The following is a 114803-nucleotide window of genomic DNA, read 5'->3' as shown; positions in this document are numbered from 1 at the left end:
GGCTTTTTATATCGGTTAAGGCACGCCATAGTTAATACCATTAGTAATCAGAACAATGAAAAGTAATTATTAAGATTCACACATCTTATCTCTAGACAATATGTGTTAATGCTTGTTACCTAAACCTTATATCATAATATACTTGTCTAAGACAAGCCGGCTATACATTGTATGGGTAACTCATTATATCTTACATAATACTATGAAATAATCCTCACACACCTGATGCAGATTACATTTTACAATTAATCTGTCACATGTCCAAAATGAGTTACAAATGAAAAATATAATTTAAAATATGAATTCAAAATACAATAATAAAATTTAGATCCCAAATGATATTGTATTACAGGGTGAACTGACTTGTAATAGCCCGCAGGTCGATGATGGCCATTTAAATTGGTTATGGAGAGAAGGTCGAATGTCCAGAAACTGACTTTGAAAATTTTGAATTCTCTGCTTTCAACCGGAAATTAACCTCGATAATACAGCAAGAAATAGAGGCGCAGCTTGATGGAAAATTTGAAGTCAGGGTCAGCGTCAAGGTCACAGCGATATTCACACATAACGGTCAATCCAACTGGTTAACGCTAAATAATATTTTATAGATATTGGTTGCTTAGCGCAAAAGTTAAAATATACGAAAATAATTATTAAATTTTATGAAGTGCAGTGTGTCGGAATCCGTCTTAGTGTCTTGTTATTCGAGTCTAAATCGTCAACAAAGAAAATGGCGAAGAACGGATGAACTTCTCTCTCGTTAGAAATCAAAAGGTCGGTAAAAAAAAAAATTATAGATCGATTTGGTGTGCGGTCATTGCTAGTCATGCTTGAAAATTTCAAGTCTCTATGACAACGGGAACTGGTAGAGGTGCGAAAGTGCAATAGCGCCACTGAATAAATGGATTGTCACTCACTCTCTAGTTCAACTCAATATCGAACCCAAGACTATGATAATGGCGACGAGGATGGTAAAAGTTTAGTTAAAAGCTCTATGAATTTAGACACACAATATGGCCACTGCTTTGCCTCATTTTCCTGTCCGCTCTAATGAACAAACTGCTGGTATTAGATGGAAGAAATGGGTAACAAGGTTTGAAAATTTAATGGTGGCAATGGGTATTAACGATACCAAACGTAAAAGAGCTTTAATGTTATATTATGCGGGTGAAGAAGTAAATACAATATTTCAATCTGTTCTACAGACCTAATGCGACATCCATCTTTTAAGCGAATATTCACTGCGAATCAGTGTGACAATATTTGACACTTTACCTTATAGCGGAGATGATTATAAACATTGTAAAGACAGTCTCACAGACTATTTCAACCCACAGAAATATGTTGAATATGATGTTTTCAATTTTCGTCAAGCCAGGCAAGAAAAAGATGAGACAATTGACAGTTTTCTCACACGCCTACGTGAATTAGCAGTCAACTGTGATTTTGACAATCGACAGAGAAATCAAGTCTCAATTAATTGCCAAATGTTCATCACAGAAACTCAGACGAACAGTCCTACGAGATCCTGAACTCACACTCTCGAAACTCCTCATGCAAGGTAGAACTGCTGACCAGGCTGAACAACAAAATAAGCCGGATGGAAGAAGAGACACGCCCACCCACTCTTTAGTCTTTCAAAATTAAATGTCAATAAAATTGGTGATTTTACTCAAAAAAAGCCAAGCTTTCAGAAATTTCGTCAAAAGAAACCAGATGAAGAAAAAAGATCTGGTGGACAGAGAACTCAATCCTGCAATCACTGTGGAAGAAAGTGGCCTCATGATGGTGGCATGCAAAACTGCCCAGCCCGAGGTAAAGAATGTTTAAACTGTGGAATAAGCAATCACTTTGCTAATTAATGTTGTCGATCTAAAACTGGTATTGGATACAAGTTTCGCAAGCATCAAGGACTGAGACAAAATGGCTACCACAAATCCCAAAGACATCAAGTCAATACCATGCCGAAAAGATATTCCGAAGAAGAAACATCGAGTGACGATAGTTATGTGTACTCTCTCCAGAAGAATCACTTACAACTCCCAACAACTAGAATCAAAGTTGGAAAGTACCACATTCCGATTAATTTTATCATAGATACAGGCACTAGTATTGACATCATAGGTACAAACAGTTATGAAAACGTACCTATAGCCCTCCAACCAACAAGTATGAGGATTTTTCCATATGCAGTTAGTTTACTTGGGAAGTTTGAAACTACTTTGAGAAACCCTGTGAACAACAGACTCAGACACTACCTTAGTAGTTAGGGGGCACTTCAGGGACGCACGTGCACGCATGCATGTGCGTGCACATTACCTTACACGTGTGTGCACATGACCTTACACGTGCGTGCACGTGACCTTACACGTGCGTGCATAGACCTTACACGTGCGTGCACATGACCTTACACGTGCGTGACCTTGCACTGGAGAGAGAGAGAGCAGAAGGGGAGAGGAAGGGGAAACAACTCTTTTTGATTATGTTGGCCCTGAAAAGGGCCGTTGTCCTCTCAATGTGAGGGTTCCTTAACCGGAACACTTTGGCTGCTCCGCCGAATACCTTGGCCGCTTCTGGCATTTCAGTAGATGCTTACACCTCCTATGATAGGTGTTGGAAACATCTACTCCACACCAGTAGCAAACAAGATAATCGGCATCCGGCCGATTACCCCTAAACATAGAGTAATACCCCCACAAGTCTTACAAAAGCGTTTATCTTTTCGATCCATTTTGCTTGTGACATCTCAAGACACTCCTATTTATGGCTCAGGACGGGACGAGTCTAATATGTTGGGACGATACCATTTTTCACCAATCAGAATAGCATGACGTCACAAAAAAACATCATGTGACCTTTACAAGTTAAGGCCCAATCTCCCAAACCGAGTTGTCTTCCCTTGCAGTTCACGTTAACCTCTGCGAACGTCTCTTTTGACCACGCCACCCAGAATCTTGGTATCGATGGACAATGATAAAAAATACAATGGAAACCAAATAAATGATAAATATATATTATTTCTATTACTATAATAAAACAGAAATGGGGTCATACTTATCGTAAAATAATAAAGTATTTACAAATATACAGGGAACTGTTTCGAGAAAGATTACGGTCTTGCTAATTTTACATTTATAAAGCGATTCTAAGGCCTAATACATTTACACACGACGAAGCGTGCAAATTTAGACTTTTTTTCTTTGGGGGGTGGGGGTAGTAATTGATGACATTTCCTCTAAAACTGACTAAATTCATTGAATGTTTACAACCCCAGGAACTTTTCTGATGGATGCCATTTTCATCATGTAGTTAATCACGTGACCAATGACATCTGGGTCAACCGGGGTAGTGCGCGATCCGACGGCAGAGTCGAATGCTGGATAGCGAGATTTGTGTGGAGAATGTTTAAGGTCGTAATCGTACACGGAGAACCAATGCGCTGATTTACCATTACCATGGTCACCGAAAGAGAAATAAGATCGAAAGTCCGATTCTTTACTGACGTCCAAAAGAAAGTATACACACTAAAAGTATGACTAAGTTTTGTTTAGATTAAAAACATTTGATAAAGCATTACTGGGTTGGTCTCTTGTGTCCAAACTCAACATTTCTAAGCAAAATAAAAATGTGAAACAAATTAACATTCTACCCAAATACCGTATACCATGGAAAAACGACTTTGGTTGATGAAGCACAAAATGCACAGTGTATACTTTCTTTTGAACATTAGTAAAGATCATTTATGTTACGATCCTCATTTGGCCGATCTAGGAATTTTTGGTCAAAATTTCCAAAACAAACAAAACAAAAGGAGGTTTTAGTCTGTTTAATCGGTGTTCTTGGGGATTCCAGAATCCAGATATCACTCAGTGATACAAAAAACTTTTATTGTTGAAGCTATTAGAAATATAAATTTGATTTCATTATCTTTAATTTCTACATCTCGCCAGAAATGTCAAAATTGAAGACGACACATACTATACAACTCGTCCATTATTTAATGCATTGAACCAAAATTTAAAATGTTTCCGCTATCACTCAGCCTTGACGTTGACGAATCTATGATTAAAGGGTGTAAAGCTTAAACTGAATATTATCTAGACTCTTAGATGTTACACACATGAATTATTGGCCCATTCCAATCAGTAGTGATCTTGTTAAACCCATGGAGGTGTATATATTGTGGTCACGTGACCCCCATTGACGTAAATTTAACGTTGTGGGTCGTCACTGAAGAACGACCGCCATGTAAACAAAGGGAAATAGACTGACGGTGGGCGGACAAGCCAATTAAAAATAGTCCTAATTCAACAATGTCAACCCCCAAATAATTGGTGACTAAAAGGTCTTACTAAAAACAAAATCATTTTGGTCAACTGGTATCTTTTAGGGGTTTTATTAATTAGAATAACTCTATCATAATGACGGTAATGCATATGATTTAGGGTGGAACTGACGAAATCATGTTTATTTTATTAATTGAGCAAAGTGATCGTCCTCGAAAATGTCCAGATCCATAAATTTTGAAACGTGGTTCCTCGTAGTTTACATAAAACTTTATTTTGGATAGATCAATTTGTTGGACGATTTGAAAGGACTATTTGATTGATAACTATAACGTCACCCTGATGATAAATAAAGAAATAAAATAAATTTTAAACATAAATAATCTGCTTCTGTCATCTACCAAGAGAATATTGGATGGGAAAAAAGGAAAAAACCGACTTGGCATTTATGCATATCTGCAGCCTCGTTTTGATTTTTCCGTGAGTGACGTCAGACGTTGTGAATTTCCCTATTACTCTGTGCCTGTAGGCTATTACAACTGAGCACATAAACGTGGCAAGCAAGACCTTAGGCCTATATGCCATGGTTTTCAATTTCAAGTGTCTTGGATTAAAAAATACGGAGGTATATTTAATTTTACAATAAAATAAGATTAACTTAATGATATTTTAGCAGTAGCATCGATTTAAAAAAAATATCAGACCTTTTATTCACAAAATTTAACTGGGAATGAACTAATGAAGTTTTTATGACTTCTTATCCTTATTTAAAGGAGCTAAATTGCTAATATTTGGGTCCTACAAATTGACAAAAATGGGTCGCAACGTATATAATAATGTAATATGAATGTATACTGAGCACCATGGAAAACGCATAACTTTTTTTTCCCCAAATATTTTATTACTAGGTGGTTGTGTATGTATAATATTATGCAATACTATGAACTATTGTTTCACACAATGCTCCCAGACGCAAAAAAATATCGGCCCGTGTGCACAAAAAAAATTGCACGAGATGCACATGAAAAACCCAATATTCACGTGCAGCATTGTGTGTGAGCCCTTTAAAAGCATGTTTTCAACTTAATGTGCAGTACATGAACTGTGAAACGTCAATCTGTCGTAATTTGTTGTTGGACGTGTAAAGGAATCGAGCTAGAGATGCCGAGACTTAATGAAAATCAACGGAATGAAGCCATGGGAATGTCCCGGGCTGGCATGTCTATACGTGCTATTGCCAGACACTTTTGTAAGGTTGATGGAACGTGTTCGAGTTACTGGATCAACACGCGACCGTCAACGTCCTGGTCCGCAACGCGTTACAACCCAGGCTGAAGGACACCAGACATGGAGAAGAGTAGACTGGCAAAGTGTGCTCTTCAGTGATGAGAGTCGCTTTCATCTTTATCACGCTGATGGCCGTCAACGTGTGTGGAGACGTCTTGGGGAACGTCTTGCAGACTGCTGCGTCTTCGAAACGAATCGATGGGGTGGGGGAAGTGTAATTGTGTGGGGAGGCTTCACATTTCATCACCGGACCGCCCTACACATTTGCAGGGGTCGCGTTAATGCTGTAGCCTACCGTGATGATGGTCCGTGGAGGACACACGCGCTACTGACATCTGTGTCGTACTTTTGGTTTTGACCCCTCTGACTTTGTACCCTTGATTACAGATTAAACATCCATAAGTTTACAAATGTGCTGTTATTGATGTGTTCCCATTTGAATATTGTTCACAATAAGAAGCAAAATAAATAAGATATGTTTACAGGATCATTTTGTTATACGAAAAACTAAGTGATGCATTTTCCATGGCGCTCAGTAAACTGATTTACATTCAATCGTTTTTGTTTTTACTGAAATTTCAAAGCAGTTATGTTCGGCGAAATACGCCAGAAGTCTCAATCCAATGGCAATCTCTAGCGTCTGGTTATTCCAGTCTACAACGATAGTATTTATTGCACATGTTCTCCAGATAAGAATATGGGGTCACCGTTTGACATGACTTGTGGAATATATCTAACCTCTTTCTTCGAGTCGCTTGTTACAAATTGCGCTGAAACGCATTATGGTACACGATTCGTGTACCAATCGTAAAATGTTTATTTTGTCTTAAATATTGGATATCAGAAGTTCACCTTTTCCGGTAAGATCGCAACATCAATGTTGATTTAAATTGATAATGTGTGTTCATTGTCGAAGGTTTTGGATGATATTGGGTTAGAGACTTAGCTACTTTAAATTAACCACATTTTTAAAAAAAAAAACTAGTTCGGAGTTTTGAAGCGGGAATCTGAAAAAAAGAAAAATGAAGCATAGGCTTATATTGCAAGAAACTTTCACTTTAATACATCTACATGTATTTGATACACTCTGTTTTCAATTATTACTTTTTGGGTATTGGGTATGTCGGCCTAATTAGTTAAAAGCGAGGAGTAAAACTAACCTATAAGAAAGCTACTAATGGCCAGTTAGTGCATGTCTGTAACTTAAAAACGCCACTTCAATGAACAGACTAACTCCCCCGATATTTTTCGTACAATACCAGATGTGCCTGCAGATATAATACGCAATTTCCATTGTAATTATTACTTAATAAAAGTATCGGTACATAAACAAATTAAGCGCCCGGTTTCCGGCCTCAAGCTTCGCGTGTTCGGCGTCTTTACGTCGTGTTTATTAAATTATTTTACACTGTTATCATGATTATACTAATATATTAGATCACCATTTCACTTATAACATATCTTACTTATGAAAATATAATCCACTCCCTTTTTGCCTGACATTGAAATAACCAAAACAACAACAACTCTCTGGTATGTTTGTATTATTTGGCGACGTAGGCTAAATCTTTCCGGTGGTAAAATGGCGACTAAGTTCCATAGTCGGCACGCGATCATGACCACCATACACTCTAGTCAATTATATACACCTCTATCAGTTAGTGACACCCTTCCTTTACGCGCCACATTGGTGTTTTCAGGGAATCCAGTACTTTTCTATTGAGATTGGTTGTCTTTTCTTTCCACATAAATTTAATGACGTGATCTGTTTTGAGAAGATGTTCAACAACAATACCACCCGATTCAACTGATGTTAGCCGCTTCAAGAGGACTTGGGTTAGTGATGTTAGCCGCTTCAAGAGGACCTATTAATTTATCATATTATTAATTTGGCTTATTGAAGCGGCTAACAATAACACATGTGTATTCTCTATGAAGAAAATCATTATGTGGTCTTTTTCACGCACGACAAGACGGTCCGGTTTTTGTAGTGTCAGGTACTGTTCCTTATGACCGTTGAGGCCTGGTGAGGGTGGGTGCGATTAGATAACAAACCTCATCTCTCTACCCTCCGTGTTTCAGTAGGCCTATATCTCAACGTTTTTAGCTACGTTACTCACTCCAAAACAACAGGATACAGATTATTGCTTTACTATGGTGGCTGATTGGTATCATGTCATGATGTCGTGGTGTCGCCCTTTATAAGGCGACAACCCGACATCACGACATTATAACCCGACACCACGGCAAATCGACATCACAACATTTTTAACCCGACACTACGACATTTTCACCCAACACCACGACATTAAGAATGTCGTAATGTCGCGTAAAAATGTCGTATTGTCGCGTAAAAATGACGTGGTGTCGTGATGTCCGGTTGTCGACTTTATTTATCAATGTTGAAGCGGCCACGAGATCAAGTCAGCCCTCACTATCTCATCCTTCACTAAGAATACTTACCCTTCACTAACTGCGAATCAAGCTGGCCCTCACTGCCAAATTACGGGTCTTAATACGAAATTTCAGATATCATGCTACATATCAGTAGAAAGCACGTTCACTGTTCTTTTCAAATATATAAATAATTTTCTGGCACATTTATATTTACTTGCCTTAAAAAGTGAAAAGAGGGTGGGGGGTATTTGAAATAAATATGCGGGGCTTAATCCAAAATTCCGTATATCTATACTGAAAAGTAAAGTTAATCCTCTCTTGAAATGTATTTATTGTATTTTAGGCGGAATGCATATATACTTTCTAAAATTAAGATTGATACAAATCTGGTAGCCTTCACTGGCTGAATTAAAGAGAGTGGCGGGGTGGGGCAAGTGTTTAATGTCAACAACATACGTGTCTTAATACGAAATTCCAGTTATTATGTCATACATCGGGGGTGGATGGCTGAATGGTTAGCGTGTGCGCGCTGAATCATAAACTGTCATTGAGTCAACTGACGTGTTTTCTATTCCCTGGTTGTACGTGACAAGGAGAAGGGTCGCCTCTCCAAACTCGTGGGTTTTCTCCGGGTCCTCCGTTTCCCCCCACTACTAAAGACCCCTACGCGCAAGCGAATTATTGAAATAAAATTAAACCATACGTTAGTCCCGAAATGACCTAGTTTGTGTCAAGTAGACGTTAAACCCCATCTCTCTCTCTCTCTCTCTCTCTCTCTCTCTCTCTCTCTCTCTCTCCTCTCATACATCACCGGAAAGTAGTTTTCTATGGCTCTTTAAATCTACTTATTATTTTCTGGCACATTCACGATTACATACTTTAGAAGAGATAAAAGCATTTTTATTTTGAGCAAAGAAATGGGCTACTAAAAATAGACTACTCATTTTATTTATCGAAGGCTCGAATTATCCCATACCGAGCACGTGAGTACACTCAAGTCATGGTCATCCAGCGAATTTGGTAGTGAGGGCCAGCTTGATTCGCAGTTAGTGAAGGGTAAGTGAAGGATGAGACAGTGAGGGCTGGCTTGTTCTCGGCAAGGGACAGCACTCTATTATTCATGGCCGCTTCAACATTGATAAATAAAGTCGACAACCCGACATCACAACATTTTTACGCGACAATACGACATTTTTACGCGAAATTACGACATTTTTAATGTCGTGGTGTCGGGTGAAAATGTGGTAGTGTCGGGTTAACAATGTCGGGTTGTCGTGGTGTCGGGTTATAATGTCGTGATGTCGGGTTGTCGCCTTATGAAGGGCGACATCACGACATGATACCAATCAGCCACCATACTTTACTGCTTCACCCTGTTTATTAATATGACTAATTTTCATTATCATTTTTGGAAAAGCTTCGTTCGAAGACGTCCCCCCCCCCCTTTCATTCTATTAGTAATGTAAAGTGCAAGAGGACCGCACCACAAACACACAAGATAATACAAGTAATAATATCAAATTATGTGAATGGACATCAACATTTTTTAGTTCTAAGAACTTCTAATAATTATTTCCAAATTGAAATATATTAATCTACTACTATAAATTGTTATTACAGGTAATTAGTTATGCGGCGCAGAGAAGGTTTGAATTATAAGTGTGGGCCCCGGGATGGGGGGAGGGTCATTCGAGTAGCGTTCGTGACAAATATATTTAGTCTCAAGCAGCCAGGGGATCACGTGGCTAGGTGGTAAGACGCTGGTTCGCTAACCTGGAGGTCGGGTTTTCGATCCCTGCATTGGCCGAGAATGTTCATCCCGATTTTTTGGCGTGGTTTCCCCCTTGTCAGTGATGCAGGACGGAGGGCCTGACAAGGACAGCTGTCTAGTCGTTCGGATGGGACGAAAACGAAAAACTGAGGTCCCGTGTACACATTGGAGTGCACGTAAAAGATCCGTTGGGAGTTGGAATTCGATATTAAAGTAGGCCCTGGCAAAATTTCCCTCAAAGCACACTGCATGGGGTATGTCCGTCTTCCTTAGCCCAGTTTAGGAGCAGAACAGTAGGACGCTAAACCCCATTTCATTTCATTTCATTTCTCAAGCAGCCAAAGGCAAACTGCAGAGGTACCATACTCTTTTTTGCGTTAACAAACTAAACTCATATGGTTTTTTTTATTTTATTTATTTATATGTATATATTTTTGAGTGACAGAAAGAATGCCCGAATTTCAATCAATTACTTTCTATAATATTCCATATTTTAACAGAAACACTACAAGCTATGCCTTCGTGGGGCCCAGCCTGGAATCAATTGAATAAAGAAGAAAAAAGTAGCTACCAAAAAAAAAAGCCAAATCGATTTGCCCTGTCAGCAGCAAAGAAGCTTTGATCGGACAAATTGCTTCTCTTGTAAGTTGTTATCCTTTTGTATCCTTTTGTATTTGAAACACTAATGATGGTCTGAATGACACCTAGATATTCTATTGCGTTTTGAAAAACGGTTTTCATAATGTATTTTATTTTTTCATAATATTTCATTTTAGATGACAGAATTATCAAATAAATATGGAGTTGATTTGGTTTGTGTGGGTCATGACCTCAACAGCCAAATACAATATCTATTTGGTGGAGGTAACCCGCGACCGTTAACCTTCACAAATAATTCCAAAGCATATCTTTCAAACCCATATGTCGACTGCTGCGCTGGAGGTAGATATATATATTTTATTTTTATAAGGATAAACTTGTTACACACACTGTCTTCTTAAGTTAATAGTGTCAAAGTTTATTTGCCAATCAGGGTTTTCACAAAAAAAAGTAGGTCCTTCGTTTTTGGGTGGATAGCTGTGGCGGTTCAGTGAGTGAGTCGATGAATCGCTTACTTGGAGGTTCTCTGTTCAATCCTGTGTTAGTCGTGCATTGTGGAGAGCCTGGCAAGGAACAGCATCTACGAGGTCCTGTGTACACATTGGTATGTATGGTACGTTAAAGAACCCTTGACAGAATTCGAAATAAGAGTAGGCAGTAGCAGCATAGTCCGAACAGCATAGTCCGACGGCAAACATAGTTTCGTGTTTTAGTGGTTTTGGATATGTAAATATTTTTTTATTAATTATTGGTTTTTCGTTTTTAGTAGATGGAGTCAACGTGACAAATAAATCTCTGAGTAAACATCGACAAAACTTGAAATATAGGTTTGTATCCCCCCAACCCTGGCTCCTTTAGATATTGGCTGGTATCGGACCGTAACTTAATGGATTATGGCCCCTGGTTGTCGGAAAAATCATGGTTTTAGCTTGTGGACACTCTAAGAGGTTACAATTTTAAACCGATGTAGATAACTTTAAATGTATATTTATCACCCAAAGATCGTTGTGTAAGATTGTGAAACCACCAGAGATCACAATTTTTATCCGACTAAATGAGGTAAATATGTATGTACTGGGACTTAAAAATGATTTTGTTCTATTTCTTAGGTTTATCAATCGGAACAAAAGCGGCTTCCCGTATAAATCATACAGGGAAGGGAGAGTGGCCATGGATGGACTACCGAAAGACTTAGCACCCTTGAAACCGCCATCTCAGTATGGTTTAAAAAAACTAAAAACTATTTTATAATGTAAGGTGTGTATGTTTTCTAAATTCCTCATAATTTGTATGGTTAGCGCGTATCATAAGGTATGTCATTGAGTAAACTGCCGTGCATTCTATTCCCAGTTGTACGTGACAAGAAGTATGGTCGCCTGTACAACCTCGTTAGTTTCCTCCGGTTCCTCCGGTTTCCTCCCACATCTTAAGATCCCTGCGCAAGCGAATTATTGAAATAAAATTGAACCACCTGCTAGTCCCGATATCACCTAGTGTGTGTCGAGTGGACGTTACCCACCCCTCTCTCTCTCTCTCTCTCTCTCAAAACTAGAATGTTGCCAATTGAAACTGTGTCGAAAAGGGCAATTTATTTCTATTTGACCACATAGAAAAAAACGGTTGATCTTCTGTTTACGGATTTATCTAGCGTCTCGCATGTTGTAGATATAATGCATATTTTACAAGTAACATTTAATATCCATTGTTTACACTTTTATGTTTTGTAAGTTGAATATGGAGTGGTTTGAAAATATACCCCGAGCTATGAAAATATACATTGTCTGATCTTCTTCTGGCAGCCGAAACAATTATTTATCATTTTTTTTAACTTTTATTTTGTAGAATTACAAATGATGACCTACAAACCGCTACCGTCACAGGTACAGTATTGTTAATACACTTCCATCACCTACATGTACTTCAGCCACTAATAATCAATGTCCTTGATAACATGACATACGTAGCAGACACTGCAATAATCTACAAACGTTTATAAAATTAAACATATGTAAGCTGTATCTACGACTGAAATGGAAGACATGGTCTGGGTATTGATATAAAAAGAAATGCAAAAGCAAGAAATATTTATTGGTCAGTAGCGCACAAATCGTCTATATTAGAGTGCTAGAGTCTATTCGCTAGACTGCGTTTTCATGTTAAAACCTACGCTTTAGATCATAAGGTCTGTCACTGAATCTGTCACTGATTCCAGCCTTGAGGACGACAAAAAGTGGGGTCAGGTATATTGTCGTCGCCCCTGTCCATCCGTCCGTCCGTCCAGAATTGTTTGTGAACACTCTACAGGTCACAATTTTCATCCGATTTCAACGAAATTTGAAATATACGTTGATTCACCAAAGATCTCGACTCCTTTCGATATTGGCGTGTATCGGACCGTAACTTCATGGATTAGGACCCCTGATTGTACGAAAAAGCAGGTTTTTAGCTTGTGAACACTTTAAAGGTCACAATATTTATCTAATTTTGTTTAAACTTGAAATTTATGTTTATAACCGACAGATCTCGGCCCCTGATTGTATGAAAAATTGCGTTTTTAGCTTGTGGACCATATAGAGGTCACAATTTATATCTGATTTTAAAAAAAAAACGTTTGACTATATCACCGTTACACCTTAATGATGGTTGAGTTCGAATTTTGTGGAAATCGGACCAAAAATGCCGGACAAAATGGTCGTCCTTTGTGCGCAAATAGTGTAAAAATATGGTATATCAAGGTTGTGGATCCTCCAGAGGCCACAATTTTGAACCGATTTTGATAAAACTTTACATTTATCACTATATCATAAAGATCTTGGTCCCTTTTAATATTCGTAACTTCCTGAATTATGGCCCCTGATTGTACGTAAAATGGCATTTTTAGCTTGTGAACCCGGTAGAAGTCACAATTTGTATTTCATTTTAAAAAAATGTTTTAATATAACACCTTTACACATCAATGAAGGTTGAGTTTGAATTTCGGAAAAAAAACAAAAAAACTGTCGCACGAAATAGCCGCTCCCTATCTGATTTTGAGGAAACTTAAAATATGTTTATATCTCAAAGATCTTGGTTTGTGTAGATATTCACGGATATCGGACCGTAAATTCTTGGATTATGTCCGCTGATTGTAAGAAAAATCGCTTCTTTTTTTAGCTTGTCTAATTGACCAATCAAAACGCAAGATTTACCCTTAAGCATGTTACAATAATGATTGGCTTTACGATTTTAGGTGTAGAAAGCATCCTTGTAGACAGAACCTTAGAATTAAACAGTGCAGTTACAAACAAAGGTAAAATATTCTTACACGGTCCCTTCCTTACTTTTGTTAACCGGGAGTGCTATCGGAATGATATTCATATGTTCTGTTCATATGGCCAAGATTTATTGGTCAGTAGTGCACATATGGCATACAATCTGTACAGAGGAAAGTCGCTCTTTTCAACTGAAGCATTGTATATCCGGAGTAAGGGATGGGTTTTATAGGGGAATGTCTCTCTTTTCAACAGAAGCATTGAATATCCTTATATTCTTATACGATCTCTTCCTTACTTTTGTTAACCGGGAGGGCTATCGGATGGGAATTCATATGGGGGTGGGGGCTGTTCATATGGCCAATATTAATTGGTTGGTAGTGTACATATAGCCCCTTTCGTTACCTAATCTTAAAGTTTCTCTCATAAAAGTATATGAAAGGGAAAACGTGATGTCAAGTGTGTAACACTATCTTACAGATAACAGAAGATCAGCATAATTGATAAGACCTTTATTGAGAACATGAAATAGACATAAATCGGGAGGATTCTATTTCAAGTCTGACTTGCTGTCAGTAAACGACTGCTTATATAGCTTCTAACAATTAGGGAAGATGGACAGGAGTGATAATCATATATGGTATTGTTTATTATCAAATTATGGTGTCTGTAATTACACTGCATATTTCTTTGGAAGTCATTGTAAGGTATGATGCACTGACCACTAATACATTCTCTTTGAAGTTCTGTCTAGTGTTATACACGGATCACGTGTAGCTTGTAAAGAACATATTGAATAAATTAGATGTTTGATAAGATCGTGCCTTAAAAAAAATTTATAGAGAGTTTAAACTTCAACTTCAGGTATAGATCACTTTGTCACATTCCTTTCCCACCCACAGGCACCATCTCCTTAATTAACGTTGTTATGTAACATGCATTAAATACAATACAATATCAATACTTTAAAGCTCTAAATATGTCCATTACAATTTCAAGTCCTAATTCTAAAATATTACACTGATATACATGCTACAATATTATATAAGGTCAATATGAATACTCGGTTATACGTTCCAACATATTTAAAAAAAACACTGTTTCAATGTCAATAACACTACATAAATATAATATGTTCTATTCATAGTCCTGTTTCTTGCACGGCTAATTAGGTGATCGTAAACACTTCTGCAAACTTCGCTTCAGAGCCATATCTTGAATTTCCCGTTCTGGTTCGGCTTTGCTGTGCGTTAAGATAGGGTACAAAAAATCCCATAAATGACCAGTGTACTTGCTCAATTAGACCAATTACAATTACATTACCCTTTATTTTAATTGGATGTGATTATATCTTAATAATATTCTTACACTTAAGTTTATTTAAAATTAAAATTGTATATACTTCATTGGGAACACAGCTGTATTAATCCTTAATTCTATTTACTTTTAACTGAATAAACTATTGACAATAGAACTTAATTTGCCCCATTAATAAAAAGTAGCAGTAATATTTAGTACTTATCACCTACAGTAATTAATAACATTGAAACTCATTAGTATCCTTCTTTACTTACTGACAGTGACCGTTTTATCTCATTAATAAGTCTAGACTCATTAGCAAATGGTCTACAATAACCAGACTTTGGTACTGTAATTCGCCTGTACCTGTCTTTCATTAAGACTATAATCCTTCTCAACATTGGTGCTATATGGCACTTCTTGTATACCACAAGCTTGTAGCAACACGCGTGCTATTTAACTCACTGGACCAATAAATAAATTACACAGTTGCACGCCTTGTTTTTTTATTTCCATATAGATACTCCCTATTAACATTTTAAACCTTTTCGTTGATTCATTGCATTCTGAATTCAAACCAAACACCATATTTAAACAAATGTGATCAGTATTTATTTCAAGACCTGATTGTATTATATTCCTGGCTGTAATAACAAATCAACCACAACCCGTAAGTTATTATATTCCTTACGATTAACACATATAACAAATAACAATTTACAAATAAGTTCTTGACGTGTCCAATACATAAGTATGGTTTTACGTATACGCTACGCATGACATATCAGGGAATTCAAAATTTATTCGACAGCTAACCGCACATTCAAATCCAACTTTACATTACCCATTTTATCATGGTATATTTCCCGCTTTTAAACACATATTTTGAACTTATTCTCGTTTATACTTTTTTAACAAAACGACACGAATAATCCAGAAACAGTTATATTGCATAAGCTACTCGCTATATATTGCAATGCACCCTGTTTCACTTTAAACCATTTATTTAAAACCTAATACCGACCCACACGCTATCTCGCGAATGTACAAAGGGCAATTCACTTTTAAATTTTCCTTGGGAATTTTCCATTACCCTAAACCTAACCGCTATTCGCGATTTAACACAGATCCATACTGTAATCATCCCCGGTTAGACATATATACACATTACTTGAACAGAACAGAACAGTACATTACATTCATTTATTTTCTTTTACCTAGCTTTACTGTTTCAATTTTAGGATTCTTATTTATTCCTACGCTTATAGACAATTAGTATATGTTTAAACCTAACTGTTATTTACTTAACAATGTATGGTATCTACTATGTAGCAATATGCAGTTCTATGAGACACTGGCTAGATGTGGAAATCCCTCCAACTCCAAACCCCACATCCAACGTGTGACGCATGCCCTCTTCATTGCGAGATATTAATCGCCCTTTCAACAGGTGTATTAAATATCTGGAGCAAGGAATGGGTTTCACAGGGGAAGGTCGCTTTTGCTAGCAGAAGCATTATATATCCGGAGTAAGGGATGGGTTTTGTAGGGGAAAGTCACTCTTTTCAACAGAAGCATTAAATATCCCGAGTAAGGGATGGATTTTATAGGGAAGGATCGCTCTTTTCAACAGAAGCATTAATATCCGGAGTAAGGGATGGTTTTATTTGGGGAAGTCGCTCTTGTCAGCAGAAGCATTAAATATCCAGAGTTAGGGATGGGTTTCATAGGGGGAAAGTCGCTCTTTTCAACAGAAGCATTAAATATCTTGAGTAAGAGATGGGTTTTATAGAAGAAAGTCGCTCTTTTCAGCAGGCGCATTAAATATCTGAAATAAGGCATGAGTTTTATTGGGAAAGGTCGCTCTTGTCAGTAAAAGCATTCAATACTCAGAGTAAGGGGTGAGTTTTATAGGAGAAAGTCGCTCTTGTCAGCAGAAGCATTCAATATTTGTCGTAAGGGGTGGGTTTTATAGGGGAAAGTCGCTCTCAGCAGAAGCATTCAATATCTACAGTAGGTTGCTCTTTTCAACAGAAGCATTAAATATCTGGAGTAAGGGATATGGATGGGTTTCATATGGATGGATGTATTAAATATCTGGATTAAGGTGTGTATTTCATGATGGGGAAAGTCGCTCTTTTAAATAGGAGCATCAAATATATGGATGGATGTATTAAATATCTGGATTAAGGTATGTATTTCATGGGGAAAGTCGCTCTTTCAAATAGGAGCATCAAATATAGGGAAGCAGCCGTGGGTTTTATAGGGGAAGGTACCTCTTGTCATCAAGGAATGGGAAAGTCGCTCTTTTCAACAGAAGTATTGAATATCTGGAGTAAGGGATGGATTTTATAGGGGAAGGTCTCTCTTTTCAACAGAAGCATTGAATATCTGGAGTAAGGGATGGATTTTATTGGGGGGAAAGTCGCTCTTTTCAACAGAATCATTCAATATCTGGAGTAAGGGATGGGTTTTATAGGGCGAAAGTCGCTCTTGTAAGCAGAAGCATTCAATATCTGTCGTAAGGGATGGGTTGTATAGGAGAAAGTCGCTCTTGTCAGCAGAAGCATTAAATATCTGGAGTAAGAGATGGGTTTTATAGGGGAAAGTCGCAACAGTGGGTTGCTCTTTTCAACAGAAGCATTAAATATCTGGAGTAAGGGATATGGATGGGTTTCATATGGATGGATGTATTAAATATCTGGAGTAAGGTATGTGTTTTATGTGCAAAGTCGCTCTTTTCAATAGGAGCATCAAATATCGGGAAGGTACCTCTTGTCCACAAGGGGTGGGTTTTACAGGAGAAAGTCGCTCTTTTCAACAAAAACATTGAATATCCGGAGTAAGGGATGCATTTTATAGAGGGGAAAGTCGCTACTGTCAGCAAAAGCACTCAATATCTGGAGTAAGGGATGTCCACGGACCCGACCGTCAACTCTCCAAATTTTATTGACCCACAGCCCAAAACGGCTGAGTTATGGGCCTTTTCCAGTGGGTAACAAAATGAAAAAAGTTATTTAGGATATACAAGTGAAAACGTCTAGTAGGGTTCGGATCCGATACTGACTTACCCTAAATTCGAGTTTTACCGGAGACTTTTACTGAAATTAGAACCCCCAGGTCAATCGGGTACATTTTCGATGGGCACCTGCCCACGGACCACTACCGGGAACCCTCAAAATATTATTGACATACTACCTATAGGGGCTGAGTTATGGGCTTTTTCCACGGGGAACCAAAAATCGACTTTTTTCCTTTTCGCCCTGTTTAAGGTGGATTATCTCTACGCCCCCTTCCAGAGTGGTGATTGACACTAAATTATTAGAGCAGGTACTTTAACCCCCCCCCCCCCGCTCAGCAAAATGTGGATCCCCTCGGGCCCATAGGGGCTGAGTACAGACTCTTTTTCAGAGCGAAAATGGGCCGAATTCGTCCCATGAATCGGTGACCTTGAACCTTTCAGATGACCTGGACCTACCGAGGTCATGCAGGACAAGATATCATGTCCAGAGGTCAAAGTCCGGTGGGCGTGACGTCATCCGGGGCTCGCTAGCGGCAAAAATCAAAAATAATTCCGAAGCCCACAGCGGGTCAAGATGAGGACTTTTGGTTGACGATTTTAAAAAATGAAGAACAAATGTTATGTCGATCTATCAAGTCCTCGAGATCCGACCCGATCGGACGACCTTGACCCACGCCCCCAGTCTGGGTCCGGAGGGACCCACACGGTCAGCCCGGATCTGTACCCATGACCCAGAGCTTGCGGCCTCTTGAACTAAATCGACCCCGGGGACGCGCGTGGTGACCTAAATTTGACCTTTGATGGTTAGGGTCAAGGTGAATCGCGATATTTTTATCGATTTCGCCAATGACGTATATATATTAACTAGACCGCGCACATGTCCAATTTTGACAACATACCAGTCATAACATCCGGTTCAGTCAGAAGGCGCGAAATATGATAAGAGTAACAGTGAGTAGCCTGCAGATTCTCAAAGTTTTTAGCCTGCCATTCATTTGACACGAATTTGTTTACTTATTTATCATGATTACATCATGCTGTGCTGTTGTGTGTAGCAATAGAGTTGAAAAAAAGTCAGACAGTTCTTGCTAACGGTAAAATTTTCATGATATGACAGTCGCCTTTTCAACAACCAGTGAGTATGGATAGGCCTGGCTATAGGAGAGGACTTTCATACTATAGTTTATTTATACAAGTTTTATAATTATCCATACTTAAATTCGAACATCACTAGGCTTAGTCCGTATGTGTCTTCATTAGGATAGCTATCGAATTTTTAAATAATATTAACATTTCATTGATAAAAAAATAAGATGAATCACCTATGGTGTACAGTAATAAATACTAAGGCCTGCTGCTTCACACAGGCAATCGGTATCTCGTCTGTGGAAACGTTATGACTTAAGATTAAAATAAATAAAAATGATGTCACTTCCAAATAGTTAAAATCAACTTGCAAATGTATATGTATTGTTTTTTTTATTTTATTTCACATTGATTACTAAGCCAATGTCCGCGAGTAATGTTCTAGCTACGGAACTTAAAAACAGTTGGGAAATAGGCCTATTTTGATCAAAATAAAATACTTAATTTCAACGTAATAACCCTATTGAAATATGGCGAAAAATAAATTTAAAATAAAATTATCTAAACATTTTTTATCTTGACAAATTTCATCATAAGCTAGATTGATCTAAGATAATGAAATAATAATTAATGTCACTTCTGACCTAGTTAAAATGAATCGACTTGCATACCGTTATAATATATTTTTTTTAATTTCATAGTGCTAAGCCCAAATCCGTGAGTATTGATGTAGCTACGGAACTGAAAAGCACTTGGGAAATAGGCCTAATTTGACAAAACATTTATTCCAACGTATAAGGCCTATACTACATTTCAGGCTTCGCAACTGGTCGAAAAATACATTTAAAGTAATAACATCTTAACATTTTAGGTCTAAATAAATTTCATCATATAAGCTAGATTTATCCAAGATAATGAAAATTACAATTAACTTTTAAGTTTTGTTATACTAAACGTATTAATATTTGGTAATTAATAAAATATTTTTTAGAAATTTATTATGTTAAGATTCACAGGATTATTTTTATTCAAAAAGAAAATGGAAAATTGATGTATAATTTACATATTGTATTTTTTAGATCACTTCCACGATTGTAAATGGCATACACAGATTATAAAATGACAGGAGAAAATAAGAAAAATGAGACTTATTAAATTAATAAAAAGTGAATAATAGGAAAAGACACATCAGGAACCAAAGTTATAGAAAGCAAAATATCATTATGATTAAATGATATCATTTTACAGATAAACGCCGGGGAAATTTTTAAATTTTAATAAATTTAAATGTGCCGATAACATTTGTCAAAATATCGGCTCTTTGGCTAGAAAAAAAACCCACTTCCGATAGAAAACTATTATGCCTACAATACCGTACTATCCACTCAATTGTTAGCACAAACCGTTTTCTTTAAAACACATTTTGTTAAATCCTTGGTAACGATGCGTGTTGGTTTTGTAATGAAGAGCCTGAGACAATATGTTAAAACTTTAAACATTCATAACTTCGCTAAGAATAAAGTAGTTTAAAAGTATGGCTCCGCTCCTAATTATCTGTGTGGACGTATTCAGTCTTACATTCTATCGAAAAATGCGATCGAAATCGAAAAATGCGATCGCAGACAACTGATCATACCAAATTACAGAATGGCAACTTTTGTTTGAAGTAGCTACTGCTAGAAGGTGGAACTCCATGACCTGTTAACCTTCGCCAATGCACCTCATTAACTTCATTCAAGAAACATTTAAAAACTCATCTGTTGCAAACAAGTTATAACTGAGAGCTATAGACCTTATGTAGACACTATTATAGCAAGAACTGCCATCTTTGTATTTAATCTTACCAACTCTTACATAATGGATCTTAATTTCTTAATATCGTGCACCATTATATTACTGCACGGTTGAATATTGCAAGATAGCTTGATAACAAAAAGTTTATTATCACCCAATAACACATTCTACAGTAGATATCGCTTGTGTGATAAATTTCATAATCTACTGCAATATGCATTTTTATTAAAATTTTGAATAGCCATTTGAATGTTTGTTTTCTTACTGAAAAGATAATTATTTACAGCTATTTTATGACAATGTACACATTACATTGTAATTCGTTTGGGCATATTATTTGCAAATAGTTGTCCAATATCGTGGTTGCCGCTAAAGTTATTCTCGAAAACATTGGTTTTCATTATTCCCAATGACACTCGACCATTAGACAAAATGAAAAATATAATAATACAAGTGCCTAAGGTCGCTTGGCTCAAAAACAATTTAGGTTTTTTTTTAAAAACCAACATGGGTTCTTTCATTCCATTGCCTGGGGAGGACAAACATAATTTCCCTGGTGACGGGAGTGGGGGCGCCATCAAAAAATGGTCCCACTCAACATTAGAAAATCAAATCGGCCCACCATTACCTTATTTTTGCACCCAATAAAAATAGCATCGCCCGTCCCGGAGACGGAGAATATTTTTAAAAATTATCAATTATTACCCCCAGTTATAGGTCGAAAAGTAGTAAGTATAGCACTATGTAATAATGAAATGACTCAGTTGAATATTGATTTGTAGGCCTCATTTTGGTTTTATTGGATGTTTAAGAGACTCCAACAAAATGGCCCATTTTCCCGAAAAAAAACCGGGCAATCGGCAAAAAAAAAAAATCAGCCCATCCCCAATACCTCCTGCTGTGCAGCCCTGTCCATAGCCCTTGTTGTGTCATATTAACTACCATAAAGTGTATATTATTTATTTCCAAGCATTTCTAGTTGAATTACTGAGCAGCCTAAGGTTCTAGAAAATAATGGTGATTCGCAGCCTACTGGTGTAAATACTGAAAATTGAGTGGTGGCATTTGGGAGCAGAAATCCACACCAATCTCGATTTATAGGTCCAGGGGCCTGTTTCACGAAATTTTAACTAAGATAAAATCTAAATTTTAGTAATATGATTGGATAATATTAGATTGATTTTAGTGCTTAGCCAATCAAAATTGAAGTATCTACTAAAATTTGGATTTTATCTTTAGTTAAAATTTCGTGAAACAGGGCCCTGGGTTGTGAGGGGAAAGAGCAAACTGATCATCAGTAAACAGTTCAGAAGCTTAGGGTCGGCGAATTTGGCTTTTAAAAGATAGGGTCGGTAGATACGGTTGCTTGCCTATAAAAAATGGGGTCGGTTGGAAAACGTCGTAATATTAATCTTTTAATAACCTACGTCGATACTTGCAATCTTTAACCCTTGTCAAACACGGTGACATGACGATTTGGACTGTGTTGGAAATTGTAGAAAACCGCCCGAAGACTGATTTATAGGTCCTGGTAAATGAGAACAAAAATGTTTAGTAGAGTCGGCGATTTTGTTTGCAAACAAGCACGCCTTTACCGATTTATAGGAGGCGTTTTTGTGAACCGATTAGATTAGACCGATTAGCTATTATACGCATTTGTGAACCAAGTTGATTATGCTAATCGTTACATTTGTGAGACAATTTAACTCAACTGATTAGGCAAATCGACCTAATCGTCCCAGGAGGTGTTTAGGCGATTAGATTTGACGTTTTCAAAATGGCGGAATGTTCGACATCGTAAGTAATTTTTAATGCTTATTGTTGTTTTTCTCCATAAAAAATGTTTTTTTAAAACGCATTTGATGTGTTTAAAGTAGCTAAGTCTCTAACTCAATATCATCCAAAATCTTCAACATTGAAAACACGATTTATTTGTCAAATTATATCAACATTCATGTTGTGATCTTAACGGGAAAAGATGGGCTTTTGATATCCAATATTTAAGACAAAATAAACATTTTACCATTGGTACACGAATCGTGTACCATAATGCGCTTCAGCCCTAGTTGTATCAAGAGACTCCAGGGACGAGGCTAGACACATTGCACCAAATCAAACGGCGTATGTAAACTGGAATAACCAGACGCTAGAAATTTGCACTCGCTTGAGACTGCTGGCTTATTTCGCCGAACATAACGGATTTGAAATTGGAGTAAAAACGGAAACCATTGAATGTAAATCAGTTTATATACATTCATACTACAGTATTATATGCATTGCGACCCACTTTTGTCAATTTCTAGGTCCCAAATGTTAGCGATTTAGCTCCTTTAATGTTAACTTTATAGTCCACAAGAATGTTAGATCACCTCTGGCTCTAAGCAATTTTAGGCCCTCTGGGTGCCAGCAGTGTCACTGTAATCTGTAGGTAACTTGGACTACACGTGAAACACACGCCCCCCCTCGTCATGTTAGCAGAGACAATTTTTTTTCTGATCGGTGTCCGTGGTGGCAGCCATCTTACCAAATCGTAATTATCAAATTTCACATTTGTGGACCATAGCTAATCAAATCGAAATCATACCAAATCGTACTAGCAAATCAAAACCTAATCTAATCGACTCACAAAAACGCCTATTATATGGGAAATGAGGAAAAATTAATTCGGTTGGGGAATCGTAAACACAAACTTTTTATATCATTTTTAATTTTATACGCCTATGAAGCTAATATGAAAACAGATAGTCCAGCCAGACCTCGATCAGCGCATTACCCACTCATGGTCATACACTGGAAATTATAAGTTATTAAGATATGATCACTTCTAAAAAATATAAAACTATATTTGTGTACTGTACGGTAACTAAAAAAAATTCTAAAATCCAATCAATCTTTTTATTTACAAGCGATATAACGATCAAAATAAGGTGCACAACGTGTATTGTTTATATTAGAAACGTCACGCTTTCGACTCGTCTTGATGAAAGGTCCCGGATGAAAAATGGCTGCGCCTATGGAGATTTCTGTGGAGAGTGTATTATATCAACAAACGTCAAGTTTGGCATTGGGTTTGGGGAATTACCAGGGAATTATATCAAACCAGCAGCCTTGAGAGAATATCTCTGCTCGTTATTTATATACACTCGACAAACGACGTCATTTTGGGACTTTTTTGTAAAAGCGGCATGTTTTCCTGTTAAAGTAAACCGGTAGCCGCATCGCAAATGTATGGGCGTAGGTACATATCAATTACATAGAAATATAGACTATATTTCTATGTATCAATTACTATCATACAGCCGAGGTTAGATGTAGGGTACCGGAATCTGCGGAGATTTGCCGAGTGGTAAACAAGGGAATCCGAAGACAATGGCGGGCGCTGTTGACGGGACCGATATTAATAACGCCAAAAGATCGGACAAGAGGTGTATTGCTTATGGCTGTGATAATAAAAACATAATAATTATAATAACGTTTCACTCCATTACTTTCCGTTTGAAAATAACAGTTATTTTAAAACGATAGGCTAGTTTTGTGGTGACAAATCGAGACATATGGACAGGATCACCGACACGCCATCAGGCATCATATTCATTCAGTGTTTTGTTCGGCACATTTTTTACAGACGAGTAGACCTACTACCCTTTCAAGCATATAATTTTGGAAGCAACAGGACAAACGCCAGTCACATGTGTCTTATCAGATGCTGTCCCTACTGTGGATTTCATTTGTGAATCAGTCGTAACCCGAGCAAACCGCCTGAGATGTAGATCATTACATGAGATGTGATAGGCCTTACGGGCGCTATTGCACTTTCGTACCTCTACCAGTTCCCGTGGTCGTAGACACTTGAAATTTTCAGAGGTTGTTAAGGGGGACTAGCAACGACCACACACCGACCTTTTAATTTCTAACGAGAGAAAACTTCATCCGTTTGACGCCATTTGCTTTGTTTACTATTTAGACTCGAATAACAAGACACTAAGACGGAAACCGACACACTGCACTAGCTGCCTAACACCGCAGTTCATAAAAATTAATATAATTTTCGTATACTTTAATTTTTGCCCGAATCCACCATTTTCTATAAAATAATATTTGTTGTTGATCAGTGGATTGGCCTTTAGGTGTGAATATTGCCGTGACCATGATTTTGACCTCGAGTCCAAACTTCCCATCCATATCGGGGCCTTTGCGTTTATGCTTGCCGTGGCCTTATTTCGAGGTGAAAGCAGAGACGACGTCCTTCAGAAAAGATAATTGGGTCAAAGTCGTAGGTCAAGGTCATCTTACAGAAAACTAAACTCAAACTTTTCAAAGTCATTTTTGGGACATTTGACCTTGACTTGAAATCTATTTCTATATGTCTTACAAGGATTATGTGTAAAAGTATGTAATACGAAGATTGTGGAGTGTGGACCCTCTAGAGCTCACAATTTTTATCCGATTTTTATGAAACTTAAAATATATCTTTATATCCCAAAGATCTGTCCCTTTTCGTATTTGCACATTTCAGACCATAACTTTCGGGATTATTATTACTGATTGTACAAAAAAAAATCACGTTTGTTTTTAGCATGTTGGGGATCACGTGGCTAAGTGGCTAAGACGCTGGCTCGCTAGTCTGGAGGTCGGTTGTTCGATCCCTGCATTGGCCGAGAAAGTTCATCCCGATTTTCCGGCGTGGTTTCCCCTTGTCAGTGATGCAGGACGGAGGGCCTGACAAGGACAGCTGTCTAGTCGTTCGGATGGGACGAAAAATAGGTCCCGTGTACAAATTGGCGTGCACGTAAAAGATCCCTTGGCAGTTGGAATTCGATTTAAGAGTAGGCCATAGCGCCGCTGCCCGGGCAAAATTTCCCTCATAGCACACTGTATGGCGTATGCCTGTCTTCATTAGCCCAGTTTAGGAGCAAAACAGTAGGACGTTAAACCCCATTTCATTTCATTTCATTTTTAGCATGTTCTCTATCCATCTCTTGCAAAATGTGGTGTATCCTGTCTGTCAGCCGCTGGTTATCATTTGGGGTAAATTTATAGATTTTCAAGTTTATCTATTTTGATCCTGAAGGGGAAAATTTAGTAATTTCTTTATTGCTACTTGAGCAAGCTTTTGTAGGAATTCATTTATATTGCAGTAAGGCCACACCAATTTGAATTTCTGTTTTTGGGAATCCCCTATTAAAAATTCTGCCCCCAATTTCTTCAGGAAAATCAACTACAGCGCAGTAAGGACGCCACCCGGTCTGACGGGGGTTTAACCGGGAAAAGATAGGCTTCTGATATCCAATATTAAAGAAAAAATAAACATTTTACCATTGGTACACGCATTGTGTACCATAGTGCGTTTTATCGTCATTTGTAACAAGTGACCAGAAAGAGTTAGGCTAGACATATTCCACAACTGATGTCATACGGCGACGAAATAACTTATCTGGAGAGCATGTGTAATAGACTGGAATAACCAGACGCTAGAAATTTCTATTCGGTTGAGACTCATGCCGTATTTCGCTGGACCTAACTGATTTGAAATTAGAGTCAAAACGGAAACAATTGAATGTAAATCAGTTCATATACAATCAGATTACATTATTATTTGCGTTGCGACCCATTTGGGTCAATTTCTAGGTCCCAAATATTAGCGATTTAGCTCCTTTAAATTTAAAAAAAAACAGCGCAAGAATTGAGTGAGGTTTTTTTATTGATCACGACTCCAGATAATTAAAAATTAAATTGGTTTGGCCTAAAATAAGGTTACTAGACACCCAAGAGCAAAAATATCTAGACATTTTCTAAGACAAAGAAATTACATATATACTGAGCGCCATTGAAAACGCATCACTTAGTTTTTCGTATAACAAAATGATCCTGTAAACATATCTTATTTATTTTGCTTCTTATTGTGAACAATATTCAAATGGGAACACATCAATAACAACACATTTGTACACTTATGGATGTTTAATCTGTAATCAACGGTACAAAGTCAGAGGGGTCAAAACAAAAAGTACGACACAGATGTCAGTAGCGCGTGTGTCCTCCACGGGCTCTTACGCACGCTGTGCAGCGACGTCGCATGGAATTTACCAATGTTTGAAAGAAGGCCTGGGGCAAATTGTTCCATTCTTGGAAAAGAGCAGCTTCTAAAGCAGCAATGGTGTGCATCTGTGGTCTCCGATACAGACGGCGTCCAATCTCATCCCAGACATGTTCTATCGGTGCCATGTCCGGAGACATGGCTGGCTAGTCCAAGACATTGATGTTGTTAGCAGCCAGGTAGTCCATACTAAAACGGGCGGTATGAGGACGTGCGTTATCCTGTTGGAAGTGCTGAAGTTGTGGGTGCGCTCGAAACATCGGAACAACAATTGGTTGCAAGACATCATCACGGTAGGCTACAGCATTAACGCGACCCCTGCAAATGTGTAGGGCGGTCCGGTGATGAAATGTGAACCCTCCCCACACCATTACACTTCCCCCACCCCATCGATTCGTTTCGAAGACGCAGCAGTCTGCAAGACGTTCCCCAAGACGTCTCCACACACGTTGACGGTCATCAGCGTGATAAAGATGAAAGCGACTCTCATCACTGAAGAGCATACTTTGCCAGTCTACTCTTCTCCATGTCCGGTGTCCTTGAGCCCATATCAAACGCCGCTGAGGATAGCTCCAACATATAAGGTCGTCGTACACGGAGTCCTGCTTCTCTTAGACGACGTCTTACGGTGTTGGCACTTACTGGTCCTTGTCTTCCGACGACTGCTGAACCTGTTCGAGTCGCTGGGCGGAATCTGTCACGCAGATGAGTGACCCGGATGTAGGGGTCTTGAGCCTGGGTTGTAACGCGTTGTGGACCAGGACGTTGACGGTCACGTGTTGATCCAGTAACTCTAACACGTTCCACCAACCTTACAATAGTGGATTGATGACAATTGAAGTGTCTGGCAATAGCACGTGTAGACATGCCAGCCCTGGACATTCCCATGGCTTCATTCCGCTGATTTTCAGTAAGTGTCGGCATCTCTAGCTCGATTCCTTCACACGTCCAACAATAAATTACGACAGATTGACGTTTCACAGTTCATGTACTGCACATTAAGTTGAAAACATGCCTTTAAAGGGCTCCCACACAATGCTGCACGTGAATATTGGTGTTTTCATGTTCATCTCGTGCAATTTTTTTGGGTGCACACGGGCCGATATTTTTTGCGTTTGAGAGTATTGTGTGAAACAATAGTTCATAGTATTGCATAATATTATACATACAAAACCACCTAGTAATAAAATATTTGGGAAAAAAAAGTGATGCGTTTTCCATGGCGCCCAGTATATATTGATAGTCGAATGGGCGACTTGTAGATAATAGAATTGGACATACCTCTCTTTATTTTGTTTACTCATTGATTTTAACTAAAGTCAAACACCAAGATAATTACACCTTTGTGTAATGTTGAAGACTTGCCAGACTTGCCTAATTAATCCAGAATTTATCCAGTCTTTAATTAAAACCCCACTCCCATTGCCCATTAGCCCACTTCCTATTATTTGCTACTGATTGAGTTTAAAAGGTAAAATTTTATTTCAATCTTATTACAAAATTGCCAAAGAACCATGAAAAAAAAAACTGGTCGGTAATCTCACGATTTGTGTACTATGTATTAGACATTTTGCTGAAGGGATCGACTGTTATTGCAACTAAACCCTAGAACAAGAATGGATAATCCTATCACCAAGTGACAAGAATGATGGACAGCCTCCGCCAGCAATGAGTTGGTGTATATTAACACTAATGGAAAAGAAGCGATTTCTATATTATTTAGATTCCAGATACATGAATATAGAAAGTTAATAAACAGTGAACAAATGTTTTATTATATTGATATATTTATATGTCTAATAATAATATTCTAAAATATAACCTGCATAAAACAACAAAACAATAAATAACAATATTGTGTAATGAGAAAAAAACAACTTTTGGTCTTCGAAGGAATTATTAGTGAGCAGAAATTCGGCCGTGTATCTGTTATCACTCGTCACATCAGTCAGTTTTATAGAGGGGTGACTCGTGTTTTCCTTTGGCGTTCGTCACTTCCGATTCAGGAAACCTGTATTACTCAGCTATCGTAGCAATGATCTCTGTGTTAAAATTATATTTGGAATGTGTTTAACCAGCTCTATCACATATGTGATAATGACTGGCACCAATATTGTCCTTTAAACCTTCAGATGTAAAATAAATTTTGGCCGAATAAAGAAGTTTGGCATGTCCATGATTTGACAAGTCAATAATAACACCAATTTGATTCACAAAGTACGAAAGGGCAAAATGCATGCCATAAGTCATCATAAGTAAACCTAAAATATTATGTTCTATTACATTTTGGTACAGAGATCAACACTAGCTTATAATTTGTGATAAGAATACAGGTGTGTAGTTGAGTTTAAAGTATCATATATTGTATAATACATTCCCGTCAAAGAATTAATGCTCCACTATATTGCATGATTGTAAACCAAATTATTACATGTGTTGAAATCTTCCTGGGAAGACGAAATAAAATGATTAATGTATTCAGGAGGATTTTCTACCAAGGGGATGTGCCAACCATGCCATGTTAATGTTTTACAGTTTGCCATTTCTGTAGATTTTACTTACTTGTGTACCTGCATTTAAAGTGGAAGTTGTCCACTTTAAACAATAGATGGAAATTGACCAGATTATATCATAGCTCTGCGGTACAGAAAGGGAACAATAAGTCATTGCTACAAGCTTTGTTTTTTTTTTCTTTTAGGTTTTAACAACACAGGGCTGTAATATCCTGGTCCACCATATAATACACACCACTACAAAAACTGTACGATCATCTGGGTATAAAGCAATCGCACGTTATTGAAATAAAAATTTCGGTTACATGAGTGTTTTTATCAAATTGTTGTCCTTTTCTTAAAGTCGTACAGAAAATCGTTACAGCGTTAGTGACGGTTGTGTAATGTAAATTGGAAGTTTGAGTGAGGCATGTAAATCAAAAGACGATAAACTTACTAAATAGATAAATGTGGCGTCAACAATCTAATTAAAATATAGATCTATATTTCGTTTCGTTTTTTTATACTTTCGATGACCTACACCAAGTGTATTAAAGACAAGTAAAATCTAAATTTTGAACTATAAAAACGAAACGAAATTGGATCTGTGTTTTAATCAGTTTGTGGCTTCAATTACAATTGACGTCATGATTTGACACGAAAGCTATTCAGTGTGGTTTTAAATATTATCTGTTCATTTTTTGCGTTAAAAATACATTATGCAAGAGCTAAATCTGCCTATATCATGTCTTTCTTTAGGCCTGAAATGTTATATAAACTTTTAATTAGACGTTTATTAACATGAAAAGACCGTAATCAACTCTCGATGCCATCTTATGTGTCAGATTGTCACTGGATTTGAATCCTATCTGCAGCTCAACGCTCATTGATGATTAAATCCAAAAATGGATAATCGAGACTATGTTTTTTTTATCGTACCGACTTTAGTAATGTTGCCAGAGGCTAGACCGAAAAATCAATCGCTATTATCTCGGTTCAGAGTGGAGCAATTTGACTGAAATTTTCAACATATTCCCATTATATTATCTAGTTCTTTTATCTATTATAGTGAGAACTGCCAGCTCTTTATCTTATCTTCCATAATGTATCTTTAATAAAGCTACAGGTATAACTTCTAAAGGAAATAAAGACGTCACAAGGTATTTGGTAGTTTTTTATCGTCTATTATTATAGTAACCTATCTGGGTTTTTTTTTTACATCAAACATTCTAAAGGTAATTAACATTTCTACATGTTAAAATATATATTTTTAATAAAATAAATTTTGTTAAAAAATAAAACAACTTCATTTATATTTTAATATTAACAGTTTGGACAAAATCACACTTTAATATTTATTTTTTCACAACGCAAAAGCGGCACTCATCTGAGCACAGCGAAGGGAAGTTGATCAATTTCGACTAAAATCATTAGGCTATTGAAACCGAGCGGCTGTGTTTTTTTCGGTTTCTCAGCCACAAATGGTATTTTGGATATTGTTTTCAATAGGTAGATTATGGATTGGAAATTTGTATTCTGGTACAACAAAAATGTATAATTAACCATGTGAACCCTTCAGATGAGAAATGGTTTCAGGAGTTTCAAAAAAGAGTAAGCCAAATGCTTTATTGAAATAAAAAAAATCCCGTTAATATTAATATTAATCTATTTTCTGCTATACACAGGGTCATTCACAGCACCGACACCGTAACGATATAAACCGTGACCTCTAATACCGAAAGCACTTGGAATAATTCCATCCTTAATGCTTTTTATTGAGTATATGTGTCAAATATTGTACGATACAGCAAGGTTGTAAATTCTATTATACAACTAAAGAATTTAAATATATGTATAAACATAGCAAACTAAATTTGTTTGGGGGGGGGGGGGTCTAGGAGATCAAAATAATTAAACATCAATTTATATATTGGAATATATTTACTATATAAAAGAAAATAAATCATCTGTAATCTCTTCTGTAAAATACACCACAATATAAATGGTTATAATACAAAGTATATAAAGAAAGATAATACACAAATAATAAGCAATATTAAATTACTTATTGATTTAAATTCATAATAAATATATTTGAATCGCTTGAAGTACTGTAACCAGTAGGCATTCTTATGGTGATGCAGGCCTTAAGCACCGAAGCTTCTATTATATACTAAAGTCTATGTTGAAAGATTCGAAAATCAGACCTTGATAGTTTCTGTTGAAGTCATAGTTTGTATTCATCTACAAAAAAGATGGTATACCTTGGTAAGAGAGCTGGTTGAAAAGTTCTAAGCCTGAAAAGGAAATGAAATGAAACCTACTTTTGCCATCAACAAGTACAACTTGATTGTGGATCAGAAACGGGTCAGATTCTTGACGCCCCGTGATAATCTGCGCCGTTTTGAAGCTGATCCTGATAATCTTTTGGCCAGATCTGTAACCATGGATGATGCCGGTTTCCATAAATAAAAAAGTAACTATTCGTCATTTTCCTAGTAATGATGACGTCATGTCAGCTGTGAACAATTTTTTTTTTTTTTAGGGTGGCTGAAGAAAATTTCATCGTGACCGGCAACCAGGCCTTGCAACATCGTTGGCAAAAGTGTGTACACCTCGACGGGGACAATGTAGAAAATAAATGGACACCATTCCATACACTAAAAGCTTCCTTACCTCTAAGCTTCAGATTTTGTTTCATCTTTTTTAGCTTCGCCATCGGCAGTGGCCTCAGTAGCGGGTTCAGTGGTAGCTTCCTATCAAAAAATATACACAATTCATAATAAAGCTGTTGTTCCATCCTCTATTTAAAAACACACACAATGAAATGCGGTTTAACATTCTGCTCCGACTGGGCTAATGAAGGCGGGCTTACGCCATACAGTGTGCTGTAAGGGAAATTTTGTCCGGACTGCGGCGCTACGGCCTACTCTTACATGTACATCGAATTCCAACTGTCAAGGGATCTTTTACGTACACGGGGCCTCGGTTTTTTCGTCCCACCTGAACGACTAGACAGCTGTCCTTGTCAACCCCGCCCGGGTCCTGACCACTGACAAGGGGAAACCACGTCGTAAAATATTGATGGACCTTCTCGGCCAACACCGGGAGCAAAACCACGACCGCCAGGATAGCCAGCCATCGTCTTACTCTCTGAGCCACCCCCTATTTAAAAATATAGTACAAAATTCAACACAAGGCTGGTGTTCCATAAGCTATTTAAAAATATACACAATTCGAAACAAAGCTGCTGGGTGGTACGAGATGTTCTAGAAAGACAACAGTTTACTATATAGTTAATACTTACCTTTGGTCTTGGTTTTGGTTGTGCAGTGGGATCCAAAATTATTTTGCCAATGTTCTTACGATCCTGGATCTTTTGCATAGCATCTCCAGCCTGAAATGGAGTGAGAGACATAGTTACGTGTTTCGTACCTTCGTAAGTAGTTTCATTACGTGTTTCAGACCTTTGTATTGTTTTCGTGAGGGTTTTTATTATTTTTTTCCCCCGACTTTAGTCATACGTTGCAGTCAAAACTGTGCATGGTGCCAATATTCTGCCAACGTAGGCAATGTTGGCCGCCGTGCAACTAAATATTAAATATAAATTGGGTTCTTTTTGACAAACAGGAAGTGTTTTACGGATGGGACAATAAATAATTTCAGATTGCCCATATCTCGATTATTTCTCAACGGATCTTCATTTTTGGATTCTTTGGAAGAATCCCATATGGGCTCTGACAGACGGTTTTTCGAAATTCGGAAGTTTGCTCGATTAATATTAGCATCAGTGATTTGCGAAAGTTTTCTCCCACCATTTTATCGACATTCAAGATGGCGTATCTAAGTCACTATTTGGGTAGCAAGTTGAAACCTGATAGGAATACATCGATGCCTTCAAAATGGCATATTAAAAAAATTTGTAACGGCTTCCGGAAATATCCGAGGCCTTCCGATTTTTCCCGAACGTGAATAATTCTCTCCATTTTAAAAATAGACTAAAAATCACACATGGTGGTGTTAGCCCCAGATATTATCTTTCATTTTCAGAGACCTTGTTCCATAACTTTTTCAACCGTTTGGCCGCCATTTTGATTCCGATTTTCGAAAACTTTTCCTGTTTTAAACCTACTTCAAATGGCAACAATTCTTAGGGAGCCGATTTTTAAATTTCGATTTTGTTTACTTCCGCTGTCACTTTAAATTTTGTTCGACTTTTCAACTTCTATCTGGTGACCTAACATTTTCATGACTCTTGAACTTCTCATATATAATGACCCCCATGTCTACTAACAATTGATATAAAAATGTTCGGTCTTGGAAGTATAACTTCCGGTTTTATTAAGAGTTCAAAATGACAATTTTTTCGACTTTAATAGATATGAAATAAAATGAAATGGAGTTTAACGTCCTACTGGGCTAATGAAGACGGGCATACACCATACAGTGTGCTGTGAAGGAAATTTTGCCCGGACAGCGGCACTACGGTCTACTCTTATATCGAATTCCAACTGTCAAGGGATTTTTTACGTGCACGCCAACGTGTACACGGGACCTCGGTTTTTCGTCCCATCCGAACGACTAGACAGCTGTCCTTGTCAGACCCTCCAGCCTGCATCACTGACAAGGGCGAAGGACGCCGGAAAATCTGGATGAACTTTCTCAGCCAATGCAGGGGTCGAACACCCGACCTCCAGGCTAGCAAGTCAGCGTCTTACACACCGTGACACCCTGGACTTAAATAGGTATTGGATCTTACTATGCTCAATAATGCATGGTGTAACTTGATTGTTGTCGTGACAAGGCGTGATCTGACGTAGGCCTACTCTTTGGAGTTTAGTTCAATTTGTTTTTAATATTTTGCTAATTTCAGAGGATTAATCTTGTCTATTAGAAATGGATTAAATATTTCATGAGTCGGGGATTTGGACCAAATTTTTTCTGTGAGATGGGTTAGTACCCAGATACATCCCCACAAAATATTAGGTTGATTCAGTTGATACCATCCTGGCAAATTGGAAAAATATTTTTTTAAAAGAAAAATACTCAAAAAATGGGCTAATTTGGAACTAAATTTGTATGACCTGTTATTCGGACAATAATTTATTTGGAGAGACGAAAGTTTGGGCATTAGTAGGACCACCAGGCTCCTCCTACACAGAGAGTTTTAAGTTTCTACTGCCAATGATATCTTGGCACTGACCAGATTCTCAACTCGCTCTGAAAATTGAATTTAATGAAAACCAAAGTGTGAGGCTATAGTTCGTTCTTTGCAGGACTAAGACCAAAGTTGAATGTTATCCACAACTAGCAACCTTCCTACTAACAAAATAAAAAATAAAAATGACCGGCACTGGTGATGCATATGTTTGATCATCTTTACAAAGTTTATATATTCCGCCCAGCCGTCATCAAGTTGATGATTTTGACTTGAGAGAGAAATGGGGAGAGAGAGAGAGAGAGAAATGGGGTTTAACGTCCACTCGACACAAACTAGGTCATTTCGGGACTAACATATGGTTCAATCTTATCTCCATAATTCGCTTGCGCGTAGGGGTCTTTAGCTGTGGGAGGAAACCGGAGGACCCGGAGAAAACCCACGAAGTTGGACAGGCGACCCTACTCCTTGTCACGTACAACCGGGGAATCGAGACCCCGCCAGTTTACTCAATGATAGACCATATGATACAGCTCGCGCGTGCTAACCATTCGGCCATTCAACCCCCCAGAGAAATGAGGTTTAATGTCTATCGACACAAACTAGTTAATTTTGGGACTAACATATACAGTTTTATTTCAATAATTCGCGTGCGCGAAAAGAGGGAAGACAATACCTACAAGCTTGTAATGGAAACCACGCCACTTAACTCTTTGACATACCTTATGATCTAAAGCGTATGTGTTAGACCACTTTTGACTTAACCAAGGGACAAGTTTCACGAATGTCCAATGTAATTTACACAGAATAAACCTTATATGAATATGATATAGTAATGAAATGAAACATATTTCAGCTCTCGGGTAAAAGATCACTACGTTGTCAATAGCTGCCGGGGGTGGGGGTGGGGTGGGGTTGCAGCAGCATCTTCAGTACGTTCTCGTGGCTGGAAATGTTCCGTGGAGAACCGGACAACCGATCACAAACTGTTACGTCCCCCGTGGCTTGAAGAAATTGAAGTGTTTCTGAGGGATGTGCATGTTCGCGCGTGTAACGTGTTTTAAGGATGGGGGGTTTGCAGATGACCCAGTGGCATTGAGCCATACACACATGATCAGCATGACTATACATGCTAAAATTGATTACCGCTATATCTTTAAAATTAACAATTGATAAAATGTTAAAATTGCATATGTATTCTTATTATAGAGCTGTTAAATAATGGCATTGTTCGACGGGTGCGTCTCTTCACTGTCGACTATCTTTAAATGACCGCTGATTATGACCTTTTCTTCCATGGTTGGTTACTTGAATGTGCCAATAGGTTATTTTGGTCAAACGTATTTTAGGAATTAAACCGCGCTTATTCCCATCTGTATTTAGAAGCCGATCAGTGTGTAGAAACATTTGAAAGTTTTAATGGAGAGTTATTGAAAATCAGGAGACAACATACATTACATATTGAAATCTACTGAAGAAGAAGATCACATAAATATATAGGCCAAAAATATCATTACAAAAATAGGGTCCCAAAACTAAGAACATAGGAAGGCAGGTCAGAATCTACGTAAGTGAACACATCTGCTCGAACATAGGTATATGCCGGAGGTTAGCATGTGCATTCAGAATTATCCTGGGTTGTTCTGGAGTGGCATGAAACCTGTTGTGATCTATGCCATCTTCTATTTTGATGATTTCAATATGGAAAACATGACGGTCTGCTAAACAAGGACATCGCCAGATATCAAATGCCTCTCCATGAACACTTAAAACTATGTTTTCTTGTGGTTCTTCTTACATGAGAATGTGGATAACAGATATATCAAGTTTATGATAGTCATGGCAGCCCATTAATCAATACGGTGATCTGCTCCCAAATACAGATCTTAATAAACGTTGTCTGATCACCGCAAAATTATTCATGACTTAGCGAGCGTGGAAGTCTGATTTTGACACGAAAACGTTATGATTTTTGACCAAAATACCCTATTTGACCGGCATTTTCAAATAACGAAACATATAGTGGTAATGGCGATGATCAGTGGTCATTTAAGAATAATCGCTGGTCATTGGTAAAAAAGAGCTGCTTTTGTAAGATTGTGCTGATATAAAAGCTTGCCATGCCAGCCCATACATTAAAACACTTCCCAGCTACTTACTACAGAATACAAATGAGAATAATCGTTGTCTGATTCTGCAAAATTATACACCTGCAGTTACGCCCCTTCCCTATGATGATCGTGAACGTCTGATTTTGTCACAAACACTTTATGATTTTTAACCAAAATAACATATTTGGCACGAGGAACGCTCAAATAACAAAATATAGTACTAATGTTGATAATCGATGGTCATTTGAACTCTTAAAGATAGTCGTCGGTCATCAGTAAAAGAAGAATCGCATGGAAAACACTGATTTTTACACATTTTCAGAATATTGTAGCACACTAGTGGGTTTAGTGCCGGTCGTTTTTTTTTTTCAATATTTGCATGGTCCTCTCGCGGACGCGTTCTTATACATATTCAACGGTATGGTAACCAAAATAAGGATATAAATCCAGAAACACGGAAATGTAATTGTTACCATTAGATCTTGAAACATTAAAGTTTTAAAGCCACTTGAACCATTTTGAGAAAATGTAATTTGAAAATTTTAAACTCCAACTTTTTAATAATTTCTTTCATCATTCGAATTTTGTGACAGCAGATAAAGGAATCATTTGCAATTATCTGTGAGTAATATCTATGCTTTCAAGATTTATCTTCTATGGAATTATGGGGAAATTTCAACGAAAGGTCCCCTGAAAAATCAATGATTTTAAATTACAAAATTTTATGTCTCTTAGCAGCTCAGGAAGATACAGTGCTATAACCTTAAACTTATCTGCCACTTTAAGATGATGTTTAGGGTCCGTTACTCTGTGTGCCTCAATATAACGCTGTGCGTAAATTCGTCCAAAGTCCCATCACATAACTGCCACACTTCGGCACCTACCACTAGAAAGAATGCTGACATGTATTTTTTTTTTCTTTTTGCTTTTGAGTTTATAGCCTAGTACTAAAAGTCTGAGTAGTGGGAGAGAAGACTTTCAAAGGCTTTAAATAGCCTTTCCCAATGAAGGCTTCAATAATAGAGGGGCCGTTTTGGCTTAGTGGGTTGGCCCCAGGTTAGATCCATGCATTACGCCGACAAAGTTCCTAGTGGATTTTTTTTTTTTGGGGGGGGGGGTTGGGTGGCCGAATTGTTAGCATATGCGTGCTGTATCATACGGTCTGTCATTGAGTCATCTGGCGTGGTTTCGATTCCCCGGTTGTACGTGACAAGGAGTAGGATCGCCTGTCCAACCTCGTGAGTTTTCTCCGGGACCTCCAGTTTCCTCCCACTGCAGTTGTATGACCCCCTCTTCAGTTTGAGCAATTTTAAATATTTTAAAACTATGATATCAATAGAAATTCTTAAAATTGTTTAAGTGGCATTTAATAAGTGACTCAGAATAAAACATGATAAATTTTAATTATAATTATGGAATAAAAGTTACGTGGAAATTTATTTCTAGCGACGTTTCCACAAGAGCTCTCTCGACATTACCAAGCAAAAAAGCATCCAAGGAATGTTTACTAGAATGTCTTACATCTTCAAACGCCCATGCTGAATCTATAGTTGGTTTTATCTTTTTATCTTTGTATAATTTCATCAGTTTATTCATGATATCACGAACATACCCATCTTGCCCTTGTTGGAAGAGCAGACGGCGTAGCTGGAACCCACCAATAACTTTATTTTCATCAAACAATTTGATTGGTGATACTTTATCAACCTGCCACCACTAAATAAAAAAGGTTGTTCTGTTTACTATTTATACACAAATTTCATTCAATATTTTATATCAAGTTGGATAAATACTAAAGAAAATAATAAATATGGTAATTTGAAATAAGGTGAATTTAATTGAAACCTGGCGTTGATAACTTTCTACACAACATCGTCTATGATTAGATTCAGATGACAATGTGTTACGAAAAGCTAACACTATTAATTATCATGTTAATAATGACTTGTCAGTAATTATTTTGAAGAAAATATACTGATTTATCACTATAGATGTTGTAATTTTCCAAAAACACTCACAGATTTAGCAAAACTGAAAAAGCTTTTGGTCTCGCCTGTTACTATATTTGATGAACCTGAAAAGAAGCCACAGCAATAAGTATAGTCAAAACCAAATTTATACTAAAACCTTACTGCTAGATAGTTTGACCGCTTTAACCCAAAAGATATTAAAGTTAGCCAAACTTGACACTGATCTGTGATTTTCTAGAAACGCACGAAATCCAAAATATCTGATTCAGCTACCAAAGTTACTCAAATTTGATTTGTTTCACCATAAAGGTTCTTACTTTTGAACATTCCAAATACCAGTATTTAACTCTATGATATAGTGTAATCTACTTAGTTTAGTTTATTTTAGTATATCATACCAAATTATTTGCCTCACCATATAAAATGTATTTTCCCATTGGTTTTAGAAGACTGATACCTCTATTAGTATCATCACCACATAAGCAATCTAACACTATATCTACACCTTGCGGAAATACTCTGAAATAATCACCAAAATAAATTGTTAACACCACGTTGAAGGTTATAATATCCAGTGGCATATTTTATGAATTATCTTGTGTGAATTAGGGCACTTGCGTATACATCCGTGAACAACTGTTAACCAAGTTTATACAAAGAAGAAAATGACATTGAGAATATCAAAACAGTTTTATTTTAAAGAAAATTTTACCAAATTTCCCAAATTAATGTCTACAAAAAAAAAATACAGAAGGAAACACAATGTATAAATAGATTGACAAATAAAGCATTGACAAGACATTAAACCATTGGCGAACTTACTTTCTAACTTCTTGACAATAATCAGTCGCATGGTCATAAATATGAGTTAAATTGTCTCTAACAGAATCATGTTTTCCAGCAGACGCGGTTCCAAAAACAGTAACATCTTCAACTGTTTTACACAGCTGACATATTGCTGTTCCCTGGAAAAACAGAACGAGACTCATGACAATCAAAACTCTCTTTTTTTGTGACAAAGCCTTTCACGACACAGGCAAGTAGAACTCTTTAAGTCTGTTGAGCCTCGACAGACTCAAAGAGTTCTACTTGAGTCGAGCTATCTGGATGATTAGGTTGACAGTCTGTCGTCGTGAACTTTTTAACGTCTTTGCCAAACTAAAACAAGTAGCTACGGTAGTATTATATGGACCAGAGACCGACAATAACGCCATTGCCGCCATCTTCGAATAATGTAATGTCATATCAAAAACGAAGTCGGTCAGTCGATGTGCAATGAACAAGCGTGCCAAGCTTCATGCCGATCTTACTTGAATTGGCGGATCCTTAGGCTTTTTTAGGAGAACATCGCCAACAAGAAGATGGGTAGCGCTTGAGGGTCAGTTACTGGTCAAATTATTCTTTCCAATAAAATGTTTACAGTACAGAAAATGTTCCACCTAACATATCATATGACATGTGTACCCCAGCCAATGCACAATGCCCCAACGAAGTATATAAAATGGTAATAATGTATATATTCAAAGAGAAAACAAAAAATTGAACGAGAAGTCGACAATGAAAGCATTCTACTGTACAAAGACTTTTAAATGCAGTCTAATAGTCTGTGTATCACATCCACCAAGCTTTGTGAATTGAAGAAAAAACAAGACAGATGAATACAGTGGAAAATTGTGTCACTATTTCAGAAAAGAGTAAGTCTCGTGCACGACTTGCATCCCTTTATCACAAATACTAACTATGCGGTTACTAATGAAGTACTGACTTACCACACCACCGGCAACAGCATGCAGTAATAACGACTGCCCTTTTCTTAAATTAGCAATATCAAATAATAAAATATATGCAGTGGCAAAATTCATAGGAAAAGAAGCTCCTTCATGGAATGACATATTATCAGGCATCTTATAAACGTATTTAGCGGGTATGGCTACCAGTTCTGCCCAGCATTTATAGTCACTGAAACCTATAACTCTATCTCCAACCTGTAAAACATAATATGCGCATTTTATTTCAGAATCATTTACTTCAATAATAGCACATCGTTAAACGTTTACAGCGAAACCATACAAATTAGAAACCAATTGTAATACTATTACATACATTTAAACCAGTAGTATTTTCTCCAAGAGCCTCTATTACACCAGAACATTCGAACCCCATAATAATTGGCGTCTTAGGTGGATTCTCTATTACACCCTGTCTTACCATTAAATCGGGAAAATTTAACCCACTGTAATAAATAAATCAAATACATTAAATACCGGGTGGTTGGAGGGGCTGAGTTAGGGTTAAGGGTTTGGTGTCAAGTATTGTTTTTAAATTATATTCAATTAAATCTCTGTTCTTTGGAATTTAAAAAGGACTGATGTGGCAAAAACACATATTAAGTAACAAGAATGTATATAAACAGATTTACATTCATTTTTTACAAATACGTGAGCAGTTCAAATTGGTCGCTCGCGCCTAGTTAGGCCAGTCTACATCGGGAATACTGTTTGATATAGTCTCGGTCACCCAGAACTTCCTAGTCTCTAAGCAATCTATATTTGTTTTTACACACCTAGGGATGTTATTTCCTTTGATCTCCCATGCATGTTATGAAACGTATCAACCTGTTGTGACGTCATCAGAGGGTGATATCAGAGGATAATATCTGATATCGACCCTAGGGACGATATCAGATATCACCCTCTGATGACGTCACAACAGGTTTACGGGCTCTGCAATGCAAAAAGACACAAATTCTTTCTTTAAACATTACATTCACTTTTTTGTACAATGTTGTCAAACGATTCGGACGACGAACTTTGTCAGGCCCATGTTTTATCATCTGACCATCAAGAACTAGTCTGAAACTCAAATTCTGTATTGTGCAGTATATCCACATCAGTTTTATTCGCAGTCCGTAAATGTGAAACTATTCCCATAACTAAATACGGAATTCGGTGGGTAACATTCATCATTTTATTTGCTTACTTCCAAGACTAATCTAGACATCTAAAAAATAAGATCTTACATACTCTTATCTTCCAGCGCACACAGGATATTTCGCTCACTGTCGTGTTTATTATTCCGCCACACTGACCAACTGTTAAAAAAGTTAACAGCCCACTGATTTATGCGTACGGTATTTATGGGCACGGCATTGTTGGCACATTCACTAACGTCTTGTCACTAGAAATTGAAAAGCGTTTATCATTTGTATCTCACAATCCGAAATATCCGAGTACATTAATAGGGTCACCCACCATAAATAAATAGCTCCAAATATCTCGACAATTACACCACAATATTTATATTATACCAAGCCTTAAATCAGTTTCGCACATTTATAGTCACTAAATAAACGGTCATGTTGTACTTAATAAGCTATGACCATTTAACCATCTATAAATAATACACTGAAAGATGGTTACGAGTGTCGGCCATAACACCCGGGCACTTGTGAGTAAAAAAATAGGTTACGTGCCCTTGTTTTGAAATTAGTTTCGCTTAACCAGTCTACCGACCATTCTAAGTCTGGTTGACAGGCAGGGATAATCGAGACTACTTTTTTACGAAACATAACAGAAATCTGGAACAAGAAATTGAATTTAGAAACACGCACGTTAGGCAACTCAACAATTGTTTTAAGAACCCTGTAAAAGTAATATGAAACTACTGCTAGTATCATATTCTTGCCTAACCAAAGTGCTTCAAAGATATTATTTGTACTAAACCAAAAGATGCCTCTCCTAACGGTACAGTTAATGATCAAGCAATTCAAAAAATAAAACGAACGTTATTTCCAAAACTGCTGTAATAACCAAAAAGATAAATTTTACTGCTATTCAGAATCGTCAACAATAGATTGTTTTACGGCTGTAATAGTTGATAGATGTGTAGAGAATTGCACATACGATCGCTATTTATAGTCTCATAGACTCTAGTGCTGAGTATTATCATACTGCGTGGTTAGCCAGAAATCATTTCGAGACAAGCCACTGGAGCGTGCACATTCGCCGTGTCGAGTCCAACTTTCTGTAGAGAAAATTTTCAATGCAAGGATCACCCTAACATTAAATCCTTGTTAAATATTCTCTGCATAGATTCTGCACTTTGGCTAGCTTTAAATAATTCTTTGTAAGAATCTACGTTTTCTTTTTCAACCATATAGGCCTGCAGCCAAAATTTCTAGCGCGAAGTTCCGCTACAAGGTCCTCCCTAATACACAAACTATACATTTTTGGAAAGCTTAGAACACCAGGAACGCAAATCCAGAGAGTTCCAAGCAAAATGTTTGCACTAACTCGATTTAGGGCCAGATGAAAATTGTGATAATTGTCAAGTAAATGCTATATTTATACTACCAATTGTGAAGTTGACATAAAATTAAATATTGGTGAAAACACCCGATGCCTTCATCCTATGCAAAGAATATGCTGTTGGTTAAATTTGATTTAAAGCAAAATGCAGAAACCATAAAGGACAGGGGAAGATACAGAATTTCGGACATCCATTTATGGTAAAAGGAGTTATCTCCCTTTATAGAAAATATCAATAATTATTGATAACAGTATTTTGTTTAAAGAATTTATTCGATAAACTGAATAGGATTTAACTACAGACAGACTAGGGTCTATACCAGTTCAACTTTTTTTCAGATAGGATTTGAGGCTAAAGGTCTAACAAATATTTAAACTGAAACATAGTATCTACAGATATTTAGTTTTCTCACTAAAATAGATATGGCCAAAACTAAAGGGAGTGACAACATTGTAATGAAGAAAAAAAAAATCAAATGGAGTTTAAAGGACAATATTGGTGCCAGTCATTATCACATATGTGATAGAACTGGTTAAACACATTCCAAATATTATTTTAACACAGAGATCATTGCTACGATAGAGGCGTAATCAATGCATCAACAATCGGAAATGACGAACGCAAAAGGAAAACACGAGCTATCCCTCTATATAACTGACTGAAGTGACGAGTGATAACAGATACATGGTCGAATTTCTGCTCACTAATAATTTCTTCGAAGACCAAATGTTGTTATATGAGACTGTAAGAGTATATCTGACAATTCAAAAAAGTAATTGAATGTCATTAGATAAGAGAACACGAATAAAATAGAAACAGTCCGTACATTCACGCGTGTTTATTCATTCTATCCTTATAAAAACATGGTAATGCACGGACTTTTTCTATTTTTCTTTCATGTTCTCTTATCTGGTAAGAGTCCATTTTTTTTATGAATTGTCAGATATCCTCTCAAAGTCTCACACAACAACTTTTGGTCTTCGAAGGAATTATTAGTGGTCAGAAATTCGCCCATGTACCTGTTATCACCCATCACTTTAATCAGTTATATAGAGGGATAACTCGTGTTTTCCTTTTGCGTTCGTCACTTCCCATTGTTGAAACATTGATTCCACAGCTATCGTAGCAATGATCTCTGTGATAAAATAGTATTTGGAATGTGTTTAACCAGTTCTATCACATATATGATAATCACTGGCACCAATAATGTCCTTTAATGTCTTACTGTTCTGAACAACCAGTATAATGAAGATGAGCATATGTCATACATGATAGTTGGGGAGGGGAGGGGGTATTGTACATGTACAACTAGTATGTAAATGTCATCATTGGTGTGCAAGGGAGCCGCGGTGACTCAGTAAAGGGCTGGCTCACTTATCGGGTGGCCCCGGGTTTGATCCTAGTCTGGCGTGGTTTCCCCTTGTCCGTGCCTCTCTAATCAGGAGGTCTGGGATTTGATCCCCGTGCTGACCTAGACAGTTCCCCAAACTTTCCAGCGTTGTTTCACCTTGTCAGTGGTGCAGGAAGTGGGGATGGGGGGGGGGGGTGCGGCCGTGGTGGGCAGCTTCTAGTTATTCGGATGGAAAATAAAACTGAGGTCCCGTGCACACGTTGGCGTGCACGTAAAAGAACTTTAAATTCGAATTAGAGTGTAGACCGTAACTTTGCTGTTTGGACCGAATTCCCCCTATAGCATAATGTATGGCGGGCGTATGTACATCTTCATTATCCTGGTTGATCCTGAACAGTAAGCTCCATTTGATGGTTTTTTTCTCTTCATTACAATTGCCACTCCCATAAGTATTGTTTAGGTTTTGCCATATATCTATTTTAGTGAGAAAATAAATATTTAGCCCCAATTTTTTAATCTTATCTGAACTAAAAGTTTACAGATATATTAGTAGAAATACTGTTTTGGGAGAACTTATATGCCCCCCCCCCCTCCACCTCCCAGATTCCTTGAACCGTCCATTTTTCGGGCAATGTATTTCAGTTGTTCGGGCACACGCATCAGAGAATGGAGAATACGACCATATCTCATTGAAATATAATTATATACTTGTGTAATTTTAATTAAAAATAAACAACCATCTTCATTCAGAAAATTTTGGTGACAAATAAATTTTTCGGGCAAATAGGCTCAGCCCCCCCCCCCCGCCAAGTCTCCATTACTTCATAGACATTTTGCTCAAACAATGTCAACATATCTCCTTGCTCATCAGACTAGGCGCTCCGCGCATAGTTTCTGCGTAAACACCCGCTCACCAACCCTTGCAGTCCCCTGGGACCACATTAACGATATAAATATTGGGCTTGTGTGCTCACACGACATGGTCTTGTGCGTCATACAGCATCAGCAGTCAACACAATCTTCCCTTGCAGTTCAAACAATCTCTGCTAACGGCCCATTTGACTACGCCACCAAGATTCTTGGTGTCAACATATCTCCTTGCTCATCAGACTAGGCGCTCCGCGCATAGTTTCTGCGTAAACACCCGCTCACCAACCCTTGCAGTCCCCTGGGACCACATTAACGATATAAATATTGGGCTTGTGTGCTCACACGACATGGTCTTGTGCGTCATACAGCATCAGCAGTCAACACAATCTTCCCTTGCAGTTCAAACAATCTCTGCTAACGGCCCATTTGACTACGCCTCCAAGATTCTTGGTGTTGATAGACAATGATAAACAATGCGATTAAAAACAAATAAATGATAATATATTTAATACTATTACCATATTTAATTAGAAATGGGGTCACAATTGCAAAGTAACAATGTATTTACAAATATTACAGGGAACTCTTTCGCGTAAGATTACAGGGTTAAATGGTCGGAAATACGAACTCCGCATGTCGCCATGCTAATTTTAGAATATAATACACGTGGATCTGTTTACCTTTATAATGAGATCGTAAGGCCTAAAACATTTACACACGAAACATGCAAAATTAGACTGTTTTCTTTCGGAGGGGTAATAATTGATGACATTTCCCCCTAAAATTGACTAAAATTAATCAAGTTTATAACACCAGGAACTTTTCTGACAGATGTCATTTTCATCATGTAGTTAATCACGTGACCAATGACCTCTAGGTCAACCAGTTTAGTGCGTGAGCCGTGGCCAGGGTCGAATGCTGGATAGCGAGACTTGTGTGGAGAGTGCAGTCAACACACACCTGAAATACTGTTATCAATTGCAGACAATTGACAGCAAGGGAGATAACTCCCTACTACCGTTAATGGATTTCCAAAATTCTGTATGTTCCCTTGTACATTATGTTTTCTGTATTTTGGTTTAAATCAAAATTTAAACAATAGCATATTCTTTGCCGAGGATGAAGGCATTGGGTGTTTTCGCCAATATTTAATTTTATGTCAACTTCACAATTGTTAGTATAAATATAGCATTTACTTGAAAATTATCACAATTTTTATCTGGCCCTAAATCGAGTTAGTGCAAACATTTTGCTTGGATGTTATTAGCTTCCCAAAATTGTATAGTTTGTCTATTAGGGAGGACCATGTAGCAGAATTGTGTTTCTAAAGCGACCCATACACGTTCAATAATTCCGTCAATATTATTGACTCAATTATATTGAACGTGTGTGGGCTATATTGATGTAAAATATTGTCAATAACCATCATTGCGTCAATATATTGACGGATCAAAACCATTTTGATTTTTATTGATGGTTCATCAATATATTGACGGGCGGTCAATTTATCCAATGACAATATTGGTCGTGTGAGGAGAATCTGCCAATAATTGCGTCAATAATTGCGTCAATATTTTCATTCCGTCGTCAATTTCCATGAGTAGTGCAACAGTGACCGCTGCATTCATCTTGAAAAATGACCAAAAAATGATGAAATTATTGATGGAAATATTGAATCGTTTGTGGGCAATTCCCGTCAATATTATTGAGTCAATATATTGGGTCAATAATATTGATGGTTTCATTGGACGTGTACGGGCCGCTTCAGCAAGCTAGAAATTTCGGCTGCAGGCCTAAATTAATTGACAAAGAAATTGAACGTGTATGGAGGACATTGACGGCGAATTAATTGAAACAATTTAATTGAATCCATTAATTGACGGATCAAAGTTGCTTTGATATTTATTGACGGCTCGTCAATTAAATAGACCATGTGTGCTAGTGCCAGAGATGTTTTCATTTCGAAGTTTTCGATCAGAATGAAAATTGACGCTTAAACATTGATCGTGTGTGGGCAAGGTCAATTTCGCCAATTAATTTATATCAATTATTTGCCATCAATTAATTGACGAAAACATTGAACGTGTATGGGCCGCTTTAGACAAATTCAAGTTCAAGTTCTTTATTCCTTTAAGTCAAAGACTCATCAGGTATAACATACAGTACAAACAAATAAATAAATACAATATGTACAAAACTAGTATCAAACACATATATACAACACATATCAAACTGGGTTTGATATTTAAATATATGTTAGAAATATAGGAGAGCAAACGTTTTTCTATGCACGTTGCTTGTTTGCCAAATATAGAAATTTCCCTAGATTAATTAGTTCATTAGTTTTATCAGTATTTAATAATTGGATTAACTTATGAATACTGGGGTTTGTAAAAAATATTTCTTTATATATTTAGTCCTAAAATCCGTATATAGGTAAAATTGCAAGGAAAATGTATCCATGATTTGTTTATATATAACTCGCTAAGATGATTGTCTTATTTGCCCGTAGCACTCTTGTTTGGAGGCAGACCACCATTATATTTCACCATCTCGGTACCCTGTAGTTCGTCTATTTATAGCAATTCTCTCTCTGTCTTTTTTCTCCCCTTTTGCATGCCCATTTTTGTTGATTTTTTGGTCTAGAATGGATGAAGAGGGTTTGAATTAACATTTTCTGTCAGGTTTTGTTAAATATTCATGATTTTGAGGCGGAAGGATAACAGGGTTATCAGGTTGGCTACGGTGATGTGTACTGCAACTAGTTACATGTTTTTATATGCTTCTTCAAATTTGTGCATCTCAAAATATTGGTGGTAAATCTCATACAAATTTTAGTACAAAGGCATCACCATTTGTTCCTCTGTCTGTAGTAAAAAGCATTCAGCCCAACGAAAATTTGGGGAAAAGTTGGAGGTGGGCCACGAGGCCAGAATTAACATTGAAGTCAATGGGGAAATCAATGGTGGTCTGCCTCCGTTTAAATATGTCGAGTAGTCTCCCGTTAATGATTAAAATATCGGATTTACGAATCATATGAAATGAGTTTTCCCACATATAACCAAGCCCTAATTTAAATAATTCATTTTTTACATTTATTAACCACGGGTCGTCATTTATAAGCATATCTTTAAAACATTGGCGAAGTAAATTGTTTTCCGTTTTACATAATCGAATCTAATATTTAAATATTTTATTTTTACGAGTAATTTCTAATGGGTACCTGCCTAGTTCGAAATATAACATACAGGTATTCGTAGAATTACGTGTCCACAGAATTCTTTTGAGATAATTAGTATGAATTTGTTCGACCTCCCCAGCTTTGTGAAATTACCATATCGCTGAGCCGTACGATAAGATAGTACCTATGTAAGTATCAAAAACAGAAGGTTTGGTTAAAATATTGAAATAATTATCATTACACGCTTTTTGAACTGAAAATAGAGCTTTTCTACCCTGATCTGCTAATTTCCGTTGTGTGGAGTTGAATTTAACATTGAAATTTAATAATAATCCGAGATAGTTAAAATTATCTACAATATCAACATCAACGTTATTAAAGGTCCAAGACTCAGTGGTTTTGATCTTTCCCCCATTTCTAAAAATCATAATTTTTGTCTTATCGGTGTTAACGGTCATATTCCATATTTGGGTATAATTGTAAAGAGAATTTAAAAGATTTTGAAGGCCTTCAATTGTTTCTGAAAATATGACCTTATCATCTGCATACATCAAAATGAATAAATTAAGTGTTTGGATATTAACTGAAGTACAATTATCAGATATAAATTGAGACTCACAATCGTTAACAAAGAATGAAAATAAAAGCGGAGAGAGGACCTCGCCCTGAAATAATCCATTTTTACTTTCAAAATATTCGGATAGATCTCCATTATATTTTACACAACATTTAACTTTATCATATAATGATTATTTTAAGTATCTTCCCTTTAATACCCTCATGAATTAATACCATAAGTTAGATCTGTTAACATAGTCGAATGCCTTTTTATAATCTGTAAAACATCAATACAATCTCGTTTTATTTTTTAAACTTCAATTAACAAGAGCCTGTAAAATAAATATAGCATCAACTGTTGATTGATTTTTACGAAATCCAAACTGACATGTGCTTATTTTATTATTGCTTTTATCAAATTGTAAAAATCTGTTATTTAAAATCGAAGTAAAGAGTTTTCCCAAACAAGATACAATTGTAATTCTTCTAAAATTATCGGGGTTATTCGGGTCCCCTTTTTTGAAAACCGGTACGATATTCCCAGCGGCCCAAGATGACGGGTAACATCCAGAATCAAGGATGTTATTAAGTATTTTAAGTAGACATGGTATAAGTTCCGTCTCAAAATGTTTTAGAATCTCGTTTTTAATGTTGTCACTTGCTGATGCTTTATTTAAATGTAACCGTTTAATATTTTCTCTTATTTTAGTCACAGTAATCGGTTGATCTAGGTCCGTTACGTCACTATTCACATAGGTATCTTGGAAGTTATCAACGACGACATTAGGGACAGGATTAGACGATGGTATAAAATGGGTATAAAATGCGTCTATATCTAGATTTGAGTTAATCCTGGATTTGCCTTTATTAAACAATTTATGGAAAGTTTTCGGGTTCGATTTTCTAATAAACTCAAAACGGTTTCCTGTATTATTCTTTTATTCATATTTCAATTTAATTTCCATTTTCTTATATGTAGACTTCGCGTGTACTAAATCTAATCTATTTTCTTTTGTTTTATTCTTGTTGTAAGGACTAAGTATTGATTTATATTCTTTGTGTTTAGCACGACACGCCTCTATGAAGCATGGCTTGTCTTTTCTGGTTCGCTTGTTAATACTGATATAGCATAGATATTTTTGTTGTTCAAAATATTATTTTTTAACTTTAACATGACAGTAGCAAATCTCTCTCATCGTCATCGTTATCTTATAACTTGACCACAGTTCAGTATGTCACATTATTTTACATAAATGGTTTCCTGTATTATTCTTATATTCATATTTCAATTTAAATTCCATTTTCTTATATGTAGACTTCGCGTGTACTAAATCTAATCTATTTTCTTTTGTTTTATCCTTGTTGTAAGGACTGAGTATTGATTTATATTCTTTGTGTTTAGCACGACACGTCTCAGTGAAACATGGCTTGTTGTTGTTAATACTGATATAGCATAGATATTTTTGTTGTTCAAAATATTATTTTTTAAATTTAACATGACAGTAGCAAATCTCTCTCATCGTCATCTTATAACTTGACCACAGTTCAGTATGTCACATTATTTTACATAAATGGTTTCCTGTATTATTCTTATATTCATATTTCAATTTAATTTCCGTATTGTTTAATGGTCGAGAGCGAGACATTAAGTAATATATTGTAACAACAAGAGGACCGTCAGGTCCGAGTGTTTTTACAATATATTACGCAATGTCCCAGCTCGAGACCATTAAACATCTTAAAATACAGACACTCCGCACGTGCGTTTACAGTGAAATACGTCACTCAAGTCTAATATTTGACAAGGTACGATTGGCAAGTTGCCCGTACGATTATTTGAAATAATGGTACGACAACATCAAAGGGTGACGTCACATCTGTATTTTAAATTTTCTTATATGTAGACTTCGCGTGTACTAAATCTAATCTATTTTCTTTTGTTTTATTCTTGTTGTAAGGACTGAGTATTGATTTATATTCTTTGTGTTTAGCACGACACGCCTCAGTGAACCATGGCTTGTCTTTTCTGGTTCGCTTGTTAATACCGATATAGCATAGATATTTTTGTTATTCAAAATATTTTTTTTTAAATTTAACATGACAGTAGCAAATCTCTCTCATCGTCATCGGTTTTATAACTTGACCACAGTTCAGTATGTCACATTATTTTACATAATATAGGATACGTGTATCACTTATGGTACACAATTGATTAAATAATACCCATGAAATGTTAACTTAACCCATTAGGATGTTTAAATGGTCTTCCGACTATCCCTTATTCAAAGGGTTAACCTTTGTAAATTTATCTATAATCCCCTTAACATTTTTAATTTAGTTCCAAGTAATCTTCTGAACTGATGATAAGGCTTGCTTTATATACGACTGAAGACATACGGTCAGTATTCTTACTATGCCAGTCTTTAATAAACGTTTGAACCTTCATCAGCGTATATAATTTATTTAGAACTCTATATTATTTTTAGGTGAGTTAATATTTCGTATTAGTAATAATTTGCATGTATTATTCTTTTATTATTAAGATTACTATATTACGCATAGTATGTGAAATGTTATATTGAGAATTACATCACGTGATATATGCAATTTCATACATAGTTATGCACATACGTTTAATATCAAAAGTCGCATACAATATGTTATATTAATTCGAACAATGCCAGATATAAGACAAATAAATAAATAAATATATATATACACACATTATTAATATCTGAAGACCCCCATAGAAGGCAGACAGCTAGCTTATATGATTTAATGTATGTCAGAATGAAGTAAAGTGTGTGTTCTTTTGCTAAAGACATTAAATATATTTCGAATTGTAATATTGTAATTATGATATATAATCTATTCTGAACCGTATTATAATAACTTGTCTTATCATTTATTATTCATACATATTGTTGAAATATTTTGTATTCATTAAGTCGACTTAAAAATGGCCGCCAGTACCAGCCAGGAATAAAATAGCTCTGGAGAAATTGTGCTGTACTTAAAAAACACTAACCAACAAAGTGCCATTCCTTGTTTTAATGTTAAGATAAGATTATTATACATGTTTATTTGGATTTTCGTGAAATTCTGTGGATTACCTTAATCTTAATTTTAGAATTTTGGATTCAAAAATATAGTGACAATTCTTAAATAGAGCCGTGAATACTTAATACTATATGGATAATAAAATACGGTAAGCTATTGCTTCGTTTATTTGGATAATACAATCTGCTAATTTATGTGAATAATATACAAAATATACGAGATGGAAGTAAATTCATTTGAAAACCAAGCCTCTCAAGTAAGTTCAAATTGTGAACCAACACCAATTGATGTCAATGACAATGAGTATTTTTCACACTTAGTGACTACACAGATAAATGCTGCAGTGTTACAGTACAATTTATTCAACACTCATATTTTAACATAATGGAAAAACTGTTACATTTACACTATTCGAAAGACAGTTTTCCAAAATCTCATCATGGTTTTGTTCTAACTACTGAAATGGGTGGCAAAAAACTCAAGATTTATCTATACCCAACAACGGATATGGTACATATTCAAGGAGGGGCCTGCATAGCATGGATTACATCTGTTTTTCCAAATCTTCTGGATAAATTCGCAGGAGATGTGAACCTTATTGAAAATACCTCAAAGGAAGATATAGTAGATTAATTTGATGTTAATTCTGAATACAGCCATAGTACATCTAGAATGTCATCATACCACTCCCTGTGGAAAATAGTTAACTTGATTTCATTCCTCCAATTTATTCTACACCTTATCAATCACAAAATGTACATGTAACGAACTCTGACCTAGACTGCCTGTTTGAGAAAATAAGAGATCTTGATAGCCAAGTGTTTCAACTTCAAGAGGCCCTCAACCATAAAATCAGTTACGTTGACAGTGCAACTCAAACAGACCCGGTAATGCTAACCAGTTAGGAAATCAACACAGACACTATCAAAATCATACCAAATGAGACACCAGCAGTAAATCAACAACAAAATACTAGTGAAGACAAACCGGTTAGTACAAAAGATAATACTTCAGATAACAATGTATCCATTATAAATCTCCATTCCCACGATGATAAGAATGTTACACCAGAAACTACCACCCACGCGACCCCATCAACATCAAAGACACGTGCCAGTGCAGATACGCCACTAACAACTAGAACCTTAACTGAAGAGAGACAGGATGGACTAAAGGTCATTGACACCAGTAAACCCAAAGAACCACCGATTGTAATTGGAGATAAATTGTCAAATGAAACCCAATCCCAGAAAAACATTCTTCTTATCGGCAGTTCCATTTTACAAAGAGTTAAATTAAATGGGCTAAAATCAAATGTTAAAGTGCTGTCAATTAATGGTGGCAAGATTTTCAACATTGTCAAAAATCTACAGCGCATGGATCTCAGCATGTATGACAAAATTATCATTCAGGCTGGAGGGAATGACGTATCAGAGCTACGGCCCTTGTCTGATATTACATATGACCAGAAAAGAACAGTGGACACTATTAGAAAGAAAAGGCCAACTGGACATATTTTCATCTGTGAGGCTACACCAAGACATGACCAGGCAGGACAAAATATCGATCATAACATTCAATTTTATAACAATGTCCTTCGTGAGTTTTGTGTTCAAAAGGCAGTAAATCTAATTCAAGTGTTTGATTCAATAAAATCTGACTACAGACATATTTGGAAAGACAATATTCACTTGTGTGACAGAGGTACATCTGCACTACTACATATTTATGAAGAATATGTAGACATTATCACGGAAAGACGCGACATTAACCATAGTTCCATTAAACCCTGTTTCTTCTGTGGTATTTCGGGTCATACAAAAGACACGTGTAAAATTGGTACCAAGGTTACGTGTTACCGGTGTAATATTGAGGGTCATAAAGCGAATTATTGTAAAGCATTTCATCGGAAATATTGTACAGATAGGTACTAGGATAAAGGCAATGTTTTTGAAGCCGGAAAACCTACGCATGATTCTGATTTAATTGATTATAATAACTTTATGCAATATATGACCAACACCACTAATATTTTTGATTATTCTATTAAACCATTGATTGATAACGTCCACTGTTTCACTAATGTAACTCTTTCAAGTAATAGCACTACTAATGATACTGAAACTTCCTTCGATAATCCTGTTGGTACTGACAATAATAGTCTGATTTTTGAAGATCATAAAATTAATGATCCGACGATGCATAAAGGCGACCTCAGCAGTCAGTTTATTGACTCTGATGTAGCCCTCGATTCATTACAATCCATCAATTATCCCTCTGTTTCCACTTTATTTTCAACCAAATATAAAGGTTTTAAAATAGGTCATTTAAATATAAATAGACTTTTCGGTAAAATTGATGAAGTAAGGGATTTAATTTTGCAAGATAATGAAAATTTTAATGTCATGGGCTTCTCTGAAACGTTTTTACATTCTGAAATTGACGAGAAATTTATTAATATCTTTGGTTATGATCTGATCAGAAAAGATCGATTGAGCAAAAGTGGCGGAGGCCTTATCTTATATGTAAATTCAGATCTAAAATATTCAAGAAAACTTGATTATGAACATCAAAATATCGAATCCATTTGGATTGAACTCCATCCAGAATATGGAAAATCATTTTTATTATGTTTTGTATATAGACCACCTTCTTTGTGTACAGGTTGGTTTGATGATTTTGAAACTAGTTTAAATTCCATAAATACTGGTCAATCTATTTATGTAATAGGAGATTTTAATATAGATTATTCAACTACTGTTCCAAAACGATGGGAAAACATAATCAATATGCAGTCATTACATCAATTAATTACTGCCCCTACACGCTGTTTTAAAAATTCTTCTACTGTCATTGACCATCTATATACAAACACACCGGATAATATTGTTGAAATTAAAGTTCCTCAATATGGTATTAGTGACCATTTTCCGATTATTTTTGTCATTGGAAACTGCAAGAGAAAAATCACAAAACACAACCACTTGGAAATTCTATACAGAAATTACAAAAACTTTGATGATTCTAATTTTATTAATGATCTTGCTAAAATTCCATTTGAACTAGTCGAGTCAATTCATGACCCAAATTCTGCCCTTGATACAACCTTTTTATAGGTGTTTTAGACTGCCATGCTCCGCAAAAGCGAAAAAGAGTAAAAAGATACTATCAACCGAAGTGGTTTAATGAGGAAATAAATAAAGCCCGAAAGTTCAGGGACTTCTTTAAAGCCTCCAAGAGGTGTGACGACTATAGAATATGGAGAAATAAAACCAAAAATCTCATTAATAAAGCCAAAAGAAACTTTATCAAGGACTCTATCGAAAATGAAGAGCAATCTAAAAACATATGGAGATATTTTAGTGACATACAGAATATCCCAATAGTATTAAATATGGAAAAACAACAGTTAATGATCTAAATGCTATTGCTAATGTGATGAATGATTACTTCACTAATTTAACTGGTGACATTGAGCCCCCCTATACACCACTTTCTCAAGAGTGCAAACGAAAGATATCAGATTACGTAAATGATAAGATTCCCCCCCAATAACAACTTTTCTATTAATTGTATTACTACCACAGAGGTATTAAAACACTGAATGAGTTTAAATAGTAACAAAGCCATTGGGTGTGATGGTATTGGACCCAAAATTTTAAAATTGTCTGCGTATACAATTTGTAGCAGTTTCACATATATCATTAGTCTTTGTATTTCTCAAAACATGTTCCCCAGTGGCCTTAAACTGGCTAAAATTATTCCTATACATAAGAAGGGAGCTAAAGATGATCCGAACAATTATAGGCCAATCTCAATTCTCCCCACAATTTCAAAAATATTCGAAAGGCACTTGAGCACTCAAATTCAAACTTATTTGGAAACCTTCAATGTTCTTTATGCTTACCAATCTGGATTTAGATCAAATCATTCATGTGCTACTGCAGTGATCCGAATGACAGATAATTGGCTTGATGCTATCGATAATGGTGCGATGAGTGGTATAGTGTATCTTGATTTTAGCAAAGCATTTGATCTCATTGATCATACGCTTATTACTGAAAAACTACATCTTTATCGATTTGATAATAATTCACAAATTTTGATTGAATCATATCTTGACTCACGGAAGCAAAAAGTATGTTTAGGATCAATTACCTCCTTAATTACTACAGTCAATTGCGGGGTTCCACAAGGTTCGATCCTGGGTCCTCTCCTATTCCTAATTTTTATAAATGATCTCCCACTCAATATTGAATCAAGTCAGATAGATTTGTTTGCTGATGACAGTACCCTGCATTGTTCACACAAAGATATTTTATCCATCGCCAATAATCTCCAAAATAATCTCTATTTGGTTGCTAAATGGTGTGAAAACAATGGGATGGTAATCAATCCTTCGAAAACAAAATCAATGCTGATTTCATCAAAACACAAAAGAAATCAGAAAAACCTAACTTTATCACTCCAAGGTGAGAAAATTGAGACGATTACTACAGCAAAATTACTACCGCAGATATGTCTAAAAAAAACTTGCACCAAAAATATTTCTCCTAAATAAGATAAAAGATCATTTACCTTACGCGACAAGAATTTTGTTTTATAACAGTTACATACTACCAATATTTGATTATTGCTCTATTATTTGGGGAAATGCTACCAAAAGTAGATTAGACATTCTTTTAAAATTACAAAAGAGGGCATCAAGAGCTATTCTTGATGCACCGATTGAAACTCCGTCCACCTCTTTATTTACTAAACTCGGTTGGCTTACCCTTACACAGAGGATTCTTTACAATAAAATTGTCTTATCATTCAAAATTATTACATTTAATACTCCACTTTATCTAAATTTCTATTTTATTGAAAAATCTCTTGTTTCCAAAACGGATATCTTGCTCCGTTCACAGACCAGTAAATCTCTTTTTCTTCAAAAATGCAAAACGGAATCCATGAAACGTACTTTTCATTATTCTGCATGTCTTTTGTGGAACAATCTGCCTTTTGATATAAAGATGTGTAAAAATGTTGAAAATTTTAAGATTAAACTGAAAACTCATTTATTTAGCACACTATAAAGGAACCATAATATTCAACTGATGACATACTTATTATTTTTAACTTGCAATTGCATTCTATTTTATTTGTGTGTAATTATAGTGTTCTTCCTATATCCTACTTGTATAATGTATATGTTTTGGAGTTTGGGAGTGACTTATCAAACTTCCCACTTTAAAATGCTATTGCATTTCTAATGATTTTAAATTTATCATGATATTACATGTATATATGTCTTTGTAGTTTAGGAGGGACCTATGGAAGATTAGTTTTTTTTGCAAACTAAATACGTTGCCTCATTAAATAAAGTTATTATTATTATTATTATATTATATACGATTCTTACTGTGCCAGTCTTTAATAAACTTTTGAACCCTCATCAGCGTATATAATTTATTTGGAACTCTATATTATTTTTAGATCCCCCAGAATATACTGTAAGAACAAGAAAGATCCCCGAAATAATAGTATACTGAGCTACACCCCAAAGTTAGGGTGACCCGTGCACTCTACAGAAAGTTGGTCTCGACACGGCTAATGTGCACGCTTAAGTGGTTGTGTCTCGAACTATGATAATAGTCAACGGTGGAGTGTATGAGACTATAAATAGCCATGGCACATGCAATTCTCTACAAATCTATCAACTATTACAGCCGTAAAAAATCTATTGTTGACGATTTTGAATAGCAGTAAAATTTAGCTTTTTGGTTATTACAGCAGCTTTAGAAATTACGTTCGTTTTATTTTTTAAATTGTTTTATCATTAACTGTACCGTTAAGAGCGGCATCTTTTGGTTTAGTACAAATAATATCTCTGAATCACTTTCGTTAGCAGGAACATGATACTAGCAGTAGTTTCATTTTACTTTTACAAGTTTCTTAAAACAATTGTTGAGTTGGCTAACGTGCATATTTCTAAATTCAATTTCTTGTTCCAGCTTTCTGTTATGTTTCGTAAAAAGGTAGTCTTGATTATCCCGACCTGTCAATCAGACGTAGAATGGTCGGTACACTGGTTAAGCGAGACTAATTTCAAAACAAGGGCACGTAAACTATCTTTTACTCGAAAGTGTCTGGATGTTACGGACGACACTTGGAACCAGTTTCAGTCTATTATCTATAGCTGATTAAATCATCATTTTGGGATTTTAATTCAATATTAATGTTACCAGTCTTGGATGATCTTCCATTGCTATTCTTGCTTATATTTGGATGTTTCGTAGAATGCGACAATTGTCGACAACAATTTTACTTCTTCAGACAGCCTCCCGTGTTCGTTCTAATCCACTCCCATCGTTCGAGTATACATTGCCAACGCCAGCACCGACGGAAAATAATAATCTTTAACCCTTACTTTTGGATTATGCGCCACTAATATTAGGTACAATTTGTATTATTTTTTTGTCCATTGTATTTTTTTAGATTATTTAAAACTACCCATTCGCATACTGTTATTATTTTAGAGTTAACTACTGGTTCTATGTGTGAATTTATTCCCATTGTTTCGCTTTCACTATGTCCATCTTACTGGGATATTACAAAACCCACTACTGTACCTACCTTATTTATGCAAAATTATTTCATGCCAAACCTTCAAATATCTTGGCCAAATTTTAAAATAACAAATAAAATCACAAATCAATCCGTGACGGCCCCGATCTCCCTTTTTAACAATGTACTTGGTCTAGCCAATTTACACCGGATTACATTCGATACTCTTCAAAAAAAAAAAGTAGGGGATATTCAGAAACAATACAAAACTGCGGAAATTCACTGCTGTTTTTATTAGAGGTAACTAGTGCCACGGTCAATTCTTGCAGTGTTGTCGGTTGACGTTGACGTCGACGAACACGTCTCCCGATCATGTCCGAGACATGCTCTATAGGGGAAAGGTCAGGACTCATTGCTGGCCAAGGCATATGGACAACTTGTGCGCGGTGGGCACGGACATTATCATCTTGAAAGATGAAACATCGACCAAAGGGCAGAACTATCGGTGCCAGGGTGTGGTCACGGTAGTACACACCAGTGACCCTTCCTTGAACAATATGCAAGTCGGTTCTGCCAGTCATGGTGATTCCTCCCCACACCATAACAAGCCCACGCCCGAATCTGTCATGCTGTCTGACGTTAACGTTAGCATGAGGCTCATTTACACGCCTCCAAACGCGAGCACGCCTATCGGTGAAATCCAGAGTAATTCTGGACTCATCTGAGAACATTACACGCGCCCATCGACGATTACCCCAATTTCTATGCTGCCTACACCATTGACGTCTGGTTGCCATGTGCTGGCGAGGCACAACACGTGGTCGTCGCGCATGCAAATGGGCTACATGTAGCCGATTTCTAATCGTTTGAGGTGTAACTCGAATTCTTGTAACTTGGTACAAGTTTACAGAAAGCTGATTGGCCGTTTGTCCTCGATTTCGCAGGACCTGAGTACGAATGTATCGATCCTGGGCTTGTGTAGTGGCTCTAGGACGACCTGAACGAGGTCTATTATCAGCATTGTGTGTTTGTTGGTACCGGTTCCACAGTCTGCTGATCACAGACTGTGACACATTAAAGACCACATAAGACGAGAAATCTAAATTTCGTGTACGTATAGCCAATGGTTACTATATCCACTTTACAGCAAGTTCACACCAATCTGATTAAAATTAATTCGGCTGTTAACGTTTAAGTATCCGACACGCCAAAACGGTTTTCAATTTTTCAGTTCAGTTCTTTATTTACTTTGAGTATGAAACTCATCAGTATACATATAATTACAATATTTACATAATCTACAGTATGTACAATATAACAAAGCAAATAAGTTGATTGGCTGGTGACGTCACAGGCACTACACATAGTATATACATTATCTATACAATATATCACTGTCTGTACAATAGAGCACTCAGTGACGTCACAGGCACTACACATAGTATATACATTATCTATACAATATATCACTGTCTGTACAATAGAGCACTCAGTGGCGGCACCAGCCGTCGATGGTTGGACTTGGAGGGGCTAAGCTGGAGCAAAGTCCAAGGTTAAGGAGGCAAAGGCACGAGCTTCAACTAGGCTGCCGGAAATGCAGCCTGGCAGTATTTCATGCACTGATCGTTGAGGTAAAGTGTCAAACTAACGGACTTGCGAACCGCGACAAATCCCAATCATGAGCACCAAATGGGAGACCTTCCACAGAAAATTTAGATAAATAGACGGCGGGAAATGCTGTCTGACAGTATTCAGTCAGGCACCGATCGTCGTAATAAATAGATCTGACCAGATACCGTCCGTCGCCTGATCACTAGTTTATCCGACCAGAGAACAAAATGTCAAACGAACGGACTTGCGAACCTCAACGAAGCGCCAAAGTAGCGAGTCCGGGGACGTCCCCAAGAAAATTTTAAAAATAGACTGTCGGAAATGCTGTCTGACAGTATTCAGGAACCGATTGTCGACATAAATAGAGCTGATCAGATACTGTCTGTCGCCCGATCACTAGTCTATCCGACCCCAGAGAGGAAATTGTCAAATGAACGGACTTGCGAACCTCAACGAAGCCCCCGAAAATTTTGAAAAATTGACTGTCGGAAATGCAGTCTGGCGGTATTTCAGGTATTGATCGTAGAGATAAATAGAGCTTACCAGATACCGCCTGTCGCCAAATCACTAGTTTATCCGACCAGACAGGAAATTGTCAAACGGAGGGAGTGAGTGACTCAAAGTGAATGAATATTTTCGCCACGATATTTTGTGACATAGACTGCCGAAAATGCAGCATTTCAGACATTGGTCGTCGAGATAAATACAGCTGACCAGATACTGTTCGTCGCCAAATCACCAGCTTATCAGAATATAGAGGGTGGTGTCAAACGAACGGAGTGAGTGTATCAAGTGAATGCATATTCTCGCAGCGTTGACCTATACCCAAAAACTTTGAAAATCGTAAAAAGCACTTCCCAAGTGATTCACGTGTTATTGTTTATAGTAGGTTTACAGCAGGATGTGCTTGGTAAGAAATCACTCAGACTCTACAACATGCAAGTCTATGACTGAGTGTGGATGTGGGATTCAATCACTGTAGAAGGTATTGATTACCGAAACGTATCACAAATACTTTTTTTTATTTTCTAAAATTATTGGAGGGGGGGGGGGCAAACAGAGGGCAGACCAGATTTATGATCCCCCACTTGCCCCCCCCCTCCTTGGCGCCGCCACTGATAGCACTATCAATACACACCACCAGTTGACAAGGGTCTATTGACGGTCCAATTACCACGGGACTGGTCTAATCATAATCACCAAATTATTGTCTTACATTGTTATAGATTAGACATTTGGGATTGGAATATTTTAGAGTGAATTTAAAATACCGTATCATGCCGTAGATCCATTTAAGCGTCCTTTGTTTAAATAGGCCACGTGACACACGAAGAAGATCCATGCAATTAGCGTATTTACCGGTAATTTGGATAACCCCGTACTACTTGATATCCCAACCTATTCTCTATAAGTACAGAATTACAAATGGTGCCAGTCATTTGTTGATATATTCATTATTAGCTATATAATAATAATGACCATTTCTATACACAAAGAACAACTTTAATCGTAACTCCATTTGAAATTCACAGCGAATATGGAATTTTCCGATGACTATATGCATAACAATAGATCGCCCTCATTTCTCAGCCAATCAACGCTGGGAATCTTATTACCTTGTACGGTTCCATGCACTACGGGCGTAGTAAATGAGGTTAAACTTTGGCGCGAAAATTGCACGGGATTCATGGACATGAATATCAAATACACTTAATCATACGTGGAGTTCCTGATGCCGTTTGGTGAGTGATTAAACTGTCAATGTAATTGTAAAATACCTTCATTATAAAAAAAGTTAAACGATGTTAGACATTATAACCTTTTCTTATCATAAACGTTTATCCATCCAATGATTTATATTCAGATTTCATATCAAGTCAATTAAATGTTTTTTAAACGCCAATCAACAAATAATACGAGGCTACTTTATTACAAAAACATCAGTGAGCAAAGCTAATTGATCTGGCCGGCGTAAAAAAAAAGATAATTACCTAATCAACATTCTTAATTATGACCCCAACTGTGCAACTTTAGTCGTATTGATTAATGACATATATTAACGACACTACAAAAAGTCACTTTAAAACACAGTATTAAATTACAAAACAAACTAGACTTGCCTGCAAGACTGAAGGCTTTCACCGTGCCAAGGCGTCACACGATCGCCAGATGCATGACAAAAGACTATCCCCACCTCTCACCCCCTAAACAAACACACACTCCCACAAATAAAAACACACATTTGCATAACTCAGATATTGACATGTTCTTTGCATGCGCATTACGATAGAAGGGAATCGAAAAATAAAGTTGATCTACGCGAAATGGAAAAAGAAATTTTCGCGAAATGGACGAAAAGCAATGTCGCAATATATATTAATATCAAAGTAAAATGACATGGGGTTTAACGCCATTCTGCTCGGAATGGACCATGAGGAATGTTTCGAACGTACAGCGGCGCTAGCCTACTCTTATATACAATTCCAACTGCCAAGGGATCTTTTACAGTCACACCAATGTGTATGCGGGACTTCGGAATCGCGTTCATGTCAGCTACTCAAATATGTAACTGGTTCAAAAATTAAATATCGCCAATTTTCTGGTTTCGTGCACGTTAAAGATTTGACGTCACTAACATGTAAAAGTTTACTATTAATTACAGACAGAGTCTAGGATCAAACAACTGAAGCAGTCAATAGCCAGGATGTTCGCGACTACTTTGTTTTTTTATATTTACTGATACTATCATATTTCATTATTTGTTAGCGTAGGACATTGTCATTTATATCTATACTAGCAGGATACCCGGCTTCGCTCGAGGGTCATAACTCCGAAACCGGAATCGGTAAACTAACGCCACCTGGCCTATGTTACTCCCCAGTCCGAGCTACCCCTATACCCCAAATTTCAGACTCGGGGCAGACCTAGTGTAGCCGCCAACCCCGAACAGAAAGACTTCGCTCGGGGGTCATAACTTCGAAACCGGAAGTGGTATACTAACGCCACCTGGCCTATGTTACTCCCCGGTCCGAGCTACCCCTATACCCCAAATTTCAGACTCGGAGCAGACCTAGTGTAGCCGCCAACCCCGAACAGACCGGCTTCGCTCGGGTGTCATAACTCCGAAACCGGAAGTGGTAGACTAACGCCACCTTGCCTATGTTACTCCCCAGTCCGAGCTACCCCTATACCCCAAATTTCAGACTCGGGGCAGACCTATTGTAGCCGCCAACCCCGAACAGACCGGCTTCGCTCGGGGGTCATAACTCCGAAACCGGAAGTGGTAGACTAACGCCACCTGGCCTATGCTACTCCTCGGTCCGAGCTAACCCTATACCCCAAATTTCAGACTCGGGGCAGACCTAGTGTAGCCGCCAACCCCGAACAGACCGGCTTCGCTCGGGGGTCATAACTCCGAAACCGGAAGTTGTAGAATAACGCCACCTGGTCTATGTTATTCCCCGGTCCGAGCTACCCCTATACATCAAATTCCAGACTCGGGCCAGACCTAGTGTAGCCGCCAACCTCGAACAGACCGGCTTCGCTCGGGGGTCATAACTCCGAAACCGGAAGTTGTAGACTAACGCCACCTGGCCTATGTTATTCCCCGGTCCGAGCTACCCCTATACATCAAATTCCAGACTCGGGGCAGACCTAGTGTAGCCGCCAACCCCGAACAGGCAGACAGACAGACAGACAGACAAACGACAGTCACAAATATATATATATATATATAGATTAAACATGTATTATATGTCTTATTATAAAAGTCTATAGCGTTATGTTCTTTCGTAATCATTTGTTTAAGGGGGTTGGATGTCTGAATGGTTAGCAAGTGCGTGCTGTAGCATAAATTCTGTCATTGAGTCTACTGGTGTGGTTTCGAATCCCCAGTTGTACGTGATAAGGAGTAGGGTCGCCTGTCCAACCGCGTGAGTTTTCTCCGGGTCCTCCGGTTTCCTCCCACTGCTAAAGACCCCTACGCGCAAGTGAATTATTGAAATAAAATTGAACCATGTGTTAGTCCCGAAATGACCTAGTTTGTGTCGAGTGGACGTTAACCCCATTTCTCCCTCCTCTCTCTCTCTCTCTCTCTCTCTCTCTCTCTCTCTTTAAGTACCTTAATTGTTCGTACCTTTCTAACCATGGTAATTATATAACTGTTAAATCAAACAATGGATAACTCCTACCTCTTAAATGATTTATATAATTAGTAAATAATCATTATTATCTAATGATTGTTGTTTTGTGACATATATAGTATAACCAATATATACATTGTACTTTTATAATCAATATGATACTGTGCATTAGTCGTGTTTATGTTCCTATGATTTGAATTTCTTCATGCAATATTTGTAAATCGCCAGTAGGAATAAATGTCTCTTATATAGATACGTTATGCTGGCTGTAAATTACACGGTAGGTTAGCCTTTGGGATTGATTGTAAATCCCCAGTAGGAATAAATATTTCTTATATAGATACATTATATTGGCTGGAATTTGCACGGTAGGCTATAGCCTTTGGGACTGCGCTGTATCATACAGTCTGTTATTGAGTCAACTGGCTGGGTTTCGATTCCCCGGTTGAACGTGACAAGGAGTATGTCGCCTGTCCAACCTCGTGGGTTTTCTCCTGGTCCTCCGGTTTCCTCCAACTGCTAAAGACCCCTACGCGCAAGCGATTTATTGAAATAAAAATTTTTAACCATATGTTAGTCCAGAAATGACCTAGTTTGTGTCGAGTGGACGTTAAACCCCATCTCTCTCTCTCTTTTCATTCAAATATATATATCAATTAGGCTTTCTATAGAAGGAGTTCCCCCCAAAATATTAGATTGCCTTTTTGAGAAAAAGGACCTCTAAACATGCTCGTACAGAATTCCAACCGCCAAGGGATCTTTTACGGTCACACCAATGTGTTCACGGAACTTCGGAATCGCGTTCATGTCAGCTACTCAAATATGTAACTGGTTTAAAAATTGATTAAATATTCAATGAAATATCGCCAATTTTCTGGTTTCGTGCACGTTAAAGATTTGACGTCACTAATAAAAATTTAACATTAATTACACATATAGTCCATGCTCAAACAACGTCATACCTTTTATCACAGGTGCAATATTCGATACCAATGTACGATACTACTGCAAACGCAAAATATATTGGACTGTCTTATAAACAGCGCGAGCCGTCGATTTCTGTCCAGGTGATTATCGGTATAAGATAATTTTGACACAGAAGTAACAATATTAATTCAAAGGCTAATTATTACACACAGCAATCAACTATTTCTGTTACAGGGTCACTAAACCCATATTTTGGAAAGAAGAAAACACTCATAGTTGAAATAATTTCAGTTCAAATATCATCACTGATAAAAGCACTCTTGAATAGACTCTATACGTTGACAAAACGTACAGATTGTATCCCCCACTTATGTTTCGCTTAACAATGAAAGGTGCCGTGTTCAATTTTCGATCCCTTTGTTCTGCTACTCCTGAAATTTGGGACTATAGTACAATCGTTTTATGTATAGCACTACCGATAGGCCTCTCTGTGGAAGAAGTTCCAAAAAAGAATTATGTTGACTTTTCGAGAAATAGACCTCTAAAAATGCTCCAAATCGTAAAAATACGACGTTTTCGATTTTCGATCTCTTTTTACGGCTACCCCTGACATTTCAAAAAATGATACAGTGGTTTCACAAAACAGAGTACCCATTAGCCTCTCGATTGAGAAAGTTTTTAAAAAATCGTTGGGAGACTTCCCGAGAAACATGCGTACAAAGTTGCTCGAAATCGTAAAAAACGTTACTTTTCAAAGTACCATCCGATAAACAATTCAATTGGCTATTAAACAATATAAAACTTTAACTAATCGACAAGAACACAATTGATACATCGCATTTTCCGCACAGACACACATTTTTCACAATTTTGTCAAAGTTTGGATACCTTTCTTGACTACTTCCGGTGATTAGAGGATTTTTCATTTATAGTTCATGGACTGGTTTGGTCCTTCGACTTCATATATCTGAAGTTTCAGAAAAATCGTTGGAGCCGTTTTAAAAAAAAAAGAACTCTAAGATTTGACCAAAATGCGAAAAAAAAGTGAAAAATCAAAGTTAACATTTCAGAACAAAACTTATATTGTTGGAATCGGATTGATGTCAGCTATCCAAAAATATAACTGAAATTTCAAAATTTTGAAAATTTTCCATTTTTCACCAAAAAAATGAGAGCGACAAAGTTCCAAAATTCCACAGTTTTGAACTGCTTTTTGCTCAGAAATGTCACCAGCTATCCAAAAATGTAAATATCTAAAGAATCCATTGAGAATTAAGAGAATAATGGCCGATTTTCAATTTTCGTGCACGTTAAAGATTTGACACATTTCCGCTATGCGCACAAATTTCGAAATAGCTTTAAGCAGTAGCTGCACACCACTTTTCCGATAGAAAATCAAACTTCAAACCTCTATCTCTTATAGTTGCCTAATTATTTCTTAGTCAATTGTTTTATTTAATTAGGGGATTAAGGAATCAGTCAGGCGTTAATGAATACACATTCCGAATATGCATTCGGCCACTGTGACGTCACTGGCGTCTGAGGGGATTAAGAGAGTTTTCGATAATTGGCAAGGTCGTTTTTACGGGAGGTCTATTTTTGCAACTTTGAGTGAAGATAGCTGAATTAATTTCAAACAGATTGGTGTGAACTTGCCGTAAAGTGGACATAGTAACCATTGGCTATACGTACCTAAACGTTTCCAGGTTCATCTTATGTGCACTTTAAGAATGCTGGCTACTGCTCGCTGTGTAGAACCTATTTGAAGCATACCAAGACGTCTCATTAAAAATTAAACGTAACACTAAAGCAAAGATACGCTAAACAGTAAATCTTATGCAAGAATCGATAGGAAAGCAAACATGGATAGGATAAACCAGCACGCGGCAGTTTTCATCAACCTTGCCTTTAAATGTCAAACTTGACAATGAACCCTTCCCATGTGTATGGCGCTATTGCGTGTCGCACTTGCAGCTCAGTGGTTCTGTAGTTCTTCATCTGTGAACATACTCTCAAAGCATATAAAGTGTCCATGACTTTTTATCATATCACAACCTGCATAGGTATTTGCATTTCAATATCCCCTACTTTTTTTTGAAGAGTATATAAAGGATATATGATAATAAGATGGTATAATAATATTGTATTTTACAGGGGAAGCAGGCAGATGTGTGACACAGTTCTTTAAACAGCTGTTGCTTCTGGTTCACTGTGGAACTTCCTCTGGTGATAGTTTATATCCAGGAATTTGAACTATACTGTGGATACGTGTTATTAAACCATCAGTTTCATCTTGTTTTCTCTCCCGAATGAATATTTTGCCATTGCGAGTCCAACATCCATTGATTAAGTTGGATTTGAACCTTTTCCGTGTGTGTTCATATGCAAATTCTCACCTTTTTGCTAAAGATAAACTTTTCTGTCGGCACCGGAAGTGACGTAACTTTGCCCAAAATTTCAATTTTGACGTGTCGAAAGTTCTTCTCAAAGGAAAATACACTCAAAGCCATTAAAAACGCAATGCCTAATTCGTGAAATATTTCTGGTAAACGTTTTCTTGGGCTTTTCTATCTGATGGCACATAGGTAAAACTTTTGTGGAGTTCTGGGTTTCAACCCAATATCAGTTCTCGGTGATGAACTTTGTACGTGCAAACGCAACACTTGTCTTTTTCACGATTTTAAGCAGTCCCATGTCACACGTTTCGCCCGTGCATCACTTGCACTCCGGCCCTTTAAATACAGATAAAAATTTCAACATTCATCACTTCGGAAAAATGCCACGCCTTACACTAAAAAAAAGGAACAGAGCTATTGGCATTCTCGATCAGGGGGCTTCACAGGTAGCTCAATATCGCCGCTGCTCAATATCCGACTACAGCATCTGCGCAACAGGCTCCAGTCAGCTACTGCTACTGCCAGGGGAACTGTTGGAACAAGGTAAGGTCAGATCAGCCCTCAAACAGTCCGAAGGCGCCTGGCTGCTCTTGGGTTACGCTGCCGTCGACCTTACCAAGGTCAAATCCTTTTGCATCGTCATCGACTTGCCAGACAGCAATGGGCCGCAAATCAGGGGTATCTGCACAACACGCCATGGCAAAATGTCATCTTATCGGATGAATCCCGATTCAACCTCAGTTTCCTGATGGACGTCACATCTGGGGAGGTGGCGTCATGGTTTGGGCCGCTATCAACGTCAACATCCGGTCCCAACCGGTCCCAGTTGGTGGTGGTCCAGGGCAATCTAGACACTCAACATTATGTTGACGCCATCCTTCGTCCGTTGTTGCTTCCATTGCTGGCACAACATGGCGTCCGTCGAGAGATGGTTTTCCAGCATAACATCGCCCGATCCCACACTGCCAGGTTGACAAGAGACTTTCATCATGTCCGTGTTATGGATTGGCCCGCTGTTTCCCGACATTAACCCGATCGAACATCTTTGGGATGAACTTCGGCGACGGGTTCGAACTCAAGCCATGCCACCACGAACTGTTGCAGAGTTGGCACAGGCACTCCCAAAAAATCATTGGCAAACAACTCCACGGCGTGTAGTGAAACATCTGTGCCAGTCCATGCCAAGGCGACTTCAGGCTTGTGTAAGAGCTCAGGGTATTGACTTCAGCTGACCCCTGCTTTGTTTCATGGCTCTCTGAAATTATCCACATCTTGTTATCTCGATTTCGTTATGTGTATTTGTTAAAAGTTGTTGCAGTAAATAAAGTTTGAATTTGGCCATGCGTTTTTAATGGCTTTGAGTGTATTAATTTTTATAATTTTGAAAGATCAAAATGAATGTTATATTAGCCGTTGTCGAGAAATAGGCGATTTTGCATCAGTCACTTTTCACACTATTTTTCGATGTTTCTTTACCATGTGATGCCTCATGCCACTTTTGACTGGGCGGAACCAATTTCACATTTTCAGTGTCACCAGACATAAGCCATTAGGAAAAAAATGTATTTTTAGCCCTCAAAACAGATATTTTATTCACCTTAGTCTGATTTGTAATGTTTTTAACTTATACGGTTGCAGAGAAATAGACGATTTTCTACAAGTCACTTTTCAAGGTTTACGGTCAATAAAGGTGTCAATTATTATTCGGTTTTCAAAATACGATGCATTATGCCATGTATGAATACGGAGAATTAATTTAACATTTTCATTATCACCGGAAGTAATGTCATTTTGGCAAAAACTGTATTTTTAGCCTTCAAAACAGGCTATATTTATTATTCGTTTAACATTATGATACATTGTCAAAATAAGTTTGTTATAATATTAGCAGTTGGCGAGAAATAGACGATTTTGCATCAGTCACTTTTCACAATGTTTTGCCTATAAATGAGTTAATTATAGTCCGATTTTCGATTTTTCTTTTGACTGGGTGGAACCAATTTCACATTTTCAGTGTCACCAGACATGGCGCCATTTCGAAAACCCCCCAGTATTTTCAGCCCTCAAAACAGATAATTTATTCACATGAGTCTGATTTGTAATGTTTTTAACATTATGATATTTGATTCCAATTAACAAATAGAATGATCTCATACGATCATACATATATCACCAAATGGTTTCTAACTTGTACGGTTGCAGAGAAATAGACGATTTTCTACAAGTTACTTTTCAAGGTATAAAAGTTTCATAAAATTTTCAACATATGGTGGGGATCACGTGGCTAAGTGGGTAAGGCGCTAGCTCGCTAGCCTGGAGGTCGGGTGTTCGATCCCTGCATTGGCCGAGAAAGTTCATCCAGATTTTCCGGCGTGGTTCTCCCTTGTCAGTGATGCAGGACGGAGGGGCTGACAAGGAAAGCTGTCTAGTCGTTCGGATGGGACGAAAAACCGAGGTCCCGTGTACACATTGGCGTGCACGTAATAGATCCCTTGGCAGTTGGAATTCGATATAAGAGTAGGCCGTAGTGCCGCTGTCCGGGCAAAATTTCCCTCATAGCACACTGTATGGCGTATGCCCGTCTTCATTAGCCCAGGTTAGGAGCAGAACAGTAGGACGTTAAACTCCATTTCATTTCATTTCATTTCAACATATGGTGCCGTATGCCATGTATGATTTCACAGAATTAATTTAACATTTCATTTGCCATTTTGGCAAAAACTGTATTTTTAGCCTTCAAAAAATGTTTGTTTTTTTAAGCGAGTTATATTTATTATTCGTTTGACATTATGCTATTGACACATAAATTAGATCAATACGATATACACTCAAAGCCATTAAAAACTCAATGCCTAATTCGTGAAATATTTCTGGTAAACGTTTTCTTGTGCTTTCCTATCTTATGGCACAAAGGTAAAACTTGTGATGGGTCTCTTTTTGTGGAGTTCTGGGTTTGAACTCAATATCAGTTCTTTGCATAAACTGGCAACACTTGTCTTTTTTCACGATTTTAAGCAGTCCCATGTGACATGTTTTGCACGTGCATTCCCTTCAATCTGATCCTTTAAATACAGATCAAAATTTCAACATTCATCAGCAGTAGTATGAGCGCTTGTACAGCCATTTTATTTTCACGTGCGTGACCTTTTGCACGTGCATGTATGTGCGTGCACAGGAAAGAAGAAGGAAAGACAGAAAGAAGAAGAAAAAGAAGAAGGGGAAGAAGGGGAAACAACTCTTTTTGCATTGATTATGTTGGCACTGAAAAGGGCCGTTGTCGTCACTAGAATGTCAGGGTGCGACACACTTTATGTCGGTTGCGTCTAATTGTCTCCACTAATTCGGGCAGGAGTCTTTTCCTGGGAGGTGTTTTTAATACCTCGTCAGGTAAGACGAAGATATCGTCTGGGGTAATCACGGCAAGAGTATTACCCCTGTGATACACGAGGGTGTGAACGCTGGGGTTTCCTCGAGGCATATGATCGGAGCGCCGTCACCCATTCTGATAATGAGAGACAAATGGAGTGTCGTTTTATAACCGTAAGGAGGAATCCATTTGAGAGGTATGAGTCCATTCATGGAGTGACGTCACAGCGCTTAGCATAACGTTATGCATCGTAGGGTGTACGTTGGAGGCTAAAAATAGACGTGGTGCAACGTTATACAACGCATGTGCAACGTTATACGACGTAGGGTGTACGATGTCGAACGTTTGATGACGTCACGACATAAAGGGGATAAAAGGGACGCGACGCTACAGGTTCTGACACTTTTATGCTATCATCGAGCCGAGCAAGATGAGTTTTTCATTATGACCCGTCGACAGAAGATACAGTAGATTGTTTAGAACCGAATCGCTATGTGTGGAAATACGTCAAAGGAACACCAAAACATCTGAACCTGTATTTACACAGCAGACATTACGAGGTCATTTCATCCATGCCCGCATTTGTGGAAAGGTCGTAATTTTGCGAGACCAGTCAAGTGGGATACGATCATGCCGAGAAACATTCGTGTCACGTCATGTGTCAAGGATGGAAGAAAGTAGGTCCACCCAATCCCAATACAAAGACTTGTTACCGATGCCATCGCGTGTTTATGAGGTGCCAGTGTTTCGACAACCACCTCGCCACCCGTTCCAGAGCCAAGTGCAGTATATGTCATCGCTGGAAGAAATGTAAAAATTTCAGGAGTGGGACGTCATCGAAGCCAAGCGAAATTTGGAAGAACACCGATGCGGAAAATACAAGTGCTCCATCTGCCGAGAGTGCCACACGGCCGAAAAACAATTTTGTTACATTCAACACAAATCGACAAACAACAGAAGACAACGTTGACCCGCTTCGTCTTCTTTGACTTTGAATGCCAGCAAGATTCCGGTAAGCACGTTCCCAACCTATGTGTCTTGCAATCGTGCTGTCACTTTTGTATCGACAACTAGGGCTGTACGATATTCTCGATATAGTCATTTATCGCGATATGGTATTTTCAGACCCAACTACGATATCATGTGGCCAAAACTCGTCGATATAGTGGTTTATCAAATATCGCCAAAAACTTCAAATATCGAAAAAAATTATCATAAAAATAGATCATAAATACACTATACAGCAGTGGAAATTAGCCGACGGCAATAAACTATAATAAAACTAATGTTTTGAGAATCGTGTATGCGTTACTTTTACTTTGTTTTTAGTCGTCAATAAATTGTCATTTGTTACTACATGTAAAGCTTAGGCCTACTAAACGCCTGAAATTTCCCACTACCGCGGCTTATTACCAGGCTATAAATACATGTAGGTTGTCATATTTTTTTTTTTAAAAAAAGATAGGTTGCCAGGCAACGAAACATATGCCCACAGCAGCTATATCATCCGGGCAGTCAACAAGAGTTGTCACATATTTTTACTTTTTTCGGTAATGAAACATTTATAATACATTAAAATCTGATTAAGAGTAACAACTCATTAAGTAATTATCAGAAACCCATTAGGATTTGTTCGGTTTTTATAAAGTTCTGCCCCATTCTAACGTTTAGTATACGAAACTTTTAACATCATGGATTTAGCTGTTCAAGTCATAAAGATTCATTGAAAATCAATATACTTGTTCGTCTCAAGACCTTAAACACTGTGTATAAATTTAAAATCAATTGGATATTAACTTTAGCCTCTAGAGCGTCCTCAAGATTTTTCAAAGTGATCAAGGGCCATAACTCTGGCTAAATTACCGGAAATCGCTGAAAATCAATAGGATTCTTCGTCGCATGACCCTAAACACTGTATAAATTTAAAGTCAATCGGATATTAACTTTACCCTCTAGAGCGCCCACAAGATTTTTCGAAGTGATCAAGGGCCATAACTCTAGCTGTAATTATCGGGAATCGCTGAAAATCAATAGGCTTCTTCGTCTCAAGACCTTAAACACTGTGTATAAATTTAAAGTCAACTGGATATTAACTTTGACCTCTAGAGCGTCCACAAGATTTTTTGAAGTGATCAAGAGCCATAACTCTGGCAGTAATTATCGAAAATCGTTGAAAATCAATAGGCTTCTTCATTTCATGACCTTAAACACTGTGTATAAATTTAAAGTCAATCGGATATTAACTTTAGCCTCTAGAGCGTCCACAACCAATTGTGGACGCCGGAACGACGGACGGACGGACGGGGGCGACGACAATATACGACCACATTTCAATGTGGGCGTATAAAAACGAATATTTTTAGAAAACTCTACGAAACTTAATTTCTGAAAGCAAGAATAAAACGGCAGCCAACCAAATGCTTGAATGGAAGATAGTCCGGATCATTTAGTATTTGTTAAAGTGTTTGAACTTACAATACAAGACTTGAAGACCGCATCTACTTACTTCCGCTGCACTTGATATTTGAGAATTTTCTTACACAAGTTCACAAGCAGACGCTTTTTAAACATCAGCATAAGTAATGTCTCCTGTTATTGTGTTAAAAAGAATTGGAACGTGTGTATCCCAAAAGGATGTTGTTTTGTTCATTTTAATAAATCTATATTATAAAAAAAGCTAAGTTTAATGTGTATGAATAAAGCAATTCTTACCCACAATTCTTACTCACACTGTAGTCAGCTTTAATGCATTTATATTTAATTTATTTAATAGCAAAGTGACATTATTATTAAATATCGCGATATTTAACTATATCGTTGAAAAAAATTCCAATATCGATATCGTCCCTTTTGGCAATATCGTACAGCCCTATCGACAACCAAGAACCCTGCGAGCACTGCGACCAATATTGGAATCGCCAGCGAGAAATTGTTTTTAAAGGTCAAGACACGCTGGACGATGTGGGAAAATGGTTTTTACAACTCGCTGCTCACGGTACGGTGTTGATGGTCGGAAAAATCTAGTCCCGTGATCGCCGTGGCTCACAACTTCAAAGGTTACGACGGACTGCTGATTTTACAGACGCTGCACAAACATTCCGTGGCGCAACCCGAAATGATTATGAGTGGTGGTAAAGCGATGACGATCGCTGTCGGCAGGGTAAAATTCATCGATTCCCTCAACTTTTTACCCATGCCTTTACAGGACATGCCCAAAACCTTCGGCCTGCAAGAACTCAAGAAAGGTTATTTCCCTCGCCACTTCAACAGACCGATTACGATCCAGATGGCATGAGTGTATCGGAACGAGAGAAATTTCACGACTGGTACGAACAGCACAGTCACGATGACTTTGATTTTCGCCAGTCTGGCACTGGAAACAATTCAGCACCTACGATCCCGAGGCCAAACGGGAGGTCTGTTTACCAGTTACATCAATCACTACCTGAAGAAGAAGATGGAAACTAGCGGTTATCCCGACACCTGTCACACCGAAGAAGACAAGACCCGCTTCGTGAACAACGTATACGACACCGAAGGTATTCGCCTGGATCCCGCGTCCATAAAACCAAACAAAGGTATGCGGGCGTTTAGTAAGCTTCAGCTTAACACAGCGTGGGGGAAATTCGGACAGAGAGACAACTTTCCCAAGACCGAATACATCATGGAGCCCAGCGACTATTTTGAGAAAATGTTGGACGTCACCCAGACCGTGCGAGATATGCAGTTAGTCAACGACAATATGGTATTGATGGAAACGCTGAAGAAAGAAGAACACGTCGCACCCTGCCCCATCACCAACGTAGTTATCGCGGCCTTCGTCACCGCCCAGGCCCGTTTGAAACTCTATTACGTCTTGGAAAAGCTGGGGGAACGTGTTTGTTATTTTGACACGGACAGCGTCATCTACCAATACTATTCCACCTCATGGAATCCCCCGGAAGGTTCCAGTTTGGGCCAATGGAAGAACGAATGGAGGGTCGAAGAATTACGCGTACGGGCAAAGTGATGGAAAAAAGGTGTGCAAAGTCCGGGGATTCACCCTGAATTATCGTGCCCCCCAGCAACTGAATTACGTCATCATGAAGGAGAACGTACGACACGTCAATCAAAACGTAATCGATTAAAACACAGATCCAATTCCGTTTCGTTTTTATAGTTCAAAATTTCGATTTTACTTGTCTTTACTACACTTGGATCAGGAAGCGTTGTTATTTAACTCGTGTTCTGCTTGAAATGAGGGGTCAGCCAATCAAATGGTCTGTCGAATTGAGCGTTTGACCTTTTTTGCGCGGAACTGTGGGTAGACATTAGCGGCAATAGAAATCAAAACAAAGCAAAAGTATAATCTTTAAGTGGCATTTAGCGATCGGAAACACATTACCAGAACACAGTTTTTATGGATATAATCACTAGTTTTAGTCTAAAAGCACGACGTTTCGACAAGTATCCTCTTATCGTTATCATTGTGCTTGATAACGGTAAGAGGATACTTGTCGAAACGTCGTGCTTTTAGAATAAAACTAGTGATTGTATCTAAAAAAAACCTGTGTTCTGTTAAAGCAAAAGTAGATAAAAAAAAACATGGCGGTCGCTAATCGGTTAATCGAATGACTGACGTAATCGGGTCAAATGTCGCTTGCTTGGTACCTGACGTTATAGAACGTGAACTCCCACTATAACTTGTTAGATCTACATGTAGTGTAGGACATCGAAAGTATAAAAAACGAAATGAAATATAGATCTATATTTTAATTAGATTGATCAAAACGAACCTCTTGTCTTGTCCAATCCGTTCAAGATTTCCAGATCACGTGACCGACGTCTCTGGACACGCCCCGAAAACGAAAGGTATAAAATCGTGTACGACAAGCGTTTTGTTCAATTCACTGACGATGGCCAACCGATCAACACTTACCCCTATGGATACTGACTTTCGTGTCTCAGGACGATGGCGACCGAACAGAGAAGATGACGAACCGGCAGAAAATACGGATTCGATCGAGAAACTAAGACGACGATGGCTCAACTTTCGGGTATGCAAGTGTTACCTACGCATCATAGAGGAAAAGCAACGCGAGGAGTGTATCGGCTGCAAGTACGAGCACCCAAGTCAGAGATATACCATTCGTGTCTGGGATTGGGCGTGTGTTCCATAACGGACGTACCCTCACATCCTGTCGACGACTACAATCACTACCTCTGGGTGGACGAGCCGAAACCAGAAGACAACGATGGCGTGCTAGGCAGTATGATGAACGACCCACGGGATCGAGTCAAGAAGTGGGTGGACGAACAACGATGGCGGGAAGACGTGGACGAAGCCTTGAAAAAGTTCTTGCGTGTGGTTCCTTGATTTAAGACGGTGTTGATCAAACGCAAAGACGAGTTCCTCGAACCCAAAGACGAAGAGAATCCCATACGACGGTGGATAGATGAGTTACCGAAGAAAAAGAAACGATGGTCCCTGGATCAAATGGATATCGACGTCATGTCCGGCAAGCTGGGAGAAGGTTGGGAATGTATTGGCAGACATCTGGGGATCAGAGAAGCGCGGATCAGTCAAGCCAAGATGAGTCATCTTGACAACGCGCGCATGCAAATTTTCACCGTGTTCAACCAGTGGCGACAAAAACACGGTAATCGAGCCGACCTCGTGACGTTGTTGGAGGCCTGTCACGTGAGTGTAGCCGTCATCGATTGGGAAGAAGTGCAAAAGTACGTGGAGACCTGGAAATCATAGACTAGACACGAACCAATAGAAACGAAGGAAAAGAAAGAACCAACCAAAAGAGAGTGACGTCACGGCCAGGACTATAAGAAGCGAAGTGTCAGAATAAGCGGACGTAAAATACAACTAACAAACAACAACAACAATAAAATTTCATTCTGCTCTCCATGGCTAGTCAAGCTTGTTTCTCTTGTAACAATGTCGGACACTGGTATAGAGACTGCCCTGCTCGTTCCCAACAACAGCAACGAAAACCAAGACAAGACAGACCAGCTTATGGCTCCTATGGAAGTTGCTACCTCTAAGGAGAACCAGGACACTGGGCACCCCAGTGTGGAAAACGAGTCGAAGCCTAAAAACCGAAGAGTGACGAAGAAAGAAAAGACACTGTCAAAAGAAAGTGTTACGGAGTCAAGAGACCCACCGACGACAATCACAAGTGCCTCAGCTGTGGACAGCTCGGACACGGCCTGCTCGAGTGCCAAGAAGAAATCCAAACAGAAAACAACTTTGAAGCCGTTGCCAGTCGCATGTTCGACAACAATATCGATATGCCCAGAGAAAACACCCGCAGTCAGCGATACTGGTACTGGTGCCGAGAAGCGTTCGAACACTACAGGCGCTACAAAGAGAAAAAGAAAACAGCGGACGAAGCTTTCCAGTTTACCAGTTATTTCCCCGACTACCAGTGAAACCCCGAACGACGAAACCACGAAGCCGACTGTTCTCTTGTTGGCGGAGAAGGAAGCAGAAAGTTTTTCCCGAGCACTCATCCAATATGCGGGTCCGAGAGATATGACCGAAGTCTTGTCGTATCCCTCCTGTTTCGATATGAACGAATGGCTACCGGTCATCGTCACGTTTGCCGAGGTGGAAGACTGGCACCCACACTATACGATGCAGAAACTTTTGGGAAAAGTGTATTGGATTTCTCGCGTTCTGAGAAATGTACCCTGGTTGAGACAAGAGATCCTGAAGAGAGAACGTGATAACTAACGTTTTTTTCTTTTCCTCTGAGCATATCTCAGAAATACTTGTCGGATCGATACGATATCTTTGGTATTACGGGAAAGTCGGCATGACTAAGGTCCGTATTTTTGAAAGTGGATTAGTGCTAATCATAGATTTAATCTCTGATTTTCTGACCAGCTATATTCTGAAAAGCTGATTAAATTTTAAGCTAAGATTTTTATAAACTTTGTTTAGCCTAATCACTGAGTAAATCATTGTTCGGGAATACCATAAAATGTGGTATTCTCGAACGTTGACTTGTATTTAATCATTGACTAAATCACCCCAATATTTAGTCATCTCAGAAACTACTTGTCGGATCGATCCGATATCTTTGGTATTACGGGAAAGTCGGCATGACTAAGGTCCGTATTTTTGAAAGTGGATTAGTGCTAATCATAGATTTAATCTCTGATTTTCTGACCAGCTATATTCTGAAAAGCTGATTAATTTTTAAGCTAAGATTTTTATAAACTTTGTTTAGCCTAATCATTGAGTTAATCTTTGTTCGAGAATACCATAAAATGTGGTATTCTCGAACGTTGACTTGTACTGAATCATTGACTAAATCACCCCAATATTTAGTTATTTCAGGGGGGTAGTTTAACGATGGATTAAGTACATGGATATGCAATTACAACGTATTGAATGTTATAGAAATGATTCTCTTTCATTGAATTCAGACACACTGCACTTATATTTTGCCACGAAAGAAAAAATTCACATTCACCGTAAATTCTGGTGAAAAAGATTTTTTAAATATTTAACATTCTCTAAAATATAAAACATAAATAATTATGTGTACTTTGGTCAAAATGAATAAACTACAAAATACAAATAATTTTTAGAAGTGTCAAAGAACCGTTTAACAAAAGGAATTGCAAAGACGGAGCAAATCAACCACTTAGCACAAAAGGGAACCCACAGCAGCTAAGTCGTCCGGCAGTCAACAAGGGTTGTCACATATTTTTTTTCTTTGGTCAGTAATGAAAACATTTACGACTCTAAAATCTGAGTACGAGTGACAACCCATGAAGTAATTATCAGAAATCAGTAGAATTTGTTTGGTTTCTAGTTCTGCCCTCTACGAACGTTTACTATACAAAACATTTAGTATCAAGGGCCATAATTCTGGAATTAATTATCGGAAAGCTTTGACAATCAATAGATCCCCTCCTCTCATGAAGTTAAACACTGTGTATAAATTTCAAGTCAATGGGATATTAACTTTAGAGCATCCACAAGATTTTTCAAAGTGATCAAGGGCTATAACTCTGGCAGTAATTATCGGAAATTGTTGGAAATCAATAGGCTGCCCCATCTCATGACCCTAAACACTGTATATAAATCTAAAGTCAGTCGGATACCAACTTTAGTCTCTAGAGCGTCCACAAGATATTTCAATGTGGTCAAGGGTAATAACACTGGCAGTAATTATCGGATATCGCTGGAAATCAATAACCTTACACACTGTATAAAATTAACGTCAATCAGATATTAACTTTAGCCTCAAGGGCGTCCACAAGATTATTCAAAGTGATCAAGGACCATAACTCTAACAGTAATTATCGGAAATAGTTGGAAATCAAAAGGCTTCCTCATCTCTTGGCCTTAAACATTGTGTATAAATCCAAAGTCAATCGGACACCAACTTTAGCCTCTAGAGCGTCCAGAAGTTTTTTCAAAGTGATCAAGGGCCATAATGCAGGCAGTAATTATCGGAAATCGTTGAAAATCATGACCCTAAACACCGTGTATAAATCTATAACCAATCGGATATTAACTTTAGCTTTCAAAGTGATCAAGGGCAATAACTCTAGTAGTAAAGATCAGAAATCAATAGGCTCTTCCGTCTCGTGGCCTTAAATACTATGTATAAATTTAAAGTCAATCGGATATAACCTTTAGCCTATGGAGCGTCCATAGGGTTTTTCAAAGTGATCAAGGGCCATAACACTGTGTATAAATTTCAAGCCTAGTACTGAATACATGAAAGAATCAATAGAAATATTGAAGCATAGTAATAGTATACAAAGTAGAAAAGTCAAACGTCTCTTTTGATTTAACATAATCTTTATGGGGTTTTTTCAAGGTGTCCACAATGGCTTTCTTTTTGTCAATAAAAAAGAATTTGTTACATTTTTAGTTTTAGCTGTTCAAGCAATGTTTCCGATGTAAGAGATTTAAGAAACGAAAGAGTCCATAGGATTTTTCAAAGTGATCAAGGGCCATAACTCTGGAGGTAATTATCGGAAATTGTTGAAAATCAGTAGGCTTTTGTGTCTCATGACCTTAAACACTGTGTATAAATTTCAAGCCTAGTACTGAATACATGAAAGAACCAATATAAATATTGAAGCATAGTAATAGTATACAAAGTAGAAAAGTCAAACGTTTCTTTTGATTTAGCATAATCTTTACGGTTTTTTCTTCAAAGTGTCCACAATGGCTTTCTTTTTGTCAATAAAAAAGAATTTGTTACATTCTTAGTTTTAGCTGTTCAAGCAATGTTTCCAATGTAAGAGATTTAAGAAACGAAAGGCAGTCGAGTTCTTTGAAACTTGATAAATGTAAATCAATGTTTCACATTTTTATACAATAATTTGATGTTGCTAAATGACATTTTATATGCTTGGCACTCAGTTCAACAGTTGTATATACTATGTATACTATTCTGATCTTCACTACTAGAGTTATTGCCCTTGATCACCTTGAAAGCTAAAGTTAATATCCGATTGATTATAGATTTATACACAGTGTTTAGGGTCATGAGATGAGGAATCCTATTGATTTTCAACGATTTCCGATAATTACTGCCTGTATTATGGCCCTTGATCACTTTGAAAAATCTTGTGGACGCTCTAGAGGCTAAAGTTGGTATCGGATTGACTTTGGATTTATACACAATGTTCAAGGTCAAGAGATGAGGAAGCCTTTTGATTTCCAACGATTTACGATAATCACTGTTAGAGTTATGGTCCTTGATCACTTTGAAAAATTTTGTGGACGCCCTGGAGGCTAAAGTTAATATCTTATTGACTTTAATTTTATACACCGTGTGTAAGGTTGATTTCCAGCGATATCCGATAAATACTGCCAGTGCTATTGCCCTTGATCTCTTTGAAAAATCTTGTGGACGCTCTAGAGACTAAAGTTGGTATCCGATTGACTTTAGGGTCATGAGATGAGGAAGCCTATTGATTTCCAACGATTTTCGATAATTACTGCCAGAGTTATGGCCCTTGATCACTTTGAAAAATCTTGTGGATGCTCTAAAGTTAATATCCCATTGACTTGAAATTTATACACAGTGTTTAACTTCATGAGAGGAGGGAACCTATTGATATTGATTGTCAATGCTTTCCGATAATTACTTCCAGATACTAAATGTTTTGTATAGTAAACGTTCGTAGAGGGCAGAACTAGGAACCAAATTCTACTGATTTCTGATAATTACTTAATGGGTTGTTACTCGTACTCAGATTTTAGAGTCGTAAATGTTTTCATTACTGACCAAAGAAAAAAATAATATATGACAATCCTTGTTGACTACCCGGACGACATAGCTGCTGTGGGTTCCCTTTTGCGCTAAGAGGTTGATTTGCTCCGTCTTTGCAATTTCTAAAATTAATTGTATTTTGTAGTTTATTCATTTTGACTAAAGTACACATAATTATTTATGTTTTATATTATAGAGAATGTTGAATGTTTAAAAAACTCTTTTTCGCCAGAATTTACGGTGAATGTGAATTGTTTGCTTTCGTGGCAAAATATAAGTGCAGTGTGTCTAAATTCAATGAAAAATAATCATTTCTATAGCATTCAATACGTTGTAATTGCATATCCATGTACTTAATCCATCCTTAAACTACCCCCCCTGAAATAACTAAATATTGGGGTGATTTAGTCAATGATTCAGTACAAGTCAACGTTCAAGAAAACCACATTTTATGGTATTCTCGAACAAAGATTAACTCAATGATTAGGCTAATCAAAGTTTATAAAAATCTCAGCTTAAAATTTAATCAGCTTTTCAGAATATGGCTGGTCAGAAAATCAGAGATTAAATCTATGATTAGCACTAATCCACTTTCGAAAATACGGGCCTAACTAGCTAGTTACTGATTAGACCTAATCACGGATTATTTTAGACACTGTTTGAAAATATGGGCCTTAGAGATTAAATATATTTCGAACTTTCTGTGACAATGCGAAATATCCGAAATCACTGAAGTTTTTTTTAAATGTTGCCGTAATGTTTACAATAATCGACGGATTTTAACATTTGGTGCATTTTGCCATAGCCAGAGACAGGGCAAGTAGCTACGGTACTTCAGATATTTGATTTTCGACGAATCTTCGCTTATATTAGGCGAGAAATTTTGAAATTTAAATTTTAACAAAAAACATTTTTATTTATGAAGATTTTTTGATAGTATTTTACACAGTAATTCGCGTTAGCCGCCATTGGCTAATTCAGTTTTTCGGTCCTAGATTAATTATTTATTGTTCGATTTGTATAATAGAAAGTTCATAAGGTCCGTTCAACGAAATGTCATTTTTTTTTGTTACCGTTAAAGTTTCCTGTCGGCACCGGAAGTGACATAATTTTACCAAAAACTACAATTTTGACAGTTCGGTACCACATTTTGAAAGCAAATATTATTTTTTTAAATCTGTTATAATTGAAAGGGTGTGCCCTTTAAAGGTGCACAAAACACCGGGCTCAGTGTTTTTAATTTCGATTTCGTTTTCGGGCTATTTCGATTAAAAGGTGAAAAAAGGTATAAAATTAAGCTATTTTCAAATACTTCTTCGTAACTTTCATAAACTCGTAGCAATAATCCATACGAAGAGAATGTATGTGAAATTTAATTTTTAATATTGCGCAGTTGCCGCGAAATTTTGCATGCGTCACGTTATTTAGCCTATAAAAGTGTCAATTATCATTCGATTTTCAATTTTTATTTTACCATATTATAATGCCAAATGCCAATTTTGACTAGGTCAAAACATTTGGGCAAAAACTGTATTTGTAGCCATCACAGCAGATATTGTATTCAAATGAGTCTGATATAAAATGGTGATATTTGATTCCAAGCAACAAATAGAATGAACCCATACGATCATACAGATACCACAAAATGGTTTCTAACTTGTACGATTGCAGAGAAATACGAGTCACCTTTCAAAGCTTTTGATCCATAAAAGTGGTCATTATTATTCGATTTTCATACATTTTCACCATGTGATGCCTAATGCCATTTATGATTTCATGGAACTAATTCAACATTTCCATTATCACCAGAAGTAATGTCATTTTGGCAAAAACTGTTTTTTAGCCTTCAAAACAAACATTTTTTTGAAGTGAGTTATATTTATCATTCGTTTAACATTTTGATATAGATGTCCAAAAATTGCTTCTAGCGTAAACTATAACACGGGAACTTATGTTTTGTTGAATAGATATCTAGTGCTACCATGCACAGACATGTCATTTTGATCAAATAGGGTTTGGCGATAACCGTTTGAAGGCGGATTTAAGATTTGATGTGAAAGAACCCTAGTGCTACTGTTCGAAATTAGACGTATTGTAATCGATGAACATCTGAATTTTCTTTTCCAGGTTCGGTCTGTCTCGAGCACATAGAGGTTACTACTAAGTTTTTGCTCGGGCTGCTAAAAAGACCTAAATTAATGGTTTCCTTTATCCCCGACTTGCCTAATTCATCTAATTATGCAGATCAATTCTAATTACATACAATATTTAGTAATATAAAACACTCTATATACACCAATGAGTGAAATTTTACAGAAACTACGTTGAAAGTAATGGCTCATTCGTACATATAGTAGCCATTATGATACCAGTTACGTTCAGATGCATATATTTGTACTAGATTTGCTTATAAATGTCCCTTGTATGCACTGATAAAACCCTTGCAATAGCACATGTAATAGCAATAGCACTTGCAATAATATATGCACTGATAAAACCCGTGTGATAATAATATACACGGATAAAAAGTTTGTGATAATATATGCACTGATAAAACCAGTCTGATAGTCTGATAGGACTCTTCAACCGGTTTCACAGATGACAGACCTTTATAAATTCAAGTATTCCTTTTACAAGTGACGTTACATCACACATCGTCGATCATCTGGTCCGGACAGAATGATGCCTTTTACTCATTTTATATACCCATTTATACTAAATAGGAATTATATTTTGTCAAGATATACTTCAAAGGCCTTTATCTATTTTTCTAATACTTCGAAAAAATATTCTAGATAAAGTTAATATTGGGAGCTAATTAACCCGCTCCGATGTCGTCTCTTTCAGTGATTGTAGCGGCCTATCGAATATTCGCTGCTGATCAGTGTGAGAACTTTTGTGATAATATATTCACTGTGATAATATATACACTGTGATATGCACTAATATATGGAAGCCTGTAACTAGCATTCATAATTTCTATACTTTTCGCCCCTTCAGAATGCGAAAGTCGAAAAGTAGAAATTACGACGAAATGTGAGGTGACAGCACGCTATACAAGCCAAAACGACTCGAAAATAGGAAATTAAGAAATAATACACAGCGATAATAGCGCCCCTGAATTTTTCCTAATTTATAATTTTGGACTTGCATTTGGCTTGTATACTGTCTTGTCGACTTAGTCATATTTTTGTATTTATTGATGGCAGTAAGAAGCCGCCAAGACGCATACCAAGCCAAAATGCAACTCGAAAAGTAGAAATTATGTAAAAGTCTTACATTATCGGAAACAAGGGGTCTTGTGGACCCCCCTTCTCTCTCCTTTAAACATTTTGCTGGTTACAAGTGCCTAATCTGTGTGCACTCAGTGCAATCTTTGTATTTGGAACCATTCTTACTGATGATATTGTATAGATCATTCTAGTAATCTAGATCTGAAAGCAAATCTAGGTACTCTACCAACTCCGTCAAAAGACGATTTCTACAATGAAATGACAATTAAGCTATTTGCAGATTTTGATGGTTTCAAAAAATACCTTATAATTCATATCTTCACTATTAATACCTCAAATATAGTTATTTTCTTACTTTGATTATTCTTCAGTATTTATATGAAGCTCTAGTTTGATGGCATTTGAATAAAATTATGCATACAAAAACCTATTTATGTCTTGGGTCTTGTGGACCCCCCTTCTCTCTCCTTTAAACATTTTGCTGGTTACAAGTGCCTAATCTGTGTGCACTCAGTGCAATCTTTGTATTTAGAACCATTCTTACTGATGATATTGTATAGATCATTCTAGTAATCTAGATCTGAAAGCAAATCTAGGTACTCTACCAACTCCGTCAAAAGACGATTTCTACAATGAAATGACAATTAAGCTATTTGCAGATTTTGATGGTTTCAAAAAATACCTTATAATTCATATCTTCACTATTAATACCTCAAATATAGTTATTTTTTTTTTACTTTTTTACTTTAGATTATTCTTCAGTCTTTATATGAAGCTCTAGTTTGATGGTATTTGAATACAATTATGCATACAAAAACCTATTTATGTCGTGGGTCTTAGATTACACCTTGTTGGCGACTTGTATAATGTTAAGATCATATTAACTTCTGCTTAGAAATTTCAATACAATTACAACTGGGCGTTTAATCCGTTTTTTTTGTTTACAATAATACATCTTGCAACAGGCTTACACGTCTTTTGAAGAACGTTTTTAAAAAAGTTAGCCACTAGAATGTGTCAATCGTCTGACATTACTCCTATTGGTGCAATCTGTTTCACAGAGAATTACGAGTCAAGTAATATCTCTGTCAAAGATGACTGCCTTAACACGTGCCGTCACAGCACGCGGCGTCAATCATTGGCTGAATGGCGCGTGCATTGTTTACATAAGATGTTACTGCTGTGTGTTCCCACTTAGCCGGCAGACTGTTAATCCTTTGATTGATCTTAAAACTATAGTCTGTTTAAAAGTAGTCACTCAAGAACTATTCACTAGTGTTCAGCGTTAATGAGCTCTTAATCCCTCTTAATAAAATTTATTAACCAACTAATTAATGACATTTTGAACACAGTTCATGCCGGCGTTATGATTTCAAACATGAATTCAGTTCACTATATTAATATAAATAGATGGTCGATCTGTGTCGAAATTATATTTATTTTAAAATGGCAAACGTTCAGGTTAATATTCGCTTTATCTCCAATAATCGAGGTGGCCGATATTTAATACACAATGGTTACAAGTTCAGTATAAAGTCAAGCAGACCAAATGCCGTCCATCGGATATGTTCAACAAAAACTTGTCCAGCTACTGTAAACACCAAGATTGATGTTCTTACCACTGTTGGATCCGAACACAATCATCAACCAGATAATGTAAAGATTAAAGTTATTCAATAAAAGTTAAATTTGTTCAAATCAATACAGTTTTAGTCTTAATTGAATCACTTGAGGTGAGAGGACGTGTTAGCGTGTTGTCCAGTAACCAGCCAACCGTGACTTATTTATTGTAAACTTGCTTATAAGTTGGAAAAATAAGTTCTTGATGGATAATACTAATATGTACATATGAGTTCCCCAAAAGAAAAGACGAAAAGAAAAAGGAAAGCTAAAGGAAAAAACGTAAGTGGTGAAAGCCATTGTAAAATACAGGTGAACGAGACTGAAAACTTTACAATACCTAGAATGAGTTTATTGAATAACAACTCACTTAACTCTTCACAACAATACCAACTTCACTCTACGCCACTAGCAGGTTATCAACAATGTCAATATGGGCCACCGGGCCCACAGGGACAGTTTGTAGGTTATATGTCACCCCCGGTGATCGGAAACGATTTTAATTCAAAGTTAGATGTGCTAACAAATAAAATAGACGAACTGAGTATCAAATTAAATAAACTGGACTCTATTGAACGGCGCCTAGCCTCTGTTGAAACAAAAGTCGATAGTATGAATGGTGATATGAAGTTAAAGAACGAGTTGACGAAATGGATAAAGACCTCGATTTCATAAACGGACAATTTGAAATAAATAGACAGGAATTAAATGATACGAAGTTAAATGTGAAGGACTTGAAGGTGACAACAAATATTTTACAGACTCGAAATGAATTCACTCGAACTGAACTCAGCCGGCTTACCACAAATGTGACTGAGATGAGAAATACACAGATCGACTTGCAAATGCGCTCGATGTGTAACAATCTCATATTTACTAGAATTGTGGAAATGACCGACGAAAATACAGAGACGGAATTAAACAACTTCTTACATACTATAATGGGAATCCAAAAAGATTTGAAATTTAACAGAGTGCATCGGATTGGTAAACAACAACCCAATAAAAACAGGCCAATAATAGCCAATTTCGTTTTTTCAAAAGATAGGGATTTAGTTAGATACGAGGCCCCAAAAACATTGAAAGGTAAACCCTATGGTGTAAACGAACAATTCCCGAAAGAAATAAATGATAGACGAAAGGCATTATACCCACATTTTAAAGCCGCGAAACGAATGAATAAAAAAGCCGTATTGAAAGTTGACAAGCTGTTTATTGAAGGAGAATTATTTGACCCAGATACTAACATCCATGAAGACGAATATCCGCGCCGAGACACGCTACATCCACGCAGAACTAACCACTTGGATATGGAAGTCACAAGCTTAAAACAACCAGTCTTGGGGGCATTTGGGGGCGAATAGGACAACCATGGGGAACAACTAATATTAACAGTCGACAATAATCAACTGATACACGGATACACCGCAACTAAGAAACCATTAAGCTTATTCTACGTGAATGTGTGCGGACTCTCACCTAAACTAAACTATCCGGAGTTTAACAATGAAATCACCAAACATGATATCATATGTTTTGTTGAAACAAAAACTGACGAAGCGGATGATATCTACTTAGAAGGGTACAAACTCGTTATTAAACACCGACGTCAACTTGCGAAAAGGAAATCAGGAGGAATAGCAGCTCTTTTTAAGGATAAAATATCGAGTAAAGCAAAGTTGATTAATTTTAAAAGTGAATACGTCCTATGGATTAATTTTGAGCTACAAACAGACAAAAACTTACTTATCGGAATTATATATATCCCCCTGCTAATTCCAAATACTCGTCACCCGAAGCTTTCGAAGAAATAGAACGAGAGTATATGTCCTTATCTAATAATTTTAAATATGTGTGCCTAGTTGGTGATTTTAACGGTAGAACGGCAGCAAATGATGACATTATAAACGACAACGGAAGTGAAAATATTAACCATCTTTTAGCATGCGACCTTGTAAACTTAATTAAAGACGTCACGCTGGACTTAAAACAGTTAAAGATACCATTACAGCGAGCATCAAGGGATACAACTATAAACACTTATGGTCGACTCCTACTTAATTTATGTAAACATAACAATTTTGTGATATTAAATGGCCGTTTAGGCCAGGATAAAGGAATTGGAGAATTTACATGCAATGATGCAAGTATAGTAGATTATTGTATATCTAATCCTGAATTCTTATCCAAAATTGAAGGCTTCTCAATACTCCCATATTCCAACCTCTTTTCAGATATCCATAAACCCATTTGTTTGCTAATTACCCCCCTATTCTCCAGTGATAATGAACAAAATCAAAAGAAAGTCACACCTGTCACCAAAGAAATTGTCAATAAATGGGATCCTCTAAAAAAAGTTGAATATTGTCATATGATAAATGAAAATCTACCCAAACTAGATGAAATAAATAATATACTAAGGAATGTGAAACTTGAAACTGTAAATATTGATATCGTTGATAACTTGATGCATGATGTTTGTAATATTCTTGTAGATGCTGGCAAGTCCACTTTTGGTACCAGACATGTATGTATGAATAAAAAGGTCCCTAAAAGGGTTTTTAAGTATAAACAACCTTGGTTTAATAAAGAATGCCAGTTAGCGCGTCAGAATTATAGAAAATTCAAACGATTATATAAAAAATATGGCGGGGTTATATTTAAAAACAAACTTATACGAAAAGGGGCATCTTACAAAAAAACCTTACATAAATTCATAAAATTGCATAGAATCGATATACAAAGAAAATTACAAAATATCAAATGTTCAGATCCTAATGAATATTGGAAAATTCTTAATAAGAACAGTAAGGGCAATGCCAATGGTGAAATACCCCTACAATCGCTTTATGATTATTTTAGTAATCTGAATAGAAATGTGGACAATGATGTTCCAGATTATGTATTACCAATGCACGAATTGAATGAAATATATGATATAGATAGCAATGTTTGTATAAACGCAAGCATAACTGCTGACGAAATTCTCAAAGCTGTCAAAAAACTAAAAGTAAATAAATCTCCTGGCGAAGACTCTGTTATTAACGAGTATATAAAAAATAGCATTCATGCATTGGTACCTACTTATGTTCTTATGTTTAATATTGTATTTGACACAGGAATAATTCCGTCCGACTGGTTAATCGGACATATTATCCCCATTTATAAAAATAAAGGAGATGCCTTAAACCCAAGTAATTATCGACCAATCACTCTACTGAGCTGCCTTGCAAACTGAACCGATTCTCCGAAACTAATCAGGTTATTTTAGAAAATCAAGCAGGCTTTCGGAAACATTACTCCACAGTTGATCATATTTTTAACTTGTATACTCTAATCCAACTTTATAAAGGGTTTCGTAAGAAACTTTATTGTGTATTTATCGACTTTGAAAAAGCGTTTGATACTGTTTGGAGGATCGGTTTGTGGAATAAATTATTACATAAATATATAAATGGAAAATGTTTAAATGTTATAATTAATATTTATAAGGACATTAAAGCCAAGGTCAAACTAAACGGCGAAAAATCGCCTAGTTTCCAATGTACCAACGGAATACGACAGGGCGAAAATCTCTCCCCGTTTCTATTTTCCATTTGCTTGAATGATTTAGAAGAATTTCTGAATAAAAATAATGTAAACGGACTTAGCTCTATATCTAGCAAAGCCCGAAATGAACTGCATATCTATCTAAAACTATTTATATTATTGTACGCTGATGACACTATATTGCTAGCAGAGTCAAGCGAGGATCTACAAAAACAACTAAATATTTTCAATGAATACTGCTTATTATGGAAATTAAAAGTGAATACACATAAAACTAAGATAATGATTTTTAATGGAAAAGAACCAGATGACTGTACATTTTATTTTAATAACTCAGGTATCGATATTGTTGATAATTTTAAATACTTGGGTGTTTATTTCACGAAAAATGGATATTTTAACTATCACTGCAAGAGTAATAATGACAAATCTATGAAAGCTATGTACGGAGTTTTATCAAAATGTACTAAACATAATTTAAGTATAGAATGTAAATTGGATATGTTTGATAAAATAGTAAAGCCTATATTATTATATGCTTGTGAAGTTTGGGGCTACTTTAATATTACCAATATCGAAAGAATCCATATGAAATATTGTAAATACATATTATCACTAAATAATTCCACAAGTTCTTCGATGGTCTTGGGTGAACTGGGCAGGTACCCCTTAATTATCGATATTAAAGTACGAATGGTATGTTACTGGGCTAAAGTAGTAACTGATGAAAACAAACTGACAACTAAACTATACAAACTGTCAAAATCTTGCAATACACCCTGGATGAGATGTATTAGAAACATCCTTGACGAATGTGGCTTATCATACATATATGTAACACAAACCTTTTTAAATATAAAATGGCTGAAAACCCGTATTTCCCAGTCTCTAAAAGACCAGTTTTTACAATCATGGCATAGTAGCATAGCATTATCTCCAAAGGGTTTAAATTACAGATTATTTAAACATAGTCTTGATTTCGAAAAATATCTTTCAGTCTTACCCATGTACAAATCTAAACTAATATGTAGATTTAGAACTTGTAATACCAAATTACCCATAGAAACTGGCCGATGGAAGAAAACCCCGAGAGAAAATAGAACCTGTAAATTATGCAATCTAAATGAAATTGGCGACGAATTCCACTATTTATTTATTTGTACAGATTCGGTTTTTTTTAAAAGAAAAGGAAATTGTCTATATTGCCTAAGTTCTACTTACGACCAAATATACACAAGTTTAGCGAATTGTTTAACTGTACTCACCCTTATGTATTAAATAGTTTACACGGATTAATTAAGGTTATAACACAAACGTTACACCCCCCTGGTTAAATCCTATCCATACATGTATATATATGTTACATTTTGTTGATGTAAATATGTTATTATTTCTACACTGTATCTATGTACGGTTTGTGAAATAAAGAATATCTATCTATCTATCTAAAAAAGATATGGACTATAGTTTTTAACACCATTGTTCTAGGATTAACTCTGGATTAGCGGCAAAATTTGACATCAAAGCCTGCCGGCTAAGTGGGAACACCCCGTTACTGCTTCGGGCGGAATGCTGCCTTTAAGTCATTTTAATACCCATTTACACTAAATAGGAAATCATTTTTACCTACAAATACGTCAAACGCCTTTATTTATTTTTCCAATACATAAAAAAAAAATGTTTTAGAATTTAATTTGTCGCAGGAAAAAAGTTAATATTTCTGGCTCATTAAGCCGCATCGATGTCATCCTTATCAGTGATTGTAGTGGCCTAGCGAAAATCTACTGCTGATCAGTGTGCTATTGGTGGAGTATGCTTATTGTGGTAGAACAAAATGATGTAAACCTTCTAAAATGTGCGGAATGAAACTGTCACGTTTCAATAATTAAACTATTGGTATGTCTTAGCGTTACACAGAGCCCTGATTTCTATATTCTTGAACAAAATGCACAGCGATGTAATCATCTAGTCATGTTAATTGTGCTATACACGACATCAAATATGGCGAATTTCTGTTGCCATTTAAAAATATTATCACTGACAAAAATACTGAAATTGCCGACATCTTCATTCTGAACTACAAAATATAAAGATAATATATGTTCTGTCATCCAGTATTGTAAACAGTGTTTCAGGGTCTTATCGATTTACACTCAAATAGTGTTACCATATGGTAAGTTTTATAAACAATATGTGAAATTATGTCTTGGCAGGTTTTTTATTTCTTGTCATTTAGCATTGTAACAGTGACATAAGATATAAATATCTTACATTAAATATATGTTATTTTTTTTTAGAAAAAATAAATATGTTTATACAATTTACCCAGCTTTCACTCGGATCAGAACTTCGGTTTCACTGACTGTTGGTTCTGGATTCTGCAATACCTTTAACATTTTGATTCCGCCGAATCCTGTCAATACCAAACTCTTCATCTCCTTGACCGGAGTAGGCGATTCAGATTCAACAACTTTGCCATCTTGTTCGGTAGTACCTGGAGCAGTCGGTGCAGCCGATTCCGACATATTAGAATTGACTGGTGTTGAAAAACGAATCTTACTCAGCAAGTCCAGGACTAGGGGTCGTAAGGCCTATCGCTTATCCAAGGTCAATAAAAATATTAATTATGCTGATTTCACGACGGCAAGCCGATACATCTCGACAGTGTGGGTGGTGGCAAATATCGACTAGATCTCTCTGCTGTGTTTCACACGCTTAGCGTATACACGCTATGCTATAGCAATGGACCTCGTCTTCAATCGGAACCAACGTTGATGTAAACACGTTCGATTTTCTCTGCATTGTCGAAGATATATTGCGTAATCCTTTAATGCGTAATGTTGTAAACAAAGTGACCATTATTGATTTTCCGACCTTTTTGTATACGAGACTTAGGTTGAAATGCTGACAATCAATCGGTATCATTAACCATCTGGGTGGGTTATGATCACCGAACACAAATTAGCAACCTATTCGCCTAGCGGCAGATTCGACTAATCAAGCTGGCAACCTTTTCGTTGGCAGCTTATTCAGAAAAAAGACCTGGGCCCTTATTCACGAAAACTTAAACTAAGATACAATCGAAATTTTAAGAAATACTGCAATTCGATTGGCTGACCAATATGCAAATTGGATATATGCAAATTGATTTTACTGGTCAGCCAATCGAATTGCAGTATTTCTTAAAATTTCGATTGTATCTTAGTTTAAGTTTTTGTGAATAAGGGCCCAGAATTGCCCAACCTCATCTATATTCATCAACCAATAAAATCCAACGTTACATGTATAAAATGAAAGTAGAATATATTTTACCGTACACTACTACAGTATTAAGCTATTCCTTTAGCTCAGAATTGAGGTGTAATTTCGGATTATCCTACAAAATTCTTAGCATCTTACTACATATGTTCTGAAAGGTAATAAAATAAGCTTTCCAAGATTATTCATAAAAGTTGGCACAATCATATTAAACGGGCGCACTCTCATCCTAAACGTCGCCAATTTTTCAATTTTTTAAAGTGAAAGACCGGTAATATTCTCATTCAAAATTCGTACAATATTTTGAGCATTCAATTATATATATTCTGAAGGATAATTAAGTAAGCTTTCCAAATATCATTAGTAAAAGTTGACACAATCATATTAAAAAGGTGCGATTTCATCCTAAACATAGCCAATTTTTAAGAATATTTTAAAAGGAAAGACCGTTAATATCCCGAGTCAAAATTCGGTCCATCGTACAAAATTCTGATGATCCAACTAAATATAACATGAGAGGTAATTAAATAAGCTTTCCAAATATTATTAGTAAAAGTTGGCACAATCATATTAAAGGGGCGCGTTCTCAATCCGAACACTGCCAATGTTTCAATATTCTATAGGGAAAGTCAGTTAATATTCCGTGTCAAAATTCGGATCATCGTACAAAGCTTGTTTAATTACCTTTCAGAATATTCTTAGTTGGATGCTCATAATTCTGTACGATGATCCGAATTTTGACACGGAATATTAACTGTCTTTCCTTTTAGAATATTGAAACATTGGTAATGTTCGGGTTGAGAGCGCTCCCCTTTAATATGATTGTGCCAACGTTTGCTAATAATATTTGGAAAGCTTATTTAATTACCGTTCAATATATGTTTAGTTGGATCATCAACATTTTGTACGATGGTCGGAATTTGAACTTCGAAAAAAATTCAGGTCTATATTTACATTTAGAATATTAAAATATTGGCTATGTTCAGGTTAAGAGCGTGACTCTTTAATATGATTGTGCCAACTTTTACTAATAATTTTGGGAAAGCTTGTTTAATTACCTACTTTCAGAATATATATAGTTGGATGCTCAGAATTTTGTACGATGATCCGAATTTTGACACGGAATATTAACTGTCTTTCCCTATAGAATATTGAAACATTGGCAGTGTTCGGGTTGAGAGCGCGCCCCTTAAATATGATTGTGCCAACTTTTACTAATAATATTTGGAAAGTTTATTTAATTGCCTTTCAGAATATATTTAGTTGGATTGTCAGAATTTTTGTACGATGAACCGAATTTTGACTCGGAATCTTAACGGTCTTTCCTTTTAAAATATTCTTAAAGATTGGCTATGTTTAGGATGAGAGCGCACCTCTTTAATATGATTGTGCCAACTTTTACTAATAATATTTGGAAAGTTTACTTAATTATCCTTCAGAATATATGTAGTTGGATGCTCATAATTTTATACGATGGTCCGAGTTTTGACTGAGAATATTACCGGTCTTTCACTTTAAAAAATTGAAAAATTGGCAACGTTTAGGATGAGAGTGCAGCCCTTTAATATGATTGTGACAACTTTTATGAATAATATTTGGAAAGCTTATTTTATTACCTTTCAGAACATATGTAGTAAGATGTTAAGAATTGTGTACGAAAATCCGAAATTACACCTCAATTCTGAGCTAAAGGAATAGCTTAATATTGTAGTTGTACGGTATAATATATTCTACTTTCATTTTATACATGTAACATTGGATTTTATTGGTTGATAAATATAGATGAGTTTGGGCGATTCTGGTCTTTATTCTGAATAGGTTGCCAACGAAAAGGTTGCCAGTTTGATCAGTCGAATCTGACGCTAGGCGAATAGGTTGCCAATTTTTGTTCGGTGTTATGATCTGTGGCTATATTGAACTGTAGGTTGGATTCCCCGGTTGTACATGACAACGGGTAGGGTCGCATGTCCAACCTCGTGGGTTTTCTCCGGGTCCTCCGGTTTCCTCCCACTGCTAAAGACCCCTACGCACAAGCGAATTATTGAAATAAAATTGAACTATGTTTTAGTCCCGAAATGGCCTGGTTTGTGTCGAGTGGACTTTAAACCTCATATCTCTCTCTCTCTCTCTCTTTCTCTCTCTCTCTCTTGAACTGTAGGGGGGTAATTAGATAATGAGTTATATTACAAGAAATCGACTTAATAAAGTCGACTTCACGCATTAAATTCACCTCATGCCGACATGTTTACATCATGTCAATAGTCGATTTTTTACTTAATAACATTCTTTAATTGAGCGTAAATAACTACAGCTGCCATTCTATCTGTGATTGTCGTTTGATTAACAACAAAATGTTTCTTACAGGTTTACAGGTGAATTTCAGTTTCATTATTTCTTAGTTTCATCCATATTTACAGACTCCTGTACTTTAACTTTGACGACTGAAAATATCCGAAATACATTTGAATCCCGCCAACAACCCTTAAACTCGGTCATGAATGAATGAATGAATTGGGGTTTAAAGTTCAACTTTTCTGCACCTACCGGTCTAATGAACTAAAAGACGGACATACGTCATACAGTGTGCTATGAGGGGAATTTTATTTTGCTCGGACAGCAATTGAATTCCAACTGGCATAGGTCTGCAGCCGAAATTTCTAGCTTGCTTAGAAACACAATTCCGCTACATGGTCCTCCCTAATAAACAAACTATACATGTTTGGAAAGCTTATACCACCAGGAACACAAATCCAGAGAGTTCAAAGCAAAATGTTTGCACTAACTTGATTTAGGGACAGATGAAAATTGTGATAATTTTCAAGTAAATGCTATATTTATACTAACAATTGTGAAGTTGACATAAAATTAAATATTGGCGAAAACACCCAATGCCTTCATCCTCGGCAAAGAATATGCTATTGGTTAAATTTTGATTTAAACCAAAATGCAGAAAACATAATGGACAAGGGAACATACAGAATTTTGGAAATCCATTAACGGTAATAGGGAGTTATCTCCCTTTCTGTCAAATGTCTGCAATTGATAACAGTTTTTCAGGTGTGTATTGACTGCTGATGCTGTATGACGCACCAGACCATGTGTGGGCACACAAGCCCAATATTTATATCGTTAATGGGGTCCCAGGGGACTGCAAGGGTTGGTGAGCGGGTGTTTACCCAGAAATTATGGGCGGAGCGCCTAGTCTGATGAGCAAGGAGATATGCTGAACGGAGAACGGAATCTGTCCGTTGTTTTGTAAATCGCATTGAAATCATTTGATTTTTTCAACTAAAACATAAAACCACATCCACATACCCCTTCAATTAGACCCTACCCTACATTATTTTTTACTACAGGTAGCTGTAAACCTCTAGTTAAGATAGTTAAGGCCGAATTACAAACATTTAAACTGAAACCGTATCTATAATTGTGTAATTTGCAAACAAATATAGATATAAGAAAAAAACCTATTTTTTTTATTGAAGTAAAACAATTATTCAAAATCAAAATTACGTAGTTACTCTTCACTTTAAATGCCATCAAAGAAAGTTGGTCGTTATCATCATCACTGTCACTACATGTATAAACATCAAATTCGGTTTCTTTAACAGTCTTTTTGTTTCATTTCACATTTACTACACTTACACGGATAAGTCATACAGCCTTGAGCCTGTATTTTGAAGATCATGTATTGAATTTAAATAACCAACATAATCTGAGTCAGATATACAATCTTTAAGAAGTTCAATAAATTTATCAATCACTGAATCGCTTAGCCATCTATCACACAACAAAGTTTTTAATTCAGTCACTGACAACTGATAATTACCAGGAATATTATGTTTGAAAGAATCTGTATTGTTCTGGAGAATATTTTTAAATTCAACAACCTGTTCAAAGTTAATATTATCTATTGGTGTAAATAAGGGTTGCCAATTCAAAACATATGTTTTCATTTTCTAATTCTTGCCTTACTCCTTTAGCATTGTAAAAATCCCGAAAAAACTTAATTTCTTCAAAACTGAAATTGCCATATGGCAAATCTACATAAAAATCTTTGTCATTATTTATGAGCCTGATAATTTCATCCAAGTCTTTTATTGGAGGCATGTATTTGGAGTCTTCACATTTAGAGAGTTTAATATGGGCAATGTTCCGTTTAATATCATAGTTCCTACCTATTACAACAGGAAGAATTTTATGAGGCAAAGATAGACCAATTCTACTACTGCTATTTTGTAAAGCCATTGTACAATGTAACTTGCTCACCTGTTTTTAATTCCGAAATGTACCGTACTGAATTAAACTTTCATGTTTCAATCCAAGCTGTACGCACCCTCTTCACCAAACTTCTTTAGTTCTTAACTAGCAAGTCAATAAATTTAATACCACTGGCACTGTCGCTATTCATTTTTAAATTTCGAACATTCATCTATGGCTTTTGTCGTTCGAAATTTGAAAATACGTTGTTTTCATTGCCCGAGATTGCTTATTCCTGAAAGTGCAGCCAATGAGTGAAGAATGTCTTTCGTTTAGAGTTTTCTTATTGAAGATTTTAATTTGATTGTTATAATGGACATTAAAGAGAGAGAGAGAGAGAGAGAGAGAGAGAGAGAAAGGGAGAGGGGGTAACGTCCACTCGACAGAAACTAGGTCATTTAGGGACTAACATATGGTTTAATTTTAGGGGTCTTTAGCAGTTGGGGGAAACCAGAGGACCTGGAGAAAACCCACTAGGTTGGACAGGCAACCCTACTCCTTGTCACGTACAACCGGGGATTCGAAACCACGCCAGTTGACTCAATGACAGGCCTTATGATACAGTGCGCACGTGCTAACCATTCGGCCATCCACCCCACCCCCCCCCCCACAAACACACACACACCACCCCCCATGATGGAAATAAAATCTCAGACAATAATTGTAGAATTCTCCCCTTTCTTGTCAATTATATCTACCATAGCTGAAAATTCATCGGTGAAAAAAATTGTTTGTTATTTTTTTTCTTTGAGGTTGGTAATTTGTATATAATCCTAAAACACTTACTATCAGCACTTATTACTCTTCCAAGCACCAAAATGGTTTTTTTTGCCATGTGTGGCTACAACTGGGTTAATTTGCTCTGATTTCTTCAAATATGATATTTGAAACTTGTGTATAGTTTAACTAAGAACTACGTGATTACTGTGTGAAAACGCGGGGAGATTTTTAGGAGAACTTTTGGATTATCATGTTTTTGGATAGAACATTGCAGTTCAATATGGACATGTTTGTGCTATTTTTAGTATCGGCTTTGTCGGTGTCAATACTACTAGTCTGAACCTTGTGAACTGTCAAGACTAAATACTATTTGGACGAACAATAGAGTTAACAATGCTGTGACTTTTACCATATTCCTGGAGCAATGTACTGATGCAAAATCTTGGGGTTTTGACGAAGTGTGTCTATTGTAATCGTCCAATCAAATTTCTCCTGAGTACAGTAGACTCAAGGGGGTTTGCATGACTGACCGCTTAACGGGAATGACCACCTAATGAAACCTCAATGTTTGTTAGTACTGATATCAAGTAAAATTGTACGTGTTGATGCATCAGGAGCAAACATCAATACTCGCATCGGTAAATTGAACCGTCGCTAAAGTTCGCTAAGGGAACGAAAATGTTTTGACGCAAATCTCCGATATAAATTGTGTAAACGTGCCTATTTGAACCAACATTTATTACTGCCCACCTTTGTTATGTATTCAATAATAATATTTATCCACTTTTGTGAAGAAAATCCAATAATTATTGTTATTTTATAAAAAAAAAAAATGAGCATAAATCCAAAAAATCTATTGGAAGTTGTATTTCTGTCCAATTTATAGAAACACAATACGTAAGATGTCAGTCCGTCTCTTTGATCTAGGGTCTTCCCTAGAACTTAGGACAGTCGATTAAATGCATTGGAAGATGGTGAAAATATTGTTCGTCTGCTATGTGGTCCAATGATAAAAAGATTACAAGTGTGTGTGCCCGGAACCTCCAGGTTAACGGGTGATCTTTTTACTCACTGAGCCACCGCCGACGGTATCAACACGGGCGAATGTACTATGTACAGCTTTGACATATATTCTTTTTATTTTCTCCTCGTTTTTAAGTTCTAGCATTATTATAGCCTGTTAGGGAATGTATATTGCACAGTAGTGGAATTTGGGCGAAATCATGTCATTGGTTGATTTTGTATTACTGACAGAAGACAGACCAATTATTATGTAAATTCCACTCTCGTTTTAATCCATGACAAACTTGTTGTTGTTGTTGTTTATCTTAGCGTTTAACGAAGGTGATATCGCAGACAAGTTGTCTTTATTTGCATTTTAATGATTTTAGCGCACGCGCAGGGGTCTTTGCTGTGGGAGGAAACCGGAGTACCCGGAGTAAACCCACGAGGTTGAGAGGGCGTCCCTATCTCCAAGCCACATACGCTCACACCAGGGATCGAAACCAGAGGTGACCGGCCAGCTAGAGGTCGAAGCGTGACACTCTAGACCACTAGGCCACCCCCCAAATGACAAACTTACAAATTACTACATTTTAATGAAATAACTAGTGTTTCATGGGATGGCTAACCACATGTGTTATATTTTAGTTGTGATGTTTATTAGTGTAGAATTATTATTACTATTTTATTTATATAGCGCTACATGACATATCAAAATGTTTTTAAGCGCTTCACAAAAACACAAAACTAATCATAAGACTGTCCGAAAAGATGCGTTTTCGGCTTACACTTCTATGTATGATACGAATTTAATTGTCTAATGGTTACAGGAAGATTGTTCCAGAGTTTGGCAGACGGACAGGGGTATGAGAATTGGTCAACTCGTTCGTTACATTTTGGAATAGAGAGGCGAGTTCTGTCATCGGCTGATCTCAGATTAGATCGTTGATTGGAATAATATGTGAGGAGTTCTTTTAGATAGACTGGATATGAATCGGCGTATAGCGTATTGTATATATTGCACAGTATTTTAATACATGCGGGATTTTACCGGTAGCCAATAAAGATCTTTCAAATTGAGTTTCAAATATAACCCGAACAGCATTATGCTAAGCATCCTCCAACCTGTGAATATCTAAGTCGGGTGTTGCAGCTAATAATGCATTATTTAGCGTAGTCTAAATGTGACAAGTGCACAGACTACACTAATGGCACAATCCCTAATTCGGCACTTTCCAATCTTAGAAATGTTTCTCAATTGGGAAGATCATTTGTTTTACGGTACTGTTTATTTGTGGTCTGTTGGAGAGGTGTTTTTCAAAGATGTGGCCCAGGTTCTTTGCTATATCCTTTTTTTTTCTTTTTTATTGCGGGGGGGGGGGGGGGGGTGGGGGTAGGTGGCGTAATGGTTAGCACGTGCGCGCTGTATCATAAGGTCTGTTATTGAGTCAACTGGCGTTGTTTCGAATCCCCGGTTGTACGTGACAAGGAGTAGGCTCGCCTGTTCAACCTAGTGGGTTTTTTCCGGGTCCTCCGGTTTCCTCCCACTGCTGAAGACCCCATCTCTCTCTCTCTCTCTCTCTCTCTCTCTCTTTAATGTCCATTATAACAATCAAATTAAAATCTCCAATAAGAAAACTCTAAAACGAAAGACATTCTTCACTCATTGGCTGCACTTTCAGGAATAAGCAATCTCGGGCAATGAAATTATACACGTGGTACATAACTGAAAACGGCGACATTATTAAGTCTATATATTGCATTAAAATATGACTTGTTGATTTAGAGTCAAATCGACTATTGGCATGATGTAAACATATCGACATAGTTCTTGTCGTTAAGAGGTGAATTTAATGCGTCAAGTCGATTTTTTGTAATATAACTCATGAAGTTGACATATTTTAGTTCGATGTGTTGCGATATTATTTCAATAAGTAGTGACCCAAATACGCTTCCATAACCCGACACCACGACAAAAAATGTCCAGATGTCGGGTCATCGGCCATGCTCCTCTCAATATATGGTATGATTACGTACACTGATCCTGGTGTCGGTCAAAAAAGTTCCCCGGGACTTTGCAGTGTGGTTTCTCCCTGTCGGTAGTGCAGGACGAAGGGCCTGGCAAAGTACAGCGTCTAGTTGTGTAGATGGGACAAACACACAAGCTCCTGTGTACACATTGGTCATTCACAGTAGGAATTCGATGAAGAAATGCCATAGAAAATTTCCGTCATAGCGTTCTGTATAGCATATGCCTATCTTCAACAGTCCGCTTGGCGCAGAAAAGTAGAAAAATGAAATGAAATTGGGTTTCACGTCCTACTGTTCTGCTCCAACTGGGCTAATGAAGACGAGCATACGCTATACGACTATACGTTATCCCTTGCCAGGCCCCCCGTCAAATTGCCGATGAACTTTCTCGGCCAACGCAGGAATCGAACACGGGACCTCAACTTTAAAGAGCCAACTCTTATTCACTGAGCCACCGTGGCTCCGAGAAACGCAGGACTTTAAACCCCATTTTTGGCGTGGTTCCTCTTTGAAGTGGTGCAGGACGGAGGGCCTATCAAAGGATAACGTAGTCGAAAAAACCGAGGACCCATGTACATATTAGCGTGCACGTAAAAGAGTCCTTGCCAGTTGGAATTCAATATAAGAGTAGGCCTTAGCGCCGCTATCAGGGCAAACTTTCCCTCATAGTACAACTAACTATACGTTATCCCTTGCCAAGTCCTCCGTCCTGCACCACTGTCAAAGTGTAATACTTTTAGTAGAATTTTTGCTCGAGAAATAACATATTCGCATAATATGTGATATGTACTTAAAATACTTAAATCAAATTAGGGTTTGAATGACATATTGTGATATAAAAACACTTGTAGAGCCATAACATAACTGGTTCTATGTCAACAACATGTTAACAGAATATTCTTCAGTAAAATTCCACTCCACCATATAAGGGTGGGTTGTCGACGTCATTGGGTTCAATTAACCAATCTCTATAATTATTTACATCATATTTGACCAATTGGATAATTGAATGTCCAAAACCAGTAGATACAAAATTAGGATACTGGTGAGAATTCGACAGACTTCCATTAGATTCTAGAGAGGCTCCGTCTGAGTTCCTAGACAGCCGCGAGGCTGGCTAGGGTAGAGAAATGGTTTTAGCTAGTATTGTAATTTGTGCCATGCTTGTATACCTGTATTCAGCTATATATATATATAAAATGTAGAAGCAAACTGTTGCATTGTTATTCCTGGTAAGACAAACGTCTTAAGAAACTGTAAGAAGTAAATACACAACGTGAAGCAGAAGTAAAGACAGCTAGAGACAAATTCTAGACGATCACAAGGCTACAGAAATATGTAGTAAGAAAAGATGCATGGGTCTACGTAGGATGTGGCGACCAGTTTCCTAGTCCGCTCTCCACGTCTGACCAAAGACTCATGGTGCTACAAAAGAGGAGTCACGCCGGAAAATTCCCGATGAACTTTCTCGACCAACGCAGGGATCGAACAGGAGACCTCAACATTAGCGAGCCAACATCTTACTCGCTGAGTCACCGTGACTCCCAGAAGAGTAGGACGTTAAACCACATTTCCGGTGTGATTCGTCTTTGACAGTTGTGCAGGACGGAGGGTCTGGCAAGGGATACCGTATAGTCGTTCGGATGGAACGAAAAACTGAGGTCCCATGTACATATCTGCGTACACGTAAAAGACCCCCTGACAGTTGGAATTCAATATAAGAGTAGGCCGTAGCGCCGCCATCCGGGCAAAGTTTCCGTCATAGTACATTGTATAGCGTATGGCCGTCTTCATTAGCCAAGTCGGAGCAGAACAGTAGGACGTTAAACCCAATTTCATTTTCGTACTTTTGTGCACCGAGCGGACTGTTGAAGATAGGCATACGCTATGCAGAGTGCTATGACGGAAATTTTCAATGGACAGTGGCATTTCTTCATCGGATTTCAACTGTGAAGGGTTCTTTTATGTGCATGCGAATCTGTACATAGGAGCTTGTGTTTCTGTACCATCTACACAACTAGACCCTGTTCTTTGCTGCAAAATCCAGGGGAACTTTCTTGACCAACACCAAGAGCGGTGTACATAATTCAAGTATTGAGAGGAGTATGGCCGACAACCCGTCATCACGACATTTTAACCTGACAATACGACATTTTTTACGCGACATCACGACAATTTTAAAGATACATTATGGGAGATTGGATAACGAGTTGGCAGTTCGGACTTTTATAGTTAAAACCTAGATAATGTAATTCGCTGAAAATATCATTCAAATTGATCCACTATGAAACGAGAACAAAGCGATTGAATTTCCGCCTAGCCTTGATTATCAAAGTCCGTACGATAAACAGCATAGTCTCGATTATCTATTTAATCGTTAAATCGTGAAGGAAAGTTATGCAGTAAATTGGCAGGCTAGCGATGCCATCTAGAGTTGATTATGGTCTGGATAGGTTAATTAATGACTAATTAATAATTTAGATAACATTTCAGACCTAAAGAAAGACCTGTTATAGTCAGATTTAGCTCTTGCATAATGTATGTTTAATTATTAAAACGCAAATATTTCAAACATGAGACTAAGTTCATAACCTTCTTTACATTGCCATAATGTCGATTTGGTGAAATAAAGATCTTGGAGCCACCAAAGCTAGTTTAGAAGTTATTGTGTGTGCGGTAAGCCTACCCTAACCCGATTCCCCCATAGTTTGGTACTTTTTAAAATTGTCAAAACGTTTCTAACGTCGAAATCATCCCGTCTGTTATTGATTTATTTACATAATATACATAATATACAAAACAATACCTCACGTTTAGGTAGGTTTTATATGGAGGGGATGGGGTTTGCGGCACTACTACATTGGTACCCTAATAATTTAAAGTCACGGAACGGACAACTGTATATATGTATAAATGTTTAGTTTATATTTAAATCTCAAATAATTTTATATTTATATGTTCGCGTTGTATATATGTTCTGTATGTACATAAAGTAAACTTATTTTTGTAAATTCCGGAGAGGAGTCAACATAGGCCCAGCCTGTTCCCCAATCCATTTTCAAATGAAATAAAATATTGTTTACAAAAAAAACCCAAAAAACAAAAAAACATTTTGACACCAAAGCTTGTTTGGGTGCTTTTTTATGCAGCTTGTGGGTACCCCTTGTTTATTGAACCCTCCAACGCAGCCTGGAATCCGAGTGCTAGGGTGCTAGGAACTTTGCGGTGGTATAACTCGATACGCCAACATAGAAAGTTAATTAAATTTGGCATGTTCATACCTTATGCATCTGTCGATTTGGTGAAATAAAGATCTTGGAGCCACCAAAGCTAGTTTAGAAGTTATTGTGTGCGCAGTGAGCCTACCCTAACGTTAGCCTAGTGTTCGATATTTTAGTATGTTTACGGTAATAGTATATTTTTTTTTTTTTTTTTTTTTTTTTTTTTTGGGGGGTGGGGGGGTGGGGGGTCTATTACATATATACTTTGCATTAATATGTCTTAAAATGTTATTTTATAATATAAAGGTAACAATTATTTTCGTGATAAATATAATATGTAGGTGTTTATTGGCGCTAGGAATATGTGTGCTAACTTCAGGGTGCTGGAATACGGGTGAGAGATTCCGCTCGGTATGAAAAAAATGTTTAACGCTTTATAATTCCCCAAAAAACTATACAAAAATAAAGCTACGGTTTCAATTAAATAAATTAATCTGTTGGGCTTGTCGACAGACCCTAAATTCCTCCAAAAATTGATGTACGTTCACCATCAGTTTGCCGATTGTTTACATTGGTTTTCGCGGCTTCTGCCCTGAAGGGAAATCTCGCGCTGTGTGTCATGGCGGCCCTGGCCAATCATAAGACGTGAGCGGTCTATTTATATATGAAGTCAATGCTGGCTACCGCCATACTGGCACTGGTATCCCCCTAATACACGCGCGCCGCCTAGCGAGCAAAAATATGACGGCGGACCCCATTGTCGGGTTAAAATGTCGTGATGTCAGATTGTCGGGTTGTCGTGATGTCGGGTTAAAATGTGGTGATGTCGGGTTGAAGGGGCCAGACATCACGACGTCGCAACATGATACCAATCAGCCACCATAGTTACTATGGAAGCGTATTTGGGTCACTACTTATTGAGATAATATCGCAACACATCGAACTAAAATATGTCAACTTCATGAGTTATATTACAAAAAACCGACTTAATCAGTCTACTAGACGCATTAAATTCACCTCTTAACGACAAAAACTATGTCGATATGTTTACATCATGCCAATAGTCGATTTGACTCTAAATCAACAAGTCATATTTTAATGCAATATATAGACTTAATAATGTCGCCGTTTTCAGTTATGTACCACGTGCTTAATTTCATTGCCCGAGATTGCTTATTCATGAAAGTGCAGCCAATGAGTGAAGAATGTCTTTCGTTTTAGAGTTTTCTTATTGAAGATTTTAATTTGATTGTTATAATGGACATTTAGGGACTAACATATGGTTTAATTTTAGGGGTCTTTAGCAGTTGGGGGAAACCGAAGGACCCGGAGAAAACCCACTAGGTTGGACAGGCAACCCTACTCCTTGTCACGTACAACCGGGGATTCGAAACCACGCCAGTTGACTCAATGACAGGCGTTATGGTACAGTGCGCACGTGCTAACCATTCGCCCCCCCCCCCACACACACACACACACCACCCCGCATAATGGACATTAAAATCTCCGACAATAATTAGAATTCTCCCCTTTCTTGTCAATTATATCTACCATAGCTGAAAATTCATCGGTGAAAAAAATTGTTTGTTATTTTTTTTCTTTGAAGTTGGTAATTTGTATATAATCCTAAAACACTTACTATCAGCCCTTATTACTGTTCCAAGCACCAAAATGGTTTTTTTGCCATGTGTGGCTACAACTGGGTTATTTTGCTCTGATTTCTTCAAATATGATATTTGAAACTTGTGTATAGTTTAACTAAGAACTACGTGATTACTGTGTGAAAACGCGGGGAGATTTTTAGGAGAACTTTTGGATGATCATGTTTTTGGATAGAACATTGCAGTTCAATATGGACATGTTTGTGCTATTTTTAGTATCGGCTTTGTCGGTGTCAATACTACTAGTCTGAACCTTGTGAACTGTCAAGACTAAATACTATTTGGACGAACAATAGAGTTAACAATGCTGTGACTTTTACCATATTCCTGAAGGAATGTACTGATAGCAAAATCTTGGGGTTTTGACGAAGTGTGTCTATTATAATCGTCCAATCAAATTTCTCCTGAGTACAGTTGACTCAAGGGGGTTTGCATAACTGACCGCTTAACGGGAATGACCACCTAATAAAACCTCAATGTTTGTTAGTACTGATATCAAGTAAAATTGTACGTGTTGATGCATCAGGAGCAAACATCAATACTCGCATCTGTAAATTGGACCGTAGCTTAAGTTCACTATTGGAACGAAAATGTTTTGACGCAAATCTCCGATATAAATTGTGTAAACGTGCCTATTTGAACCAACATTTATTACTGCCCGTCTTTGTTATGTATTCAATAATAATATTTATCCACTTTTGTGAAGAAAATCCAATAATTATTGTTATTTTATAAAAAAAATGAGCATAAATCTAAAAAATCTATTGGAAGTTAAAAAATCTATTGGAAGTTGTATTTCTGTCCAATTTATAGAAACACAATACGTAAGATGTCAGTCCGTCTCTTTGATCTGGGGTCTTCCCTAGAACTTAGGACAGTCGATTAAATGCATTGAAAGATGGTGAAAATATTGTTCGTCTGCTATGTGGTCCAATGATAAAAAGATTACAAGTGTGTGTGCCCGGAACCTCCAGGTTAACGGGTGATCTTTTTACTCACTGAGCCACCGCCGACGGTATCAACACGGACGAATGTACTATGTACAGCTTTGACATATATTCTTTTTATTTTCTCCTCGTTTTTAAGTTCTAGCATTATTATAGCCTGTTAGGGAATGTATATTGCACAGTAGTGGAATTTGGGCAAAATCATGTCATTGGTTGATTTTGTATTACTGACAGAAGACAGGCCAATTATTATGTAAATTCCACTCTCGTTTTAATCCATGACAAACTTGTTGTTGTTGTTTATCTTAGCGTTTAACGTCCGCTTCCACCGAAGGTGATATCGCAGACAAGTTGTCTTTATTTGCATTTTAATGATTTTAGCGCACGCGCAGGGGTCTTTGCTGTGGGAGGAAACCGGAGTACCCGGAGTAAACCCACGAGGTTGAGAGGGCGTCCCTATCTCCAAGCCACATACGCCCACACCAGGGATCGAAACCAGAGGTGACCGGCCAGCTAAAGGTCGAAGCGTGACACTCTAGACCACTAGGCCACCCCCTAATTGACAAACTTACAAATTACTACATTTTAATGAAATAACTAGTGTTTCATGGGATGGCTAACCACATGTGTTATATTTTAGTTGTGATGTTTATTAGTGTAGAATTATTATTACTATTTTATTTATATAGCGCTACATTACATATCAAAATGTTTTTAAGCGCTTCACAAAAACACAAAACTAATCATAAGACTGTCCGAAAAGATGCGTTTTCGGCTTACACTTCTATGTATGATACGAATTTAATTGTCTAATGGTTACAGGAAGATTGTTCCAGAGTTTGGCAGACAGACAGGGGTATGAGAATTGGTCAACTCGTTCGTTACATTTTGGAATAGAGAGGCGAGTTCTGTCATCGGCTGATCTCAGATTAGATCGTTGACTGGAATAATATGTGAGGAGTTCTTTTTGATAGACTGGATAGGAATCGGAGTATAGCGTATTGTATATATTGCACAGTATTTTAATGCATGCGGGATTTTACCAGTAGCCAATAAAGATCTTTCAAATTGAGTTTCAAATATAACCCGAACAGCATTATGCTAAGCATCCTCCAACCTGTGAATATATGAGTCGGGCGTTGCAGCTAATAATGCATTATTTAGCGTAGTCTAAATGTGACAAGTGCACAGACTACACTAATGGCACAATCCCTAATTCGGCACTTTCCAATCTTAGAAATGTTTCTCAACTGGGAAGATCATTTGTTTTACGGTACTGTTTATCTTTTGTCTGTTGGAGAGGTGTTTTTCAAAGATGTGGCCCAGGTTCTTTGCCATATCCTTTTTTCTTTCTTTTTTTTTGCGGGGCGGGGGGCGGTTAGGTGGCGGAATGGTTAGCGAGAGAGAGAGAGAGAAATGGGGTTTAACGTCCACTCGACACAAACTAGGTTATTTCGGGACTAACATATGGTTTAATTTTATTTCAATAATTCGCTTGCGCATAGGGGTCTTTAGCAGTGGGAGGAAACCGGAGGACCCGGAGAAAACCCACGAGGTTGGACAGGCGACCCTACTCCTTGTCACGTACAACCGGTAATTCGAAACCACGCCAGTCGACTCAATGACAGACTTTATGATACAGCGCGCGCACGCTAACCATTCAGCCATCCAACCCCCCCCGGAATGGTTAGCACATGCGCGCTGTATCATAAGGTCTGTTATTGAGTAGGGTCGCCTGTCCAAACTAGTGGGTTTTCTCCGGGTCCTCCGGTTTCCTCCAACTGCTAAAGACCCCTAAAATTAAACCATACGTTAGTCTCGAAATGACCTAGTTTGTGTCGAGAGTACGTTAAACCCCATATCTCTCTCTCTCTCTAATGTCCATTATAACAATCAAATTAAAATCTTCAATAAGAAAACTCTAAAACGAAAGACATTCTTCACTCATTGGCTGCACTTTCATGAATAAGCAATCTCGGGCAATGAAATTAAGCACGTGGTACATAACTGAAAACGGCGACATTATTAAGTCTATATATTGCATCAAAATATGACTTGTTGATTTAGAGTCAAATCGACTAATGGCATGATGTAAACATATCGACATAGTTTTTGTCGTTTAGAGGTGAATTTAATGCGCCGAGTCGACTTAATAAGTCGATTTTTTTGTAATATAACTCATGAAGTTGACATATTTCAGTTCGATGTGTTGCGATATTATCTCAATAAGTAGTGACCCAAATACGCTTCCATATAGTTACCACTGTTGTACTATGCTATGTTTATAAACTATCAGTCTATGACCTACAGCTATAGGAATAAAAAACATGAAACTTGAAACGCATGTAGCACTCCACTTGTCACATAATTATCTTTTATTTTTGACCTGTGATCTTCTAGGTTGGTTTGACTCTGGACTGGCTACTGCTGTATCTCTGTCCTCGCGATACCGAAATCGAATATGTCAAAGGAACAAATAATACTTTTTCTATACTTTTTATGTCACAACAGTTAAACAATAGTCTGCATTACAATATCTAAAATTAACATGCCTTTCTCTCAACCCTACTCCCCTCGCGCAGCGAGTGAGCTGATGAAAACCTCTACATTCTGGCTCTCTCAGAATCAACTGGTCGTCTAAAGAACCTAAACAGGGTCTGGTGACTGGTAACTGGTGTCTCGTGCGTGTCTGACTATTCTATGTGTGTGTGTTAGTTGTATTTTACGTACGCTTTCACCGAGGTGATATCGCAGACAAGACTATTCTATCCCCCGTCCTCTCTTTTATAGGTGCCTATCCCTAATTGATTTATGTCATAGACTGATAACAGCTAAATTTCAAATATGGAACAGATATTCACCATACCCTGTATACTGGCAAGGATTATTACCTAATTTGGTCAACAAATTATGATGTACGTTTTATTACATAGTAAAGTGTAAATGATCAACACATGTGTATAAATCTATAGCTCAGTTAACGTATCAAAGCAACCTGCATTACTTGATAGATTTTTGATTATGATTTTAGAACCAATAGATGTAAAGATACTATTTTTACAGCCATTATATTGTTACACTCACTGTGGTCAATAAGACAAGCTTCTGAAAAGTACCGAAATAAATTGACAATTAAATTATTTTAATGTGAAAAGGGTCAAGTAGTTTTAGTTATGTGGTTCAGGCCCGAAAGTATAAAAAAAATGTGGTTTGATGATTGAGATTCGTCGGGTATAATTTATTTAGCTAAAGTTATAATGTTGATATAAATGCTTAAAATTGGAAATTGGCGGGAAATATAATGATGTTGATATCAATGATTATCATCATTAGTAAAATACCCTGTACACTGCACACTATGAATTAATGCTTTACTAACCTGTAAGATAATCAAGACCCGTTTCGAACCATGTGGTTTTTGTCCCAAAAATGCATTTGGAACCCTACAGGCCCCAACCTCTCGTCCCGCCCCACACTCTCCTCCGCAATGCGAGACAGTTGCCAAGGGGCTATGGAAGCCTATTGCGGGCATTTCAGAATCTCGAGAAGTCGAGAAGTCGTGGGCGAGAAGACGAGAACACGAAAAGACGAGAAGTCGATGGCGAGAGTGCGAGGGAGCGAGAACACGGGGAAACAGGGCGAAAATACGAGGATCTCGCCCCGAGAACACGAGATTACTTTCACCTCGACTTCTCGCTCCCTCGTCTCTCGACTTCTCGCTCCTTCGTGTTCTCGCCTTTGAAAAACCTCGTGTTCTCGCACTCTCGGCCTCGACTTCTCGCCCTCGACTTCTCGCCCTCGACTTCTCGCTTCCTCGTGTTCTCGCCTTTGAAAAACCTCGACTTCTCGTGTTCTCGCTCCCTCGCTTCGTCACAATCTCGACTTCTCGTGTACATAGGAGCTTGTGTTTCTGTACCATCTACACAACTAGACCCTGTTCTTTGCTGCAAAATCCAGGGGAACTTTCTTGACCAACACCAAGAGCGGTGTACATAATTCAAGTATTGAGAGGAGTATGGCCGACAACCCGTCATCACGACATTTTAACCTGACAATACGACATTTTTTACGCGACATCACGACAATTTTAAAGATACATTATGGGAGATTGGATAACGAGTTGGCAGTTCGGACTATTATAGTTAAAACCTAGATAATGTAATTCGCTGAAAATATCATTCAAATTGATCCACTATGAACCGAGAACAAAACGATTCAATTTCCGCCTAGCCTTGATTATCAAAGTCCGTACGATAAACAGCATAGTCTCGATTATCTATTTAATCGTTAAATCGTGAAGGAAAGTTATGCAGTAAATTGGCAGGCTAGCGATGCCATCTAGAGTTGATTATGGTCTGGATAGGTTAATTAATGACTAATTAATAATTTAAATAACATTTCAGACCTAAAGAAAGACCTGTTATAGTCAGATTTAGCTCTTGCATAATGTATGTTTAATTATTAAAACGCAAATATTTCAAACATGAGACTAAGTTCATAATCTTCTTTACATTGCCATAATGTCGATTTGGTGAAATAAAGATCTTGGAGCCACCAAAGCTAGTTTAGAAGTTATTGTGTGTGCGGTAAGCCTACCCTAACCCGATTCCCCCATAGTTTGGTACTTTTTAAAATTGTCAAAACGTTTCTAACGTCGAAATCATCCCGTCTGTTATTGATTTATTTACATAATATACATAATATACAAAACAATACCTCACGTTTAGGTAGGTTTTATATGGAGGGGATGGGGTTTGCGGCACTACTACATTGGTACCCTAATAATTTAAAGTCACGGAACGGACAACTGTATATATGTATAAATGTTTAGTTTATATTTAAATCTCAAATAATTTTATATTTATATGTTCGCGTTGTATATATGTTCTGTATGTACATAAAGTAAACTTATTTTTGTAAATTCCGGAGAGGAGTCAACATAGGCCAAGCCTGTTCCCCAATCCATTTTCAAATGAAATAAAATATTGTTTACAAAAAAAACCCCAAAAACAAAAAAACATTTTGACACCAAAGCTGGTTTGGGTGCTTTTTTATGCAGCTTGTGGGTACCCCTTGTTTATTGAACCCTCCAACGCAGCCTCGAATCCGGGTGCTAGGGTGCTAGGAACTTTGCGGTGGTATAACTCGATACGCCAACATAGAAAGTTAATTAAATTTGGCATGTTCATACCTTATGCATCTGTCGATTTGGTGAAATAAAGATCTTGGAGCCACCAAAGCTAGTTTAGAAGTTATTGTGTGCGCAGTGAGCCTACCCTAACGTTAGCCTAGTGTTCGATATTTTAGTATGTTTACGGTAATAGTATATTTTTTTTTTTTTAAAAAAAAAAAATTTTTTTTTTTGGGGGGGGGGGTCTATTACATATATACTTTGCATTAATATGTCTTAAAATGTTATTTTATAATATAAAGGTAACAATTATTTTCGTGATAAATATAATATGTAGGTGTTTATTGGCGCTAGGAATATGTGTGCTAACTTCAGGGTGCTGGAATACGGGTGAGAGATTCCGCTCGGTATGAAAAAAATGTTTAACGCTTTATAATTCCCCAAAAAACTATACAAAAATAAAGCTACGGTTTCAATTAAATAAATTAATCTGTTGGGCTTGTAGATAGACCCTAAATTCCTCCAAAAATTGATGTACGTTCACCATCAGTTTGCCGATTGTTTACATTGGTTTTCGCGGCTTCTGCCCTGAAGGGAAATCTCGCGCTGTGTGTCATGGCGGCCCTGGCCAATCATAAGACGTGAGCGGTCTATTTATATATGAAGTCAATGCTGGCTACCGCCATACTGGCACTGGTATCCCCCTAATACACGGTTAAAATGTCGTGATGTCAGATTGTCGGGTTGTCGTGATGTCGGGTTAAAATGTGGTGATGTCGGGTTGAAGGGGCCAGACATCACGACATCGCAACATGATACCAATCAGCCACCATAGTTACTATGGAAGCGTATTTGGGTCACTACTTATTGAGATAATATCGCAACACATCGAACTAAAATATGTCAACTTCATGAGTTATATTACAAAAAACCGACCTAATCAGTCTACTAGACGCATTAAATTCACCTCTTAACGACAAAAACTATGTCGATATGTTTACATCATGCCAATAGTCGATTTGACTCTAAATCAACAAGTCATATTTTAATGCAATATATAGACTTAATAATGTCGCCGTTTTCAGTTATGTACCACGTGCTTAATTTCATTGCCCGAGATTGCTTATTCATGAAAGTGCAGCCAATGAGTGAAGAATGTCTTTCGTTTTAGAGTTTTCTTATTGAAGATTTTAATTTGATTGTTATAATGGACATTTAGGGACTAACATATGGTTTAATTTTAGGGGTCTTTAGCAGTTGGGGGAAACCGAAGGACCCGGAGAAAACCCACTAGGTTGGACAGGCAACCCTACTCCTTGTCACGTACAACCGGGGATTCGAAACCACGCCAGTTGACTCAATGACAGGCCTTATGGTACAGTGCGCACGTGCTAACCATTCTCCCCCCACACACACACACACACACCACCCCGCATAATGGACATTAAAATCTCCGACAATAATTAGAATTCTCCCCTTTCTTGTCAATTATATCTACCATAGCTGAAAATTCATCGGTGAAAAAAATTGTTTGTTATTTTTTTTCTTTGAAGTTGGTAATTTGTATATAATCCTAAAACACTTACTATCAGCCCTTATTACTTTAAGTTCACTATTGGAACGAAAATGTTTTGACGCAAATCTCCGATATAAATTGTGTAAACGTGCCTATTTGAACCAACATTTATTACTGCCCGTCTTTGTTATGTATTCAATAATAATATTTATCCACTTTTGTGAAGAAAATCCAATAATTATTGTTATTTTATAAAAAAAAATGAGCATAAATCTAAAAAATCTATTGGAAGTTGTATTTCTGTCCAATTTATAGAAACACAATACGTAAGATGTCAGTCCGTCTCTTTGATCTGGGGTCTTCCCTAGAACTTAGGACAGTCGATTAAATGCATTGGAAGATGGTGAAAATATTGTTCGTCTGTTATGTGGTCCAATGATAAAAAGATTACAAGTGTGTGTGCCCGGAACCTCCAGGTTAACGGGTGATCTTTTTACTCACTGAGCCACCGCCGACGGTATCAACACGGACGAATGTACTATGTACAGCTTTGACATATATTCTTTTTATTTTCTCCTCGTTTTTGAGTTCTAGCATTATTATAGCCTGTTAGGGAATGTATATTGCACAGTAGTGGAATTTGGGCGAAATCATGTCATTGGTTGATTTTGTATTACTGACAGAAGACAGGCCAATTATTATGTAAAATCCACTCTCGTTTTAATCCATGACAAACTTGTTGTTGTTGTTTATCTTAGCGTTTAACGTCCGCTTCCACCGAAGGTGATATCGCAGACAAGTTGTCTTTATTTGCATTTTAATGATTTTAGCGCACGTGCAGGGGTCTTTGCTGTGGGAGGAAACCGGAGTACCCGGAGTAAACCCACGAGGTTGAGAGGGCGTCCCTATCTCCAAGCCACATACGCTCACACCAGGGATCGAAACCAGAGGTGACCGGCCAACTAGAGGTCGAAGCGTGACACTCTAGACCACTAGGCCACCCCCTAATTGACAAACTTACAAATTACTACATTTTAATGAAATAACTAGTGTTTCATGGGATGGCTAACCACATGTGTTATATTTTAGTTGTGATGTTTATTAGTGTAGAATTATTATTACTATTTTATTTATATAGCGCTACATTACATATCAAAATGTTTTTAAGCGCTTCACAAAAACACAAAACTAATCATAAGACTGTCCGAAAAGATGCGTTTTCGGCTTACACTTCTATGTATGATACGAATTTAATTGTCTAATGGTTACAGGAAGATTGTTCCAGAGTTTGGCAGACAGACAGGGGTATGAGAATTGGTCAACTCGTTCGTTATATTTTGGAATAGAGAGGCGAGTTCTGTCATCGGCTGATCTCAGATTAGATCGTTGACTGGAATAATATGTGAGGAGTTCTTTTAGATAGACTGGATAGGAATCGGAGTATAGCGTATTGTATATATTGCACAGTATTT

The 114803-nt window shown here is 37.2% G+C and overlaps 1 protein-coding gene and 1 long non-coding RNA gene across 3 annotated transcripts; one reads left to right on the top strand and one right to left on the bottom strand.

Annotated features, from left to right (window-relative positions):
* The first annotated feature begins 9176 nt into the window (after window positions 1-9176).
* On the top strand, window positions 9177-15071 carry LOC126816747 (uncharacterized). The gene is made up of 7 exons (XR_007678563.2): window positions 9177-10383; window positions 10518-10683; window positions 11108-11168; window positions 11451-11598; window positions 12184-12221; window positions 13571-13630; window positions 14073-15071. It is a non-coding gene; the product is annotated as an uncharacterized LOC126816747 (long non-coding RNA).
* Window positions 15072-28644: 13573 nt separating this feature from the next.
* LOC126816712 (synaptic vesicle membrane protein VAT-1 homolog-like) lies at window positions 28645-92504 on the bottom strand. 2 transcript variants are annotated; one of them, XM_050543459.2, is made up of 10 exons: window positions 91910-92504; window positions 40725-40854; window positions 40391-40606; window positions 39444-39586; window positions 39037-39140; window positions 38670-38725; window positions 38173-38367; window positions 32690-32779; window positions 32059-32138; window positions 28645-31679 (listed from the first exon to the last, which is right to left on the bottom strand). In XM_050543459.2, the coding sequence occupies exons 1-9, from the start codon at window positions 92107-92109 to the stop codon at window positions 32061-32063; spliced, it is 1212 nt and encodes a 403-aa protein (XP_050399416.1). In that variant the 5' UTR covers window positions 92110-92504; the 3' UTR covers window positions 28645-31679; window positions 32059-32060. The 2 variants fall into 2 exon arrangements, with proteins under 2 accessions (XP_050399416.1, XP_050399417.1); XM_050543460.2 differs by having other exon boundaries at window positions 28645-31626; window positions 91910-92503.
* Window positions 92505-114803: the final 22299 nt, after the last annotated feature.

This window comes from Patella vulgata, chromosome 3 (genome assembly GCF_932274485.2).
Source record: "Patella vulgata chromosome 3, xgPatVulg1.2, whole genome shotgun sequence".
In the NCBI taxonomy this organism is placed as follows: Eukaryota; Metazoa; Mollusca; class Gastropoda; family Patellidae; genus Patella; species Patella vulgata.
Note: the sequence above shows the minus strand (reverse complement) of the source record. Positions and strands in the feature narration are given on the sequence as shown.

Coding starts and splice junctions, on each gene's coding strand:
- LOC126816712 (XM_050543459.2), bottom strand. CDS start 92,109: ATGTCGGAATCGGCTGCACCGACTGCTCCAGGTACTACCGAACAAGAT. Junction 39,587..40,390: donor ATGCTGTTGCCGGTGGTGTG/GTAAGTCAGTAC, acceptor CTGTTTTTCCAG/GGAACAGCAATATGTCAGCT. Junction 32,780..38,172: donor CAGCATGGGCGTTTGAAGAT/GTAAGACATTCT, acceptor ACTCCATTTCAG/GCTGGAGATGCTATGCAAAA.